The following is a 144,179-nucleotide window of genomic DNA, read 5'->3' on the forward strand; positions in this document are numbered from 1 at the left end:
CCACTCCGCGTTACGATTCAGATTCGAAGCATCCAACAACGAGGCCGAGTACGAAGCTCTGGGCTAAGGGTGGCCCAGGAGCTAAAGGCCAGAGCCATCTAGTGCTATAGCGATTCCCAGCTCGTGGTAAACCAGGTGTCAGGGGAATACCAAGCGCGGGGAAACAAGATGGTGGCCTACCTGGCCAAGGTAAAGAAGGAGCTATCCGAATTTGAGTTCAGCCTAGTTGAACAGATCCCTCGGAGGCAGAACGCCAATGCGGATGCTCTAGCAAAACTAGCCACCTCCAGGGAGGCCGAAACCTTGAGCCTGATATCAGTGGAATTCTTAGAAAGGCCAAGCGTAGAGGAGACTACGAGAGAGGTCCAGATGATCAACGCCAGGCCAAACTGGATGACTCCCATAGTCGAATACCTTATGACAGGAAAGTTACCTGAAGAGCGAAATGACGCGAGGACGTTGTACCGACATGGTCTTTCTTTGCCTCTTCTGCGATGTGTTCTGCCAGATGAGGCCAAGACTATTCTGCAGGAGGTGCATGAAGGCTTTTGTGGGGATCACGCTGGGGGGCAAAGCCTGGCCTTGAAGATATTGAGGCAAGGATATTATTGGCCCACTCTATCAAAGGACTCGATTTCTTACGTCCAAAGGTATGACAAGTGCTAGCGGTTCGCCACGGTCGCCCGAGCTCCACCAGTTGAGCTGAAGATGATCTCGTCCCCGTGGCCGTTTACGGTCTGGGGGATTGACTTAGTTGGTGCCCTACCCACGGGAAAGGAAGGATTTCGCTATGCAGTAGTAGCTATTGACTACTTCATGAAGTGGGCAGAAGCGGAGCTCCTGGCGACAATAACATCAAAGAAAGTCCTTGATTTTGTGGTGAAGAATATTGTCTGCCGATTCGAGCTGCCGAAGAAGATCGTGTCGGATAACGGAACCCAGTTCGATAGCGAAATCTTCACCGAATTCTGTGGAAGACATGGCATAATTAAGAGTTTCTCTTCAATGGCCTACCCACAGGCTAATGGACAGGTCGAGGCTGTAAATAAGACGCTCAAGGTGAGCCTTAAGAAGAGGCTGGACGAAGCTAAGGGAGTTTGGCCTGAACAGCTCCCTCAGGTGCTGTGGGCATACTGGACCTCACGCTGAACTTTGACAGGGCATACTCCTTTCTCCCTAACTTTCGGAAGTGAGGCCGTCCTTCCTGTCGAAACAAAAATAGCCACGCACAGAGTCTGGGCGTTCAGCCAAGAGCAGAACGATAAATTACTTAGCGCGTCCCTCGACCTAATTGACGAAAAATGAGAAGCTTCACAGCTACAGCTCGCGCACTATCAACAAAAAATCACTCGTTATTTTAACTCAAGGGTCAAGAGACGCATCTTTAACTTAGGCGACCTACTGCTCCGAAGACTCTTTTTAGCCGGTAAGGATCCCAAGGACGGAGCTTTGGGACCAAACTGGGAAGGACCCTATCAAATAATAGAGGTTGTGAAGGAAGGGACCTTTAAACTAGCTCAACTTAATGGAGAAACAGTCCCACGGACATGGAATGCTGTACACATAAAGAAATATTATCAATAGTCATACTTTTGTAAGGCTTAATTATAAAAGCCACCCCTTTTTATTAAAAAAAATGAGAAGTATATTTCTTATTTCGTTGAATGTTTTCGTGTGCGTGTAGATTTGAAAGAGCGTGTCCAAAGTAACCGAGAAAGCTCTCCTTCTGATTACTTGGGGGGGGGGGGGGGGCATATATCCCGAGAAGAATGTCCTAAAGCTTAGAAGTTGGTTAAATTGATTAACCAGTGTTTTTTTCTAAAAAGCATGAGGTATCGATAAAACTAACGCGAACTAAGTTTTAAAATTAAATATCCTGGACACAACCAGGTCCTAAAACTTAGAAGTTGGTTAAATTGATTAACCAGTGTTTTTTCTAAAAAGCTTGAGGTATCGATAAAACTAATGCGAACTAAGTTTTTAAAATTAAATATCCTGGACACAACCAGGTCCTAAAACTTAGAAGTCGGTTAAATTGATTATCCAATGTTTTTTCTAAAAAGCACGAGGTATCGATAAAACTAACTCAGACTAAGTTTTAAAATTAAATATCCTGGACACAACCAGGTCCTAAAACTTAGAAGTTGGTTAAATTGATTAACCAGTGTTTTTTCTAAAAAGCACGAGGTATCGATAAAACTAATGCGAACTATGTACTAAAATTAAATATCCTGGACACCAACCATGTCCTAAAACTTAGAAGTTGGTTAAATTGATTAACCAGTGTTTTTTCTAAAAAGCACGAGGTATCGATAAAACTAACTCGAACTAAGTTTTAAAATTAAATATCCTAGATACAACCAGGTCTGGGGCTTAACGTTTAACAAATGTAAATCAACATCAATTCTGGTCACGACCAAAGTCTAAATGTCTACCTCGACCTAAAAGTCTCTTCCCTCAGTTGTGGATGAACGAGTTATAGGCATGTGTATATATATACATAAATATAGTTGAGATCAAGGACTAATTAAAAAGTAGATATTTAAGAGTACAGACGAATGGTCTCGAGGAAAATAACCTCGTGTCAAGCCAAAAATGGCAGGTTACAAAAAAAAAGAGAAAAAGGTTCTTTAGACAAAAATAATAAATTAGGACCCTCCAAGACGCTCCGAAGAGGTCACCCCCTCGGTTTCTTGCTCGCCGGCAGTGGAGGTCTCCCCAGTCTCAGAAGGCGGCTCCGGTTGAAGACGGGCCTTGAACTTCTCGAGGAATGGCTCCCACACCTCGGGGGCCAGAAAAGAGAAGTCGCCGTCCTGGTTGAAGGCCCAGCAATGGTAGAGCATGGCCTCCATGGAGGAGATGGAGGACGCCATCTCTGCCACAGTGGCAGTCTCGGCCTCCAGCTGCTTAGCCCTGGCTTCCTCGAGCTCTGCCTTCGCAGCGGCCAAGGCGGCCTGCGCAACCTTTTTGCCTTCTTTGCAGCCGTCAAGGCAACCTTGGCACTTTGCTCTTGTTGTTGAGCAGATGCGAGAGTGGCCTGAGCAGTCTGGAGCTCACCCCTGAGCTTGTCAGTCGTGGCCCTGGTCCGAGCTATGCTGCGGTGTAGAGCCAAAGCCGCCTGCAAAGAAATAAAGAGAGTAAGGCACATGCTAGGAAGAAAGCAAAGGAATTTAACTAGGTAATCTTACCGTGAGGTTCATCCTCAGCGCGAACTCTATGACATTCTCGGGGCTCCTCGCCTCAATCTCCCTCAAGTCCCTCAGGTTGGCCTTATAATAATGCTCCACCGTGTAGCTCGCGGTCTCATAGACTGTCCCTCAGAAGGTGTCTGGGATTTTCTCCAGGTCTTGGGCATTAACCGGGATGTGCACGATGGGAGCGGGGACTGACGGAGTTCCAGCTTATGCCTCATGTTCCCGAGTAGGGGCTGGAGGTCGTGGGGGAGGTGGAGGCATATTCTCTGTGGATGTGGGGATCTGACTTCTCCCCTTGGCGGGGGGCTTGGAGGTTGTCCCGGAGGCATGATTCTTCTTGGTCAGCCGGGGTCTCTTGACCAATGGCCCGGATGGTTCGAAGGAAGGGTTCCCCCCCTGGAAGATGGATCGCAGGGTGCTATCTCCGGGTTGTGCAATCTCCTCTCCTGAAACAAAAAGAAAAGGACGTTAGTATACATGTAAGGTTGTTTTATTACAAGAGAAATCTAAAGGTGTATTGAAAAAGTCCTACCCTCCGAGCTAGCGAGGAATCTATTGCCACGACCTCCGGCCTCGGAACTTCTATAGGGGAGTCTAAGTTTATTACTTCACGAACCAGAGAGGGTTCTGGGTCCGGATCTACCTCAGGGCTAGACTCTTCTACGTATTGTCTAAGTTCTGGGGCGACTACACCCTCTAGAAGGGAGGGCCACGACCTAAGGTTGGTCCCATACTCCTCAAAAAAGGCCGACCTAAAGGACAAGGTGTTGTCTACTACTACGGTGCCCCTAGGACAACCCATATCATGGCGTAATAATAGTTGATCTACACACTGGAGCAGGGTTATGTTACGGTCCGGGTCGTCTCGGTGACGGTGTACGAGCTGGTTTGGGTTAAACCTAAAAAGCCTAAGGTCTGTGGCAGCCTTGTCTAGATCCCTAAACGGGTATGGGTTACCTTGGCCGGAGGGGCCGGCAGCTGCCCCCGATTGAGCCCGATCCACATCGGGGCCCCGAGAAGCCTCAGGAGCTCGCCTTCTTTGCACGAGCGGCACCTCATTTTCTTCGTCCTGCTCGTTGCCGTCGCCGTCTGCGGCATCCCCCTCGGGGATAGGCACCAGCTCACGAGCTACTGGGTAGTTAGCCTGCGTCCTCCTCAAGGCCAGAGTCTGACCTGCAGAAATTAACTTACACGCCAGCATCGTCTCATCAAACACAAGCTGGCGGTAGTCCTTCTCACTAGGCGGAAGCCCCACCAAAGTATCATATTGACCCCCAAGGGTCACTGATTTGGTCGTCCTCGCAAAAATGGCCGCACGGTGATGCTCAAGTCAGTATACACACGAAAAGAAGGAATAAAATAATATGGTGATTTCACGAGCTAAAAATAGAGAGAACTTACGAGGACGGTTGAAGTAATGGTGTTCGCAGTTGCGAAACTCATTCAACATAAAGAACTGGTCTTTGAAGTTGTTGGGATGGCTGGGCAATTCGATGACTGGAGGAGAATTCAGGAAGCGGGTCAGGTAGTAGAACCCGTCGCCTCGTCCCCGTTGATCCGGGCTGCCCTTGAGGCAGAAGAAATAGAGGATATCCACAAAGGTGGGGACCTCCCACATCTGTTGTAGGAAAAGATACCTCAGCCCGGCCAGCAGATGGTATGAGTTCAGGGGGTTGAAATGGCGCCAGCTTCACATAGTTAAGGAAGTCGGCAAAGTACTGGTCGAGGGGGAGGAAGGCCCCGTCCCTCAAGTGCTCATCACTCCAGGCCGCAAATTCCTCCTCAAGTGGTGCACAGCTCCTCTCCCCCTCAAAGGGAGGTCGGGCGATAAGAGCACCAGTCCAAATCTCGATGTTATGGGACAACATAATCTTATTGACCCTCCCTTGGGTTGTGATCTTCGAGACTATCCGTTCCACCTCGAAGTAAGCATCAAGTCCCACCTCGACCTCCCTCTCCACCGTGGGACCGAACGGAGGGAGGGGGGATTCAACCGCGACCTCTTTTCCCCTGCAAGATTGATGGGATGACGAGCTGGCTGCGTTTTTCTTGGGCACATTCTTCTTGGGCACCATCTGATCGCCTAGCGAACAAGAACGAGAAAAAGAAAACTTAGTGGGTGACCTAAAAGCTAAGAAAAGATAAGTAGCGCGAGAAGAAGGGTTTTTCATACGCGGGCTAAGGTAATCTCAGCCCGCGGGGTGTGATGCCACAGGATGCCATAGCCACGCACCCGAGTTTCCAACGGATCCCTAATATCCAGAGATCCTTGTGACAGTAGGATAAGGTTGTTGCTTGCCTTGGAGGACAAGTTTTGAGGGGAAAACCACTGTAACGCCCTGGTTACCCCAAGACAGTTACTATGAACGGTGAACCAAAAATTTGACTCGCTACCCGAGTCCTTTGGTTAAAAACGTGCTTCTAAGTGTTATTAACAGGCTAAGGTGGAAAACCAATCAAAAGGAAAGAATATATTTTATTTAATACATAAAACTGTTCATGGGTCCAATAAAACGCTTACAAGTTATTTACAACTCAAAATGGTCATTATATTTTCAAATTTACAAACCCGCCGACCTAAGTGGCAAAAATAGGATAAACCCCCTAGTTCCTCTGAGAACTCCTTGGCCGTGGTGGACAAGCGACCGCATATGTACACAACACCACCTAAGCTCTCCACTTAAGGTTGGGTGAGCTTTTCATTCCCTTTACCTGCACCACATAGCACCCATGAGCCAAGGCCCGGCAAGAAAACACAATACAACATGATATAATATCAACAATGATCATAATAATCATTCAGGACTTTCAGTCCAAAACAGGTAAGTGACAGAGGGAAAGTCACTAAGGTGGGTACAACTCCCTTTAGCCATGTGACGAAAGGGTCACCGGGGCTTAACAGATAAGTGAACCTTTCACTAGCTTAAACAGGATAGGTGCATGATGGCTAGTCACCAACATAACCTTCCTCATGACTCTAGAGTCATAACTATGGAACACTGTTCCCTAGCCATGCGACAAGCAGTCACCTAGGCCTTTGGCCCTGGCTCTGAGTAACTAGTCTTAGACTAGCCAAGCACTTATAGGTTTCATCGACCTTAGGGTCGGTCCAGCATTAATGCCTTAGAGTCATTCAATGCTGATATTGATTAGATATAATCTTCATTCAGCCCCGCGTTCAAGATGCTTTTGCCGTTTCTGACTCTTAGGTCAGTATCCCTGACTTGTCAATACCATAGACAAGTAACCAATATCTACTAGCATTTAATATGAAATCAATGTCCACATTTATCAACCAACATGCCTCAACAACAAACATGCATGTCATATACACAGGGTGCAGTTTTCTTACCTCTCATTCGAGTGAGAATTAATATAAGAACGACCCTTGAGAACGATCAACCTTTAGATTCCTTAGCGGTTACCTAATCATAACCAATTATAATCCATTAATAAAGTAAATAAATAAATGGTTCACAATCTAAAACCACACTCCCGGGACAATTCCCGCACTCTCGGGACTCTTAATCCACCCAACCGGGGCAAAGGAACCAAACCCCGAGCCTTAAAAGTCATTCCGAGCCCTAAAATAGGCTTGCTAGAAAATGGACCAGCGTTGCAGCCCTATTAAATGGCATTGAGGCACTATTTCAAGTCAGAGAGGCCCAGCTCTCTGCCCTGCCTAGCACTGCTGCGCCTGGAATGGCGCTGCTGCGCCAATTAAAGACCAGAATCTTTCTGGTTTTCCCTCCTTGCGATTTTCCTTGAAACCAACCCTCCAAACCAATCCTAAACATCACCCAAACATCCAATTCAACCCCTAAACTTCATCTACATCACACCCTCATCAAAACCCAATCAATTTTACACAAAAACATCCCTTAATTCCCAACTAGCCACATCAAATTCTCTAAGCTGAAAACTAGAAAGAAAAAACAGAGTATAGCTTAAAATTCTTGGATGAAATCCTACCTCAAGCTGGTTTTGAATCCTCCTCAATGGATGAACTAAGTCTTTAACCTCCAAGCTTTGATTTCCTAACTTGATTTTTCAATTTGGGACCAAAAACTTCAAAGGAAGATAGAGGGAAGATGATGTACGTGAAGAAGAAGTGATGGTTCTGTTTTTGTTCTGAATGTTTCTACAGCCAACTAAGTCATACATATCACAAGCCAAATGACCTAAATGCCCCTAGGTCAAATAAAAGCTTCCAAAGTCTCCCAAGGGTAAAATCATCATCTTTCACCTATTTCGTTAATCATAATTAACACTCTCAAATTCCTGCTATTCTCGATATTCCCAAATACCAATAATTCATAACCCCGTTACCCTTTTATTCCCGGCAACGCTCTAATCATTAAATCACCCCGAGACTCACCCCGAGACTCGAACTTAATCCCGTTATGACTAAACCGCTACTTGATATTCAAAGATTGTCTCATGCTGAGTAGCTCGAATAAATCCACATTATAATGTGGCCTCAACAATATATCACCGACATGCATACAAATATACAATTACGCCCTCAACGGGCCAAATTACCAAAATACCCCTGTCATGAAATGTGGACCCACATGCATGCATTTAACATCATATTATAATATAATTCACACATACATGCATATTATCAATTAATGGCATAATTAAACAGTTATGGCCCTCCCGACCTACTAATCCAGCCATTAAACCACATTAGGGAATTCGGGGCATTACAACTATCCCCTCCTTACAGAAATTTCAACTTCGAAATTTACCTGAACAGCTCGGGATACTGAATCTGCATATCTGACTCCAACTCCCAGGTCGCCTCCTTGACCTTGCTGTTCCTCCACAATACCTTAACCAAAGGTATCGTCTTATTTCTGAGGACTTTGTCCTTTCTGTCAAAAATCTGGACTGGTTGCTCCTCAAAGGAGAGATCTGCCTCAAGCTCTAGATCCTCATAACTTAAAATATGATTCACATCAGATACATACCTCCGAAGAGCTAAAACATGAAACACATTATGCACAGCTGACAACGCCGGAGGCAAGGCTAGTCTGTAAGCCACCTGACCAATCCTCTAAAGGATCTCAAATTGACCTACAAACCTAGGGCTCTGCTTGCCCTTTTTCCCAAACCTTCTCACCCTTTTCCATGGTGAGACTCTAAGGAAGACATAGTCTCCCACTAGGAACTCCACGTTCATGTGCTTGGGATCTGCATAGCTCTTCTGTCTACTCTGAGAAGTGAGCATCCGAGCTCTAATCTTCTCAATAGCATCACTGGTCCTCTGAACTGCCTCAGGACCAAAGTATCTCCTTTCACCTGTCTCATCCCAATGAATGGGAGACTGCACTTCCTACCATACAACATATCATAAGGTGCAACTCCAATTGTAACGCCCTGGTTACCCCAGAACAGTTACGGTGATCGGTGAACCAGAAATTTGACCCGCTACCCGAGTCCTTTGGTTAAAAACGTGTTCTAAGTGTTATTAACAGGTTAAGGTGGAAAAACAATAAAGAGGAAAGGATATATTTTATTAAGTATATAACTGCTCATGAGCTTATTAAAACATTTATAAGTTATTTACAACTCAAAATGGCCACTACTATTTCAAATTTACAACCCCGCCGGCCTAAGCGGCAAAAATAGGGTAAACCCCCTAGTCGCTCTGAGAACTCCTTGGCCGTGGTGGTCAAGTGGCCGCATATGTACACATCACCACCTAAGCTCTCCACTCAAGGCTGGGTGAGGTTTTCTTTCCCTTTACCTGCACCACATAGCACCTGTGAGCCAAGGCCCAGCAAGAAAACACAATATAGCATGATATAATATCAACAATGATCATAATAATCATTCAGGACTATCAGTCCAAAATAGATAGGTGACAGTCGCAAAAGTCACTAATGTGGGTGCAACTCCCTTAAGCCATGTGACGATAGGGTCACCGGGCTTTACAGAAAAGTGAACCTTTCACTAGCTTAACCAGGATAGGTGCATGGTGACTAGTCACCAACATAACCTTCCTCATGACCATAGAGTCATAACCCCGGAACAACGTTCCCTAGCCATGTGACAAACGGTCACCTGGGCCTTTGGCCCTGGCTCTCAATAACTAGTCTTAGACTAGCCAAGCGCTTATAAGATTCATCGACCTTAGGGTCGGTCCAGCGTTAATGCCTTAGAGACATTCAATGCTGATATCGATTAGATCTAATCTTCATTCAGCCCTGCATTCAGGACGCTTATGCTGGTTCTGACTCTTAGGTCAGTGTCCCTGACTAGTCAGTGCCATATACAAGTAAACAATATTCACTAGCATTTAATATGCAATCCATGTCCACTTTTATCAATCAACATGCCTCAATAACAATCATGCATGTCACATACACAGGGTGCAATTTTCTTACCTCAGGTTCGAGCGAGAAATATTATAAGAACGACTCCTAAGATGATCGATCTTTTGGTTCCTCAGCAGTTACCTAATCACAACCAATTATAACCTCCATTAATGAAAATCAACGTGGATAGGGTCTTAACCTAAGCACCACTCTCGAGACCTCGAAACATGCCCACATAGTGAGTAGATTCGATCCCGGGCCTTAAGGATTGAAACCCCAAGTCAAAAACCCTTAAAAACACTCAAAATGGGACTTTGAAGGAACAGAGTAGCGCTATAGCGCTGACCCCTAGCGCCCCAGCACTATTCTCAGAACCTCCAACACGCCCAAATGCCCCCTGAGTAGCGCTGTAGCGCCCTAAGGTGGGCGCTATAGCGCTACCTCCAGACTAGGAACCCCCTGAAACCTCCTTCTTCATCTCCTTCGATTCTAACCCGATTCCAATGCTTCCAAATCCCATTTTTGATGCCAAATGAACCCAAAAACCATCCTAACATACCCCAAACATCACAAACATAAGAACCCTAGCCAAGACTCCCAACAAAACCAAGTATTCAACCTAGAAATCACAGCTGCAAAACAGAACTAAAACAGGGCAAACCAGGGAATTCAATGGTTAGAAACTTACCCAAAGCTCAGCTTATGATGCTCTTCAATGGAGGAACACACTCCCAAACTCACAAGGCTTACTTCCCAAGCTTGAATCCTCAAGAATGGTTCAAAAATCCCGAAGGAAACTGAAGAAAAAGATGGTACAGGAAGTCTCTCCAAGTTGCTCTGTTTTTCTACCTCTTTCTCAGCCAAAAATGGTTATATCTATCCTAGGGGTGAAAAGACCAAAATACCCCTAGGTCAATTTAAAGTTTCTAAACGCTCCCAAGGGAAAAATTGGTATTTTCCACTTATCTCGTTAATCATAATTAATGCTCTCCAATTCCCGATATTCTCAAACGCCAATAATTTATATCCCGTTACCCATTAATTCCCGGTAACGCTCTAATCATTAAAATCACCCCGAGACTCATCTCGAGCCCCGAACTTAAACCTGTTGTGACTAGACCACTAATCAATATTCCAAGATCGTCTCATGCCGAATAGCTCAAACCAATCCACATTATAATGTGGTCTCAACAACATATCACCGATGTGCATACAAATATACAATTATACCCTCAATGGGCCAAATTACCATCACACCCCTGTAATTAAAATGTGGACTCACATGCATACATTTAACATCATATTATAATATAATTCACATATACATGCATATTATCATTTAATGGCATAATTAAACAAGTATGGCCCTCCCGACCTACTAATCCCGCCATTAAACCACATCGGAGAATTCAGGGCATTACACCAATGGTAGACTGATAACTGTTGTTGTAGGAGAACTCTATCAAAGGTAGATACTTACTCCAAGATCCACCAAAGTCCAGCACACATGCTCGCAGCATGTCTTCCAATATCTGGATTGTCCTCTCAGATTGCCCATCTGTCTGAGGATGATAAGCAGTACTGAACTTCAACTGTGTCCCCATGGCCTTCTGCAAACTCCCCCAGAACTTGGAAGTAAAAGTAGGGTCCCGATCTGACACGATCGACCTAGGCGCTCCATGGAGGTGCACGATCTCTCTCACATAGAGATCTGCACACTGATCAACTGTATATGTAGTTCTCACTGGCAAGAAGTGAGCTGACTTGGTGTAGCGATCCAATATCACCCAAATAGAATCATGCTGACCAACAGTCCTGGGTACGCCCACCACAAAATCCATCGTGATGTCCTCCCACTTCCACTCTGGGATGTCCAAAGGCTGCAATAACCCTGCCGGCCTCTGATGCTCAACCTTGACCTATTGACATGTCAAGCACGTAGCCACATACTCTACTACATCCCTGGCCACCAATACAACGATCTCACATCCTGATACATCTTCGAGGTGCCTGGATGCAAAGAGTAAGGTGTAGTATGAGATTCATCCAGAATCTCTCGCCTCACATTTCTTGAACTTTGAAAACAGTCTATGTTCCCTCAGTCTCTATAGAACCAACCTCAGATGTTGCTCATGCTCTGACTCAGACTGAGAATATACCAGAATATCATCGATGAAGACGATCACAAACTAGTCCAGATAATCCTTGAACACTATGTTCATCATATCCATAAAAGCAGCAGGGGCGTTAGTCAATCCAAATGACATGACTAAGAACTCATAATGCCCATACCTGGTACGAAAAGAAGTCTTCGGTATATCTCCCTCCTTGACCCTTAACTGATGATAACCAGAACGAAGGTCGATCTTTGAGAATACTGTCTTACCTTGCAACTGATCAAACAGATCATCTATCCTTAGCAAAGGATACTTATTCTTAATTGTCAACTTATTCAGTTCTCTGTAATCAATACACATCCTCAGAGAACCATCTTTCTTTTTCACAAATAGAACTGGTGCACCCCAATGTGAGAAACTAGGTCTGATAAAACCCAAGTCCAACAGTTCTTGCAACTGTACCTGTAATTCTTTCAACTCAGCTGGGGCCATTCTGTAAGGTGCTCTAGACACTGGCTCCGTCCCTGGTGCCAGTTCTATAATGAACTCAATTTCTCTATGCGGTGGTGATAGCTCTATATTTTAGAGCTATTAATTGAGCTTTTGGACTTAAAAAGTTAGGTGAAATTGAGTGTGTGTGCTGTTATTGTGTGGTTTTAGTCACTTTGTCTCTTAACTTTGTTTGCGTAATTTGTTTTAATTAATGATAACTCTTGTGGAAAATAATGGAATTATGTTCTAAAAATGTGGTATTTATTTTGAAGGCATAGCAAGAGGGTGCTTGGAAAGCTTAGTGAAGCATGTGGAAGGAAATCATATTAGAGCTGAAATTCTGGCTGTTGTTGCAACATCAGTCAACTTTGCTGCAGCAAAGTATGGACAGTCAGCAGCATAAAATCTGTACACTTGGCATGTACTTAGATGAGGTGGAAAGGTGCTGCAACTTCTGAAAAGGAGCAGAATTGTGTCCCCCACGTGTAGAGAGAGAAGGAGAGGGTTTATACCCTTTGTGAGCCCAAAAAAAAGGGGTTATCTTCTTCACCAAAAAAATATAGAGAGAGAAGGAGTGTACCAGCCGCCCAAGCTCCATTGAAGGGGTTTTCTCTGAATTTCTTTGAGCTGAATCATCAAGAAGAGAAGAGGAAAGAGAAGGAAGCTAGAAGAAGAAGAGGATTAAGAGTTAGAAGACAAGAAGAGAATATCTCTATCAATTTGGCTTGTTTTTCTAAACTCTACTTTCATATAATTTATTTTCTTTTTCTCTTTCCTTAAACTCTTGAGATAATGCTGAATATTTATTATGGTGATTTGGGTATTTTTACTATGACTTAAGTTATTTGTGTTAGGGGTATTGATGAACCCTAATTTGCAATTGCCCCCAAAGTGTTGACTATTTTATGAAATTTTTCTCTTGTTCAATTAAGCTATTTTTATTGTGCAAATCTCTTGCTTGAGAATGATCAACTTATGTGAGAGACAAGCTAGTTTTAATTCCGGAAGGGTAAAAATTAGTGGAAATGCTTGATTGATGCATGTTGGTACTTTTGTATTGATTAGTGAATAACTTAGGAATATTTTATTCACCTTGCAAACTTGAAGGATTGATGTTAGGAATTATGTTCTTGAAATTAAATTTAGCATAGGAATATGCGAATCTAATTGATGGAATTTTAACATGAGCATTTGGAAAAATGGCATGTGCATTAAATTGGAAATCCTAGTTACAAGAGAACTTTGCTATGAACTTTGTTGCAACATCAGGGGCAAGACTACAAATTAGGGGGATTTGATATGCCTAACTTTTATCATCATAGTAATCGCAATTTTTCATTTTCCAGTTTTATTGTTAACCGCTTAAATTAATTATTTAATTCTTTTTGTCCTTTAGTTTAATTGATTAGTCATAAAAAAAAAGGGATAGTTAATTGCACCCCAAATTGTTTGATGATGATTTTTACAATATTTGTTTAGCAATCCTTGAGGAGACGATAAAAATTACTTTCATTATATTACTTGTTCAACGATTGTGTACACTTGCACACACTTAGGAAAATCCGCAACAGGTGGCAACCCTGGTAAATCTTCTGGAAACACGTCCAGGAATTCACAAACAAGTCTGGTATCTTCTGGTCTCACTGGCACGACCTGAGTGGTGTCAACCACACTGGCCAAGAATCCAATGCAACCTCCTTGCAACAGATCCCTAGCCCTCAAAACAGAAATCATAGGTATGCGAGGTCCATGCACAGTACCAACAAACAAAAAAGGATCCTCACCTTTAGGCTAAAAGGTGACTATCTTCCTTCTGCAATCAATGGTTGCCCCACACTTTGCCAACCAATCCATACCCAATATCATATCGAAGTCAATCATAACCAACTCTATCAATTCCACTGACAACTCTCTACCCTCCACTGTCACTGGCAAAGATCTGACCCATCTCCTGGATACCACTAACTCTCCAGTGGGTAACAAAGTTCCAAACCCCACAGCATAAAAATCACAGGGTCTACACAGTCTATCAATAATACTACTAGCAACAAAAGAATGTGTAGCACCAGAATGAACCAATACATTATAAGGGGTTCCAGCACTAAGAAGCTGACCTGTAACAATTGAGGGAGAAGCCTCAGCTTCTGCTTGAGTCAATGCGAACACTCGAGTTGGGGCTGAGCTGTCCGCTTTTCTGGGTTCTTCTTTTCTGATCTTAGGGCAATCCTTTTTAAGATGACCCACTGCTCCACATGAGAAGCAGGCCTTTGCCCTACACTCTCCCAAATGATGCCTCTTGCATCTGGGGCATTTAGGATAAGACTTCCAGGCTTCACCACCACCTGGATGACCCATTGGAATACCATGGGGCTGCCTCTCAGGACCTGGAACTGGGAAGGTGTCAGGAACCTTCCTCTTCTGCTCACTGGGGCCTCCACCCCTACCAGAACCCACAAATTGAGGACCTGGCCTCCTAAATTCCTTTCTGGCTGCACTGTCACGCCAGATCCTGTTCTCTGCACTCTCAGCTGTGAGTGCCTTCTCAACCACCTGTGCATAGGTAGTAACCCCAGCCACAATGGTGATACGTACATCACGAGCTAATCAGGGTTGTAGCCTCTGCAGAAATCTCTCTCTTCTGGTCCCATCAGTGGGCACTAGTTCCATGGAAAATTTCACCAAACGATCAAATTTCAAGGCATACTCAGTGACTGACAAACCTCCCTGAAGTAGCCTAATGAACTCCTCGGCCTTTGTCGTCCTGATAGCATCATTATAATATTTTTCATCAAATAGAGTCTGAAACTTCCCAACTCAGGGCATTAACATTTCTGGTTTGGGTAATAACCTCCCACCAAATTCGGGCATCCTCCCGAAACATATAAGTGGCACAGGCCACCCTCTCATTACCAATTACCCTCATGAAATCAAGGATAGTGGTAATCATACTCATCCACTGCTCTTCCTTGGCACGATCTGCACTGCCCTAAAAAATTGGAGGTTGCTACTTCCTGAACCTTTCATAAAGAGGCTCCCATTTATTTCCAACCTCAGGCAGCTGCTTTGCTGCTGGCACCAACACAGGAGGTGCCTTTGATATACTAGCCACTGCAGGCGCTTGCTATTGTCTCAGGAGACGAAGCTCTTCTCCCTGTCTCAACACTGTAGCCTGCAGATCACTCACTATCTGCTGCCAGTTTACAGGAGCTGGTTGTGGAATCTGTGACTGGTCATTCTCCTGACCCTGGCTATTATTATTCTTGCCTTGATCACTCTGGCCAGCTGAAGTATTTGTCTGCCCTGGATTCATTCTTATCTCTTATACCTTGCTGAAACAACGATCAATACGGCCAGTCAGGTAGTAATAACTAAACCTCTTGCCGCCTTACGGTCCAAGAACAAGCAGACAATTATCATATTCCATAGTCATACAATTATACACGCACATACAGGTTTATAGCATTTAGCACTCAACATGTATCACATAATAATTCACAATCAACCACACTAATAAGTATGTTCCAGCAATCTCAGTACTATTTAGCACACAGTTGCTGAGAATATAATATTTCAAGGCACAGGTTTAACATGGTGTCTCATGCATACAGGTAAAGCATATATACTATATTTAAGCAGTTATACATATAACTACATAAATAATTACCAAACCATGAGTCGAGCTTGACTTCAGTGATGTGTGTACATGCCCAGCCAGTCTATAGGAACCCTAACCTTGGCACGCTCTGATACCAAGTTGTAACGCCCTGGTTACCCCAGGACAGTTACTGTGAATGCTGAACCGGAATTTTAACTCGCTACCCGAGTCCTTTGGTTAAAAACGTGCTTCTAAGTGTTATTAACAGGATAAGGTGGAAAACCAATCAAAAGGAAAGTATATATTTTATTTAATACATAAAACTGTTCATGGGCCCATTAAAACGTTTACAAGTTATTTACAACTCAAAATGGTCATTACAGTTTCAAATTTACAAACCCGCCGTCCTAAGCGGCAAAAATAGGATAAACCCCCTAGTTCCTCTGAGAACTCCTTGGTCGTGGTGGACAAGCGACCGCATATGAACACAACACCACCTAAGCTCTCCACTCAAGGCTGGGTGAGCTTTTCTTTCCCTTTACCTGCACCACATAGCACCCATGAGCCAAGGCCCAGCAAGAAAACACAATACAACATGATATAATATCAACAATGATCATAATAATCATTCAGGACTTTCAGTCCAAACCAGGTAAGTGATAGAGGAAAAGTCACTAAGGTGGGTACAGCTCCCTTTAGCCATGTGACGATAGGGTCACCGAGGCTTAACAGATAAGTGAACCTTTCACTAGCTTAAACAGGATAGGTGCATGATGACTAGTCACCAACATAACCTTCCTCATGACTCTAGAGTCATAACTATGGAACACTGTTCCCTAGCCAGCAGTCACCTAGGCCTTTGGCCCTGGCTCTGAGTAACTAGTCTTAGACTAGCCAAGCGCTTATAGGTTTCATCGACCTTAGGTTCAATCCAGCATTAATGTCTTAGAGTCATTCAATGCTGATATCGATTAGATCTAATCTTCATTCAGCCCCGCGTTCAAGACGCTTATGCCGTTTCTGACTCTTAGGTCAGTATCCCTGACAAGTCAGTACCATAGATAAGTAACCAATATCCGCTAGCATTTAATATGAAATCGATGTCCACATTTATCAACCAACACGCCTCAACAACAATCATGCATGTCATATACACAGGGTGTAGTTTTCTTACCTCTGGTTCGAGTGAGAATTAATATAAGAACAACCCTTGAGAACAATCAACCTTTAGATTCCTTAGCGGTTACCTAATCATAACCAATTATAATCCATTAATAAAGTAAATAAATAAATGGTTCACAATCTAAAACCACACTCCCGGGACAATTCCCGCACTCTCGGGACTCTTAATCCACCCAACCGGGGCAAAGGAACCAAACCCCGAGCCTTAAAAGTCATTCCGAGCCCTAAAATAGGCTTGCTAGAAAATGGACCAACGTTGCAGCCCTATTAAATGGCATTGAGGCACTATTTCAAGTCAGAGAGGCCCAGCTCTCTGCCCTGCCTAGCACTGATGCGCCTGGAATGGCGCTGCTGCGCCAATTAAAGACCAGAATCTTTCTGGTTTTCCCTCATTGCGATTTTCCTTGAAACCAACCCTCCAAACCAATCCTAAACATCACCCAAACATCCAATTCAACCCCTAAACTTCATCTACATCACACCCTCATCAAAACCCAATCAATTTTACACAAAAACATCCCTTAATTCCCAACTAGCCACATCAAATTCTCTAAGCTGAAAACTAGAAAGAAAAAACAGAGTATAGCTTAAAATTCTTGGATGAAATCCTACCTCAAGCTGGTTTTGAATCCTCCCCAATGGATGAACTAATTCTATAACCTCCAAGCTTTGATTTCCTAGCATGATTCTTCAATTTGGGACCAAAAACTTCAAAGGAAGATAGAGGGAAGATGATGTACGTGAAGAAGAAGTGAGGGCTTTGTTTTTGTTCTGAATGTTTCTACAGCCAACTAAGTCATACATATCACAAGCCAAATGACCTCAATGCCCCTAGGTCAAATAAAAGCTTCCAAAGTCTCCCAAGGGTAAAATCATCATCTTTCACCTATTTCGTTAATCATAATTAACGCTCTCAAATTCCCGCTATTCTCAATATTCCCAAATACCAATAATTCATAACCCCGTTACCCTTTTATTCCCGACAATGCTCTAATCATTAAATCACCCCAAGACTCACCCCGAGACTCACCTCAAGCCTCGAACTTAATCCCGTTATGACTAAACTTCTACTTGATATTCAAAGATCGTCTCATGTCGAATAGCTCGAACAAATCCACATTATAATGTGGCCTCAACAATATATCACCGACATGCATACAAATATACAATTACCCCTTCAACGGGCCAAATTACCAAAATACCCCTGCCATGAAATGTGGACCCACATGCATGCATTTAACATCATATTATAATATAATTCACACAAACATGCATTATATCAATTAATGGCATAATTAAATAGTTATGGACCTCCCGGCCTACTAATCCAGCCATGAAACCGCATTAGGGAATCCAGGGCATTACAACCACCTAGGAAGCGTGACCCCTAAGCTACCCGGTTTTACGCCCAAAAAACCTCTCACCTTCCATTTCTGAATATGCATTTCCTAAATTTACCCAGAAAGTTGCCCAGAAGGTTACCCAGAAATTACCTAGTTGTGAAACATCGCATTCCTAGACATGTTTCTAGGTATACTCAATATTCTTAGAATGAGAGCTTATGCCCCAAAAACCAGCCAAAAAAAACCTATTGTTTACGATTATGAGAAGTAGATTTGCATAACAAAAAATAATGGGGAAATCAAAACATACAACGGATAGAGAACTTACAAAGTATATTCCAAATGAGAGTTACTGACAACGTAGGAATAGGAACCCTGGTGGAATCCTTGGGGCTGGACCTCTAAAAGATTCTTGTGGTAAGAACGTGGGGATTTCTAGGATTATGACCAGAAGAAGAAGAAGAGCTTCTGAAACTCAAAAGAGAGAAAATAAGGGAAAAATTTCAAATGAAGGGTGACTAGTACTTAAGACTGCCAACCTTATATATACGTAAGAGGCATGAGGAAACGAGGACCATCCGATCAGATTAATGCGAGATACGAGGGTAGTAACTCGAAAGACGAAACGACGGCAAAAAGGTGGCTAGGCCATTTAATACAATCCTCGAAATCCGAACAGACGCCAACCACGGCGTTCCACGTGTCCGACACCCAAGTGGTGGGCAGGACATGGGAAGTCGAAAAGGAAGTTTAAAAGACCCTGTGAAGATCAAAGATGATGTCATAGGTCATGAGCAGGGGCTTGGGGGGAAAATGTACGCCCTGAATATCCCCACGCACTTTGACGAGCTAGAAAAGGGCCTAAATCGATCTGCCACGTGTCAACCGTCCACCCGGGGCTGTTTGTTACGGTCCCCCAAACAACTAACCCGAGCTAATGAATCATTTAGGTGCTCCTTGCTTGGAGCCACTGTATCGACATAATAGTAGCCACGGGCTAGTGCCACATTGAGCTCGTGGTGCATCAGAGGTCTGATATACCCTTGGATCCTTATAAAGTCAACCACTCAATATAAACGTGTGAATACCAGACATCACGTGTCTGCTCTATTCTTGAATTCTCGGATACACAGTATAAACGTACATGTTCAGACATCCCACGTCTGATTTGGGCCATGCGTCCCATTACTCATCTTTACCTATTGATTAGAACCCACTTCACTTTAATATAGAATGTAAATATAAATCATTGATGTAACAGATATGATTTTAGGGATCAAAAGGGTCACGGGATGACCATTTTCCCTTGCCCAAGGGTCAACTCCTATAAATACCAAAACCCTGGATAGTGCAAAGGGTTGGTTTTCTCCTTGTAAAGTAAATACTTTGTGAGAAATAGTAAGGAGAGATCAATAATATTGACTGGTGGACTAGGGGGATTTTAACCTCCGAACCACCTAAAAAAGGAGTGACCATCTTTTCTTTGCAATTATCTTCCACATTCTCGATTATTATCATTTTCATATTACGGTTTATCAATAAGTACTAATCCATTCTATTTATTCGTATAATTTACTGTTGGCGAAAAACCGCGTCGACAAGGACAAATTAATAACTCTTCAGATTATCAACAAGAATATGAAAAATCGCATGCATAGTTACAATAAGGACACCAACCTATCATGCATAAACATGAGGAGAACTAGAATAAAAAACGTACTTGGAAGAAGCAGAGCTCAAGCACGCGGTTGCAAGGTGAGGGGTGAGTTCAGGCAGGGGGCGACCTCGGACAAAGGGGCACCCTCAAGTGAGAGGCAAACTCATAGTGCTGGTCTAGATGAAACAATTAGCCACATGTATATAAAAAATGAAATGAAGTACAAAAGAAAAGCGAGGAAATTTACCTGCAAATGTTCCCACCAAGTATTGAACCTCTAACCTCTTGGAAAAATGGAATAGCTACCAACCATTAAGCCAAGTAAGAGTAAAAAGGAAGTGTGGGTAAAAGGTTAAAAAAAGAGAAGGTATATATAGGGAAAGTCAATCACTCCCAACTGTTAGATCGACAAACAATCCAAGGGCACAAAAAGAGAGAGAATAATAGTACCTTTCTTGAAGAACTGCATAGGGATTCGTGCCATCATATAAGGAATTCTCCTTGGTTAATTTAGTGTTATACCAAGTGTAGGATTTCAAACTAAGGAGAGAAAAAAGCCATAGACAGTGTATATCTTACTTATCTTAAACCAAAGTTCTACACCAAGGAGCACAAGATAGTGCCTCCATCGGGTGCCATTTTTCCCATGATAAAGCATCACCAACAATCTACAAGAAGATGAGGACACCTCCTTATAGATTAGAGGGCAAGTGTGAGCCTTGAAAAATTACAATAGAAGCCAAACAAGAAGCAAGCGTCCAAGAGGTGCTTTGAGAAGATAGGAAATGCACGAAGAACAAACCCACACTTACCAGGACCGCAGGGGCGAGCTCACATAGGGGGTGAGCTGGGGGGGCGAGCTCAACCTGGGGAGACCTGGGGGCGAGTTCAAGGACCCCATAAGACTCAAACTTCAGTTTGACCCTACTCAATGTTATATTATTTTATAATATAATGTAATATTATATTATTTTATAATATAATGTTTTAGATTAAATAAATGTGACAAAGAGTGTCACATATTGTAATATATAATAGAGAGTTACAATATTTAGATATATGAGAAATATCCAAATATGTAACATATCTGGTGTTACAAATTCAGTTACAAATTTGTAACTTCCAAATATTACCCTTTATTGTGTAAATTTGTTGTTACACAATATTAAGATGAATTTCATAAAGCCATATGTAAAATGGCTGTTAGAGATATGATTTTAACCCCAATAATGTGTTTTGGGGGTTACAAAATCATTTGGGAGGGTTTGGAACCGTTTGGAAAAACAACACAAAATTTTGTGCTGAAAATGGTCAGTGGCCGCGGCCTGTGGGACAGAGAGCAGTGGCCGTGACCACTAATGTCCTTGGCCGCGGCCACAGGCCAAAAACTAACCATTTTTCAGTTTTTTTCAAATTGTGTTGAACGGCTCCAAAAACCCAAATAACTCCCAAATCTCACTTTTAATTCCATAAACATCCAATTTATCATTGGTAACAACCATGGGGGTTGGTGGAATTTGAAATTCAAAGGGTGTCTCTAAACTCTATAAATAAGAGTCTATTGCTCACTTGAAAGACACAACTTTTCTATCCATTAGAGTGCTTGGCTAGAAAACACCTTGAGGCTTGATAATTCCAAAAAGCATTTCTAAAATCTGTGAGAGATCCCTTAGTGCTCTAGTTAGGGGGAAATAAGCTTTTGGACAAAGGTTTCAAACCTTGTTCAAGTTGGTGATCCCCAACACTCTTCACTTTGGTTGTGTGAGTGAGAGTTTGTTGTTTATTGTTCTTATTCTTATTCTTCTTTTCTGTTGCTTTTCATCACTTATATTATTCTCTATTTACTCTTTTATTTGTATCTTTTGCTTTAGAGTTGTAATCTCATCTACATCTTTCTTTTTACTACATCAAGTTTATTTGTATCTTTTTGTCAAAGAGTTGTATTTTCTATTTCAATCATCTTCTACTTCTTTCTATATATTTACTTGTATTTTTCATAGAGTTGTAACACTTTATTTAATCGATCCTTGTCTTTTGTAATATTTTTGCATAGAGTTGTAATTTTCTTACCATTTCCATTGAGACAAATACATATTTTCCTAACACTCAAGACCATGGGATGAATGTGAGATTCCGTAGAGGCTAAGGAGATGATTTAAAGGACCTCAACAACCTTGGAATACTAGCTTAGGACCACCATTGAGATTAAGAGAAAATAAGCCCAATAGGTCCTTATGCCCTGAAGGCATAGTCCCTCCTCAACCTCAAGCTATAAGCGCCTTACGTTCAAGCTCTCAAGGGCTTATCAAGATATAGACAAAGTAGAGGTACGGAGGAGGTCTAAGTAGTATGGAGTATGAACTAGACACGACCATCAGAAGGGTAGTGGCTCTACTAAGTCAGAGTAGTAGTGGTTGTACTAAGTTAGAGGAGTAGTGGTCGTACAAAGTACTAGACGAAGGAATAACTCCTCCCACGCCTCCGACCACTATCAGGCCCGACAGGCCTAAAGCCCGACACCACTGATGCAGAAGATACTCTCTTCAACCACTTGTAGCTTATGTTCTCATGCTTGGGAGTCTATTGGCCATGCTCTTTTTAGTTGTAAGCATGCTAAGGCTATTTGGAGATGTACAACTTTTGCTATTGATTTTTAGGATGCCAATCAGATGCTCGATGGTGATTTTTTATACCATTTATCGAAATTACATACTAAATCTGAACTAGAAAAGATTATTTGCACTATGTGGTCTATTTGGTCTGATAGAAATGGTATAGTCCATGGGAAACAAACTCGTCTAGCTACTGTTATTGCCTCTCATGTCGAAAGCTATTTGGCACATTACAGAGCTGCTACTGTCTCCAGCACCTGCGCCTCATGTTCCATGTCAAGATCCTCCACGTTGTGCACTGAAATTAAATGTTGATGCTGCCTTAGCTTCTTCAATGAATAAAGCTGGCATAGGTGTTGTAATAAGAGACTCTCAAGGTCATGTGCTTGCTGCCTTTTCGAAGCCTTGTTTGGCAAAATATGCTCTAGAGTTTAGGGGTGTGCACGGTGTGGTTTGGGCGGTTTGAACACTTGTTAATACACCACACCACAAGTGCAGTGTAGTAGCTAGAACACACCGTGCGGTGTGATTTCGTTGCACCAAACCGACCAAACCAAACCATTTTTTGCGGTGTGGTTTAGGTGGTTTTCCACGGTGTAAGTGTGTTAAAAAATATGTGTGAGATAAAGATGGTGATAGGGAGGAGGCGAAAATGAGATGAGAGAGGAAGGAGTTGTTGTCGTGTATGATGTGTTAGAGAATAAGGTTATACCCTAATTTAAGTGGACTCCTACTTTCAAATTGGGTTACTAAAAAATGGTAAATATGTAAAGTTTAATTTTTTTTAACATATTTGTAAGTATATGGTGCGGTGTGGTGCAAACCAAAATTTCACACCGCCAAACCGCACACCGTGTCACGGGCCGCCAACTTCAATACTCGAATTGACGAAACGTGCAACACTTGTTAGCGCTCTTAGCTAGCAAGTTAGCCTAGAATTCACACCTGCGGCAAGCAAACTCAATGGTTAGTCACGTTACAAGTCTCACACAAGTAAGGGCAATTATGAAGCGGGAGCAAGCACGAGGCAAGCATTCCAGAGACAACATCCCACACAACAATCAGAGCATACAACACAGTCAAGTGGCACGCAATGGCCCAACAAAAGTAACAAACAAGCAACACATAGACCGTAAAGAAAGCATACACAAAGGGACATGGCAAAGCATTGTTTTATTCATATAAGGCCTTGATAGGGCAAGGGAGTACACAACTTAAGCCCCTATCTGCTGGTGGCCATGGTGCTTCCTTAAGTCACCAGGTCACCCCCCCTAAGGAGCTTTCTAAGGAAATGAAGTATTCCCAAGAACATATATGATTTTTGTCTGGGAGACATATGCATAATTACAAAAGTGTCATTCCTTACCCCTGAGGTTACTTGGTGCAAGACTTGACTAATGATCAAGCACCAAGGCATGCTCATACATACAAAATGGCCCCCTGGAGATGTGTCATGACGCAGCACGTCACACTCTCCCCCACTTAAATCTTCGGCGTCCTCAATGAACCTGCCCCTTGCTGATCTTCAATCTTCTGCGTATGCTTGTGCAAGTCCTCCGCCCTTTCCCAGCAAATTTCTTCATCTCCGAGCCCTTTCCACTTCACCAGAAACTCTTTCTTCTTCTTTCTGTCCACGACCACGGTCCTCTCTGCTAGGATTTCTTCAGGTTGTCTGCTGCTTCATGGCTTGACGCTAACTCCTTCTCTGGTAGACTGGTTGCGCGCTGGATCTTCTGGATCTTCATGATACAGCTTGAGGTTGCTGACGTGCAAGACCAGGTGTATATTCATCCATTCTGGTAAGCTGACTTTGTAGGAGGTCAGGCCCACTTTCGAGATGACTGGAACAGGACCCTTCTATTTGCGGACGAGTCTGATGTCCTTATTCTCTCGGAATCTCAGTTGTTCGGGCCTTAGCTTGATCATCACTAAGTCGCCTGTTTTGAATTCCAGCGGTCGTCTCTTCTGATCTGCCCACTTCTTCATTCTCTTTGATGCCTTCTCCAGATACGCTCGGGCAATCTCAGTGGTTTTATTCCAGTCTTTCGTGAAATTAAAGGCTCTCGGATTTCTTCCCCGATACTCATCCACTATGTGGGGTAACAGCGGTTGCTGACCGTTAGCAACTTCAAAAGCGCTCTTGTTTGACGAAGAACTCTTCTGAGTTGAAACAAAATTGAGCTATGTCTAGTAGCTGCGGCCAATTCTTTTGGTTGGCACTAACGAAATGCCGCAAATACTCTTCCAGCATCCCATTGAATCTTTCAGTCAGTCTGTCTGTCTGAGGATGGTAGCTTGAGGAAATATTTAGTCATGACCCCAAAAGGTTGAATAATTCAGACCAAAAGGTCCCTGTGAATCTTCCATCACGGTCACTAACTATGTTTTGGGGTACTCCCTAATACTTAACTACATACTTGAATAAAAGTCTCGTTGTCTCTTCTGCCGAGCAATATTTCGACACAGGTATGAAGGTTGCATACTTTGAAAATCTGTCCACGATCACCAAGATCGCACTCAAGTCTCCCGTCTTCGGTAAACTAGTAATGAAGTCAAGCGACACACTCTCCCATGGTCGTCTTGGGACTAACAAAGGTTGCAACAACCCTGGCGTCTTGTGTCTCTTTACTTTGTCTTACTGGCAGGTGAGACAGGTCTTGGTGTACTCCACAATATCATCGCGCATTTGTGGCCAGTAGTACCCCTGCTTCAATAGGGCATGAGTTCTCTGCCACCCTGGATGACCCGCCCACAAGGTGTCGTGACACTCACTCATTAGTGTCTTCCGCAAATCTCCCGTCTTTGGAGCATATAAGCGGCCACCTTTGGCCCACAAAAGATCGTCTTCTACCCAAAATTGGCAAGTCTTCCCCTCTTTTGCGAGATTCATAATGGTCTTCACCACCGAGTCTTTCACCAGGTTCTCCTTAATGCGCTCTCGGAGTGGAGTGGTCACCATGCTAGCTGACATATTTGCTAGCAACTTTAGCGCAGCTAACTCAGCTTTGCGACTCAGGGCATTAGCTGCCTGGTTTAGACAGCCCGCCTTGTGTTCGAAATGAAAGTCGAATTCTGCTATGAACTCCTTCCATCGTGCTTGTTTAGGGGTAAGCTTTGGCTGGGTGAGGAAATGACTCACCATGGCATTATCTGTTTTCACCACAAACTTCGACCCCAACAAGTAGTGCCTCCACACTCGTAAACAATGAATTACTGCGAGAAGGGTGCCGCCCTTCTTGAATAGCCCTCCACAAATCTTCGATAATAGTTGGCTAAACCAAGGAAAGAGAGTAATTCCTTCAAATTGGTGGGGGCCTTCCATTCTTGAATGGCCCGCACCTTCTCTAGATCCATGCGGATCCGGCCACGTTCTACTATGTGGCCTAGGAACTTGATTCTCTCTTGTGCGAAGGAGCACTTCTCTCGCTTCACATAGAGTTGGTTCTCTCTCAATTTCTGAAACACTTGAGATAAGTGTCGTTGATGTTCTTCTATTGTGGAGCTATAGACCACAATGTCATCCAAGTAGACTACCACGAACTTGTCTAGGTATTCCTGGAAAACTTGGTTCAACGTACAGAATGTGGCTGGTGCGTTTTTCAACCCAAACGGCATGACTCAGAACTCGTATGCTCCATATCGAGTCACACATGTTGTCTTCGGCTCATCCCCTTCTGCTATCCGCACTTGATAGTAGCCTAATCTCAAGTCCAGTTTCGTAAAGAATTTCGCTCCACTCAACTGGTCGAATAAGTTGGCGATCAAGGGGATGGGGTATGTATTACGCACTGTCACCTTATTGAGAGCCCAATAATCAATACATAGTCTCAAGCTCCCGTCGTGCTTTTTCTGAAATAGCACGGGTGCACCATATGGTGCCTTCGATGGTCTAATGAAGCCTGCCTCTAGTAAATATTTCAACTGCTTCCTCAGTTCTGCTAGTTCATGGGGTGCCATCCTATAGGCCACCTTTGCAGGTGGTTTGGATCCCTGCACCAGCTCAATCTGGTGATCAATCCCTCTTCTAGGTGGTAAGGCTCTGGGGAGTTGGTCCGGCATAACATCCCCATACTTCTTCAAGACCATTCGAATTTCTGGTGGGATGACTTCATCCACCGTATCCTTGTATATTGTGGGTAGGATAATATACGTGGGCTCTTGTCTTCTAACGCCCTTCTTCAATTGTAAGGCTGACATCAGCTTGGTTTCTGGGGGCTGCTCTACTTTAGCAGGCACCACTGCAGGTGTCTCCCCCATTATGAGTAAGCTTCCGGTAGTTGGGATGCACTACACCAAACACCCATTACCATAACACATCATTATAATACTATTTAAAAGAGTTATGGTATATTATCAAAGTTTCAGGCGGCAAGTAAAATAAAAAAGCGCCAATCTTTCCCGTGTACAATAACTCCCCTTTCCCGTGTACCCATTTCCCCTATACCCATTTCCAATCTCATTTTCTTCAATCTTTCTCCTCCTGGTATACTCTCCCGTGTCTCATTTTTCCTGGTATACCCATTTCCCTTTGACCCATTTCCCGTAGACCTATCTCTCTCGGTCTCTCACTCCCCTTCACGGAAGACAAATCCTAAGAAGGGCTACACCACATTCGAAGGCGATATAGGAGGCACATCTCCTCTCTCTCGGATCTCTTTCTCCCACCAGACCTCTCTCCTTCCCTCTTTCTCTCTCACCTGTCTTTATGGAGCCCGACCTTCCCTATCATCGGCAAACGGTGCAAATGACAGGGGCTCGTGGATCTTGTGAAAACGACAGGCTCAGGGTCGTGGGTGGCTCGGTCTCACGGAGGGGGTGGGTGGCTCGGTCTCACGGAGGGGGTGGGTGGCTCGGTCTCACGGAGGGGGTGGGTGGCTCAGTCTCACGGAGGGGGTGGGTGGCTCGGTCTCGCGGAAGGGGTGGGTGGCTCGGTCTCGCAGAGAGGTCGTAGGTGGCTCGGTCTTGCAGAGGGGTCCGAGCCCCCTCTTCTTTCTTCTTGAAATTTTGGTAAAATGTGAATCTCTCTAATTAAATTATTTATTTATTATATCTTCTTGAGGTGCAATTCTTCTCCTAAAATACATTTCTTGTGTTGGTTGATTCAGACTAGCTTCTATATGAAGCTGTTTGAGGGTGGTGAGTTGGACCGTAACCAAAATACCTGAAGCAGCTTTAATGGCACAATCTTACCTTCCTAGCAAGGTGTCAGAGATAGTTGCAATTTGGAGAGATAACCTAAAGAAGGTTAGTTTCTAGCTTCACTTATTTTGCATTTAAACCAAATATGAAGGTGTTTTACTTTTCATTTGGTGTCAGAGCTTAAAACACAATCCCAATGGGAGGTTTGTTGTTGTTTGTGGAGATGGTGAGTACATTATATATACAGCCTTAGCTTGGAGAAATAGATCCTTTGGCTCAGCACTGGAATTTGCCTGGTCATCAGATGGAGAATACGCAGTTAGAGAAAGTACAACAAGGATCAAATTATTTAACAAGACATTCCAGGTTCGACCCTTTTGAATGCATAATTTGGAAGAGGATTGAAATCTGAGATTGCTACGAGTCTTATGGTTGTGGACGATAAACAAATTATTCATTAATGGAGTTCTACTGAAATGGCGTTTTTCAGGAGAAGAAAAATATTCGACCTACATTCTTATGTGAGCACATGTATGGAGGGACATTATTAGCAATGTGCTCAAATGACTTCATCTGCTTGTATGACTGGGCTGAATGTAGATTAATTAGGCTGATCGATGTTAATGTGAAAGTATGATTGACCATTTGATATTTCACTATGTCAGTGGTTTATTGGCTATATTGTCATGTTCACTAATATTTACTTGTGATTTCTTTTTTACTGTTCTAGAATGTTTATTGGGCGGATAGTGGTGATTTGGTGGCAATAGCTAGTGAGTCATCATTCTACATACTAAAATACAATGTAAGAACACATCTTTGCTACATGCACTCAGAATATGTTTAAGCTTTTTGTATATTGAAGTACCTTGAGCTTGGTGTGTCACATTACTAAATTAATGTTGTCTATTTGGCAGCGTGATGTTGTATCATCATTTTTTGACAATGGAAGTTCAGTTGATGAACAAGATGTCGAGGATGCTTTTGAGCTGCTTTATGAAATAAATGAGCGCGCCAGAATAGGAATTTGGGTTGGCGATTGCTTCATCTATACTAACACTTCTTGGCGTCTTAATTACTGTGTTGGCGGAGAGGTAAACAATTTTTGAATTCAGCAACATCTTTATTTAGTGTTGGTTGTGATTGCAAAGTCATTTTGATGCAATGTGATATTTCAGGTGACAACTATGTGCCACCTGGACTGACCTATGTACTTGTTGGGATATCTGGCCAATCAAAGTCGGGTTTATCTTATTGATAAAGACTTCAAGTGAGTGTTTATTGTTAGCTGTTCTGGAAAGATTTTTTTCGAGATTGATTTTAAGTTTTAATGTGAGCCTTTTATTTTGTAGTGTCATGGGATACACTTTACTTCTCAGCTTGATTGAATACAAAACTCTTGTGATGCGTGGAGATCTAGATCATGCAAATCAAATTTTACCAACCATTCCTCCAGAACATCACAATAGGTAAGGTAACACCTGCTTGCATAGGAAAATTATTGTGCAGCATCCTGTACCCATGGTATCCTAAACTATGATTCCATGTCTTATCCTTCTGCATAAAGGAAGCTCAACTGTTTTAAATTTAGCATTCTTTTCCTTTGCTTCTTTTTCTAAATGTCAATTTTACCACCTGCTTGAATTATAAAGTCTAATTATTATGAACAAATATGCTTATTGCTGATTCAGAATTTGATATGTGATAGTTTGCAGGAGTATAGGTTTTTGTATTTGAAAATTTATGTTAATAATTATTACTTCAGCTACTTGGTTAATATATATCTCTAGTCTGACCGATATGTGTGACACCATATTTTATGGTTTGATGCTTTAGTTTGGATGTGAACTGAAGGGATTTCTGATTTTTGCTTGCATGGAGAAACTATAATCAATTTTTTAGTGGTTAAATCCTTATTCTAGTGGGCTTTTTATTATTATTATTATTATTATTATTATTATTATTATTATTATTTTCAAGTGTTTCCATATGATGTTCATTCACAGGTCCTGTACATAAGGGATTAAGATTTTTCTCAAATCTCACTTTTTTTTAATGAAACGCTCCTCATCCAAGAAAAAGAGAAGAAATAAACAAATACAAATCTAGTAGACAAATCCCAACTAGCAAATATTTATTTGCACAAATTGCGTTGTAGAACTGAAGCCCTATAACATCCTTTTCTGCATGAGACAAGGAATGAGGAGCAGAAAAACAGCCAAATTTATCCTGATGAATATGTCCACTGAACTGACATTTATCCCCATCCCATGATGTCTTTCCTGGATTTTTTATTTGCATACAAATGCATTCTTTTTCTATGTCTTGATAGAAAGCATTCTGAAATGCAACTGATAATATCATGGAATCTATTTTTGCTTTTTAGTGTTGCTCGTTTTTTGGAATCTCGAGGAATGTTGGAAGATGTGCTAGAAGTGGCTACAGATCCTGATTACGAATTTGATCTGGCCATACAGCTGGGAAGACTTGAGATTGCAAAGGTGCAGTCTTTTTATTTTCAATGTAAGATTGTGGACAAATTGGAATATTACCGAATCATGCACCTATAGTGGAGCTTTTCTTTAATGAGCAACTGTAGTAAAGTTTTCCTTGTCAACAATGATATCTAAGTTCTATTCTTTACAAATTAATTTGCTTGTTTGGCTTTTAGGAAATTGCTACCAAAGCCCAAAGTGAATCAAAGTGGAAGCAGCTGGGAGAATTAGCTATGTCCATTGGGCAGGTATTCTCTTTCATTTATTTTTTATGAGAAGGATTTAAAATAGTATCCCTTTTCATCTCACCCTTTAGTTCACTCGAGTACATCCACTTAAATACTTATCTTTACCCATTATGTTTTAAAATATTTAATGTGTTTTACTTACCTATGGAACTGCGTTCACATTATCTTTTAGTCATTATGTATGCACAAGGGGCATCTTTTTCTTTGACATGAATATTGTATCATGAAGCTGATAGGACAAAGAGTAATATAAGTTCAAAATTTCAGATAAGTGGCCTACTTTTGAACATTTCATGATGAAAATGGAAATATAATTACATTTTTCAGGATTTATGTTTCAATTAAAAAGTGAATGTCCCTTGTGCTTTTTCGAGTCATCACATAAATGCATTTTATTTCCATCAGCAATGAGGTGTTTGCTAGTGTGCATTATTAGGACCACTGATTAATTATTATAGGAATTTAAGGAGCATGTTTACGATATAATTTTTTGCTATTTTTATGATTTTTTAGGACTTTTTTTCAGAACATGGTGACAAGTTACTTTGAAGGTTTACTTGAATATATGCAGGATAAATTGTCTACTTTTTAGGTTATTCTTCTTTTTTTACAAATGTTAGTCAGCCATTTACTATTTTGAGCTACTATGTTGTTGCAAGTTGCAAATTATCAAGTTATATCATCGACTTTATGCAATTTCACGTTTTATTTTGTTTTAATCTGTTTGTTCCTTTGGATCCTTTTTTATGAATCGTATGGCTTGTCTTATGAAAACATCAATGGTATCTTGTGTGTTTATTTGTGTATTAATAATCTCATGTGCCTTAATCGTTTGCACAGTTCGAATTGGCACACCTATATATAATAGTAGATGAGTATTTTTCTTTATTTTGTTGTTGTTAAAAAAGTTGAGAGGCAACCAGAATATTTGTATTTCAATACCATGTGAATAATAGTTTTATTATACAGAGAATAACTAAAAATTAATCATTTTCCTCTTATTCAATTTGCCAGCGCTGGAAATCAAAGCTTTTCATCTAATGCCCCACTGATTGAGATCTTTGATGCTCAGATTGTCGTTCCAGATGTGAGCCTTTTTCCTTTTTCTTTTTGCTTTGTATAAATGTAGTTTATTCATTAATTGGGTGCTTATCATGAATGGATACAAAATATTAGATTAAACCCTGAAACTGTTTGTAATAAGTCTTTTAAAGAGAATTAGATGAACTAACTTTTTTCCTTCTCATCAGTGATAAAAAAGTACTTAAAGAACAAGTTGGAACTTTTTAATTAATGGCATATTTCTGAAGACTTGACATGTGTTCATGTGTTGAGGTTTTCTAACAAGTTTTTGCATTTTTAGTTACTGTTTGGATAGCCTCATTTAAAAAACTTGTCAATGACTTTTTTTTTTTTTTGCATGTTTGAGAATAGCTTGCTCGTGACTTGGAATCATGTTCGATTCATACAAGAGAAACAAGCTGCAAGCAAGATGTTGATTACATGTCTATTGTCGAGGGTGAGGACATTTTTTACAGTTCATCTAATTTTTGGGTAGTGGGGGTTTGTTGAGTGATTTTTGTCATAATATAATTTGTAACTTTTTCCTAAAATAGAGACTATTGTTTTTTTTATTCAAAAGGTACGGGAAAATATGGCAATAAAATAATGATTGCATTCAGTTGTTATTGTTTCTCAGTCTCTTTGAACTGTATTCCTGACCAGGACCTCCTATCTTGTCTGCTTACCATGAGTTTTTATTTCTTAAGATAACAATTGGTTTTTGTGCTGTGGATCATTAGATCTGTTTTATTAACATAAGGATGTAATATTTGCTTCTACATTTACTATCATTCTAGTCATAGAAATTTAGTATAGTTTAGTTACAAGTTTAATTGTTTTGCACCTATAAGGGCACTATAACCCATGCTTGTAAATTGGAAGTGACATCAGGGAAATAGTGTTTGAAGTGTTTGTTGATAAGGAAGTTTTATACTGTATTTCAGATGAATCTGAATCTACTTTTCATGAGGCTTTTCTTAGTCGTCTTACGGAAACTGGTGCAACAGAAAGTTCATCTTTATGTGACCTTCCTAAACAGATGGAAGGTGATCAACAGAGAGCCTCTGAACAGACTAAGAACATCTTAAGTAATTTAGTTGCTGATGTTGACAATTTGTGGTATCTAAAAGATGGAATACATACTGTAGTCTTGAAAAACCTTTCAGAAAATGGTAAGAGCTATGTGGGTTTTACAGTTTTATTTTTGTATGATACTTCAAGCACTGATCTGTAGACTTATCTAAGTTTTTGGTGGATCCTACTCCATTTTCTAGGATCTTGCAGGCAAAGGACACCAAGTGAATTAGATAGAGAGGTTAAGAACTTGAGGGTGGCATTTACTGACCTGTTTTTGAAGCATAACACTTTCAAAGAAACTGCAAAGCCATCGTGATATTGATGCAAAGAATAAAGCCGAGCTTAGAATATTAAGAGGTAACTCCACTCTTTTTTTTGGTATAATCAATAAATAATGATACACATTCCATACAAATAAATAAGTATATAAATTAACGAGGTTTTTATTTTTATTTTTATCATTTTTCTAGTAAATTGGTCTTTAGTATTTTTTATTCCCATCTTTTCAGTATAATGAAAAATATAGGTTGGTCAATCTATGAGAAGCAATTTGGTATTTGTAACTTGATCTAAAAATGAAGTGCCAGATTAGTATATTATCTTTTTCTTTTTAATGAATATGCATCATATTGGTACTCATAGGAATAACAACAAGATTTCTGCTCACAATTCTCTTTTCTTTATTCACTGTTCTGAAATTATAATGTAAACTAGTTAATACACCTTGCAAGGTACTTAGGAATAACAATATCTCTGATTCAATTCCACCAAATATTGTAGAATACCAAAACTTGACTCAGTTGTAAGTTTTGATTATACCAATGGAGCTAACTTTTTAAGCTGTTCTTTTTTACTCCAATAGTTGGTATATTGTAATTTCACTTTAGAGCATTTTTGTTGAACTATATATATATATATAAAGTGAGAGAAAGTTCTTCATTTGGGAAAAACAGAGAACATAGCATAATGTATTGTATATGGTGTTGCACAGGAGGCATTGAAGTGTTTCTAGGTTCAAAATGTGGTTGATTATTTGGATTTTTTTGTCTTTCTGTTTTGAACTAACACTACCAATTTTAATTCTAGAACTTCTATTTTTTTCTCTTGCATAATTTCCCAAGCACTGTAATAGCTTGTCTTTTGAAACTTCAAATTGATCATGGTAGGCCTATTAAAATCTTGCTTGATACTATGACCCATGAAGAGGTGGATGGTGGAACCTCCAGTGGTGAAGAGACCGGAGAAATTCTGATTCATAGTGCTGACTAGGTAAAATTTTGAAATGGATATTTTTTGCTTGCTGTTATATGAACGTTTCTCGTCTTATTCTGGCTTGCTTATTCACGAGGTAGCCAATATACTTAGCAGTTATTTTCTATTTTATTTTCTTTATTTCTTGCTTTTTATTTTCTGTCAATGCCTTTGTTGTTGTGGCTAATTTTGATCCTCCATGTAACTAATGTATTGTGCAAAATTTTCCTTCATCTCATATTAATGTTTAGTGGCATCCATTTTTCTGGGTTCTTTTGGTTGTTTAGTTCATATTTTCTCCTTAATGAATGATGAATTAAAAAAAGAAAAGCTTTTCTTACTAGACAGTTTTGGGCTTGCAATTCTATTCTTTCCCATGATATTGGTGGGTATTCCTGACTCAGGAATGCCAAATGACACCATCATGAGAATACTGTTCTGCTCTGTTCTTGCTCGAGTTGATATAAAATTGCTTCTTAATATCTTGGCTTGTTATGTTATCCTTGACATTTTTATGCATTATGTGCCTTGAAGTAGTTCTCATAGTTTTTTAATATCTTGTAGCTAGAAAATTATGTGAAAACTGAAGAAGCTAAAGTTGAGGAGCTTATAAAGGCAGTTGCTGATTCCGGTGCCAAAGTAATTGTCAGTGGAGATGGCACTTCATTTCTGTGAGCGCTACAAGTATATCACCTTCTATTGTGTTTTTTTATTGATTAACTTACTAATTTTCAAAACATACTTGTGATTGTTGTACATATCTAAATGCTTTTGATCTTTTATGAAATCTGTCAAAAAATTTCAAGTTTTTATTATTCTATTAAGATTTTTCTCAGCATACCTGATAATTTAATTTGGGACTTTTTCCTTGCAGGCTTATGGTTTTGAAAATTAGTTCAAAATTTGAATTAAGACGATTTTGCCGCACTACTGGTGCTGTTGCTATGGTAAGTCAGCTAGCATTTAATAGTACTCAATTTTTTTGAATTTTTTCCAAAATTCTCTAACAATATTCTTGAAGTAATTTGTGATGCTAGATAATAACAATAAAATATTTCTTTGTTTATTTTGCAGATGTGACAAGCGAAGTAGAAAATGATATTTAAGACTTCTTGAAAGTAGTAACTTTGTTTATTTCTTTGTGTTGAAAGCAGTAACTTTTAGACTCCTTGAATACTTAAAGAACATTTTGTTGTTAATGACAGTGTTGAATGTTTTAAACTAATTTGTGGATTGTTAATACAATGTTGAATGTTCTTACTTTTTGTTATTTGAAAATCAAGTTCATTTGATGATGCTAGTATATATTAGATAGCTAATTTTAATTATATAAAAAAAATTAAAATATAATAGAATAAATTAGTGTTATATAAATAAAATATATAATGAGAATTTAAACATATCTAAATATAACAATAATACGAAAATTGTATTATAATATCTATTACAATAACACTTTTTATGCAAAGAATTGTATTATGCAAACTTCATTATATAACACAAATAATGTGTTATACTAAAGTGTAGTATAACACAAAAAATGTGTTATACTAAAGTGTAGTATAACACAAATTTATAATTATTGAAATGTGTTATATAATCGACTATAAATAACATAATTAAACGCTTATCTATATATTAAAATAACACAGAAAGTGTGTTATCGTTGACAGTACAATAACACATTTGTATAACACTGATAAAGTGTTATGTAAAGTACCCTGACCTACGATAACATAGTCGGTCTTAACATCAGAAAGTGTTATTGTATGTTTTTTTAACACATTTTCGGTGTTATTAAAAGCATTTTTTCTTGTAGTGATGGGAATGGCTCCCTTTTCCGTAAGGAAGTCCATACCCAATATCACATCAAAGTTGTCCATTCGCACGACCACCAAGTCAGTCTGCCCCTCCCACGAGCCGATCTTCATGTTCACCTTTTTAGCCATGCTGGTTGTGGCCAAGGCTTCTGAGTTAACCGCTTTCATGCGGCCATGGTCCTTCTCCCATTTCAGTCCCAGACATTTAGCTTCGATCTCCGAAATGAAGTTGTGAGTGGTGCCCGTGTCGATCATCACACTTTCGGCCATCTTACCGTTTAGAGCAGCGTCCACATACATTAGTCCCTTTCCGGGGGTCTTCTTCACTTTCGCACCGTGTTTCTTGAGAGCATTCAGCATCCAGAGGGCACCCATGTTCGTATACTCCTCCTCCTCCTCTTCGTTGGTTTGTTCTCCTTGAGAAAATGTCGCCTGGAGGGCACTCATCTTGGATCTGTGAGGACACTCTGTCGACTTATGAGGTCCGGTACAGATCCAACATGTAAGAGGTTTCTTGAACGGGGGGGGGGGGGGGTTTCTACCTTTGCTAGGAGAGTTAGACTCCACACTCCTTTTCTCTCCTCCCCCACTCTTGCTTTGTCAAGACTTCCCAAACTTTTTACTCCCAACATTACTTCCACTAGTCGACAAATTGGTCTTCTTGGATTGAATGTTCCCTGATGAGTAATCAGTCAGTCGTTCGGCAGCAGCTTGAGCAGTGGCTAGGTCGGCCACTCATTGTCTCTCGAGCTCTTGCTTTGCCCAAGGCTTCAGACCTTCTAAGAACGCGAAGAGTTTGTCCACTTCGGACATGTCCTTGATATCCAACATCAACCCAGAGAATTTCTTCACGTATTCTCGGATTGTTCCGGTGTGCTTCAGCTCTCTCAAATGGCGTCGAGCTATGTAGGCAACATTCTCAGGGAGAAACTGCATCTTCAACTCTCTCTTGAGATCTTCCCACGTTGTTATGGTGCATCTGCCGTTCTGAATATCGTCGTACTTCGTCCTCCACCACACTTTGGCATCTGCAAACAAGTACATCGTTGCCATGGCGACCTTGCCATCCTCTGATTCAGCTCTCACAGCTCTAAAGTAATGCTCCATATCAAAGAGGAAGTTCTCTAAGTCCTTTGCGTCTCTAGCCCCCCCATAGGGCCTCGGCTCAGGGACTTTTACTCTCCCATATTCCATGCCAATGGGTCCAGTTGCAAGCAGATTCCCAACTGCCCTCATGGTGAGGTTCAGCTTGGTATTCATCTCCAACATTTCATCCTTCATTGCCTCAACTGACCCCCTACAATTCTCTACGAGGTCATTTAATGCTTCTTGTAGGTCCTTCACCGCTCGTTCCACTGCCTCAATACGTTCCTCCCTCGAAGGACTATTGGATGTGCTTGAAAGGTTTTCTCTCCGCTCGATTGCCGTTATGCAGGCTAGTAGATTGGTCGTATCCCGCTCCAACGCAGCCACGCGGTTTAGTGCGTTAGTCGTCTCCGGTTCTAGCCTGACAGAGCCAAGATCCCTGACTCTTTCGTCTAGGCCATCTAGCTCTCCAACGCGCCTCTCCAGCGCTTTAATCCTTTGAGTGTTGCTCACCATCCTGCAGGGTCACCAAGCTTTCTCAAACTTAGCTCTGATACCAACTGTCACGGGCCGCCAACTTCAATACTCGAATTGACGGAACGTGTGGCATTTGTTAGCACTCTTAGCTAGCAAGTCAGCCTAGAATTCACACCTGCGGCAAGCAAACTCAATGGTTAGCCACGTTACAAGTCTCACACAAGTAAGGGCAATTATGAAGTGGGAGCAAGCACGAGGCAAGCATTCCAGAGACAACATCCCACACAACAATCAGAGCATACAACACAGTCAAGTGGCACGCAATGGCCCAACGAAGGTAACAAACAAACAACACATAGACCGTAAAGAAAGCATACACAAAGGGACATGGCAAAGCATCGTTTTATTCATATAAGGCCTTGATAGGGCAAGGGATTACACAGCTTAAGCCCCTATCTGCTGGTGGCCATGGTGCTTCCTTAAGTCACCAGGTCACCCCTCCCCCTAAGGAGCTTTCTAAGGAAATGAAGTATTCCCAAGAACATATATGATTTTTGTCTGGGAGACATATGCATAATTACAAAAGTGTCATTCCTTACTCCTGAGGTTACTTGGTGCAAGACTTGACTAATGATCAAGCACCAAGGCATGCTCATACATACAAAATGGCCCCCTGGAGATGTGTCATGACGCAGCACGTCACACACCGCACCGCGCGATTTAGCTAAGATACAAACCATACCGAACCATTTCATTTTTGACATCGCGGTTTGTGGTGTAGTGTGGTGCGGTGCGGTCGGTCACCCCTACTAGAGTTGGATACTGATTATACTTTTGTTGGAGGTCATTCCCCCCATTTTCTATGTTGTTGCAACTGATTCATCTCATTTATGATAACAGATTTTATTCGTAAAAAATTGAAAATAAATTAATTTGACACATGTAAAGCAGATAAGAAGCGTTTTCAATCAAGAATTATTCATTAATAAATAATGATAATAATAAAAATTTGATAAACTATCGTGTGATTGGTGTAGCAGTAGCCCTATAAGTTTGTAACCCTATGATACCGGTTCAATCCGAACCCAAAGCAATTTGTATATGTACATCGATAGATTTGTACCCAAATGTGGCTTCATCTAAACTGTACGAAAGGCAAGAATACGTAACCGAGCAGTTTATTGCTATATCTATCTCAAATCATGGTGGCTTCATTTAAAACGTCTTCTTCGTCCTCCGTCACTGTATAAAAAAAGAAAATTACAACCTCTTTCTTCTAGAGACAAAAAAAGACCCCATATGCCATATGGATTAAGTTCATGATTCCGAAAAAAAGTAAAAGAGAATCAATCAATCATTACAATCAATCTCCTTTTAGCAAACCAAAAAAACGTCAGACCAAAACTCATTGATTTGCGTGCTCTGTTTATTCTTTCTTTTTCGTTTATTGGATTAAGAATGCGGATACTGACGAGGCACACTTTCTTATCTTTGCTATAAATAATCAGAGAATTTGCCTTCATTCGTCCAAATAACACAAACTCATCTTTTCTGTTTTTCAATGGAGAAATCTGGGTATGGAAGAGACGGTGTTTTCAGGTCTCTTAGACCACCTCTTGTCCTCCCCAAAGACCACAATCTTTCGATGGTTTCATTCGTCTTCAGAAACTCATCTTCCTACCCTCAAAAGCCGGCCCTCATCGACTCTGATACCAATGAAACACTCTCGTTCTCCCAGTTCAAATCTATGGTTATCAAGGTCTCCCATGGTTTTCTCAATCTGGGTGTACAGAAAAACGATGTCGTTCTCATCTTCGCCCCTAATTCTATCCACGTCCCTGTTTGCTTCCTGGGAATTGTAGCCTCTGGGGCCATTGCCACTACCTCAAATCCTCTCTACACCGTTTCCGAGCTTTCGAAACAAGTCAAGGATTCAAATCCCAAACTCATTGTCACCGTTCCTGAACTGTTCGAAAAAGTAAAGGGGTTCAATCTCCCCACGATTCTAATTGGTCCTAATTCTGAAGACTCTTCGCCTTTAAAGTCGAGGGCGAAAGTATTAACATTTCACGATTTGGTCACCTTATCCGGGCCTGTGTCAGATTTTCCAATGGTTGACTTTAAGCAGAGTGACACGGCTGCGCTTTTGTACTCATCTGGCACAACGGGAATGAGTAAAGGCGTAGTTTTGTCTCACAAGAACTTCATTGCGTCTTCTTTAATGGTGACGATGGAGCAAGACCAAGCGGGAGAGATGCATAATGTGTTCCTCTGCTTTTTGCCAATGTTTCATGTCTTTGGCTTGGCCATCATCACGTACGCTCAGTTGCAGAGGGGAAACACCGTCATTTCGATGGCGAGATTCGACCTCGAGAAGATATTGAAAGACGTGGAGAAGTATAAAGTAACCCATTTGTGGGTTGTGCCTCCTGTGATACTTGCTCTGACCAAGAACAGTATCGTGAAGAAGTATGACCTTTCTTCCTTAAAGCATATTGGTTCTGGTGCTGCTCCTTTGGGCAAAGATTTAATGGAGGAGTGCGCTAAGATTGTTCCTCATGGTATTGTTGCTCAGGTACTTAATCAAGTCCTGTTAGTCCTTAGGTCCATAACAGTTCCCCATTAGTTAAAACTAGTTATGAAGCTGATTGACTATGTTGGTAATTGCTAATGAACCTACTCGAGCATGATGTTTAGTATGTACTCGACAGAGCTACAGTCTGGCATGATAGGAGCTGTATGGATTCTTGACATGTTTGAAAGATTGTTCAACTGTCTATGTATGTAGAAAAATTGGGCATTAAAGCTTTCCCATTAGTGATTCAGAATGGTTTTTTCTTTTGTTTTTTTGTTTCAGGGATATGGTATGACAGAAACCTGTGGCATTGTATCTGTGGAGGACACAAGAGGAGGTAAACGACACACTGGTTCAGCTGGAATGCTTTCATCTGGAGTAGAAGCCCAGATAGTCAGTGTAGATACGTTGAAGCCTTTACCTCCTAACCAGTTGGGGGAGATATGGGTGAGGGGGCCTAACATGATGCAAGGTATGAATGTTCCTTCGAATAGATTTTTTTTATTGATATTCCAATATTGACCCTGTCAATAACCTGCACATATGTGCATATGAAATTCTCTTCAAAAGAATATAACACGTTTGAAGCATTGTTGAGAGATGGCCCTTTCTGTTGGGTTGGCATCTCAGTGGTTTTCATTAAACTACATTTTGTTCCAGACATATTTTTGGTGCAGAACGTAGCCCATAGTTGTTGAGAACCTTTTTTATTTTTAGATGTTTGGGCTTTTGATCACTATATTACATTTACATCTAGATAAATGATATTTCTGTAGTTAAATTACGAAGAATTGTTCTACATTTCTAGGATTTTGCTCATGATTTAGGTGAGTTTGTAACTCAGATACTGCAAACTACTTTTTCAGGTTATTTCAATAACCCACGGGCGACTAAGTTGACTATAGATAAGAAAGGTTGGGTACATACTGGTGATCTTGGATATTTTGATGAAGACGGACATCTTTATGTTGTTGACCGTATAAAAGAGCTCATCAAGTATAAAGGATTTCAGGTAAAAAAGCAATCACTTTTTAATTATAATGCATTATTTTCTGGCAGTTATTTTGTTTTTCCATTCTATCCTATTCACTGATGGGTACATAGACACAGAGATAAGACAAGTTATCTTTTCTTTAGAGTAGACTTTGTTTGCTTATTTGTCATTTGAAACAGACAGCGTCTCAGGACCATCCACATTTCTTGACTTTTTCATAACTTGTACCTTGACTAAATTTTGTGTGTCATATAACATATTTTTAAAATTTTGAAACTGATCCCATCTCTATGACTGTCTTTATTTAGTAAAACTAAACGGTGAAAATAAGAACAGAAGGCCATTTCCCTATCTTTGACTGTTGACAACACTGAAAGAGAAGATTTTGATATAATATTGTTTTTTCCCCTGTATTTATGTTTGAACATTTATGGTTGCTTTGGAATGTGGATATTAACATGTTGAAGTTTTAAGTAACTTGATGCTTTGGTCTTGCCAGGTTGCTCCTGCTGAGCTTGAAGGATTGCTTGTTTCTCATCCTGAAATACTGGATGCCGTTGTGATCCCGTAAGTGTTCTAAACACAAAAACTATGTCACCAGCTTGACATTAGAAATTTAAGTCATTCTTTAACCCTCTAAACAGATTTCCTGATGCTGACGCGGGTGAAGTCCCAGTTGCTTATGTTGTTCGCTCTCCCAACAGTTCATTGACGGAAGATGATGTGAAGAAATTTATCGCTGGCCAGGTAACAAGAAGGATGTAAATTGTGAAAATTACTAAGTTCTTGATGGTTTTTCCAGTAATTCTATGCTTACTCACAACTGTGACTGTTTGGTTTTATTTTGTTTCTGTGACAGGTTGCATCTTTCAAAAGATTGCGAAAAGTGACATTCATAAACAGTGTCCCAAAATCTGCTTCAGGAAAAATCCTCAGAAGAGAGCTCATTCAGAAAGTTCGCTCCAACATATGATAGATACAATGTCATTTTTATTGTATACTATAGTTAGCACTATTTCCTGCCTTTTCTAAACCGGAGGATTCATTACATTACATGGTTATGCTGTTGAAATTTAAAAGATTAGATAAGAATATTTTTGCTCGTAAATGCAGAATAAATATCCTCATTAAATCTCATCACTCTGTCATGTAAAGGCTTGTATATTAATGCTCAAAAAGTAAGATTTTGTCCATTTTTCACAACAAGTGGGCTTTCCATTAAAACCAACTAGCTGAACCTTAGTCATGATGGCAAGCAATAATGAATCAGTACATCACATAAATTGACCAAATATGCTTTATTAATACACCAAATTGAAAAATATGATTCCAGTAGTTCATTTTTGGCAAAACTACCTTTGGCATAAGTTTTCCCCCTCTCAGTCAAAGTCTCTCAAACTTCCCTCTCTCTTCCACGAGCATTCTTGCACCTCTCTCTCCTCTCATGTTCATCGTCCTCTCTTTGTCAGCTTCACTGTCTCATATCATTTGGCGTCCACCTCACCCTCCACTCTCTGTCAGCCACACCATTTCCCGACTTGCATTTTGGTATGAATTAATGTGTTTAGTTTATGGATAAATTTTGATGGGTTACAATGACAAGCATATGCAAATATAGAATAAAAGAGAACAATTTAATAGTTTTTGATAGGTTAACCCATGGTTCCAACGATGTAGCCAGTAAGATTGTGTTACGACGATGCCTCAATTCTTTTCGATGACCATCAAGATTTCTTATGAATTAAATCATTATTTTAATCACTAAATTGTGAAAATTCTCGATGCTCATCGAGGAAGCATAGAAGACCATAAAATTAGTCAAAATTCGATGACCATTGAGATGTCATAGAACCGCGTCAAAATCTTTAAAAATGACGCAATATAAAAAAGAATTGTTAAGGGACACTAATGGTGTCCAACACAATAATGAGGTGTTATATTCCCATTGGTGTAATCCAATATCGAGTTTCACATATTTAAATTTAATAAGTATTATAGGGTATAGTTAATTAATCATAGGATGACACCTCATACAATGTTAGACATCTTAAAATATCAAATAGCAACACTCAATATAAAAGCATAGAAACTTATCTCCATCAAGTTCGTATTAAAAACTCATAAATAACATCAAATACTACCATTCATTGAAGACCATTGAAGTTTATCGAAAAAAATATAATTATTCAAAGATGGTTCCAAAAACTAAATTTCAAATCAAGTAAATTAAAAAAACACACACATTCAACAAAACAAATGGGTTTAGAACTACTTGAATTATAGATATTTATGTTTCAAATCTATATCCATAAATAAATAATGAACATAATACTTACCATGAATTGTCTTGAAAGAACTTGAAATTGTCCTGCTTTATGGGGAAGAATAAGAAACATTCTCATTCGTGAGTTTAAAGAGTGAGGATTTGTGTTATTTGATCAAGAGAGAGGGGAATATGAGAGAAAAAAATATATTATGCTGAGGTAATTTTGTTTGAAAGGGAGTTTGAGGCATACTTTTCAAAGTTTTTGAAAACATATTTTTTCAATTTAAGAACTTATAAATAAGTACTTACGTATATTACTAGGTGCAAGCAACGTACAATGCATTTTTGTTTATTTTATTTAAAAAATTTATTTATTATGTTTTTTGTTATCCATGTTTTCCACCTTTGGCACGTGGCATGACCCAACAAGTCCGTGGGCCCTCAGAAGAGGTCTAGGCCCATCCTGAGCCCAACGAATGGGGAAGGAGGAAACCTTGATAGCCTAAACGCTATCGAGCCCAACAACATTCAATGGGCGCGAGCATAATGAAGGAACCGGGACTGAGATGCAGACCCAACTCATCTTCTCGGTCACAACCAACCTACATCCTCCGGGATGCTAATTAAGGTGGCATACTAACTGTTCACTAGAGATGGACCCTATCAAGAATCCAGGGGAGATCTTCAATGTCACGATGTCCACCATGGAAAATGAACCCGGGTCCTGGTGAACGAACCATGACTCTGGTAAATGAACCGGGACATTAGTAAACGAACACAGACCAGACGTCCAGATAGGGCAAGCCTAGTTTTCCTTGATGTTGATCTGTCCCCACGAAATCCGGCAGTTGGTCTCCTCAACTAACCTGCAAAAGAAGGTACGCACGGAATGTACACTGTTCCTAGGAAACAGTACTGCCACTACTCTAACAGATCTTGTCCCCAAGATCCCCTTAGTAGTCCACGCAAATCAGTCCGTGCTAACGTACAATGGGCAGCTATAAGGCTTGGCCATGCCTAAGCTAGCCCAATTGGCCCAGATTAATAACATCTAATTGCATTTCATTATTTGTATTATGGCTCCGTTAGCAAGAAAATTGTAATTTCATCCCTATTGGGCCCGGATTAGTCCGACCTAAGCTGCTTGACTACCTATAAATAGGACCAGTTGTGCACTGTAGCAGGGATCCCATAATTTCTCTTGTAAGCAAAAACTTTGCTGAACTTGTAGAAAAACTCCATTGTCAAAACTCTCTAAAGCCTAATACCAGTGACTCGTGGACTAAGGCTCATTAACGCCCGAACCACGTAAAAACTATGATTGTCCATATTTTATCCTTTCTTTCTAGCTCTTTTTTCATAACATATTTCTGGTTTCTGAAAAACTCGGTAAACATTTTGGTGCTTTCATTGAGAGTTGAAGAAAGCTTGAGTCAACCTTGATCATCTGCGAAAATGGTGAACACCAGGCATACCGTGTTCAATCCTTCTCACCAGAAACAACAAGACAATGGAGAACCATTGGCCAATCAACCACTTCCTTAAGACAAACCCGAGGATGTGCCTTACCAGGGGCCTCTGCCCAACGACTCCCAGAACTTCAGGGATGGGGGTGACTACGACGAAGGCTATTACGAGGAAGATGAAGAGGAGTATGAGGATCACGAGGCCAAAAACCCCGTTGATCCTGGCAAGAAGGATATGGATCCTGAACAGGAGGATCCAGAGGTGGTCCGTTTGAGACAATAGGTCCTGGATCAAGAAGCCAAGATGGTTGAACAACAAGAGGCCACCTGCCAAATGCAAGAGTCCCTCCTGGCTCTACAGGCCTTTATTGCTGCCTAAGGATTGGCAGGCAATCCTTCAGTCGTTCCTCCCCTAGGAACACAACTGCCTGTCCCACCTGTAAGGACTGGCGTACCCAACGATGGTACCCCTATTCCTCCTCCGGGACCATCCCCAGATCCCAAAGTCGGCCCGTCGAACCTTGCTCAGGAAAAAGGGAAGGCCAAAACAACTGATCCTATTGAAAAAACAAACCCCCAAAGGAGAGCTTATCCCGTTCCAAAAACTAGGGCTAACCCAAGGCAGTTCCATAGGAAAGAATGGATCAATCTTGTCAAAGGATGGAATCATCCGAACAATCCACAGGGGAAGCGCCCGCAGGGTACTAAGCCCCAAAACATCCCCGGACAGGACGATTGACGATGCTTTTATCCCAGCGCCTCCGTGAACAAGGATCAGAGAGGGTACAAATGCGGAGAAGAGCTGAAACCAATCAGTTCGGGAGATGACACTTCCTGAGTGGACTTGTGCGATGGCCTCAACACTCCAAAGGAGCGGGCCTGCAAAGAAAAGATTCGCCCCCGAGGAGGTGACTTGTGGAATAATCTCAACGACATGAGGAACGAAAGAGTCCCCCTGGATGATGGAATGGCTAGGAAATTCATGGAATAGCTGGTCGCTCTCAAAAAGGTCACGGACCGCCTGGTCCGGAAGCAAGAAGGCGGAGGTTCTGATTCTGATTCTGAAGAAAAAGAACCATGCGCCAAACACATCTTGGACGTCGTGCTACCCAAAGGGTTCAAGATGCTGGATATACCCGCCTATACCAGGAACACTAACCCTAGAGATCGCTTGTCCCGCTACATTCTCCTCATGACTGTAGCTCACGTCTGTGACAACGACAAGTGCCTATGTTTCTCAATCACTCTGGCTGGACCCGCAGAAGAGTGGTGGAAGAGACTTAAGATAGGATCGATCCAGTCTTGGTCCAGATTGCACTCAACTTTCTGTAAACAGTTCATGGCCGCCATAAAGCTGGACATGGAAGTCAGCGCGCTGGCCAGCATTAAACAGCATCCCACGGAGACCCTTAGGGCTTACATCCAACGCTTCACGGAAGAAGCCTAATATACTAAGGTGGATGACGGACATCATCTAGTAGCTCTCAAGTCTGGAATCAAAGCTGGGTCCCCTCTCTGAGATGACATGCAACGTAGCAAGGCGACCACCCTTGAAGAATTCATTAGGAAGGCACAAGGTTTCATCAACTTGTAGGAGGCTCGAATCCAAGCCTTTGGATGGTAGCCAACAACCTAGTCCCCAGCACAAACCGTTCCTGGATACGGAGCGTAGTATCCAGCAAATATCTATCCGGCACCTCCAGTGGCATCCAGATCCGTTGGAAACCTTGGGTTGCCATTCATGACCACGACGGTCTATGGGCCCACTTCAACAGGATATGCTATGGCTCCATTGGCCCCATTATCCAGGTACGGAATGGCACCCACCGCATACAGTGCTGCTTCTGGCGGTGCCCAACCGCCTTTGGTTGCAGCAGCTGAGGCAAGCATAAACCCCTCCCGGGGAAAAAGATCGGGCAAAAGTTAGAACCGATCCGAGCCCTCAAAGAAGGGGAAGAGGGGGTATGAGCCCCAATACACGTAGTATACCAACTTCGTGGACACTTGGGAAAACATCTACCTTGCAACATGCAATATAATCCATTACAGGAAACCAAACCCCATGTTTAAAGGGGGAAAGAATTCAAGGGACACCAGCAAAAGGTGTGCCTACCATAAGGACGTGGGCCACACGATCAAAGAATGTTGTCAGCTGAAGAACGAGATGGAGAATTTGATCAAACTGGGGCATCTCCACCAATGGGTCAGGATGCCAATAGGAGTTCCAGGTCTGCCAGCAACTCCTGAACAACCTTTGGTCTTGGGTGCACATGCATCGTACCGAACTCCTCAGGGAGGGTACGCTCCCGGATCGGGAGCACAGGCCCCTAAGGGGCACCCAATCATGCAACCACTTGGAGGTCTAATGGCTCCTGGACCCGGAATGCCATATCCTTGAGTTGATGGCCACGTGGCCACCATATCAGGGGGTCCTTATCAAGGAGATACCTCAGCGAACTCGATCACGACCATGAGGTATGCACATTGGTCTAAACTCCAGCCCAGCACCCGAAGTTGATGAACTTGCCCATCACGTTCATGGAGGAGGATGCCCAGAACGTTGATTTCCTGCATCACGACCCCTTGGTCATTGATGCCCAAATCGACAAAAAAAGGGTATCCCAAGTGTTGTAGATGACGGGGTCTTCGTCAATGTCCTATTCAAGTCGACATTCGCAGCGATTGTCCTAATAGAGGCAAATCTAGCTTCCTGCCCAACGCAGATCTATGACTTCAATGGGGATTCATTGATCCAGATGGGAAAGATTCAACTACCCGTAACATTGGGGAATGAGGTTCAAGGCTCGTTAAAATATTGCACTTTCATAGTGGTGGACTGCCCCACTGCATACAATGTGATCTTCGGCCGTCCTGCTTTAGTCGACTTCGACGCCATCACCTCCATCTGTCACCTTTGCATGAAGTTCCCATGTGATAATGGAGGAGTGGGAACCATACGGGGAGACCGGAAGAGTGCCCGAAAGTGCTATCACATTTCCGCTTGACCAATCTTCATGGTTCGCGAAGAACCCATTGAAGAGGAAGATGTGGATCCAGTTCCACCTCCGCAGCCAGCATGGAGAGTGGTCCAGGAAAACAATGAACTGGATCCATGAATAGAAGCGGATAGGGCATTAGAACCCATGAAGGAGGTGTGCATTGATGACATTGACCCGACAAGAGTAATCAGAGTTGGGAGAAATTTGAACCCAAAGGTCAGGGATGCCATAATCGCCCGGGTTAAAGAGAATCAGGATGTCCTAGCTTGGTCTCATTCAGATATGACCGGGATCACCGCAACATCATATGTCATGCCCTGAACATTGACAAAAATGCAACTCCCATCCGGCAGAAGCGAAGGCCCCTAGGCGCGGAAAGGGAGGAGGCCCTCAAGTTAGAAGTTGAGAAGTTGTCCTCGATCAACTTCATCCGAGAGGTCCTTTATCCTCTTTGGCTAGCCAATTCGGTGTTGGTACCAAAGCCAAACACAACGTGGAGGACTTGCATCGACTTCATGGATCTTAACAAGGCTTGCCCAAAAGACTGCTTCCCTCTGCTCCGAATGGACCACATGGTGGATGCTACATCAGGGTACAAGTTGCTGAGCTTCATGGATGCCTACTCCGGCTACAACCAGATTTCAATGCATGTAGCAGACCAGGAACACACCAGCTTCCAGACGGACAAGGGTGTATACTACTACATCGTCATGCCCTTCAGGCTTAAGAACACTGGGGCCACCTATTAGAGACTAGTCAATAGGATGTTCCGAAACCAACTGGGGAGGAACATGGAAGTATATATAGATGACATGTTGGTCAAGTCCAAGATCTCGGCCCAACATGCGGATGACCTGGCAGAAGCATTTGCCATTATCTAGAAGTATGGGATGAAGTTGAGCCCCAAAAAGTGCACGTTTGTTGGCATCCAGGAAGTTTTCGGGCTTCATAGTAAGCTCAAATGGAATAGAAGCCAACCCAAACAAGATCAGAGCGTTGATCGAGATGTCATACCCACGAAAGCATAAAGACGTTCAAAGTTTGATGGGAAGAATAACAGCTTTGAGCCGCTTCGTCTCGAAGTCCACAAACAAGTGCATCCCGTTCTTCAACATACTTCGCAGAAACCAGAGTTTCGAATGGCTGGCGGAGTGTGAAGTGGACTTCCAAAAATTTAAGGAACATCTGGCCCAAGCGCAAATCTTGTCGAAACTAGTGGATGTGGAGCCATTGTACCTGTATTTGGCAGTGTCAGAACACACTATCAACACCGATTTAGTGCGAGAAGAGGGAAAGGTCCAGCTACCCGTCAATTACGTAAGCAAAAGGAAACTGGGTGCAGAGTCTAGATGCCCTTTAATTGAGAAGCTGACATTTTTCTTACTGATTGCCTCCAGAAAGCTGAGACCTTACTTCTAGGCCCACGCCATCAAGGTACTGATGAACCGTCCCCTACGACAAGTACTACAGAAACCCGAATCATCGAGAAGACTTTTGAAGTGGGCCATGGAGCTTAGCCAGTTTGACATTGCGTATGTCCCTAGGATATCTATCAAGGAATAGGCCCTGGCCGAATTCATCTTAAAATACACAGGGATAAGCGAAGATGAAGACTCGTCGACCCCATAATGCCCTTGTGGAAAATCTTTGTAGATGGAACCTCCAATGAAAATGGGGCCTGGGCCGGGATCATCTTGATATCCCCTCAAGGTCACCAATTGCAAAGTGCCCTACACTTCCAGCTCGAAGCATGAGCACAATGCCATGCTGACCGAATTACACTTGGCCCGAGAGGTAGGGGCACCAAATATTGAGGTCCATAGTGACTCCCAATTGGTGGTCAGGAAAATTTAAGGGGAGTACCAAACAAAGGGGGAGAAGATGGTCGCCTATGTGGCGCGAAGCCGAGAGTTACTCCAATCCTTCAAGAAATACTTCATCCTCCAAATCCCTAGGGATCAGAATGTGTTTGCAGACACATTGGTGAAATTGGCCACGGATGTTGAAGTGGAACTCTCCGGAGTAGTCCCAATCGACCATCTACTTGCACCCAGTATTCAAGCCCTTGCAATCATCAACGTCATCGATTATTCTACGTCTTAGATGGGCCCTCTCATCCATCACCTAACCATTGGGGAATTTCCCACAGACAGGGATACCGCCAGGAAAATTCAATACCATACTCTCAGATACATCATGATGGATGGAAAACTCTATCGTAGGGGAATCTCCATGCCCTATCTCAGATGTGCATCCAAGACCGAAATGAGTGCAATCATGCATGAAGTGCATGAAGACTTTTGCAGAGATCACACGGCCGGACTCAGCTTGTCCAAGAAGATCATCAAGCAAGGATATTTATGGCCAACAAGGATTGTGTAGATTACGTCTGCAAGTGCGAACAATGCCAAAGGTACGCGAAGATCTCGCGAGCCCCTCCAACAGAGATAACCATGATGACCAGTCCCTGGCCTTTTGCAGTTTGGGGAATAGATTTGGTAGGATCCCTCCAACCTAGGAAGGGTGGAGTAAAATACGCTATCGTAGCCATCGACTACTATACCAAGTAGATCGAGGCAGAACCTATGAGCACCATCACCTCCAAAAAGGCCCTAGACTTCATCATCAATAACATTGTGTGCCGATACGACCTCCCTCACAGAATCGTATTTGATAACGAGAAGCAATTTGGTAGCGTCCACTTCACCGACTTCTGTGAAAGACATGGCATCATCAAAAGCTTCTCTGCAATCGCAAGGCCTCAAGTAAACGAGCAAACAGAGGTCTTGAACAAGATTTTGAAGGGAACATTAAAGAAAAAGCTACAAGCCTGCAAAAACAAGTGTCAGAAGAGTTGCCTCGCGTCCTATGGGCCTACCAGACGACAAAAAGAACGTCAATCGGGCATACTCCCTATTCAATGGTGTACGTATGTGAAGCAATCATCCCAGTAGAAACGACAGTCCCATCTCACAGACGGGACATATATGATCCCGCTTAGAACCACGCCTTACTTCAGGAATCCCTAGATCTCATCCAAGAGATCCGGGAGGAATCACAAGTGTAGCTGAAGATGTATCAAGGTAAGATCTCCAGGCACTTTAACTCTAAAGTTAAGAGCCGAAGGTTCGAAATCGGTGATCTAGTCCTCAGAAGAGTCTTCCCTGCATCTCAAGATCTAGGAGTGGGGGTTCTGGGACCAAACTGGGAAGGACCCTATGAAATCCAAAACAAAGTAGGTAACGCCCTAGTTACTCCAAGACCGTTACTGTGAACTTAGAACCGTGCTTAACCCGCTAATCGAGTTCTTTGGTTATAAACATGCATCTAGGTGTCATTAATAGGTTAAGGTGAAAAACCAATAAAAAGGAAATGATATATTTTATATAAACATAAAACTGTTCGCGGGTCCGTAAAAACGTTTACAAGTTATTTACAATCCAAAATGGTCATTATAGTTTAAAATTTACAACCTGTCGACCTAAGCGGCAAAAATAGGGTAAACCCCCTAGTTCCTCTGAGAAACTCCTTGGCTGTGGTGGTCAAGCAGCCGCATATGTACACATCACCACCTAAGCTCTCCACTCAAGGCTGGGTGAGCTTTTCTTTCCCTTTACCTGTACCACATAGCACCCATGAGCCAAAGCCCAGCAAGAAAACTCATTACTGCATATAAATATTATCAAATGATGATTATTATAATCATACAGAGCTTATAGCCCTGAACAGATGAGTGAATATCACTTTGTAGTTCCATTATCTATTATGGAGCGTATAGCTCTAATCAGATGAGTGATTTAACACTTGAGGTTCTGGTGAACCATAATGAGTGACTGGCGAGCAAGTCACTACGGGGCTCGACACCCACAACCATGTGACAATCCAGTCACCTGGACCTTCCGGCCCTGGCTCCAATCAAATGAGTGACTGTTGGGTAAGTCACTTCGGGCTCAACACCCATAGCCATGTGACGAAACAGTCACCTGGGCTCTCTGGCCTTGACTCTAAGTGACTAGCCATAGGCTAGACAAGCGTTTTTAGTTTTCATCGAACTTAAGGTCGGTCCGACATTAATGCTCATTTGAGTCATTCAATGAAGATGTATATTAGATCTAATCTTTGTCGGCTTGTGTTAAACATGCTAAGACCATTCTTGACTTATTAGTCAATACCATGTGACCAGTGCTCAGTACTACTGCCGAACTTGACTAATCAGTCACAGCTTCACAATTAATACTGACGCCATTGCCAATTCTGACTATTTAGTCAGTGCCATGCACAAGTGAGCAAGATTTGCTAAGCATTCGATATGAAATCAATGTCCATATTTAAACACTCAACATGCCTCATGAATAACCATGCATGTCACATATGGGGTGCAGTTTTCTTACCTTTGGTTCGAGCGAGAATTAGTAAAAGAACGACACTTGAGAACGATCAGCCATTTGATTCCTTAGCGATTACCTAGTCATAACCAAGTATGGAATTCCATCAATAAATTGAGCAATTAAAGGTTCCTGGACCAAGACCTAGCCTCCGGGACATCGAATCCTACTAAACCGAGTAGTAGGAACGATTCCGAGTCCTAAGGTTTGAGTTCCCATGATCAAAACACCACTTTGGCCATAAATTTCTTACCTCTGGTTCAAGCGAGAATTAATAAAAGAATGACCGTTGAGAACGATCAACCTTTTAGTTCCTTGACGGTCACCTGGTCATAACCAATTATGGGATTCCATCAATAAAATGAAGAACAAAGGTTCCTGGACCAAAACCTAACTTCCAGGACATCAAATCCTACTAAACCGGGTAGTAGGAACGATCCCGAGGCCTAAGATTTGAATCCCCAAGCCAAAAAACACACTTTTGGCCAAAATGCTACTAAGGGCCGCGACCCTACCTCACCATGCTACGACCTGTCTCCTCAACCAGAAGCGGCCAAACATCCTTCCCCAACACGGGCCGCGACCCTCCTTCCCTATGGCGCGGCCCAACGGCCTAGCAACTTCTCCCTTCCTCTTCAATGAGCTTGGTCTGTGGCGCTCTAGAATAGAGTCGGGGCCCCACCTGAAACTCAGCCGAAAACCCCTATTTTTCCCCTTCGAACTCATTTCAAAACCCCATTAAAACACTGCCAATATCACAAAGCAAGGCCACCAATTATTACCACAACTTATCCACCATATATAACCATCAAAACCTAAGCCTTAAACCATTCAAAACTTCATCAAATTCCCATTTTAACGATCAAAACTCCAAACCTTGAAACCGGCACAAAAACAGGACAAGGAACTATAAAATGGAACTAAAACCTTACCTTGTGCTTAGGTTGAATCCTCTTCAATGGCTGAACACTAGCCTAAGACCTCAAGCTTCAATCTCAAAGTTTGAATCCCCAAACTTGCTTCAAAATTCAAAGGAAGGAGAAGAGAAAGATGATGATCGTGAGGGAGGAAACAAGGCTTTGTTTTGGCTAACCTTCCACAGCCTTCAGCTTAAATATAGGCTAGGTCAAATGACCAAAATACCCCCATACTAAATTCATCCCTTTACAGCCCCCAAGGGCAAAACCGTCCTTTCTCACCTATCTCGTTATTCATAATTAATGCCCTCCAATTCTCATTATTCTCAAATACTAATAAAATCATATCTCATTACCCTTTAATTCCCGGTAATGCTCTAATCATTAAATCACCCCGAGACTCACCCCGAGCCCCGAATTCAACCCAGTTATGACCAACTCAATAACTTGTTACTCATAGATCATCTCATGCCGAATGGCTCAAACAAATCCACATAAGCCTCAACAATGATTCACCAACATGCTTGAAAATACACAATTACGCCCCCAACGAGCCAAATTACCAAAAAGCCCCTATAATGAAATGTGGACCCACATGCATGCATTTAACATCATATTATAATATAATTCACATAAACATGCACGTAATCATTTAATGGCATAATAAATCAATTATGGCCCTCCCGGCCTACTAATCCAACCATTAAACCACATTAGGGATTTTAGGGCATTACAAAGTATGTCTGGGAACGTATCCCTTAAGGCAACTAGACGGAATGGAGGTCCCAAGGGCCTGGAACGCAGAACACCTCCGCTGGTTCTATCAGCAGTCGAGAGATCTAATTCTACTCTTTTCTAACATTTTTTATTTTTAGCAATGTACGTCACAGGGCGATTTCTTGTTTAATGGAAATGGTGTGCACAAAACACCATAAGAAATGTTGTAAGGAAAGGAAAAGTCTGTGTCCGTCTTTAATTTTTACAAGTGACCTAAGACTGCACTCTTTGGTCACTTAAGGGGTAAGGCCATCTATACAAGTCATGGAATAAAGACAAAAAAGGATGCATAGCTCAGAGCTTAGTCCTGATCCAAACTCGTATAGACCGGGAGTGCAAAACCCAATTCCCAATATAAAAGGATGCAAGGCTCAAAGCCGAGTCCTAACCCTGATCTGTGTGATCCGGGGGGTTCAACCAAAATAGGATGCAAGGCTCAAAGCCGAGTCCTAACCCGGATCCGTGTGATCTGGGGGGTTCAACCAAAAAAAGATACAAGGCTCAAAGCCCAGTCCTAGCCTGGACCCACGTTGTCTGGGGGGTTCAAAACCATACTCCCAAGAGATTGGTCCAAACCTAAGATAGTCCAGGATAGTCCAATCCCTCTTCATGTTTTCCTTAAACTGTCCAGGACTGTTGGGACTTGAATCTTAGGCTTAGATTGATTAAATTTGGTCATGTAAACAGTTCGGGCCATTGGAACCTGAACCCTAGGGTCAAGATAATTTAATCAGCTAAGTTCTACCTAAGTCATATTTTTAATGGTCCAGGTCGTTAAAACCTGAACATCAAAGTCAGGATAGATCAATCAGACAACAGTTAATAACCCTTAACGGTCCAGGCCGTTGGAACTTGAACATCAGGTCCGGAATAAGTTAATTAATTGTCATATCTAAAAAATCCATAACGGTCCAGGCCGTTGGAACCTGAACCATAGAGTTGGGATAAATCAGTTAAGTTATATTGGTTATGTCCAAGATGATCCAGGCCGTCAAGACCCTAGCGTGGGTCTTAGGACAAGTTAAATACCTTCTACAATATTTCCCCTAATGGTCCTGGCCATTGGAACAAGGACTCAGTATTCAACCCAGACTCATGCAGAGTGATAAAACACTTAGTGAATTTCGAGGAAAAATGAATGAATATTAAATGGGAATCATTGCACAAAAAATAAAACCAGTATAACAGTGCGGAAAAATAAATAATTATCTTGGATGCATTGGAATCAATAAAAATGGTACAGGTACAAAAACAGAAAGAAGGAGAAAAGGAGCCCTAATTAAAACACAAAGGCTCAAGCTTTGGCTTCATTTTGATCCGGGGCGTCTGAAGCGTTCTCATCCTGTTGATCCCCAGCTAGGGCCGCCGCATCAACTTTCTCATTGGCTTCGAACTCACCCCTCTTTGCAGCCGGATCTGGACAGAGGAAGAGATTCATGTTCTTGTCCTGGAGCTAGGCCATGTAAACAGCCTCATCAAAAGTGGCCTCCAGCAATGCATCAGTCTGCTCCTTCTCTTTGCGAGCCTCCTCGCTTTGCTTCATTTCCAACTAGGCCATGGCCTCCAGAGCTTGGTTTTGCCTCTCGAGAGACATAACCTTTATCTGTTCCTGGCGAAGTTGGACCTCGGCCACCTCCAAGAGAGCTTTGGTAGAAGCCACTGAGCTGCGAGAATGGGATAGCTCTAGCTCTAGGGACTCCACCACTTCCTTGTGCGCAGCATCCTTCCTGGATAAAGCTTCCTCGTGCTGAGCCCAAACCCTGGCAGCCTCCTCATGCTCAGCCTTTACCCAGGTAACCTCCTTGGCAAGGGCCTCCCTGAAAGCTTCCTGCTGATTAACGACCCCCTCCAATTCCATCTGGGCCATCTCCAGCTTCATCGCCATCTCGACCACCAGCTCTGCATTCCTATGAGCCAACAAGGCATCCTGGGACAAATCAAAGATAGAAAATGCACAAGATATTATGATGATGAAAGAAAAACAAAACATACATATGATTTACCGTGGTGGCCTGATGACGAATGGTCTGGGAGACAAAGAGGGCGTCCTGGCTAGCCATGGTGGCATATCACCTGAGCTGAAGGGTGGACATAGTGGTCCCCACCTGGGCTAACAAGTCCGTAGCAAGCGGGGCCGTGTCTTGCCCCAACTTAGGCCGAAACCTAGTCTCGGCTATCAGGATGTCCACGATCTATTAGAGAGCATTGAAAGCCTCCGGACAATCGGCAAACTCCACCCTCCACCGGATGAGCATGGCCCGGGCAACCTTGTCCCGTTGGTCCCAACCTTCGTCCCAAGCCCGAGACACCATCTGCATGCTTTCTTCCTAGAGGATCAAGTCCCCTTCCTTGGGAAGGGCTGGGTTGATGGGAAGCCTGGGAGCCTCCAGAACCTTCTGGGAGATGACGACACTTCCCCTAGAGGAATGCTCCTCAGCCAGGGCATGATCCTTGGTCCTGGCCTTCTTGGCCCGCTTCGGAGACTTCGTAGCAACTAAGTCTGCTTTCCTCTTGTCCGCCCCTCCTCCTTCAAAAGGCTCCTACTCCAAGTTAATAACTTGGAAATGAGCAAATTGAGGTGGGATCGGTTCGATGAGAGCCATCGAAATGGAGCCCGCAACTGGATCTCTCTCGGAAGCCTCCAAGACTAGCTCTGAGTCTCCGAGTATGAGCTCTATGATCTTCTTGTTGGTCGGGCTCTTGGAAACTCTCTTTGCTGAAGCCTTGGTCGCAGCCGCCCTGGCCTCGATCATCTCCTTCATTTTGGCCACTGGATTGGACATATCTAGATCACCTGAGATAGAAAGAAAAAGAAAATTGATCAATAAAGTAAAAGAATAAGGACAATAGACAAAAATAAAAGAAACACTTAAAGTCTAAAGTCCTCCAGGATGAACCCTCATCCATGGAATGGGCACGACTCAACTCCCCTAGTGCAAAAGAATGAATTTGATCCCCCATGTCACCCGTGTACAAAAAGCTACCATATTGAAGGAACCAGGACGAGTACATGAGGGTCAATGTGTTTATAGTAATGGGGCAAGGAAGCCCCACGTTGGTAACAGTCCCGACCAAATAATACTGGTACTGTTGCCTATTCCTAACTAAGTCCTCAAAATTAGGGACATAAGTTAAAATCGGAGGCATTTTACCTGGCCCCAAAATACTAGCCCTGGGAGCTCCAGTGTTAGGCTGCCTCCCCTCGAGAAGGGCATCCAGTTCATCGGATTCGGCCCTCTCCGCGGCCTCCACTACCTCGATGTGGATAAGGGCCAACTCCTCCCTCAGGGCAGGACCCCTCTCGCATTGCAGCCCCTAAAAGCTAGGGGCATCTATCGTCTGGTTCGCAACAATAACCTTGACTGGCCGAAGGTTCTTCGTAGTCACGAAGCCCCCCACATACATCTCCTCGACACTAAGAGTGGTATCCATGATCGATTTGCTGAGCCAAGTCTGAGTATATGGACCTGTTTTCCAGGATCATGAGTGTCAAGTAAACAAAACTAAGGGCTAGATAAAAAATGAAGAAGGATGACTTACCCACGTGCTAGAAGTCAAACACCAATGTGGGGTTCTTCTCCAGAAAGAACCTGGATGCCATGAATCAATAGTGCCTGAAATTCAGGGGGGGGGGGGTGCTTCCACGTAATGAATGGAGTCAGACTAATGCCGCGAGCCTTCAATCTATAAAATCCATGTCGTGTCTTGTCCTTAGAGTTGAGCTGCAGCTCCAACTTGTAAAAATACAGCACCTCCGCGGGGGTGGGCGTCAGGATCTCCTTTGACACGTAGAATATGCGCCTTCCCGCGAGCAATTTATATGCTTGGGGAAGAAGCTAAAAAGGCGCGATCCCCACAAACTTGAGGAACCATGCAAAATAATTGTGGAGCGTAAGAGTAGCTCCCGCACTGATGTGGCTTATTCTCCAGGCCCCGAACATGCTTGCTCTGGTATGGGCCTTCTCCTCCTTCCAGGACAGTCGGTTATAAAAAAGTCCCAGACTCGAATCTACTCAGAGGGGCCTTCTCCAGCTGATGCAACATCCGGTAATTCTGGAACTCATTTTTTTCCTCGTCCATTTCCCACATTTTTCTAATGGAAAGTTTAGTCTCCTCCAGGACTACAGGGCCCTCTTGGAAAATGTCCTCCGCGTAAAAAGTAATGTCGCGACTCATGATCATGGACCTAGAAGTGACAAGGAAAATGAGAACCAAGCAGTCAGCACCAAAACTGAAGAAAACTAGTTAAGGTACGAGGATTCTCCTAAAACTGCTTGGAGAGGTCCCCTCCAGACCCAGATCCAGGACCAATAGAGATCCCAAGATCTTAAGTTAGGAACTAAAGGCCAAAGGTTTTTCTAATTCACCCCAAACAGTCTTGAGGTGTTCGGATTGATCCGGGACAGCTAGACTAGTATGGGGTGTCATCTAGAAACTCCACGGTTTGTGTCTACCACTATCCTACCTAGAACCTCCCTACACGGTGGTCATGGCCCTAATAGTTTTATGGTCACAGAAATAGCGTGACAATAAAACAACCAAAAAGGAATAAAAGAGGATAAAATGACCATAAAACTTATTATGGGGTATTAGATTTGAGATTCGTAGAGTCTCAGGCAACAACGTTGGCAAAATCTCAGTCTTGAACCTGAGAAGACGATGCAGTAGTTCATTGGCACTCCTAGACATGTGAACCGGGGAAAAATTGTCTGCTGGTTTAGTGGGAGGAGGTCTAGTCGAAAACAGATGAACAAGAAGGTGAATTAATCGCCAGAGAATCTCGTCGACAATATTGGACATATAAAGCATTGTCCTCTACTCTCTAGTTTCAATATATGGGATGAGTAAAGTGTGGAAATGAGCATGGCGAGGTATTTATAGGGTAAAAATCCACTATTTGATCCAACGGTCCACAATGGGGATCCCAAGATTATCACCATCTGACGGTCCCGGACAATGCAGGGGCATTAATTGGCCCAATCGAGCACTAAATTGTGGATTCGTCAATCCACAATCTGCGCCTACCTCATCTAATGGTCCATGTTAAAAATCTCAAGACTATCCCCATCCAACGGTTCCGGATAATGCAAAGCATTAAACATCCCACTCGAGTACCCAATAAACCTTTTTCGTATAGACGAGACATTTCGAGAATTGAGCTGACACCTATCGGTCACCTGGGTAGTCAAAAGATTCTTTTCGGATTTTAGGGCACGAGTGGCGCAAACGTACCATCAACCTGAAGACACGTGTTTGAGACATTAAGGATTTGAAAGGATGAGGATCACCCAAATGGCCCCCAAGTAAATGAACCCAGCTTCTGATAAATGAACTGAGATATTTGAGATTGATCCGGGAGAGTGAGGCAAGTCTCCACCATGCGAACATGGATGAAGACTTAGGGGGGTAAATGTTATCCCTATTTTCCACCTTTGACACATGGCATGACCCAACAGATTTGTGGGCCCTCAGAAGAGGTCTAGGCCCATCCTGAGCACAACAAATGGGGAAGGTGGAAAACCTGATAGCCCAAACGCTATCGAGCCCAACAACATTCAATGGATGCGAGCATAATAAAGGAATCAGGATTGAGATGCCGACCCGACTAATCTTCCCGACCACAACCAACCTACATCCTCTGGGATGCTAATTAAGGTGGTAGACTAACTGTTCACTAGAGATGAACCTTATTAAAAATCAAGGGGAGATCTTCAGTGTCACGATGTCCACCTTGAAAAATAAACTCGGGTCCTCGTGAATGAACCAGGACTTCGGTAAATGAACCGGGACATTAGTAAACGAACCCGGACCAGACGTCCAGATAGGGCAAGCCTAGTTTTCCCTGATGCTGACCTGTCCCCACGAAATCCGACAGTAGGTTTCCTCAGTAGAAGAGGGTAAGCATGGAATGTACATTGTTCTTAGGAAACAGTACTGCCACTACTCTGACAGATCCTGTCCCCAAGTTCCCCTTAGTAGCCCACGCGGATCAATCTGTGCTAACGTACAATGGGCAGCTGTAAGGCTTGGCCACACCTAAGCCAGTCCAATGGGCCCAGATTAATAACATCTAATTACTTTACATTCTTTGTATTATGGCTCTTTTAGCGATCAAATTGTAATTACATCCCTATTGGGCTCGGATTAGTTCGGCCCAAGCTGCTTGACTGCGTATAAATTGGACCAGTTGTGCATTATAGCAGGGATCCTAGAATTTCTCTTGTAAGCAAAAACTCTGCTGAACTTGTATAAAAACTCCATTGCCAAAACTCTCTAAAGCCTAATACGAGTGACTCATGGACTAATGCTCATTAACGCCCCAACCACGTAAAAACTATGATTCTCTATCTTTTATCCTTTCCTTCCAGCTCTTATTTCATAACATATTTTTGGATTCTGAAAAACTCGGTAAACATTTTCATAATTTATATAAATTTAAAATAAATAAACAATATTATATGTAAAATAAGGACATAAATATATTAAAAGAAAAATTAAACCAAAATATGGTCTATGGTTTTAGAAAAACATATGATAACCTTTTAGATAACATTCTGCCCTATTCAATATATAAAACAGTCATGATATTATTTAAATCACGCTTCAATGATAGGAGAAGAATCTTATTTAAATCATACTTCAATGATTGGAAAAGAAGCTTTTTTTATTCTTGATAGAAGAAACATGCCATTTTAATTTATTATGTAGTAACACAATTATACTATTGTACACAAAACACTTATATATTATATTTTTATAATGTTTGTTGTTATTTAATATGAATATATATTTATATAAGTTATATTAAGTAACAAAAAAAATTAACATGTTTTCTTTTTAAATATAATGATAAATTTTTTTAATAAAAATTAATATGTATTATATAGTATTATAATAATGATATTTTATAACATTTGAATTTATATTAATATAATAATTAAATATGTAGTCTTGTATTAAATATTATTATAATAATGATATTTTATAATATTAGAATTTATATTAATATAATTACTAAATATTTATTCTACCAAAATTTTATAAAAATTGGGATTATGTATTATATATTATTTTTTTTTTGATCAAGAAGAAAATTACTTCATTAATCAACCAACTAATTACACCCTCACCTCACTAAAAACTGAACCAAGAGGAACAACAAGCTGAACCTCCAAAACCAAAAAAATAAAGGCACTAATTACATGTTAATCTATGTATAAAGTCTCTCTCTTGTCTAGACATTTTTCTGTTTTTGACAACAAATAATCTGTAGATCACTATACTCTTTACATCAAAAGCAATCAAAGTATCAGTTTTGGAGAAGCCTTCAAAGACACATCTATTCCTGTTCAGCCATAGACAATAGCAAGTTGCTGCACTAACTGGTATGCTTATAAGTCTCACAATACCAGAAGCTTTCAGCAAAATCCAAGATAACCAACCATCAAACTCCACCGGCCACCCTCTGAAACCCAACCATTTGAACACTAACTCCACCACTCATCGAGAAAGGTAGCATTTAAAAAATAAGTGTTGATGTGATTCAGGCTGGTCTCCACAAACAGGACATAGAAATGAATCTAAGACTATGTGAAATTTACTCAAGTTGTCCTTTGTTAACAGATGAGCATTCACAACTTGCCAAAGCATAAATCGATGCTTTGGAAGATTGAGACTATTCCATATGGCTCTGTGATAGCTAACTTGAGAAGGTGGAAGAGAACTGTTATACAGAACAGATGAACAGAACTTACCCGAACAACCTGCCTTCAAAATCTCAGACATGGAAAATTTTTGTCTCAGTCGACATAGTTTGCGCCAATACCAGCTTGTGTCCAACTTTAACTCATAAGACCCAAAGGATATCCCCTTGAGATAAACAGTGTTCACCCACTTGACCCACAGTAAATCTCTCTTCTCAGTGATAGCCCAAATGTATTTAGCTAATATAGCATGATTCCATTTGGTCCCTTCTTTAAACCCAAGACCACCATAAGATTTGGGAAGACAAACTTTCTCCCAAGAGGCCACATGAATTCTGCTTCTGTTCCCGTTCATTCTCCAAAGGAAGCCTCTACAAAGTTTCTCAATCTCTTTAGAAACACTCTGAGGAAGGATGAAAGTACTCATCCAATAATTTCGAAGACCAAGTAAAATTGAATGAATTAATTCAACTTTGCCAGCAAATGACAGGTGCCTACTTCCCCAAGTGTGAAGTCTCATTTTGATTTTTTTAATGATAATCCCACAGTCCTCAGCTTTCCATTTTGTTGGTCTTAAAGGCACCCCTAAGTACTTTAAAGGGAAATCACCTTCAGCCAAACCTAGATCCCTAATGATCTCCCCTTTCTCCCTAGGATCAACCCCTCCAAAGAATATTTGTGATTTATTAACATTGATATGGAGCCCAGTAGTATTGCTAAAATCATCCAAGACCTCTCTAAGAACTTTAATGGACTGCTTGGACCCTTTACTAAGAAGAATCAAGTCATCCTCAAAGCATAAGTTTATTAACTTCAAACTTTTGCAAAGAGGATGATATCCGAATTTAGAGACTTGAGCAGCGTGAAGAAGACTTCTCGTTAGATAATCCATAATCAGAACAAATATAAAAGGAGATAAAGGATCACCTTGACGAAGTCCTTTAGCCCCTTGAAAACCACCTTGAATTCTACCATTCATAAGGAGAGAATAGGTTGTGCTTTTGATACAAATCATCACCAGCTGAACAAATCTACTAGGAATGTTTAAAGCATTAAGAAGATCTTCAATAAAATTCCAATCCACAGTGTCATATGCCTTACTGATATCTATCTTGATAGTACAGCGAGGAGAAGTGTTTTTCCTCCTATAGTTCTTCAAAATGTCTTGGAGAATCATCACATTGTGAGCAATTGACCTCCCTTGGACAAAAGCACCTTGGTTTTGGTGAACCAGAGAAGGGAGAACTGATGCAAGTCTAGAGCATAGCAGTTTTGATATGCATTTGTATATTGTTGAACAACATGCAATGGGTCTGTAGTCAACTGCTTTAGCCGGATTCTCTTGTTTAGGGATGAGGGAAATCATTGTATTATGAAACTTAGGTGGCATGACACCTGTTTCAAAGAAGTTAGAAACTGCAGCACAAATTTCTCCCCCTATAACAGACCACATTTTCTTGAAAAATCAAAATCCAAACCCATCGAGTCCTGGTAATTTTGTGTCAGGGATACTAAAAATTGCTCTTTTTATTTCCTTATACGAGAATGGTTTCAGCAAACCAAGTTGTTCATCTAAAGAAAGCTTAGATCCCTGCTCAATACAAATCAAATTTAATATGGTTTTGACAGTACTACTGCTGCCCATATAGCTGCGAAAATGATTGAGAAAATGCTGTACTACTTCAGGAAAATTCTCATTAATTTTACCTTGGTCTGTCATGAATGATGTAATTCTGTTTTCCATTTTTCTCTTCTTCAGACAAGCATGAAAATAAGAGGTGTTGGAATCTCCTTTTTGCAGCCAAGTAATTTTGCTCCTTTGTCTTAGAAACTTATGGTACATTTTCTCTTGAGCATCAAAATTAGCAGTTGCATTAGTTTCTTGCTCCTGGTAAATCTTGTCTCTCGGGTGAGTTTGAGCCTGTAATTTAGCCTCACTGTAGCTGGCTTTAGCTTCCTGATAACTCTTCCCAATGTCACCAATCACTTCATGATTAAACTTCTTGAGGCAATGCTTAACTCTCATCAGTTTTAAGAATACCCCTTTTAGACCTCTAGTAGTCAGCGGTTTCTTCCAATTTTGCTCCACTAAGCTCTTGAAATTGGGATGATTAGCCCAGAAATTGTAATACCGAAATGGTTTAATCCCAATAGCCTCTGTAGTTATAGCTGAAACAACACAAGAACAATGATCTGATATGATTTCCCAACTAAAACGAGTTACAGTGTTAGGAAAGTGATCATGTCACTCCTCATTGACAAATACATGATCTATCTTGGAATAGATTCGATTGGTACCAGCTTGGTTGTTAGTCCAAGTGAAAACCGACCCATGACTTTTGAGAGCTTCAATATGAGCCTGAGATAACCAGTGATTAGAGTCAGCCATTTCATTTTGCGTAATGGAATTCCCTCCATTTCTGTCATCAACATTAAAAACTGAGTTAAAATCCCCAAGAATTAACCAAGATGAAATAAGAAACTTCAGCTGCACCAGATTATGCCATAGAGTCTTCCTATCTTCAATGGTATTAAAACCATAAACAAATGTGAGACAAAATGCATTAGCTTGCCTAGCCATTTTTACCACACAATGAACATGTTGAGGTGATTCAGCAATTACTATAACTCTAACATAACCCTTTCTCCATATAATCAACAACCTACCCTCAACAGTAGAACTATTAAAGAAATCCCAAGTAGAAATTTTTGTGTCCATCAACTCCTGAACTTTATTCCCTTTCAACTTAGTTTCTAACAAACCCCCCACTCCAATTTTATTGACATTGCAAAACTCTACCACAGAATCTTGCTTATCCTTGTTATTCAAGCCCCTAACATTCCAACTTCCTATATTGCAACTATCCATGTTTAAGCAGAAATTAAACCAGGACCCTTTGTCTCTTCGCACTCTACCTCCTCAGCCACATATCCCTTCTCTTCCTGTAAAATATTGAACTTATTCACAGATCTATGCCCAACATCTCAGTCACGATCTGTACTGGGACCTAGGACAGGTTCCTTCATTCTTGACCCAGCATCTCTTCTAGGAGTTTTCCAAGCAGCATTAAGCAGCGATTGATCATCTGTTTTTCCTGAACCAGATGGTTCCAACTGAGAGGGAACAAGAACCGATATGGGGGGATTCTGTGTGAGGTTCTCTAGTTTAGTCACAGGAGCCTTCTTCTCTGTATACCTCACTTTCTTCTCAATATCCCCTTTCCTACAGTCGGCCATTATGTGGCCATAACCCAAACACGTTTTACATTTCACAGGCAGCCATTCATAGTCTATCCCCTGCTCCACCAACTGACCATTTTCATTTAGAAATTGAATCACTCTTGGTGGTGCATCCGTGATGTCCATTTCTACCAAAACCCGAGCGAATTGAATCCTGGTACGATCCCTAGTATGCTAGTCCACCATAATTGGCTTCCCAACAGTACTGACCAAAGCACTTAGGCATTTGTTCCCCCAGTATTGAAGACCTAAATCGTGAAGCCGAATCCATAACGGAACAGAACGGATTAGCTTCACCGCATCAAGATCTGATGACTAGGGTCTGACTATTACTGGCTTTCTGTCAAACTGAAGAACACCATTCTCTAAAACCAGATCTCTAGTCGCCTCATCATTAAATTTCACCATTGTTAAACCCATGGTCATACGTGCTATCTGCGCAATCCCAAGATGGCCCCAAATTCGCTTTATATATCCCTCAAACACCGCCATTGGAGGGTTCGCACCTAGTACGATACAGATTATAGCAGAGCTCCAGTTCGCTGCTTAAAACTTCACCTCCTCAGGGTCAACTTGTGCAATCTTAATGCCATTCTTAAGCAGAGGTTCCTGATATGTAAGATGGGGGTCACGAGCAAACCTGTTTTCCTTCGCAAATATTATAATAATAATATTTTACAACATTTGAATTTATATTAATATAATTATTAAATATCTAGTTTTGTATCAAATATTATTATAATAATGATATTTTATACTATTTAAATTTATATTACTATATTAATGTTAAAGGTATATTTTTTATAGACTTTTAATATATAAAATTACATAAAGATATTACAAATATATAACGGAATTTAATGTTTTTTAAAAAAACTAATTAAAAAATATGGTAAAATGAAAAACTAATTAAAAAGATATTACAAATATTGAACTATTTATAAATTTAAAAAAAAAAACTAATTTAAAAATGGTGGAATAAAAATTGTGTAATTATATTAATATCAATTCAAATCTTATAAAATATCATTGTTATAACAATATTTAATACATAATTCTAAGTTGAGAACATAAGAGCATGGAATCAAGAATATAGATATAATAAAATAAATAACACCATATTTTATAGTTGTTCGGCCCCAAAAAGATGACCTACGTCCACTCAGTCACTTTTATTAATATTTAAGCTTGAAGAACCATAGTTTTCGGTGAACCTACGTCCCCTATTGTTCTATAATTCTCCTTCGCATTACATTACATAAGGACCGTTTATCCAATCATCGAGTTTCGACATTATATATTGCCTCCTTTATTTCTATCCCATCTCCTCTTATTTATAGGGAGGAGTTTAGGGTTATAATTAGATCATGGGCCCAAGTCATTGGGCTTGGCCCGCAAATAATACTTTACAACATAAATACAATTATATTTTGATAAATGACAACTCTGTACGCCTTTGCTAACTATGTTAGCATGGATTTCGTGTGTTGAAAGAACAAGATCCTCTTTTAGCGTGTAATAGTTTGCCTTTGTACTTTGTGAGAACAAGAAGTACTTTGTGCTTTGTGAGAACATGAAGTACTTTGTGCTTCGTGAGAACATGAAGTACTTTGTACTTTGTGAGAACAGAAAATACTTTATACTCTGTGAGAAAAGGAAGTACTTTGTACCCTGTTAGAACATTGAGTACTTTGTGCTTTGTGAGAACAGGAAGTACTTTGTGCTTTGTGAGAACATGAAGCACTTTATACTTTGTGAGAACAGGAAGTACTTTGTACTCTGTGAGAACAGGAAGTACTTTGTGCTCTGTGAGAACATGAAGTACTTTGTGCTCTGTGACAATAGGAACTACTTTGTACTTTGTGAGAACAGGAAGTAGTTTGTACTTTGTGAGAACAAGAACTCCTTTGCACTTTGTGAGAACAGGAAGGCAAAGTGTTCTATTCATCAGCCCTTTATATTTGCTATTTTTTAAAATGTCATAAATGCTAAAAAATTGGGTATAACATTTGTCCCCCAAGTCAGTTTTTGTGCTTTGCACAATTCTGACTTAGTTATGTGAACAATTTCTCCATTCTTTTTTTGGTTATACACTTATATGAAATTTAAATAAAATATCCTTTTCATGATCACTTATTTAATTGTTTCAAAGGAATTTTATTTGACAGAAACTTGGGCTTGTATTTAGTTGCACTCCTCAAATGAATTATAGGCCCATTAGGTTATAGGACCCATAGGCCCATTGCTTTGAAAAGCCTAAGTCCATTGGTTAAAATCTTGCAGTTCTCTTAGAAAATTTCTCGGAAAGTAGGAGCAAGCAGCTGCCGACCCCCTTGTGCACTGAAAAGATCTCGACGTCATGGAAGCAAAGGTTTTCTCAATCTGCCAAAGTCACGCCGACATTGCCGGAGAAGAAGAAGCGTTGCCAAGGAGCATCGTCATCTAGCTTATTTTCTTCGTCGGGTATGTACTCCTACTTTATGCAGTTGATTGTAATTTAGGGGCTCTGATCCTCTTCAAAATTTTAAAATATTCTGCCTAAGCCTCCAATACTTTGCTTTTTAGGAGCCACAGATTCGTGTTCCTTGGAGGTCTCGGGCTTACCTTGCCGCCTAGTTTCCATTAGTAGTCATAGATGGTAAGGCCCTAATCTCCTTCTGACCAGAAACAAATGAGTAGCAATTCTGAGTTGTTCCTTATAAACGTATATGCACGAACATAGATTTCATTATACTTATACACAAGCAAGCGAACATGTCTATTTTTCTGCTTGTGTTACGAGTATCCTCTAAGCTTTTTTACTAATCTTGTTCGTTTCAAAGATGCGTGTGGAATCCTTTGTACCTTTAACTTCTTATACACGAACAGATAGAGATTTTTTCTTTATATGTAAAGCAAACGAACATATCCTTCACTTCTGGTTGTGTCTTGCGTATTGAAGTCCTTTGAGGTAAAGACGAACAAAGACGAACAAGATTCTATGTTCCTTTCTTGGTTCATTACCATTTCAATAAGAATCACATAGACGAACATAAACCTGTCTTTGACTTGATCATTATACCTGTTTGAAAAAGTAAGCCCCATGTCCGTTGATATAGGCCCATAAACGAACAATTAGTTTTAGTTCGTTTACACACATATGATTGCAGTCCATTAGTTTCTGATACAAGCGACCATGATTCTCATGATTGATATGCATATGTTTGTTCTTTGTACGCTTTTCAAGGCCATTACTTGTATACCAATAACTCGCAAATAGGTACACACCAAGTGATCTTGTTTTGTTCTCTACATATGCGAATAGAGTTTCTATCTTGATACATGTTATTCGAACAACCAGCCACCTTTTTCGCCTCGTAAAGGCATATAAATAAACATGTTATCCTTACGAACTCTAATCGCTCTTTGTGCGTTTTGTTCATACGTAGTTGCTTTATAAAACTTCCTCAAATTTCTTTGTGTTCCAATGAATGGCCCCAAGTGCAAACTGGATTTCTCGTTCGCCTAACATAGAGTATTATGAACAAGTAAGAAATTTTCATTTGTAGTTTCATATGTTGTATCTCTTTTACTTCTTGCCTTGCTTATTATGAGTCCTTTTTGGTTCTGATGTATGGGAACAATTATTGTTCTGTTAATTTCATCCAAAGGCATGTAAGAGTGATTTTCCTTTATATAAAGAAATCGAACATATCCGTGAGTAGAAGAACACGGTCATATATGCAAATAGACTCAAAACCTTTAAATGACTCACGAACAACTTGTCTCTAAAGACAATGTAGTTGTAGCGAACAGGTACTAGTGGCTTCTGTGAATGAAAATGAATAGATGCCTTTTGTATACATAACCAACGAACATGAATCCCAATGGGTTTGTGTGCCATCTCCCACCTCGACCTCGTTAATTTATGACGTCTCCAACTTCATCCTCGTTAATTATAGGACAAGTGGTTTTCTGAGGCTCGTATTTACCGTGGGAAATGAACAAACCAATTTGCTCACACATATTGCACCTCGTTTGCTTCATTTAAGCTATTTTTAACATGAATAGTTGATAGGCCAACAATGAAACTTTTCTATGAAGATGACACAACTGCTCTTTTCATGTGTTTTTTGTGGGCTTTGTTTGCTTATTATATGAATAAGAGAACACTCTTTTCCTTGCTTTCCTTCTTTTTAGTTTTGTTCGCCCTAGTTGTACACTTTATGTAACACCCTACTTCCTTAGAGCCGTTACCATGTGATTTATAAATGTGTCATTAGCTCACTAATTGAGGTTCTAGGTTAAAAAGTGTGATTAAAATTGACATAAAGCCTCATTTGACAACATTGGATATAAAGATTTGGATATTCATTAAAATCATAAAAGTTATTCATTTGGGATCCCAAAATACTGTTTAGACAATGTATTACAACTCAAAAATATAATTTTGGTCGACCTAAGCGACAAAACATATCATTACATTACATTTCCCAAAATAACACTGGTCATGGCAGCCAGGTAGGCCGAACATGTACTCATCACTCCACGCTCTCTAACTCATGGTTGGCCAACCTTTCCTTTGCCCTTACTTGCACCAAAGAGCACCCGTGAGTCGAAGCCCAGCAAGAAAAATCAACATATAACATATCAATCCAACAATATACAACAAAACAGTTAATAGACTAAACACATAGAGGCCTACATTGACCCATGTGCTTTACCATGCCCTGGGTTTGCGGTCTTCACCAAACGGGTGGATACAACACCCTTGGAGGGTCTCGCCCTAGCGGCCTGCACTCAGTGTGCTCAATGTCGATCCCGACCCCTTTCCATACCCAGCCTCCATTGTTCTTAGCCTTCACCATTCCCGGCCTTCGCCGTTCTCGGCCCTCACCATTCATTCATAAACATACATAACATTCACATATATTAAACATAAAAAATAGGGCCACACCCTGAAACACAAACAATAGGGCCATGCCCTTCTCTATGGGAACAAAAATTTTCTTACATGTGTCCCGAGTTGATTGAGTACTGCGATCTCGAGCAAAGTCCTCTAACCTGAGCTTTGTTGAAAACCTACTCACAACACATTTATAATAACCATCCATCAAGCCCTAAACCATATAATAGCTTCAGAATATTAATTTAGCCTCTGGGACCTTGAATTCTACTAAACTTGGTATTAGAATCCTTTCTGAACCTTAACATTTGGGTTCCCAAGCTTGAAACCTTCATTTCCCATTTTTCCCCATTTTGAGCTTCGGCCTGCCCCCTACGGCTGTGGCCCGCTACAAGTCAAAGAGCAGAGCTCTCTTTGTTGAAGGATAAGGGTCACGATGCGTTATGCCCTGCGCCGCGGCACCTGGGCAATCTTAGGGGCTCCCCAAGCCCTTTCGCACACATGGGCCGCGACGTGAGCCTTAGAAACCCAGAAACCAGCCATTTTTCCTATGTTTTCCTCGAGCCTAAATCCATAATTCATACTCCAAATACCACCAAAACTTAAAATTAAGCCTAGAATCCTCATCTACATAACTTAAAAATCACAACCATCGCCAAAACAATTCCATATACTCACCAAACACTCAAAACCAAACTTAGAATCCACTCACATGCAAGCCTATAGTTCAAACATAATTCATCAGAAAGAAATCAAATTTGAATCCTTACCTTTGTGATATCTTCAACCTTGAGATAATATCCAAGCACAACAAGTCTAATTCTTCAATTCTTTGGCCTAAAGTCCCCCAAAATTCATCAACTTCTAAGCTTCAAGGAGAGGGAGAGAGAACCGTGAGAGAGAATGTGATAACTAAGGAAGTCTGTTTTGTTTTCTTCTAAGTTCTAGAATTGTATTGTGGCTAAGTTCAACTCCAGCTGCCTAAATCCCAAAATACCCAAAATTTCCTTAAGTTCATTCTAAATCATTTAATTCTTCCAAGGGCAATCCCGTCATTTTCCATATCCCGCTAATTCCTCGAGTGTCCCTGTAAATTCCCATTTAATCCCCAAAACACTTAAAACAGACATTAAATCACTACCCATTGCCCGATAATCTAAATCACGTAATATATTCCCAAAATAACTCTAGGCTCCTCCCGAGCCGGGCCCGTTGTGACTAGTTAACTATTCTGATCCCTAGGATCGTCTCAAATCGCACATCACAAATATATCACTACACTCTCGTGGTATCAATCACAACATACAAATATATTACATTTATGCCCTTAATGTGCCAAAATTACAAATATGTCCATAATAACCAAATTGGGTCCACATGCATATTTAATTCACCTAAACATGCATTTCTAATCACATAATCATTAAATTCATATATTAGCATAATTAAATCAATTATTTCCCTCCCAGCATGCTAATCAAGGGCCTAAGCCTTATTAACACATTTTGGGACGCTACAACTATCTTCTCCTTACAGAAATTCCGTCTTCGAAATTTACTTGAATAACTTGGGATATCGATCCGGCATATCAGACTCAAGCTCCCAAGTCACCTTTTCCACTCTATTGTTCCTCCACAAAACTTCACTGAGGAGATGGTCTTATTCCACAAGACTTTATCTTTTTGGTTTAGGATCTGAACTGGCTTCTCCTCATAAGATAAACTTGATCCAATTCCAAGTTCTCATAACTCAACATATGCGTAGAATTTGATACATACTTCCGGAGCATGGATACATGAAATACATTTTGAACCCTTGATAGAGCTGGAGGCATCTCCAACTTGTAGGCTACCTCTCCAACCCATTCCAAAATCTCAAAGGGGCCAAAAAACCTAAGGCTCAACTTGCCCCTCTCAAAGGAGAAACTCTAAGAAATACGTGATCACCGACTTGAAACTCTACACTCCTGCGTCTCAAGTCCGAGTAACTCTTCTGCCGACTCTAAGAGGCAAGCATTCGAGCTCTAATCTTCTCAATCGCCTCATTGGTCCTCTGAACAACCTTATGACCTAAATACCTCCTCTCACCCGTCTCATCCCAATGGATGGATGATCTGCATTTCCTCCCATATAACATCTCATACGGAGCCACTCCAATAGTTGCCTCATAACTATTATTGTATGAAAACTCAATTAAAGGGAGATACTTACTCCAAGATCCCCAAAATCCAGCATGCAGGCTCGCAATATATCCTCTAGTATCTGAATCATCATCTCAAACTGTCCATCCATATGAGGATGATAGGCAGTACTAAACTGCAATTGTGTACCCATAGCCTTCTGTAGGCTCTCCCAAAACTTAGAGGTGAAGGTGGGGTCCATGTCGGATACTATTGGCCTCAGAGAACCATGTAGTCACACAATTTCCTTCACATACAATTCAACATGCTACTCCACTGTGTAAGTTGTCCTAACAGGCAAAAAGTGGGCTGATTTGGTGTACCTATCCACGATCACCCACACTGAATCATACTGTCCCATAGTCTTCAGTAATGCAACCACGATATCCATGGTCATATCCTCCCACTTCCACTCTGGAATCCCTAAAGGTTGTAGCAACCCTGCCAGCCTCTGATGTTCAACCTTTACTTGTTGACAAGTTAAACACTTGGCCACGTAATCCACCACATCCCTCTTCATTCAAAGTCACCAATACAAGGTTTCTCAAATCTTGGTACATCTTCGTTGTACTCGAATGTAAGGAATAGAGGGTGGTATGAGACTCATCTAAAATCTCTCGCAGGATGCCAAAATCCATCGGAATGCAAATCCGACCTTTGTACCTTAGTAAACCCATCACTGAAATAGAAAAGTCCTTAGCCATTCCAGCTAAGACGTCCTCTGTGTGCTCCCTCAATTGGGGATCCTCCCTCTATGCATTCTTGATCCTCTCAAGGAGCGTAGACTGAAGTGTGATATTGGCTAGCTGACTAACTATCAATTCAATACCTAATCTAGTCATCTCTTCAGCTATCCTATCTAATATCTGCCTCAAACTGAATAACTTTTCTAGGCCCTTCCAACTCAACGCGTCGGGCACCACATTGGTCTTCCTAGGATTGTATAAAATATCACAGTCGTAATCCTTTACCAATTCCAGCCAAGGCCTCTGGCGCATATTTAGATCCTTCTGAGTAAAGAAGTACTTCAAGCTCTTATGGTCGGTGTATATTTCGCACTTCTCCCCATACAAATAATGTCTCCAAACCTTTAGTAGAAATACCACCGCTGCCAATTCCAGATCATGTGTGGGATACCTCTGCTCATACTCCTTCACCTATCTCGATGCGTAGGCTACCACCTTTCCAACATACATCAATACACACCCTAAACCCCGCCTCGAAGCATCACAGTAGACAACGAACTTCTCATTGTCTGACAACAGACTTAATACTGGAGTGGTGATCAGCCAGTGCTTCAACTCCTTGAAACTGTTCTCACATCTGTTTGTCCAAACATTCTTGGTCTTGTTACGTGTCAATTCAGTCAATGGTGTGGCTACTGCTTCAACTCCTTGAAACTGTTCTCACATCTGTCTGTCCAAACATTCTTGGTCTTCTTACGTGTCAGTTCAGTCAATGGTGTGGCTATTCTGGAGAATACCTCAACGAACCGCCAATAGTACCCTACTAATCCCAAGAAACTCCTAACCTTTGCTACACTGCTTGGCCTCGGCCAATCCCTCACTGCCTCAATCTTACTTGGATCCATTAGAATTCCCTCCTTACGGACAATATGGCCCATAAATGTTACTTGGGGTTACCAAAATTCACACTTGCTGAACTTAGCATATAGCCCATGCTCTCTCAACCGCTGCAGTACCAGGCGAAGATGCTTCTCGTGCTCTGTCTCTGACTAAGAGTACACAAGTATGTCATCGATGAATATGATCACAAACTTGTACAAGTAATCCCTGAAGACCATATTCATCAAGTCCATAAAGGCTATTGGGGCATTGGTTTATCCAAAGGACATAACAAGGAATTCATACTGTCCATACCTGGTACAGAATGCGGTCTTTGGTATGTCCTCCTCTTTAATCCTTAACTAGTGGTTGCCTGACCGAAGGTCAATCTTAGAGAACACTGTTTTCCCCTGTAGCTGGTCAAACAAGTCATCGATCCTAGGTACTGGGTACTTATTCTTGATGGTCAACTTCTTTAACTCTCTGTAGTCAATACACATCCTTAAGGACCCATCCTTCTTCTTGACGAACAACACTTGAGCACCCCATAGCAAAAAACTTGGTTTGATGAATCCCAAATCCAGTAACTCCTGCAACTGAATCTTCAGTTCCTTCAACTCTTCTGGAGCCATTCTATAAGGTGTCCTAGATACTGGCTTCACCTCTGATGCCAACTTTATGAAGAACTCGATCTCTCGGTGTGGTGGTAACCCTGGCAAGTCTGATGGGAACACATTAGGAAACTCATATACTAATCTGGTCTCCTCCAGTCTCCTAGAGGTATCCACGATGTTCGCTAGGAATCCTGTGCAACCCTCTTACATTAGGATTCTAGCCTTCAGTGCCAAAATCATAGGTACTCATGGTCCACTCACTGTCCCCACCCACCCTTCCGGTTCAAAGGTCACCATCCTGCGTTTATAGTCAATCGTCGCCCTGTACTTTGATAACAAATCCATTCATAGGATCATATCAAAGTCATCCATCGCTAACTCAATCAAGTCCATAGATAACTCTCTACTATCAATCTCTATTGGCAATGCTCTAACCCATTTGCTACAGACTACCAGTTCCTCAGTCGACAACAAAGTCCTCAATACCCTAGCATAAAAATCACTAGGTCTACACAACTGATTTATCACTCTAGCATATACAAATGAATGAGTAGCCCCTGAATCAACCAATGCAGTAAATGAAGAACCGGCATTAGAAATTTGACCTGTCATGACCGAGGGGCTAGCCTCAGCCTCAGTCTGTGTCAAGGTGAATACTCTGGCAGGAGTGAGGTTGTTGCTCTGCTTCGATTCTTCTTTCCTGGTTTGTGGGCAGTCCTTCCCCAGATGACTAATACTCCCACAAGTAAAGCAAGCTCTGATTCTACACTCTCCCTGATGTCGCCGCCTGCAGCGAGGACACACTAGGAAACTCCTCCAGTTGTCTCCCCCACCTTGACGACCGATGAAAGCACCTCGTGCCCTCCTATCTGAACCAGGAGGAATAAAAGAATCTGGGGCCTTCCTCTTTTGCTCACTAGAGCCACTACCCTGACTAGAACTAGTAAAAGGAGGTACCATCCTCCGAGCATCGCACCTCGTAGGGCCCTATCTCCATATGTGATTCTTGACCCCCTTAGCAGTAAGGGCCTTCTCCACCACCTGTGCATATGTGGTAGTTCCTGGATCCAAAGTCATCTTGATGTCATGAGCGATCATAACATTCAACCCTCGCACAAACTGATCTCTCCGTGCCATATCTATAACGACCCAAAATCACTAATATGGCTTAAGGGCCTTGATTAGTGTGCTGGGAAGGCATAATTGACCCGTGAATGAATTTATTGATTTAATGCATGATTATATGATAGGCATGCTTGTATGATTATATGAATGTAAATGTGGTTAAATGTCATATCCGTGAGAACCACAGTATTATGTGGGCAGATTTGCAGAGTGCGACTTGAGGCGATCCTAGGGAGCTAGTTAGCGTGGAAAAGTCACAACGGGGCTTAATATTTGACTATGGATAAGTCAGGGGTATTTTAGGTATCGGGTAGTTATTTAGACTATCGGGTAGTTATTTAGACTATCGGGTTATGGAAATAAATATATGGAGATATATTTGAGGATAGAAAGCTTAGGCGGGAATATTGGGGAAAATTACCGTTTTGCCCTCGGGGACGTTTCCGGTACCTTGAGCCTCAGGATTGACTTAACTGGCCATGATTAGATTAAGTTAATAAAAAAACAGGGGAATAAAACATAAACCGACCCATGCTTTCTCTCCTCTTCTCTTCTCTTTTCTCTCCCAAGAAAACTACAGAAAACCTAAGGGAATCAGCTAGGGAAAACTCTGTGTTTGAGCGGAATTCATGAAGGCTTAGCTTAGTTCAGACTAAGGGTCACTCAATCAAGATTAAGGTAAGAGTTGAATTGTGTTTTTGGGTGTTAGAACTCTAAGCTTTTGGCTGAATATTAAGGTGATTATGATTTTGATGTTTAAGGGCTGAATTGAAGATAAGTGCTTGGGTTTTAGCCCAGAGATTGTCAAGGAAGTGGTTCAGCAAAAGAGGTAAGCTTCAACTCGTAATTTAGAGGTTTAAATTTGAGTATTGCATGTCTGGTTTTGATGTTTTGAGTTGATGGGTTTTAGAGAATCAAAATGGAGTTTTAGTAGGTTTTTAGGCTGAATTTTTGTTGGATTATGTTGTTAGAGTCATGATAAAAGTTTTGTGAGTAGTGAGTTTTGAATTAGGGTTCTTTCGATTGGTTTTGGATGCTAAAAATGGTTGATTTTCTGGGCACGAAGGGGAGGGCCGCGACTCTGTTCTAGAGCGCTGTGGCCCTACGAAACAAGAGAGCCAGGGAGGCTCGACCAGGGGAGAGCGCCGCGGAGCCCTTGGGCAGGGCCGCGGTGCGTGTCTGCTTGCTGGGGGCCTTGGGCTCTATTTTAGAGGCGGGCCACGGATAGGCTTCAAGGGCTGTAGCCCTTTGGTACATTCTTGAACATTTGGGGATTTTAGGCGCGGGAGTCTACCCTAGGGTGCTTGGGATCGATTTCCCCACCGTGCTTGGTGGAATTCGATGTCCCGGAAGCTAGTATTGTACCCGAAAACCTTTACTTGAATATTAGTGGAATCCAATACCTTGGTTATGACTAGGTGTTACAGCTAGGGCTCGGGAATGGATCGTGCTCGAGGAGTGTCGCTCGTAATCAGTGAACATAAAAACTAAAGGTAAGAAAATTGCACCCGGTTGTATAATTGTAATGGGACTAAGGGCTCCTTAATATGTATGCTTGAAAGGATGGTATTATGCCATGTAAATAGTGAACCAATGGCCTAAGATTGTCAAGGGTTACACTGGCGCACAGGGCGTGGCTTGGCCACTGGTAGCCGAGGACAGCTTATTATGCACTGAGCTCGGTTTAAGCGTGCTGGAGTCAGTGGGGTAAACAGAGGGTGCGGCCTAAGTTATCGGCTGTGACTATTATGTGACTTAATTGTTATTTGTGATTAGTTGTGTCATTGGTTATGAACAAGTGTTGAGTGGTTATTGTGGAGTATTAAGTGTTTGATCATGCTTAAAAAATTGACTATCTGTTATTGATGTTTGTGTTGCATATTGTGTTTTCTTGCTGGGCCTTGGCTCACGGGTGCTACGTGGTGCAGGTAAAGGTAAGGGCAAGCTTGATCAGTCCTGACTCGGAGAGCTCTGTGAGCAGAATGTACATGATCAGCTGCTCAGTTATCACGCTTGAGAGGATAACAGGAACATAAGAGCTCTAAATGTCTGTTTTGCCTTAGAGTGACTGACGGTAGTCTGTATTGTGGAAATTTGTAAACCAACTTTTAAACACTATTTTTTTTGGGATCCCAAATGTAAATTTGTTTGAAGATATGAAATGTATCTTTTGAGACCAAAACCATTTTAACCCTAGCACATTTATTGTTTAGTGACACGTGTTGACGGTGAGAACTCGTCAACTAAGTTGAGTTGGAAAAAATTATCAAGTAAAGATAGCCAATGAAAAAGTTGTAGAAACTTAAGCAATAACTCAAAAACAATGACAGAACAACAATGGAGAAATCAATCTTTCATTCACTCTCAAGCACTTGCTACAGTAAATTTTCCAACCCCCCCCCATGTGGGAGAGAGGTTCTTTTTATAGCAGGCTCTAATGGCCTTGGATACATGGTGGTCCAGAAGACCAAGTGGTACATAAGTACTCTGTCAGGAGAGTGGTTTCAGAGGTTGTGGTCTTGCATCTAGTACAGGGGCAGGCATCAGGAGGACGCCTCCACTACTTGTCCGTACCCATGTCAGAGGAGTGGTGACAGACATATTGGTGCAGGTGGTAGTGGTGTCGACTCTGACTCCTGGCCGTAGACGTACGGGCCATAACTCCTATCCCAGCAGTCTTACTCCCCCACTGGTACGGGTGTCCGTACTCAACACATAGGGTCTTAACGACCGTACTCAGTACTAGGTCGTACAAGTATGCTCCATTCGACTCGTACCCGAACCTCTGAGCATTGGGGTCTCAAGGTATAGGGAATGGGGCACATGGTGCATGTAATGGTCGTGGCGTGAGGCGAGGGTCCTGGGTCCTTGGCTCGAGATGCCTGAAGCACCCCGAGGTCGCCCACGAGCATAGGTGATAAGCATGTGGCCTCGATAGATGTCTAAGGGCGCGAGGCAAGATGCCTTCCTCGCGAAGCCCTAGGTGGCGCGGCTCCCATGCCACTCAGACTTTGATGGCCACGGCGTGGCTCCTATCCCTTCGCGAGGCCTCCTTAGGAGGCCTATTGATGGCGTAGCTCCCATGGCACTCAGACTTTGATGGCCACGGCGTGGCTCCTATCCCCTCGCGAGGCCTCCTCCGCACGGCCATCTAACGACGTGGCCCCTACTCCCATGCGAGGCCTCTTCTGCATGACCACCTGACGGCATGGCTGAGCGAGATGGGAGGTGCGCGCGTGAGGCAGGCCGCGTGCTTGGGGCGTGGCCGAGCGAGGCTAGAGATGCGCGCGCGAGGCGGGCCGCACACCTATGGTGTGGCCGAGGGAGGCCGGAGTTACGCGCGCGAGGTGAGATGCACGCCTGGGGCGTGGCCGAGAGAGGCGAGCCGCACGCCTAGGGCATGGCCGAGTGAGGCCAGAGGTATGTGCGCGAGACGAGCCGCGCGCCTGGGGAGTGGCCGAGCGAGGCCGGAGGTGCGCACGAGGCGGGTTGCGTGCCTGGGGCGTGGCTGAGCGAGGCCGTCGATGCGCACCTGGGGCATGGCCAAGCGAGACTAGGGTGATGCGGCTGGGACCTCAGGCATCATGAGTTGATGCGAGGCTACTACCAAAGGGCGATGGCCCGAGCGTCCCATGACTCAGACACACGTTTAGGCCTTCATAGGACCTTAGCATGCGCCTGGGATCTTTTACAGGCATGGAATATTGAGCGTCCACACTTGCCCCCCAGTCTAGAAGAGGACCTTTAGGTGCTCTTGTAGACTATTCTCCTTAATTCTTATAAATAGGCCTTGATGCATGGCCTATTATTTACACCTTACTTCCTTGGCTTAGTGGTTTGGAGAATCCTTCCTTTTTTAAGAGGTAAGGGGTTCAATCCCCCACAACCTCACTTTTGCCATAGTTTCATTTATTTTATTTTTTTCATTTCATTTTCATCATTCACTTTTTTTTTTACATAAGCTAATTTTTGGCATGTCTATTTGGAGGCTAACACATCCTATTGGTCTATTTTTGCAGACGCGTACTTTCGACCCTTTGGTGCCTTTTTTCCCTCAACCTCCTTTCGACCCCAACTACGCTCCATCTTAACCGCTTGAGGTATATTTTCTTTTTCCCTCACATTCATTGGGTCCAAATTGGCGTTGCTCTGGATGGGGTACCTTGGCCTAAGCTTGTAGTGAGTTTGATCACATGCATGCCCCCCTTTTTTATACCCTGTAGTGGGCCATTTAGGACGTTTGCACCTAGAGATATTAAGCCTATTCCTTTGTGTTTTGTAGCCATCTCCTCATTTATACGTGAACCCCTTCTCGCTTTTGGGACGAGGTCTAATGGCCAGTGACGGCCCGTTCGACATACCTCCAGGGGTTGAATTTATTGACCTGTCCTCTGATTCAGAGTCCCCTGAGGAAAACCCCTACCAGGACTATGACTCCTTAAGGCAGGCCCGTATCCGCCATCTTGAGTACATGGCTGAACTTAGGCGTAAAATTTGGGTGGTGGAGAGCAAAATCGACTCGGTGTCTAGAGGAGACAGAGCACCTTCCCCCCCAGACCTTAGTGACCATGTAGCGAGCCTTAGGATGACCCTTTTTGAATTGCAGTGGGAGTTGGAGTTTATGGAGGGACACCTTCCACCCGAACCTCCCAACCCATCCTCGCTTGATGACGGTCATGGGGTTGCCTCCGCTTCTCCTCAGCCCCTAGTCTCGGTTTTTCCTAGCTCAGTGCTTCCGCCGTCGTTCCCTCGATGGAAAACTCTTGCTAGGAGGAAAAAAATGGAAGGTCAAGTCTTCTGTCTCTTCCTCACATTTTTATTTTGATTTTGCAGATATGCCGAGGGCATGTTGACAGGTATCTATCCAGGAACAGGACGATGCTCCTTTATTGGCGTCCGAGATGGTGTCGCATGTGTCCGAGAATAAATTGAAAGAAATCATGAAGTACTATCGTGTTCCCCCAGAATACGCCTTATACGCTCCCCAGGAGGCATGCTGGGCCGACCACCCTAGGGTCGGCCTTGTGGCTTTGAGCGAGCATATTTTGAAGGCGGGTGGCACCATTCCCTTGCACCCATTTTTCGTAGCAGTCCTTAACTATTTCGACCTGGCCCCCCTTCAGCTGTCACCCAACAGTTGGTTGACCCTAAGCTGCCTTTTTGTGGCGTTCAAGGAACTGACTAAACGCGCTCCTACGGTGCAAGAGGTGCACTTCCTATACAACCTCATGGCATCCCCCAAGTCCAAGGGCTTCTACTATTTGCAAAAGGCCAATAACGAGCTCCCCTTGATAGATGGCTCAGTGTCCAATCCGGGGTCTTGGAAACAAGAATTTTTCTTTGTTGAGGGCCCTCTCTCTGTTCGTGAACACTTCCGCGCCACCCCCAGTAAGTACCCTGGTCTTCCTTTTCTTTTTGTTAGAACTTACTGTTTTGCACTCATGTTTGCACTGACAATGGCGTGGATCATGCAGAGCAATTTTCTGTTCCCGCGGTCGTTGGGTCGGAGGCGGATGCCGTGAAGGACCTCATTAATGCCGACCCCGCCATGAAGAAGGCGACATTCTTATTCACCATGGAAAATCTCAACCGCCACTAGTTGTCCCCGGTCTCGGACCCCAAGTTCCTGTGGTCGATTCCTGGGTCTAAGAAGACAATGGCTGCGCCGGCTGAGCCTCTCCCAGACAATGGTGAGGCTGAGGAGGTGCCGGGGAAAGCCCCCCTTGAACGCGGGGGACCTCACCAGCGATCCTTGTCCCCCAGGGGATGCCCCCCTTATGACTCCTATGACTAGGACATGGCCTTCCAACCTCATGACCAGCATGTCGCACCGGGGTGTTATGTTTCCCCTGGCTCTGAGGGCTACGACGCCTTCCCTCAGGCTCCTCTCGACCCTGGATCATCGGGGGCTTATTACGCCGACCTTGCAGAGCCTCCCTCTGATCTACCAGAGCCTCAGTTTTCCACTTTCACTGCCCCCCCTCTCGCTTCGGCAAGCGGGTCGTCTGTCCTCATCCAGCCAGGTGCCCCTGTACGGATGGGGAGCCCTGGGTGACTCGGATGGCAACGTCTTACGGATAGCGATACACCCAACTTGCCTCGAGCCTCCCTGTATCCGACTAGAATGGCCTTGGGAACGTGACTCAGTCGGACCTTGGGGAGAACCTAAGGCGCTCCATGACTTGGGTGAGTCCCCGCACCTCGCGTCAGCCCTATTATGTATAGGTGTTTATGCATATATTTTTTTTGTTTTTGTCACTTATTGTTGTTGTTGTTAACTTTCTTGTGCAGGCCTATACTGTGGCTTTGCGGTTTGCCGACTCGGCTGGCCATCTCTCCGTGTTGTGCATCGAGAGGGACCGTCTTGCAGCACGGGTTCAAGAGCTTGAGAAAGAGCTTTATGAAACCAAGGCTAAGTTGTCAAGGGTCCGGATCAAATTTTCCAACTTGTTACTAAAGAGGAAGAAAGTAAGGGCCAAGGCCAAGGAGCTACAGGACCAGGTTACTCGCTTGGAGCGTGAACTCCAGGAGGCCAAGGCCATCGCGGTCGTGTCGCAGCAGAGAGTTACCCAGTTGGAGGCCAAAGTCGAGGCCCTCAAGGCCGAACTTCAGTCGTCGCAGGAGAGAAATGCTTCCTTGGAGGCGGAGAAGGCTACCACCGAGCACAGGTCCATAGACCGTGCCCTTTACAACGTGTGGACGCAGGATCCTAATTTCGATTTCTCTTCTTTTGGTGAGCACGCCGTCGCTCAAGCGGCCATGTGGAGTGCCCGCGGTAGGAGGCCCTGAAGTAGTTATTTCATAACATTTGCCAGCTAGCCCTCCATGGGTGCACGCTCTCTTCCTTTTTTTTGTATTTTGGGCCTTTGTAATATGACTGTCATTACTATTTTTCTTTGGTAACTCTTGTACTGTCTTCAAAACTTTCTTTTTCAATGTATATATACATGTGTTGCTATTTATCTTTTATTCTACTGCATTTGAGGTCCTTTTGAGCTTGTATGATGGGGTTTGGTTGGTTCCCCTCTTTTATTTACCAGGCTGGAGGTCCTTCGGAACCCATGTGAAAGGGTTCAGTGGGACCTCTTTTGGTGCCTCTTGATTACTTTTATAAGGATATTTTGACCCCTTGGGTCCTAACTATCCTTTTATATATTCTTGCGCGCGCTTATTATTTGTTGCGAGAAGCGTCCTTCTCGTCGTTATTCATAGTACTATTTTTGCAAGGGTCTCTTTTGGGACCCTTTTTGGCTAGGCGGCTTGGTGGCCGCTCTAGACTTATTATTGTCGTTACCATATATTGGCTAAACTTATTATTGGCTAGACGGCTTGGTGGCCGCTCTAGACTTATTATTGTCGTTACCATACATTTTTTTTTTGTAAGTCCCTATGGCCTCCTTGATGTTCACAAGGGTAGCTAATCTTTGTGATCCCAGGAGATGCCTTGTCAAGACTTCGCTTAGGGCCCTGAGGGCCCTGATATAAGGGGTCCTCTTTTAGGGTCATGGTCTCTCTTTTAGGAGGGCGAGGTTTAGGATCCTCTGTTTTAGGAGGGCAGGGGGTCCTTTTAAGGATCCTCCGTTAGAGGGTCCTTTTTAGGTTCCCCCTTCCAGTTGCATGTTCTCGTCTCCTGTCCTGCCCCCCAAGTGCTTGGTGAAATTTATTTCGGCAGGCACTTTGGCTGATGCCCGTGTAGTGAAGAAAAGTACATACGAAGTTGCAAACAGTTTCATTCATAAAATTCTGGCTACAACGATACATATGAGATTTTCATAGAAAATAAAATAAAAAAGACTCACACCTACTCAGGAGGTTATCTAAGTAACCTCTTTGATTCTTCTCTACCATACTAAGATAGCGTACAACACCTGTCCTTTTAGCACTGGGCGTGGGTGCCTTACTGGTAGTACTTCCTAAGGTGCTCCGCGTTCCATGCTCGAGGTATGATGGTGTCGTCCATGCGCGCCAGCTTATAAGTGTTCGGGGGTATGCGCTGAGCAACCTGGTAGGGCCCCTCCCAGTTCTCCCCAAGCACTCCTGCTCCTGGGTCTCGCGTTTTAGGGAGTACCTTCCTTAGCGCCAGGTCGCCAACTCTGAAAGTTCTCTCTCGCACCCTCGAATTGTAGTACCTGGCGGCGCACTGTTGGTATACTGCCACCCTCATTTGTGCTTTTTCTCTTTTCTCTTCAAGCATGTCCAAGCTCTCAGCCAGAGCTATGCGGTTGGCCTCGTCTCCATACGCCTGTACCCTGAGGGACTCAACCTGCATCTCAACCGGGAGACGGCCTCGCATCCGTAGGCCAAGGAGAATGGGGACTCCCCAGTAGTCGTGCGTGGGGTGGTTTTGTAAGCCCACAGCACATTTGGTAGCTCCTCTACCCAGGCTCCCTTCATCTTTTCTAGCTTTGCCTTCAAGTTCTTCTTAAGGACCCTGTTTATGGCCTCCACCTGTCCATTGGCCTGTGGGTGTACGACCGCGGAGAAACTTCTCCTTATGCCCCTTCCTCTACAATACTCCTCGAAAGCTCCCCCCTCGAACTGGGTATCGTTGTCATAAATAATTTTGTAGGGTACTCCATATCTACAAACAAAGAATTTGTTGACGAAAGAGGTGATGTGCTTGGCCGTTATCTTCATGAGGGGTTCTGCTTCTACCCACTTAGTGAAGTAGTCCACTGCTACCACCGCGTATTTCGCTCCACCCCTGCCTGCAGGAAGAGCATCGATCAAGTCTATCCCTCAGATAGAGAAGGGCCAGGGGCTGGTCACTAGTTAGCTCACTTGGGGGTTTCCGAGGGTAGTTGGCGTGCCTCTGACATTTGTCGCATTTCTTGGCAAAGTCATGCGCGTCTCTCTCCATGGAGGGCCAGTAGTATCCTTGTCTTATGGCCTTCCTAGCGGTGGAGGGTCCGCTCTCATGGTTGCCACACTCTCCCTCGTGTATCTCATGCAATACTCTCAATGCCTCCTCCCCTTCCATACACCGCAGGAGTGGCATTGAGAACCCTCTCTTGTAAAGAACCCCATCTACCAGGGTGTATCTAGCGGCCCTGTACACCAACCTCCGGGACTCGTTTTTGTCTGCAGGCAAGGTTCCTTCCTCCAGGTATCTTTTGATCGGCTTAGTCCAAGACTCCCTTGGGACACTAATCATATGCACGTCCGCGCCTTCGATGCTGGGTTTGGGTAAGTATTCCATGGGTATCGACTCCAAGATATCACCGTCCTTGGTGGACGCCAGCTTCGCGAGTGCATCAACATGGGTATTCCTTTCTCTGGGGATTTGCTCTATGCTATATGCCACTAACCATCCCAGATAGCCCTTCACCCTTTCCAAGTAGGCTGCCATCTTGGGTCCCCTCGCCTGGTATTCCCCCTTTACTTGGTACACCATCAACTGAGAGTCGCTGAAGATACGAAGGCGCGTCACTCTCAGCTCCTGGGCCAAACGCAAGCCAGCCAGGAGCGCCTCGTACTCTGCCTCGTTATTGGAGGTCTCAAACCCGAACCGGATTGTGCAATACATTTTGTGTCCCTCGGGCCCTGTCATCATGATGCCCGCTCCAGATCCTCCCTCATTGGACGCCCCATCAACATGCAGACTCCATTCCTCCAGACCCCCTCGCTCTTCCTCTATAACAGGCTGCTCCCCTTCTTCACTTCTTCCTCCATTCGGCTGATGGGTGAACTCTACTATAAAGTCTGCTAACACCTGTCCATTGATGGAACCCCTTGGGGTATACACAATATCAAATTGACTCAACTCGATCGACCATTTCATCAGCCTCCCTGAGGTCTCAGGTTTATGCAAAACCTGCCTCAAGGGACTATCTGTCAGGACTTCAATCGCGTGCGAATAGAAGTAGGGCCTCAACTTCCTCGAGGCCACCACTAACGCATAGGCCAACTTTTCAATCTCTGGGTAACGGTTCTCCGCGTCCACCAAACGCTTGTTGATATAGTACACGGGTTGTTGCTGCTTCTTCTCCCCTTTAACCAAGGCTGCGCTTATGGCATGCTCAGACACTGCCAAGTATAGGTATAGCCTCTCGCCCTTCTCAGGTTTCGCCAACAGGGGTGGCTTCCCCAAGTGCTCCTTCAGCTTGACAAATGCCTCTTCGCATTTTTCATCCCAAGCGAACTTTTTGCTCCCTTTGAGGATGTCAAAGAAGGGGAGGCACTTATCGATGGACCTTGAAATAAATCTATTAAGGGCCGCCACCCTTCCCGTTAAGCATTGCACTTCCTTCTTGTTATTTGGTGGGCTCATCTCTATTAGGGCCTTTATCTTATCAGGATTGGCCTCGATGCCTCTAAAATTGACCATGAAGCCCAAGAATTTTCCTGAGGATACACCGAAGGTGCACTTGACGGGATTCAACTTCATTCGGTATTTCCTAAGTGTGTCGAACATCTCACCAAGGTCCTTGTTGAGCTCTGTTGCATTCTTGGTCTTCACTAACATATCATCCACATACACCTCCATGTTCCTCCCTTTCTGGTTAGTGAACATCTTATTTACCAACCTCTGATAAGTGGCACCCGCGTTCTTCAACCTGAAGGGCATCACTCTGTAACAGTAGAGCCCTTTATCTGTAATGAATAATGTGTGCTCTTCATCTGCTGGGTTCATTGGGATCTGGTTGTACCCCGAGTAGGCGTCCATGAAACTCAGTAATTCATGTCCTACCGTCGCATCTACTAGCTGATCTGTCCTTGGAAGTGGGAAGCTGTCCTTAGGACAAGCTTTATTCAGGTTTGAGAAATTGACGCAGGTCTTCCATTTCCCATTTGGCTTTGGCACGAATACTGGGTTCGACACCCACACAGGGTAAAAAGACTCACGGATGAACCCGTTGGCCTTCAGCTTGTCGACCTCCTCTTTTAATGTTGCGTACCTTTCTGGGTCTAGCGCCCGCCTCTTCTGCCTAACAGGCCTCGCTTCTGGGGAGATATTCAGATGGTGGCACATCACACCAGGGTCTATACCCACCATATCCTCATGAATCCATGCAAATACATCTAGATTATCCTTCAAAAATCTTATCAACTCCTCCTTCACGTCACTTTGCAGGCTTCTCCCTATCTTCAACTTTCTTAACGGTTCTTCCGTCACTGTAACCTCCTCTACTTCCTCCACTGGTTCCGCTCTTGACTCTTCCACGACTCAAGGGTCTAACTCCTACGGGTTCCCCGCTGGCACACGTAACGCCTCATGTATCACCATGGCCATTGGTTCCTGCGGTTTTACAGGCGTGCGGAGTGAGGTGTTGTAACACTCCCTTGCCTCTCTCTGTTCTCCTTTCATGCTAGCAACCCCTCCTAGAGTCGGGAACTTGATAACCAGGTGTTATATTGAAGTTATGGCTTTCAATTCTCTTAGGGATGGTCTCCCCAATACCTCATTGAATACCGACGCGTAATCTACTACGACAAAGTTTGCCATGACTGTAGTCTGTCGGGGTTGCTCCCCCATGGTGAGTGCTAACTCGATCATCCCTAAAGGTTGCACCGAATCCCGCATGAATCTGTATAAGGACGATTGGCAGGGCTTTAGATGACGAATGCCCAGTCCCATCTTTTCCAAGGCAGGGCGATATAGGATGTCCACCGAGCTCCTGTTGTCCACTAGGACTCGATGCACGCGCATGTTTGCCAACTGAACTGTCAACACCAATGGATCATTGTGGGGAAAGTGTACCCCCCGCGCATCCTCCTCAGTGAATGTTATCGAGTCATTTTCCCCCTTGAAGCTTTTTGGGGGTCGCTGTTCCAAATTCATGACACAGGGGGGCGGACTTCGCCGAGCCTCTCGTGCATATCTATCTCGCCCCTTCCGAGAGTCCCCCCCAAATCCTGGACCTCCGAAAACAGTTCGGACCTCCCCCTGTATTTCTGGGGCTCGCCCTTGTGTCTGGGGTACCGCAGGCTCGTCCTCTGGCTTTGGCCTTTCTCTCCTGACATAACAGCCTAGGTGTCCCCTGCGGATGAGCTCCTCAATTTCTTCCTTCAAGTGGATACACTCTGCCGTGGTGTGACCGATATCCTTATGGTACTGGCAGTATCTACTGGGATCCCTTTTGGACCGGTCCTTTCTCATTGGTGGGGGCTTTTTGAAAGGAACTCGATCTTCGTTGGTGAGATAAATGTGCTCCCTGGTATCTGTGAGGTTTGTATAGTAAGTATAAGCCGCTTGCCTATGATCATTCCCCCGTTTAGTCTTCCTCTGTTGGTCATCTCTCGACCCATTGTACGCCCTTTTCTTCTTTGTTACATTCGTCCCGTCGTTAGCTGGGGGCTTCGCATGGGGCTCCTCCTTTCCTGCCTTCAGGTTTGCGTGGCCATCTTCCACACGAATGTACTTCTGCGCTCTCTCGTTGAAGTCATCTAAGTCGGTGACTTCCCTCTTCAACATGTTGTTCCACAGCTTGCTTCCTGGGAGCACTCCGGCTGTAATAGCCATTTTTAACTCTCGGCGGGTTAGGCTCCCCACTTTCGCGGCCTCCATATTGAACCGGTGAATGTAGCTCTTCAGGCTCTCATTCTCCCCTTGCTTTACGTTGGCCAGGCTGGTACCTGGCATCGTGTAGTCCCGCATGGCATGGTGCTGTTGGAGGAATTCGTCAGAAAACTGCTGCCAGGACCTGATGGACCCCGGCCTTAATCTTTTGAACCATTTGTAGGCGGGTCCTTTCAAAGTGACAGCGAAGCAGTGGCATCTGGCACCACTTCCAATCCCTCTCAGTTTCATCAGATCGTTAATCGCATCCAGGTGGTACTTTGGATCCGTGTTTCCTTCGTAGGGGGTCATATTGGGTTCCTTAAAGTTGGCAGGGAGCCGGATGGCCTGAATCTCCCTCACAAAGGGCGATTCATGGTCGAATTCTTCCTCAAAGACCTAGCCGCCTGATGCGGTGACGATCTTGCTTCGCAGGCTCCTCATTTCCGTGTCCAGGTCCTGCCTCCTCTTGCTTAGAGTCTCTCAAAGCGGACGGGCTAAGATCTGCCTTTCCCTTGCCCTCTCGAGGCGCCATAGGGGGCGTGGTCCCTTTGCCTGCCCTCTTTTTATTGAGCTCTTCCCGTAAATCTGAGGGTGCTATTTTAGAGGTGACCTCGTCCTCGTTGCGAGGGGCAGCGTTGGTCCTTGGCGTTGGTTTCTGGGCCTGCTTAGGTGGTTCAGGATACTCGCGTTGCTTCGCTCGGGGGGTGTTACTGGTAGAGTGTCGGGTTCTCCCATCATCTACTGGTACAGTGGTCTCCACCCCCTCCCGGCCTTTCTCCTTCCTCTTAGGCAAGGTCACGCTCGATTTACCCTGGAACAGGCCATTCAAGACCTCTTGCATGTTCTCCAAGGTAGTCTCCAACCTTTGGTTCTTACGGTGGAGCTCACGTATTTCCTCTTCATAGAATCGAGATTTCGAACTCGAGCTCACGGAATGGACCCGGGGATGCTTATCATGCCTACGGGTAGAGGGGCCCGGGTCTTGCCGGCCGGAGTTCGGTACTTGCGGTGGTTTTGGGAGAGGGAACTCATTATCATTTCTCGGTGGTGCTCTTGGAGGACTTTCTCCAGGTGGAGCGGCCGGTGACGAGGCCACTCTATCACCTCCGTGAACCTCAGGGTCCTTCGAGGGCTCCACGTCTCCGGGTGGAGGAGGTTCCTTCATGGAGGCCTTCAGCTGGACTCCGCTCAGGTGGACCTCTACCTCCCGTGGCTCCCTGAGTCGTTTTGAACGTCTCGGCATTTCTTCTTGCCGAAAGTAATGGTATAACAGTAGCTTGGAACTAACGTTCCCACAGACGGCGCCAAACTGTTGACGGTGAGAACTCGTCAACTAAGTTGAGTTGGAAAAAATTATCAAGTAAAGATAGCCAATGAAAAAGCTGTAGAAACTTAAGCAATAACTCAAAAATAATGACAGAACAACAATGGAGAAATCAATCTTTCATTCACTCTCAAGCACTTGCTACAGTAAATTTTCTAACCCCCCCCATGTGGGAGAGAGGTTCTTTTTATAGCAGGCTCTAATGGCCTTGGATACATGGTGGTCCAGGAGACCAAGTGGTACATAAGTACTCTATCAGGAGAGTGGTTTCAGAGGTTGTGGTCTTGCATCCAGTACAGGGGCAGGCGTCAGGAGGACGCCTCCACTACTTGTCCGTACCCATGTCAAAGGAGTGGTGACAGACATAGTGGCGCAGGTGGTAGTGGTGTCGACTCTGACTCCTGGCCGTAGACGTACAGGCGAGAACTCCTATCCCAGCAGTCTTACTCCCCCACTGGTACGGGTGTTCGTACTCGACACATAGGGTCTTAACGGTCGTACTCAGTACTAGGTCGTACAAGTATGCTCCATTCGACTCGTACCCGAACCTCTAAGCATTGGGATCTCAAGGTATAGGGAATGGGGCACTTGGTGCATGTAATGGTCGTGGCATGAGGCGAGGCTCCCGGGTCCTTGGCTTGAGATGCCTGAAGCACCCCGAGGTCGCCCACGAGCATAGGTAATAAGCATGTGGCCTCGACAGATGTCTAAGGGCGCGAGGCGAGATGCCTTCCTCGCTAGCCCCTAGGTGGCGCGGCTCCCATGCCACTCAGACTTTGATGGCCACGATGTGGCTCCTATCCCTTCGCGAGGCCACCTTAGGAGGACTATTGATGGCGTGGCTCCCATGCCACTCAGACTTTGATGGCCACGGCGTGGCTCCTATCCCCTTGCGAGGCCTCCTCCGCACGGCCACCTAACGACGTGGCTCCTACTCCCTCGCGAGGCCTCCTCCGCATGGCCACCTGACGGCATGGCTGAGCGAGACGGGAGGTGCGCGCGCAAGGCGGGCCGCGTGCTTGGGGCGTGGCCGAGCGAGGCCGGAGATGCGCGCGCGAGGCGGGCCGCGCGCCTGGGGCGTGGCCGAACGAGGCCGGAGGTACACGCATGAGGCGAGCCGCGCGCCTGGGGCGTGGCCGAGCGAGGCCGGAGGTGCGTGCAAGGCGGGCCGCGTGCCTGGGGCGTGGCTGAGCGAGGCCGTCAATGCGCACCTGTTGCATGGCCAAGCGAGACCGGGGTGATGTGGCTGGGACCTCAGGCATCACGAGTTGATGCGAGGCTGCTACCAAAGGGCGATGGCCCGAGCGTCCCGCGTCTCAGACACGCGTTTAGGCCTTCATAGGACCTTTTCATGCGCCTGAGATCTTTTACGGGCATGGAATATTGAGCGTCCACAACACGTTTTGACTAAATGACTTGATTAGCAAGTCCTACACCTTTATAAGTAATAGTGTAGCGGTCCTGGCTATCCAGGGCGTTACAACTTGGTATCAGAGCGTCCTAGGTTTAAGGGTTCCTGAAGACCGACTAGACATGTACATTCGCTGCTACAGACAAGCTCGGTTCAGGGTTTGGTTATGTGTATATGTGTCTATATGCTTATATGCCTGGAATGAACTGCGATTGTTGCTATTTGTCGGATTAATAGGGAGCATGGGATACTGATAGGGCCTGGCCCTTGACTGTTGTGTGAGAATATTGAGGCATGTTTATTAGCATCGCCGTGCATGTAAATGAATATTTGGATGATTAATTGTATATTGTGTATGGATGAATGCTTGCTTCATAGCTAATGTGTGATGAGATTGGGGCATGCTTATTAGCAGCCGGTGCATGTGGATAAATGCCTATATGTTGATTGTTTGTGATTGGTTATGTTCCATTGGTGGATTTTGGGGAAATTTTTACCCTGTCATCATGGTCTGATTGCCGAGTCGTTGATTACAGATTGACTTGGATAGCTATGCGTCCAACAAAATCTACGCGACTAGCTGGCACTAGGTCTGGGACCGGGGGTGGTGATCAGGGCCAGATTCCTCCGCTAGTCCCTGAGAACTGGCAGCAACTCATGGTAGATATGCAAGCTCGATTACAGAGCCAGGATGAATAGATTCGCCTACTGCGACAACAGGCTCCATCAGGGAGTGCTGCCCCTATTGTACCACTTGTAGTGGTACCAGCTGTACAGTCTGGGGAGGTTGGGAACAGGTCGGAGCCGTTATATGAACGGTTCAGGAAGCAGTAACCTCCTATCTTTGAAGGGGGACCTGATCCACTGAAGACCGAGCAATGGCTGACTATGATTACTACTATCCTGGATTTCATAAGGATAGAGGGACATGACAGAGTGGCCTGTGCCACGTATATGTTGAGAGAGGATGCCCTCATCTGGTGGGAAGCGGCTTCACATACCAGGGGTGTCACTATTCTGAGTTAGGAAGGCTTCAGGGACTTGTTCAGCCAGAAATATTATAATGTTGCCGTCAGGGTAGCAAAAGTTAATGAGTTTGTGGGTTTGGTGCAGGGCAATATGAATGCTATAGAGTATGCCCTAAAATTTGACAGGCTTGCAAAGTTTGCACCAGATCTTGTGCCTACTGATGCTGCTAGGCAAGATAGATTCATCAAGGGGCTTAATGCTATGATTACAACGGTACCTGGAGGAACAACTTATGCCCAGGCCGTTGAGAAGGCTCTTACCGCTGAGGAAGCGGAGAACAAGATTTTGAGGGAAAGTGCATTGAGGCACGAGGGCTGCAGAGTGGTTCCTCCTTATTCAGGAACAGGTAGGGGCGGAGGCCCCGGTGACTTCAAGAGAAAGACTCCTGACACTTCGACCGCTGCTGGTCCTGATAGGAGGGGTCGGAGTGGACAGGGTGGCCGTCAGGGTGGCGGTGAGGCATGGCGGACCTATCCAGAGTGACCAAGGTGTAGAAGATGCCATCTAGGTGAGTGTCGGGCCAAGGCTTGCTTTGTGTGCGGAACAGTGGGGCATCTCAGGAAAGATTGCCCAACAGTGAAGAAAGGTGAAGCAGGAAAGGTGGATAGCTTGACTCCAGCTCGAGTATTCACCTTGACTCAAGTAGAGGCCGAGGCTAGTCCCTCGGTAGTTACAGGTCAGCTTTCTAGCACTGGCTCTCCTTTTACTGTATTGATTTACTCTGGTGCTACATATTCCTTTATTTCTAGTAAAGTGATTGATAGATTGTGTAGACCGAGTGAATATCGGACTGCAGGGTTTGGGACTTAATTGCCAACAGGGGAACTGGTAGTTTCTAGGAGATGGATTAGGGCACTGCCAGTGATGGTTGATAGCAGGGAACTTTCGGTGGATTTGATTGAGTTAGACATGGAGGATTTTGACATGATTCTGGGGATGGACTGGTTGGTCAGATATGGGGCTACTATTGACTGTAGGAAGAAGATGGTGACTTTTGAGCCTGAGGGCAAGGATCCTTTTGTTTTTGTGGGTGCAGTGTCTGGACCCCGCGTACCCATGATTTCAGCATTGAGAGCCAGAGACTTGTTATAGGGTGGATGTATAGGTTTTCTGGCTAGTGTAGTGGATACTACCAGGGTTATGCCAGCAGGGCCGGGGGAGACCAGATTGGTGTGTGAGTTTTTGGATGTATTTCCTAAGGATCTACCAGGGTTGCCACTGCGCAGGGAGATTCAGTTTGAGATTGAGTTAGCACCAGGGACAGAATCAGTATCAAGGACACCATACAGAATGGCACCCGCTGAGTTAAAGGAACTAAAGATATAGTTGCAGGAGCTTTTGGATCTGGGTTTCATCAGACCTAGTTACTCACCATGGAGCGCTCCAGTGTTGTTTGTTAAGAAGAAGGATGGGACTCTGAGGATGTGTATAGACTATAGAGAATTGAACAAGTTGACTATCAAGAATAAGTACCCTCTACCAAGGATTGATGACTTGTTCGATCAGCTGCAGGGAAAGACGGTGTTCTCAAAGATTGATCTACGATCTAGTTATCACTAGCTAAGGATCAAAGATGAGGATATATCGAAGACGGCCTTTCGGACGCGGTATGGGCACTATGAGTTCTTGGTCATGTCTTTTGGTTTGACCAACGCCTCTGCATCTTTTATGGATTTGATGAATAGGGTGTTCAAGGACTTCTTGGATCAGTTCGTCATTGTCTTCATCGACGACATCTTGGTATACTGCAATTCAGAGGCAAAGCATGAGCAACATCTTTGACAGGTTTTACAGAGGTTAAGGGAGCATCAGTTATAGTTGGTGCAGAAGGGATTAAGGTGGATCTGTACAAAAGTGGAAGCAGTGAGAGATTAGCCGAGGCCAAGGAACGCCTCGAAGGTGCAGAGTTTCCTTGGGTTGGCAGGTTATTACAAGCAATTTGTGGAGGGATTCTCAAAGATTGCTTCACCAATGATAGAGTTGACAAGAAAGAATCAGAGGTTTGCTTGGTTAGAGAGGTGTGAGAACAGTTTCAAGAGTTGAAGCGACGACTTATTTCTGCACCTGTGTTGAGTCTTCCTTCAGAGGAAGGAAAGTTTGTGGTTTACTGTGATGCATCGAGGATGGGTTTAGGCTGCGTGCTGATGCAGAATGAGAAAGTTATAGCCTATGCATCGCGGTAGCTGAAGGAGTATGAGCAGTGGTATCCTACTCATGATTTGGAACTGGCGGTAGTGGTATTCGCACTGAAGGTTTGGCGTCATTACCTGTATGGGGAGAAGTGCGAGATATACACTGACCACAAGAGTTGGAAATATTTCTTCACTCAGAAGGATCTGAACATGAGACAGAGGCGTTGGTTGGAGCTGGTTAAAGATTATGACTGCGATATCCTTTACCACCCGGGGAAAGCCAACGTGGTGGCAGATGCATTGAGCCAGAGGGGCCTAGGACAGTTATATAATTCCACCCAGATCTCGAGGGAGTTAGCAGATGAAATGACCAGAGCAAGGATAGAATTGGTGGTGGGCTAGTTAGCTAATATTACCCTGCAGTTGACCCTGCTAGAGAGGATTAAGGAGGGACAGTTGGTGGATGCGCAGTTGTAGGAAGTTAGGCAGCATGTTTTAGCGGGGAGAGCTAAGGTTTATTCTGTCTCTGAGATGGTATGCTTCGATATCAGAGGCGGATTTGTGTTCCAGTAGATGAGGGGATCGGACGAGAGATACTGGATGCGTCTCACACTACGCCATACTCGCTTCATCTGGGTACCACGAAGATGTATCAGGATCTACGGGCATTATACTGATGACCCGGGATGAAGAAGGATGTGGTAGAGTATGTGTCTAGATGTTTGACATGACAGCAGGTAAAGGCTGAGCATCAGCGACCAGCGGGATTGCTTCAGCCTTTGGGTATCCCAGAGTGGAAGTGGAAGGACATCACGATGGATTTTGTGGGAGGACTACCCAGGACAGTGGGACTTTGTGACTTGGTGTGGGTAATAGTGGACAGATACACCAAGTCAGCTCATTTTTTGCAAGTGAAGTCGACGTACCCAGTGGAACAATATGCAGAGTTGTATGTGAGGGAGATAGTTCATCTCCATGGGGTTCCAAAGTCTATTGTATCTGATCGAGACCCTATCTTTATTTCCAAGTTTTGGGGAGCTCGGCAGAGAGCCATGGGGACTCAGTTGAAGTTTAGCACAACTTTTCATCCTCAGACTGATGGACAGTATGAGAGGACGATCTAGATACTGGAAGACATGCTTAGGGCGTGTGTGATTGACTTCGAGGGATCTTTGAGTAGGTATCTTGCGTTGATCGAATTCTCATATAATAACAGTTATCAGTCCACAATTGGGGTGGCCCCTTATGAGATGTTATATGGAAGATAGTGTAGACCGCCCATTCATTGGGATGAGATGGGTGAGAGAAGGTATTTGGGGCCAGTTATGGTTCAGAAGACCAATGAGGCTATTGAGAAGCTTCGAGCCAGAATGCTTGCTTCGCAGAGTATACAGAAAAGCTACGCTGATCCTAAGCGTAGGGACGTGGAGTTCCAAGTTGGGGACCACGTGTTTCTGCGAGTTTCACCACTGAGAGGGGTGAGGAGATTTGGGGTAAAGGGAAAGCTGAGCCCTCGGTTTGTTGGACCTTTCGAGATTTTAGAAAGGATTGGACATGTGGCTTATAGGTTGGCCTTGCCACCGTCACTGTCAGGGGTTCATAATGTATTCCATGTCTCCATGTTGCAGAAGTATGTTTCAGATATAACACATGTGCTTAGATATGAGGATTTGGAGTTACAGACAGATTTTTCCTATGAAGAGCTACCAGTACAGATTTTGGACCGGAAGGACAAAGTTTTACGGAATAAGACAATTCCGTTAGTTAAGGTGTTGTGGAGGAATAACAAGGTCGAGGAAGCGACCTGGGAATTAGAGAGAGCGATGCGGGATCAGTATCCCAATCTATTCAGGTAAATTTTGAGGACGAAATTCTCAGTAGGAGGGGATAGTTGTAACGACCCAAAATCACTAATATGGTTTAAGGGCCTTGATTAGTGTGCTGGGAAGGCATAATTGATCAGTGAGTGAATTTACTGATTTAATGCATGATTATATGATAGGCATGCTTGTATGATTATTTGAATGTAAATGTGGTTAAATGTTATATCCGTGAGAACCCCATTATTATGTGGGTAGATTTGTAGAGTGCGACTTGAGGCGATCCTAGGGAGCTAGTTAGCGGGAAAAAGTCACAACGGGGCTTAATATTTGACTTTGGATAAGTCAGGGGTATTTTAGGTATCGGGTAGTTATTTAGACTATCGGGTTATGGAAATAAATATATGGAGATATATTTGAGGATAGAAAGCTTAGGCGGGAATATTGGGGAAAATTATCGTTTTGCCCTCGGGGACGTTTCCGGTACCTCGAGCCTCTGGATTGACTTAACTGGCCATGATTAGATTAAGTTAATAAAAAAACAGGGGAATAAAACATAAACCGACCCATGCTTTCTCTCCTCTTCTCTTCTATTTTCTCTCCAAAGAAAACTACAGAAAACCTAAGGGAATCAACTGGGGAAAACTCTGTGTTTGAGCTGAGTTCATGAAGGCTTAGCTTAGTTCAGACTAAGGGTCACTCAATCAAGATTAAGGTAAGAGTTGAATTGTGTTTTTGGGTGTTAGAACTCTAAGCTTTTGGCTGAATATTAAGGTGATTATGATTTTGATGTTTAAGGGCTGAATTGAAGATAAGTGCTTGGGTTTTAGCCCAGAGATTGTTAAGGAAGTGGTTCAGCAAAAGAGGTAAGCTTCAACTCATAATTTAGAGGTTTAAATTTGAGTATTGCATGTTTGGTTTTGATGTTTTGAGTTGCTGGGTTTCAGAGAATCAAAATGGAGTTTTAGTAGGTTTTTAGGCTGAATTTCTGTTGGATTATGTTGTTAGAGTCATGATAAAAGTTTTGTGAGTAGTGGGTTTTGAGTTAGGGTGCTTTCGATTGGTTTTGGATGGGGTTAGGATGCTAGAAATGGTGGATTTATGGGCACGAAGGGGAGGGCTGCGACTCTGTTCTAGAGCGCTATGGCCCTACGAAGCAAGAGAGCCAGGGAGGCTCGGCTAGGGGAGAGCGCTGCGACGCTGTTGGGTAGGGCCGCGGCGCGTGTCTGCTTGCTGGGGGGCCTTAGGCTCTGTTTTAGAGGCGGGCCGCAGCCCTTAGGTACATTCTTGAACATTTGGGGATTTTAGGCACGGGAGTCTAGCCTAGCGTGCTCGGGATCGATTTCCCCACTGTGCTTTGTGGAATTCGATGTCTCGGAAGCTAGTATTGTACCCGGAAACCTTTCCTTGAATATTAATGGAATCCAATACCTTGGTTGTGACTAGGTGTTAAATCTAGGGCTCGGGAACGGATCGTGCTCGAGGAGCGTCTCTCATAATCAGTGAATGTAAAAACTAAAGGTAAGAAAACTGCACCCGGTTGTATAACTGTAATGGGACTAAGGGCTCCCTAATATGTATGCTTGAAAGGATGGTATTATGCCATGTAAATAGTGAACTAATGGCCTAAGAGTGCCAAGGGTTACACTAGTGCACAGGGCGCGGCTTGGCCACTGGTAGCCGAGGACAGCTTATTATGCACTGAGCTCAGTTTAAGCGGGCCAGAGTCAGTGGGGTAAACAGAGGGTGCGGCCTAAGTTTTCGGCCCTGACTATTATGTGACTTAATTGTTATTTGTGATTAGTTGCGTCATTGGTTATGAACAAGTTCTGAGTGGTTATTGTGGAGTATTAAGTGTTTGATCATGCTTAAAGAATTGACTATCTGTTATTGATGTTTGTGTTGCATATTGTGTTTTCTTGCTGGGCCTTGGCTCACGGGTGCTACGTGGTGTAGGTAAAGGCAAGGGCAAGCTTGATCTGCCCTGACTCGGAGAGCTCTATGAGAAGTACATGACCAGCTGCTCAGCCACAACGATTGAGAGGATAATAGGAACAGAAGAGCTATAAATGTCTGTTTTGCCTTAGAGGGGCTGACGGTAGTCTGTATTGTGGAAATTTTGTAAACCAACTTTTAAACATTTTTTTTTTGGGATCCCATATGTAAATCTGTTTAAATATATGAAATGTATCTTTTGAGACCAAAACCATTTTAATCCTAGCACATTTATGGTTTAGTGACATGTTTTGACTAAATGACTTGATTAGCAAGTCCTGCACCTTTATAAGTACATAGTGTAGCGGTCCTGGCTATCCAGGGCGTTACACTATCAGTAGGCATCAAGCCTAGCGCGAACTTCGCTAACTAGTCAAACTTGAAAGCATACTCTGTAACTGTCATCCGGTTTTTAGTCAGATTAACAAATTCGTCGACCTTTACAGCTCGAACTACAACACTGTAATATTTCTCGTTGAAGATGATTCTGAATTCTTCCCAAGTCATAACTATCACATCCCTCCTCTGGGACACAACGTCCCACCAGATGTGGGAGTCTTCTCTTAACATATAGATGGCGCAAGCCACTCTCTCATTCCCTTCCACCCTCATGAAATCTAGGATGGAAGAAATCATATTCATCCACTACTCTGCCTGTAGTGGGTTTGGGCCACCCTCAAAGGTGGTTGGATGCTGTTTCCTGAACCTCTCGTACAAGGGTTGACACCTATTTTCCATAGCAGGCTGGGCTAGCACTAGTACCATAGCCTGTGGAACCTGTAACCTAATACCCCGAGGAGGGGCCTGTTGCCTCAACTGTTGAAGCTCCTTTTCTGTTCGATGAAGTCTGGCTTCCATTTCGGCAAACAACTTTTTCCAATTCTATGGGGCAGGTGGAGGGTCTTGACCCTAGTTGTAATCCTCGGCCCTGTTGCTGCGGAGTCTGATTGATCGCTGAGGCATTACTACAATATGCCTACAATAAATGATGTCGCAACATCCAAAACCACCTCCCAATCTCATCAATCAGCCCCAATCAACACATCCACATATCACACATAGCATATAACAGTCAAGGGGGCCATGCCCTAGCATCACGCATATATCAACACATTCATCATGCTCTATCTATACATTCAGGCAAATAGGGCAACTTAAACAAGCAATTAAGCATATAGTTAATTAAATACCAACCAACCCTAAGTCGAGCTTGTCACTAGCAGCGAGCGTACATGTTCGGTCGATCTCTAGGAACCATAAACCTTGGCACGCTTTGATACCAAGTTGTAACGCCCTACTTCCTTAGAGCCGTTACCATGTGATTTATAAATGTGCCATTAGCTCGCTAATCGAGGTTTTAGGTTTAAAATTGTGATTAAAATTGACGTAAATACTCATTTGACAACATTGGATATAAAGATTTGGATATTCATTAAAATTGTACAAGTTATACATTTGGGATCCCAAAATACTTTTTAGAAAATTTATTACAACTCAAAAATATAATTACTGTCAACCTAAGCGATGAAGCATATCATTACAGTACATTTCCCAAAATAACCCTGGCTGTAGCAGCCAGGTAGGCCGAACATATACCCGTCGCTTCACGCTCTCCAACTCATGGTTGGTCGATCTTTCCTTTGTCCTTACCTGCACCATAGAGCACCCATGAGCCGAAGTCCAGCAAGAAAACTCAATATATAACATATCACATATGAATCCAACAATATATAACAAAACATTCAACAGACTAAACACATAGCGGCCACCGCTGGCCCAGGTTCTTTACTAGGCCTTGGGTTCGCAGTCTTCACTGAGCGGGCAGATACACTACCCTTGGAGGGTCTCACCCTAGCGGCCTGCACTCAACGTGCTCAATGCCGATCCAGACCCCTGGCCGTACCCAGCCTTCGCCGTTCTCAGCATTCTCTATTCCCGGCCTTCGCCGTTCCTGACTTTCGTCATTCATTCATAAACATACGTAACATTCACATATATTCACACATATATTAAACATAAACAATAGAGCCACACCCTTATACACAAACAATAGGGCCATGCCTTGCTCTACGGGTACAGCCGTTTTCTTACTTGTGTCCCGACCTGATTGAGTACCACGATCCCGAGCACAGTCCTCTACCTGAGATTTGTTGAAAACCTTGTCACAACACATTCATAATAACCACCCATCAAGCCCTAAACCAAATTAGAACTTTAGAATATTAATTTAGCCTCCGGGACCTGGAATTTTACTAAACTAGGTAGTAGAATCCTTCTTGAGTCTTAACAATTGGGTTCCCAAGCTTAAAACCTTAATTTCCCCTTTTTCCTCATTTTGAGCCGCGACCCGCCCCCTAGGGCCACATACCACTACAAATCAGAGAGCAGAGCTCTCTCTACAGAAGGACATGGACCACAGCGCCTGGGCAATCTCAGGGGCTCCCCAAGCCCTTTCACACACACAGGTTGTGACACCTGTAGAACAGGGCCGCAACGCGAGCCCCGGTAACCCAGGAACCAACCATTTTTCCTATGTTTTCCCCAAGCCTAAATTCATAATTCATACTCCAAACACCAACCAATCTTAGAATTAAGTCTAGAATCCTCATCTACACAACTTAAACATCACAACCATCCCCAAAAAAATTCATATACTCACCAAACACACAAAACAAACTTAGAATCCACTCACATGCAAGCCTATTGTAATGTCCCAAAATTACCTAATAAGGCTTAGGGCCTTGATTAGGGGGCTAGGATGGAAATATATGAAGTTACATATTTATTTGTTAAATTTAATTGTAATTATGTGGATTATGTGATAATATGACTAGTTGTGCATGTTTAGCGATATTAAATATGCATATGGGCCCGTTTCTTATTAGAAGGGCAATTTTGATAATTTGGCCCGTTATGGGCATAATTGTATATATATGTGCATATATGTGATTTATGTAAGGGAAAACATTATTATGTTGGTTACTCGGCACGAGACGATCCTAGGGAGCAAGTTAGCGGGAAAGTCACAGCAGGACCCAATACCCGACTTTGGGTGAGTAAAGGGGTATTTTGGGTATTTGACATTTAATTGGGTTATCAGGTAACGGAAATTTATAGTTGGAGATATATTTCGAGTTAGGTAGTTTAGGAGGAAATACTAGGGGATTTCACCATTTTGACCTCGGGAACGTTTTTGGTACCCCTAGCCTCGGGATTAGCTTAAGCCACTTAAGCCTTAGGAAACAAATAGAACAACAAAAAACACTTAAACACTGAGCTGACCCTTTCTCTCTCTTCCTCTCATCTTCTCTAAGCTTCATGTAGTGTCCCAGAATATTTACTTAGCTAGCTAGATAGTAGTAGTAGTGAGTATTACTTAGTAGTATGTTAGTTACGGTGGATTTTGGTTCAAACCGGGACTTAGTTGGAAACTCATAGCAACAATTATGGATTTTATAAGTTTAACCAATAGTTTAAGAATATTAATTATAACATAAGGTTTGATTAATATTGCTGGTTCTAGATATATTATTTATTATAAGCTAAGGTTCAGATAGAACCATTAAGAGCAAGCCCCACAAATTTATGGGCATATGACTTGCTTAGCTAACAAGCCCCAAGAAGTTATGATGACCATTGTAGTCCTATATGATATATGTTTTATAGTATTATGTTTTTTTTATGATATAGACTTATGCTTATAATTTACGATGTATGTTTTTAGTAGATTTTCCTTGTTGGGCATTAGGCTCGCTCCTTTATTTTCAGTGTGATGCAGGAAAATAAATATAGTAGGCGGAAGGATGCTTGGTAGCTTGGCTTGTGTGTTAAGGATCAATGGACTGAATAGACTGTGTGTTGATCGAGGATGACGTTATTTATTTTATGTCTTTAAAATTATGTTTTGATTTAATTCCGCAACTAGTGTTCAAAGTTTATGTTTTATGTTTTATTAAACAATGGGTACCCATACCATATTTTACATCTTATTTTGTAATTTGAACAATATGTATTTTGGAGTTTTAATAAAGTTATGATTGTTTCTTATGTATGTTTTCTCCAAAAGTAGTAGCTATGTCTAGTAGTTTTAATGGTCCAAGGTCCTAGAAATAGTTGGGTCATTACAGTTGGTATCAGAGCAATGGTTCATTTGCATGAAGTTCTCCTTGATACACACGCTCAAGCTCCGAATTTAACCGCCAATGTAAGTGTTTATGTTATAGTTATTATGTTTATATGTATAGTTAACGTTTTAGCACTTATGTTTTCAGTTAAGAATGGATGGAGCCTTGACCTATGAGGATATCCGAGCCATTAAGGCCTTGAAAAGAATTAGAGAGCCAAGAAATACATTAGGAGTGCTAGAAAGAATCACTCGAAGATTACTCTTATTCCACGGGGAGATAGTGCACCTCCAAACCACTAAGCAAATCATGATCAGAGCTATGGAACAATATATTTTAGTGATTAGACTTTTAAAAAATTATCCCACTGTAATTGCAGCTTTAGAAGAAATATGGGAGACTATAGATGATGAAGATGAATTACCGGTAGCTATGAGATATTATTTTCTCATACTTAGGTTCACCTCTAAGATGGAATTCCAATTCACTAATGAGCAAAAACATAGAATCTTTACGAATCTGCCATGAGGACATTTTGAGGCTCAAGATAATGATGATTATGAGGAGATAGATGATGATATGCTAGATGAAGGGTTGGATGTAGAAGATCCTGATTTTTAGATTAGTTTATTCCTTTATTTATTTTATTAGTTTATTTTGCATTTATGATTGTACTTAGTGAAAACCTTTTTCCAAATGAATATTATTGTTATTTTTGAATGACATGTATGAGTTTGATTTTTTGTTACAATCATAATAAATAATAAATTTAATAAATAATGACCAAGTTCGCTGTGGGTGGATACAAATCAATGAACCAGGTTCTATATTGAGAGTTAGGGGGCCATAGTAGTGGGAATGATTTTACTGATCCCAACCCTCCCTCAATATGGTTAACTTTAGAACAACGATGAGTTTCGAGCCTGAGAATTAAGTCATATAGGATGATTATAAACAGACTTAGAAAATAATAAAGATCTTATTTTTCTAAGTGTGGAAACACATCCTAATTATAAAGAAGGCTTGCATAATTTTTTTCATAAGAAATCGTAATTAATAGGCCCGAGTTATGTTTGCTTAGATTAAGCTTTGTTTTAGAGCCTATTAGGGTAAGTTCTAACAAGTTTTTCTCGACTGTTAGAACTCTGCTTAAGATGTCGCTCAGAAGGTCTGCAGGCACCAATACCAATGCCTCCAGCGTCGCTCCTGAGACTAATGAAGCCCCTCTAGTTCGCAAAAAGGGAGCACATGCTACCACTACTGCTACTAACTGATGTGCACCGCCGCCGTCGGTTGACAACACTGTAGAAATTGCCAAACTACGATAGTAAGTGGAGGAATTGCTGTAGCAACAGCGACAACAGGCTCAGCCGCAGACTCAGACTCAGCCGCAACTGCAGCCTCAGAAAATGGCCCCCCAACAAGTAGGTCCTTATGGGGGATGGCCAATGGCAAACTATGCACCCTTCCCAGCTCAGTACATGGAGCCAATCTACGAGCAATTTCGTAAGCAACACACTCCAAACTTTGAAGGGAAAACTGACCCCTTCGAGGCGTAAGAATGGCTTAGAAATGTAGAGTCGATCCTAGCGCACATGAATCTCGGCAACAGAGACCGCATATCCTGTGGGACTTAGTTCAGCAGACTCACGATGTCGCCACGATGACATGGACCAGATTTGTGGAGCTATTCCACAAGAAGTACTACAACTCTGCAGTCATCGCCACAAGAGTCGAGGAGTTCACTAGTTTGAAGCAGGGGAACTTATCAGTAGCGGAGTATGCTCGGAAGTTCGACCGACTAGCCAAGTTTGCACCAGAGTTGGTTCCAACTGACTTTCTGAGAGTTACCAAGTTCGTTAGAGGACTTAGACCAAAGATTGAGCTAAGGGTTAAGCTAGCAAACCCTGGAACTACTACTTATGTCGATGTCCTAGAAACGACGATAGAAGTAGAAAGGCTCAGGAGAATGTTAGTAAAGAAGAGACCAGTAAGCCTAAGCCTAAGCAGCAGAGTCAACCTTAGAATGGTCAGAACAACCACCACAACAACCATCAGTCTAGCAACAATAGTAATGGTCAGAAGAGAAGGCATCCTGACAACAAGTAGTCCGACAACGATGAAAGAGCATAGACGAACAATGGAGGTAGTAGGTCGGGTTATGTAGAATACCTGTAGTGCTCTAAGTGCCAAAAGAAACATCCTGGTGAGTGTTGTGCAAACACCAAGGGATGCTACAATTGTGGTTAGGAAGGTCACCTAAAGAGGGAATGTGCCCAGCTCAAGCCAGAAAAGAAAAAGGGACAACAAGATGGTTCCTGCCAGAGTCTTTGCCTTAACCTAGGGAAAAGCAGACGCTAGCAATAAAGTGGTCATAGGTCAGATTCCTATCCTCAATAATGTATGTTCAGTATTATTTGATTCGGGAGCCACTCACTCGTATATCTTGTTAGGAATGATAGAGAAATTAGACAAACCTTATGAAAGATATAGAACTAGGTTTGTGACAGAATTTCCTTCGGGTGAAATAGTCCTATCATCATGGATAGTACGAGGCGTACCGATCAAAATTGAGGACGTAGAACTAGAAGGAGAGCTGAGAGAACTAGAGATCAAAGACTTCGATGTGATACTGGGCATGGATTGGCTAGCAAGGCATGGTGCAACCATCGACTGCAGACGTAAGCAAGTAACGTTCGAGAGTCCTATTAGTTAGAGACTATGCTATATGGGAAAAGTTTCAAGGCTACGCACACCTCTTATTTCGTCTCTCAAAGCTCAGAGGATGATAGAAAAAGGATGTCTCGCATTCTTAGCCAGCGTCATGGATGTGGTAAAGGAAACACCACTAAAGGTTGGAGACGTCCGCATCATAATGGAAATCTCAGAGGTATTTCCTAACGACTTACTAGGGTTGCCGCCAACTCGGGAAATTGACTTCACAATCGAACTAGTGCCGAACACCGAGCCTATCTCCAAGGCACCATATCGGATGGCACTGACTGAACTCAAGGAGTTAAAGACGCAACTACAAGAAATCTTAGACCTGGGTTTCATTAGGCTGAGCCATTCGCCATGGGGAGCACCGGTTTTATTTGTGAAGAAGAAGGAAGAAAGCATGCAGATGTGCATAGATTACCGCGAGATGAATAAAGTGACAATTAAAAATAAATACCCACTACCTCAGATTGGCGACTTGTTTGATCAACTCCGAGAAGCGACCGTGTTTTCAAAGATTGATCTACAGTCCGGGTATCACCAGCTCAAGGTATGGGAAGAGGATATTCCCAAGATGGCTTTCAAAACTCATTATGGACATTACAAGTTTTTAGTTATGTCTTTTGGTCTTACCAACGCTCCAGCGACATTCATGGATTTAATGAATAGGGTCTTCAAGGATTACTTGGAAAAATTCGTCGTAGTGTTCATAGACGATATCTTGGTGTACTCAAAGGATGAAGTCGAGCACGAGGAGCATTTAAGGTTGACCTTGTTACGATTGAAAGAGCATCAACTTTACGCCAAGTTCAAGAAGTGCGAATTTTGGCTTTCACAAGTAGCGTTCCTCGGGCACATAGTATCCAAGGAAGGAGTTGTTGTAGACCCATCTAAGGTAGAGGCTGTGAAGGATTGGCCAAGACCTAAGAATGCGTCATAGGTAAGAAGTTTTTTGGTACTAGTAGGTTATTATCAGAGGTTTGTAGAAGGCTTCTCTAAGATAGCCACTCCGCTCACCAACTTGACGCGGAAGTAGTAGAGGTTAAACTGGACTGATAAGTGTGAAGAGATCTTCTAGTTTCTTAAGGATAATCTATGCTCAGCACCAGTACTTTGTGTACCAACACCCAACGACAAGTTTGTAGTCTACTGCGATGCGTCGAAGCAAGGGTTGGGTTGTGTGCTGATGCAGAACAATAAGGTAATAACCTACGCCGAGCAATGCTATCCAACGCACGATATGGAGTTGGCAGCAGTGGTCTTTGCATTCAAAATCTGGCACCATTATCTTTATGGAGAACGGTGTGAGATTTATACAGACCACAAAAGCTTAAAGTATTTCTTCACTCAAAAGGAGCTCAACATGAGGCATCACAGGTGGTTAGAATTAGTAAAGGATTATGACTGCGAAATCCTATACCACCCAGGAAAGGCAAACGTAGTTGCTGACGTGCTAAGTAGGAAGAGTTATGGAAGTCTAGCAACGTTAGCTGGAATAGAAAAGACGCTACAGCAGGAGCTGATCAATGCCGGAATAGAAGTAGTCATTGGTAAACTGGCTAACTTGTCCATCCAGTCAAATCTATTAGAAGATATACGGATTGGGCAAGGGCATGATGACACATTAGTAGGCATATGGATGCAATTAAAGAAGGCAAGGCCACATATTTCTCGATATCAGAACAGGGGTTCTTAAGATATAAGGATCGGGTATGTGTGTCAAATGATCAAGGGATTGAGATGAAGATTTTAGAAGAAGTGCACAATACCCCATACTCAGTTCACCCAGGGTCGACTAAGATGACTCACGACCTTAAGGTGTTATATTGGTGGCCGGGAATGAAGAAGGATGTAGCGGAGTATGTGTGTAAATGCTTAGTATGCCAGCAGGTGAAAGCAGAACATCAGCAGCCTGCAGGCTTATTGCAACCGCTTAGTATTCCAGAATGGAAATGGGACGATATAGCCATGGATTTCATGACGGGATTTCCAAGAACAAATAAGCAGCACGACTTGGCTTGGGTAGTGGTAGATAGACTAACCAAGTCAGCTCATTTCTTGCATGTCAAGACTATGTATACAGCAGATCAGTATGCAGACATAGTATCCGACCATAGTATCTGATAGAATGCATGGAATCCCTAAGACCATAGTATTCGATAGAGATCGGTGTTTACATCAAGATTTTGGGGAAGCTTGCAGCAAGCCATGGGTATCAAGTTAAGTCTTAGTACAACATTTCATCATCAGACCGATGGTCAGTCCGAGCGTACCATTTAGATTTTAGAAGATATGTTGTGCGCTTGTGTACTTGATTTCGGAGGTTCATGGAGTAAGTATTTGCCGCTGATAGAATTCTCCTACAACAATAGCTACCCGTCAAAAATCAAGATGACACCCTATGAGTTTCTTTATGGAATGAGGTGTCGATCACCATTACATTGGGACGAGGTAGGAGAAAGAAAACTTCTTGGACCCGAAGTTGTTAGAGAAGCTCAGAATGCAGTAGTGCTGATTTGAAAGCGCATGCTCGCTCCTTAGAGCTATCAGAAATGTTATGCGGATGCCAAGTGACGTGATGTGCAATTCAAAGTCGGAGATCAAGTCTTCTTAAAGATATCTCCTATGAAAGGTGTGAAGCGGTATGGGAAGAAAGGCAAACTTAGTCCCCGGTTTATAGGTCCTTTTGAGATATTGGACAAAGTGAGAGCAATTGCATATAGATTAGCCTTACCACCAGCTCTAGTAGCCACAATGTGTTCCACATCTCAATGTTGCGTAGATATGTGTCAGACGCATCTCACGTCCTCAAGTATGATATGATAGCACTCCAGAAAGACTTGAGTTATGGGGAATGACCGATTAGCATCCTAGATAGAGGGATGAAGGAATTACGGTCTAAGAGTATTCTGATAGTCAAGATTCTATGGAGTAATAATTCTGAACGTGAGGCAATGTGGGAGTTGGAGGAAGATATGTTAGCCCGGTATCTGGAATTTTTTGGTAAGTAAATTTCGGGGACAAAATTCTTTTAAGTAGGGGAGAATTGTAGTGTCCCAGAATATTTACTTAGCTAGCTAGATGGTAGTAGTAGTTAGTATTACTTAGTAGTATGTTAGTTACCGTGGATCATGGTTCAAACCGAGACTTAGTTGGAAACTCATAGCAATAGTTATGGATTTTATAAGTTTAACCTATAGTTTAAGGATATTAATTATAACATAAGGTTTGATTAATATTGCTGGTTCTAGATTTATTATAACCTAAGGTGTAGATAGAACCATTAAGAGCAAGCCCCACAAATTTATGGGCATATGACTTGTTTAGCTAACAAGCCCCAAGAAGTTATAATGGCCATTGTAGTCCTATATGATATATGTTTTATAGTGATATGTTTTTTATGATATAGACTTATGCTTATAATTTACGATGTATGTTTTTAGTAGATTTTCCTTGCTGGGCATTAGGATCACTCCTTTATTTTTAGTGTGATGCAGGAAAATAAATATGGAAGGCAGAAGGATTCTTGGTAGCTTGGCTTGTGGGTTAAGGATCAATGGATTGAATAGACTGCGTGTTGATCGAGGACTCAACTTGAACCCAGGGCCCTGATATGTCTCTGTCTGGGAGGTGCGCCACGATCCTCTAGGGCAAATCGCGGCCCGCATCCCTTTGGCAGAGGGAGGGGGGGCTCTCAGATCAAAGGGGTGCGCCGTGACCCTCAAGGTCAGGTCGCGACTCGCCTGGGCATTTCTGGCCTTGGGGAGTTTTTAATAACGAGTTCCTTGACCTTAGGGCTCATGATCGATTCCACTACCTGGTTTAGTAGAATCTGAGGCCCCAGAGTCTAGGACTCAGTCCGGAAGCCTTTATTTGCTCATTATTGATGGAATGCTATGTTATGGTTGTGAATAGGTTATTGCCAGGGGCTCGGAACCAGGATCGTGCTCGAGGGTCGTTCTTGTTTTACGCTATACTTGGACCTGAGGTAAGAAAACTGCACCCAATACATGTTATATGTGATTAGGGCTTGGCCCCACCGTTATCAATAATTGTGATTAGAACTTGGGCCCTAGAGAACATTTATGTTTAAGCTATTTTTTCACATGTTGATTGATTTTACTTGAATATTTTATACATGCTTAAGTGTTTCATGTTGGTTGCATGGATTCTGTGGTTAGGGCTTGAGGCCCCGTTAAATAAATATGATTATTTTTATGAGTACGATTACTTGATGGTGTTATGTGATTAACATGCATGCGTGCTCATTTTGTTGGGGTATGCATATTCATATTTGTTTCTGTATGGAAGTTTAAATACCAGGATCAAGGCTTAACTTATTAGTCAAGGACGACAAAAGCGCATTGTGCGCTCGTCGTAAGGCTTAGGCCTATATGAACAACATACTGTTACGTTGGCCGACTCTATGGTAGTTGGAAAACCAAAGGTGTTGGGCTAGCTCTATGGCTAGTTATTCAGAGCTAAGGGCGAGGGCCCCATGTGACCCTATGGTCACATAGCTAGGGCATATGCCCCGAGGTTGGCTCTATGGTCAACTGTTCAGGGCTACGACCCAAATTGGTCCAATGACTGTTTATTTGTAACTGAATGACTTAATGTGTAGGTTATTATTGCTAGGCATGTTGGATAAGTATCTAGAAATCTGTATTTTCTGATTTTGCACATGTAGAGTGTTTTTGATGAACCTTGGCTCACAGGTGCTTTGTGGTATAGGTAAGGGGAAGAGAAAGCTTAACCAGCCATGAGTTGGAGAGCTTCGGTGGCGACATGTACATATGCGGCTGCTCGACCACCACGGCCGAGGATATCTCAGAGGAACCAGAGTTGTAGCCCTGTTTTTTCCGCTTAGGTCGGTTGGATGTAATTTTTGATATACCTACACTTCTTTAAGAGTTTGGTAGTAATATTTTGGGATCCCACAAATGTATGAAACTTTTTAAATAAAATTCAATGGTTCCTTAGACCAAAATTTTTAACCCTAACCCTTGACATTAACCATAGTTACATATTTTAAGCCAAATGACTTGATTATGAAGTCTGACACAATTTAAAGTACACAGTGTAATAGTCCTGGTTTAGAAGGACATTACAACTTGGTATCAGAGTTGCCAAGGTTTAAGGGTTCCTGAAGACTGGCCAGGCATGTACACTCGCCACTAAAGACAAGCTCGACTCAGGGTTCAATATTATTATGTGGTTATGTGTTTAAATGCTTAAACATGATATGAATGCCTTTTCTACGTGCTTGTTTAGGAAGCATGAGATAATTTGATAGGGCCTAGCCCTTGACTGCTATGTGAATGATAAAGAACGTGCTTATTAGCATCGTTACTGCTTGTGCATGCAAGGGAACTGCTTATTAGCATTATTATTTGTTTATAGGCCATGAAATGCTTATTAGCATTGTTAATACTGGCAGGGATTAAAAGAGCATGCTTATTAGCAATGTTATACTTGTGTAAATGCTTGGATATGTATATGTACATCGTTATTTGCTGATGGATACCAGGAAATTCTTATTAGCACCATGAATGAATATATTGAGTGATGGTATGCTTATTAGTATTACACTTGTTGTTTATCTATTGATCTTGGACCATGAGGTAGGAAGAGGTATAGTTATTACTTACCTAACGACCAATTTGATCACTGTAGGGTGGATTGAGAAACAATATGAATCCTCGTAGGTCAGAGAGGTTGGATGGCCAAGAGTTATAGGCCAGTGAAGGGAATGAAAAGGGCTAGGCCCCACCGCTAGCTCCAGAAAACTGGCAACAGGTGCTTGCTGACATGCAAACTAGATTAGAGAGGCAGGAAGATGAGATTTTCCTCTTGAGACAGCAATAGGTTCTAGCAGGGAACCCACAACCTATGGTACTGACAATGATAGAGCCAGAGGTACTAGTAGTAGTACAGCCCCAGACAGGGGGAGAAAGGTGGGAACCCCTGTATGAGAGGTTCAGGAAGCAGCACCCTCCAGTCTTTGAGGGCGGTTCAGACCCACTGAAGGCTGAGCAGTGGATGACTATGATAATCACCATCTTGGATTTTATGAGGGTTGGTGGTAACGAGAGAGTGGCCTACGCCACTTACATGTTTCAGGAGGATGCCCGAATATGGTGGGAGGTGGTATCCTAGACCAGATTAGTGACCACCATGGAATGGGAAGAGTTCAGAACCTTGTTCAATGAGAAATACTATAACGACGCAATTAAAGCTGCGAAGGCTGAGGAGTTCAGCAAGTTACTAAAGGGTAACATGCCAGTGATTGATTATGCCCTGAAGTTTGACAGATTGCAAAAGTTTGCTGGGGATCTGGTGACCACTGATGGGACCAGAAGGGAGAGGTTCCTTCAAGGGCTACAACCTATGATAGCCCGAGATGTTCGTATTACCTTTGTGCCCAGATTGACTACCTATGCATAGGCTGCGGAGAAGGCGCTTACAGCTGAGAGCGCAGAGAACAAGAACTGGAGTGACAATGCAGCTAGAAGGGATTCTAGGAGGCTGGGACCTCCATTTACATGTGTTGGTAGGGGCGAAGGCCCCAGTGATCAGAAGAGGAAGACTCTGGATATAGTTTCAGCTTCAGGGGCAGATAGGAAGCCACGGGGCATACAGATGGGTTGCCAGAGTGGCGATGAAACCTGGAGAGCATTAGTGTGCTAGGTGCAAGAGGCGCCATATTGGGGAATGTCGGGCAAAAGCCTGCTTTGTTTATGGTAGTGTAGGGCACCTAAAGAAAGACTGCCCGAGAGCCAAAAAGGAGGAGCCAAAAAAGGTGGATAGCCTGATGCCAGCTCGGGTGTTCACCTTGACCCAGGCAGAGGTCGAGGCTAGTTCCTCAGTAGTTACAGGTTAGCTTTCTAGTGCTGGAACCTTGTATATTGTTTTGATTGATTCAGGTACTACACATTCTTTTGTTGCTAGTAGGATCATAGATGGATTGTGTAGACCATGTTACTTCTATCCTGTGGGGTTTGATATTATGTTGCCTACTAGGGAGTTAGTGGTTTCCAGGAGATGGGTCAGATCGCTACCAGTTATAGTGGATGGCAGGGAATTATCAATTGATTTAGCGGAACCGGTGAAGACAGATTTTGATATAATTTTGGGTATGAATTGGCTAGAGAAGTATGGGGCAACGATAGATTGCAAGAAGAAAATGGTAACCTTTGAGCCCGAGGGTGAGGACCCCTTTGTATTCGTTGGCACTGTGCATGGACCTCGTATACCTATGATATCAATACTTAGAGCTAGAGACCTATTGCAGGGGGGATGCATGGGGTTCTTAGCTAGCGTGGTGGATACCACTCAGGTCGTGACAGTGGGACTAGTACAAACCCGATTAGTTTGTGAATTTCTGGACGTGTTTCTAGAAGATCTGCCAGGGTTACTTCCACACAAGGAGATTGAGTTTGTGATTGCATTCACGCCAGGAACAGAGCCAGTGTCTTGGGTACCTTATAGGATGGCTCTAGATAAGCTGAAGGAACTAAAAGTTCAACTACAAGAATTAATAGATTTGGATTTTATCAAGGCCAGTTTCTCGCCATGGGGCACACCGATCCTCTTTGTGATGAAAAAGGACGGTTCTCTGAGGATGTGTATCGATTACAGAGAACTAAACAAGTTAACTATCAAGAACAAATATCCACTGCCAAGGATTGATGACTTGTTTGATCAGTTACATGTTAGAACAATATTCTTTAAGATAGATCTTCGATCTGGTTATCACTTGTTGAGGATCAGGGAGGAGGATATACCGAAGATACCTTTCCGCACCAGGTACAAGCATTATGAGTTTTTGGTAATGTCGTTTGGATTGACTAATGGCCCAAAAAAATTTATGGATTTAATGAACAGGATGTTCAAAGATTACCTGGACCAGTTTGTGATCATCTTTATTGATGATATATTGATATACTCTCAGACAGAGACAGAACACGAGCAACACCTCAGATTCGTACTACAAAGGTTGAGAGAACACAGGCTATATGCGAAGTTTAAGAAATGCAAGTTTTGGTTGCCACAGGTGACTTTCGTAGGTCACATATTCAACAAGGATGGAATAAAGGTGGATCCGGCGAAGATTGAGGTGGTCAGAGATTGGCCAAGATCGAAGAATGCTTTAGAGATCAGGAGTTTCTTGGGATTGGTAGGGTATTATAGACGATTTGTGGAGGGGTTCTCCAAGATTGTGTCACTGCTGAGAGAATTAACACGCAAGAATCATAAATTTGTATGGTCAGAAAAGAGTGAAGACAACTTCCAGAAGCTCAAGCAGAGTTTGATCACTGCTCCGGTTTTGAGCCTTCCTACAGATCGAGACAAGTATGTAGTTTACTGTGATGCTTCAAGGCAGGATCTGGGTTGTGTACTTATGCAAACAGGGAAGATGATTGCCTATGCATCACGTCAATTGAAGGAATATGAGCAGAGGTACCCTACACATGATTTAGAACTTGCAACAGTAGTTTTTGCACTGAAGGTGTGGCAGCATTACTTGTATGGTGAGAAGTGTGAGAAATACACTAACCATAAAAGTTTAAAAACCTTCTTCACTCAAAAGGATCTGAACATGAGGTAGAGATGTTGGTTAGAGCTGCTAAATGATTATGATTGTGAGATCCTCTATCACCCTGAGAAGGCCAACGTGGTGGAAAGATTCCTTAGGCCTGAAGGGTTTGGGATAGTTATATAGTGCCAGGCAGATATCGAGGAAATTGGCTGATGACATGACTAGGACATGGATTGAGTTAGTGGTGGGCCAGTTGGCCAACATCACTTTATAGTCTACTCTTTTGGAAAGGATTAAAGAGAAGCATTCAGATGAATCACAGTTGAGGCAGATTAGAGGAGACGTCCTAGCTGGAATAGCTAAGGACTATACGGTGTCAAGTGTGGGGTTGTTGAGATACAAGGATCATATTTACGTTTTGATGGACACTGGGATTAGACAAGAAATTCTAGATGAATCTCATTCTACCCCTTATTCTCTACATCCGGGCACCACAAAGATGTACCAAGATTTGAAAGATTTATATTGGTGGCCTGGGATAAAGAGGGACATGACTGAGTATGTGGCAAGGTGCCTGACCTATCAGCGGGTCAAGGCTGAGCTTCAGAGGCCGGCAGGGCTGTTACAACCTCTGGATATCCCAGAGTGGAAGTCAGATGATATCAAGATGGATTTCGTGGTAGGGTTGCCCAGGACAGTGGGCCATTATGATTCTATTTGGGTCATCGTGGATCGATATACAAAATCAGCTCATTTTCTACGAGTGAGGACAAATTACACGGTTGACCAGTATGCAGATCTCTATGTGAGAGAGATAGTTCGCCTTCATGGAACTCCGAGGTCTATCGTGTCTAATAGGTATCCTATCTTTACTTCCATGTTTCAGGGAAGTTTACAGAGGGCGATGGGTACACAACTGAAGTTCAGTACAACTTATCATCCTCAGACCGATGGTCAGTTTGAGAGGACTATCTAGATATTGGAGGACATGCTGAGAGCATGTATGTTGGACTTTGAATTGTCCTGGAGTAAATATTTGCCTCTGATAGAGTTTTCCTATAACAACAACTACCAGTCTACCATTGGGGTGGCACCCTATTAGATGTTGTATGGTAGGGAGTGCAGATCGCCCATTCACTGGAATGAGATGGATGAGAAGAAATATTTAGGTCCTGATGCGGTTCAGAGGACCACTGAGGCTATCGAGAAGATCAGAGCTCGGATACTCGCGTCTCAGAGTAGACAAAAGAGCTATTCGGACCCAAGGTGGAGGAACATAGAGTTCCAAGTGGGAGATTATGTCTCCCATAGGGTTTCACCTCTGAGAGGGGTTAAGAGGTTCAGGAAGAAGGGTAAGCTGAGCCCTAGGCTTGTGGAACCATTTGAGATTCTGGAGAGGATCGGGCAGGTGGCTGATAGGTTGGCCTTACCCCCTGCACTGTCTAGTGTGCATAATATATTCCATATTTCCATGCTGAGGAATTATGTGTCAGATGGCACTCATGTACTGAGTTATGAGGATCTGGAACTGGAGGCAGACTTGTCCTATGAAGAGCACCTAGTTTAGATTTTAGACAGGAAGGAGAAGGTCCTGAGGAACAAGACTATACCTTTAGTTAAAGTATTATAAAGGAACAACAAGGTCGAGGAAGCGACCTGGGAGTTGGAGGCAGATATGCAGACTTAGTATCCCGAGCTGTTCAGGTAAAATTTCGAGGATGAAATTTCTGTAAGGAGGGGGTAGTTGTAATGACCCAAAATTACCTAATAAGGCTTAAGGCCTTGATTAGGGGGCTAGGATGGAAATATATGAAGTTATATGTTTATTTGTTATATTTAATTGTAATTATGCGGATTATATGATAATATGACTAGTTGTGCATGTTTAGAGGTATTAAATATGCATCTGTGCCCATTTCTTATTAGAATGACAATTTTGATAATTTGGCCAGTTATGGGCATAATTGTACATATATGTCCATATATCTGATATATGTATGAGACCACATTATTATGTGGGTTTATTTAGGTTACTCGACATGAGACGATCCTAGGGAGAAGGTTAGCGGGAAAGTCACAATGGGACCCAATACTCGACTAAGGGAGAGTCAAGGGGTATTTTGGGTATTTGGCATTTAATTGGGTTATCGGGTAATGGAAATGAATAATTGGAGATATATTTGGAGTTAGGGAGTTTAGAAGGAAATACTCGGGAATTTGACTATTTTTCCCTCGGGGACGTTTTTGGTACCCCGAGCCTCGGGATTAGCTTAAGTGACTTAAGCCTTAGGAAACAAACAGAACTGCAAAAGACACTTAAACACTAAATCGACCCTTTCTCTCTCTTCATCTCATCTTCTCTAAGCTTCATTAAGCTAACCTTTGAAGAACTAAGGGAATTTTTGGCTAGAAACCAAATAATTGAAGGCTTGGAATTGGGAATTGGATAGCTTGTGGTTAGAGGATCTTCATTCACAGCTAAGGTAACCATTCAAACTCTTTGTTATAGTTGACTTTCTGTAGAATCCATGGCTGTTTTGAGGTGTTCTTGAACCTTTTAGCTCAAGAATTGAAATTGGTGTTTTGATGAGTTTTAAGACTAGATTCTTGTTGGGTTTTGCACCTAGGAAGATATTAGAACTATAGTGGAAATTGAATTATGGTTTTAGGGTAAAATTGGGATAGTTTGGATTGAATTTGGCTGTTGGAAAGTGTGAAAAATTTAGGTTCGCAGGGCCAAGTCGCGGCTCTATTCTTGAGGGGCCACGACTCTGTCAAGGAGGTGCGCCGCGATCCTCTAGGGAAAATCGCGGCCTGCATCCCTTTGGCAGAGGAGGAGGCTATCAGATTAGAGGGGCGCGCCGTGACCCGCCTGGGCATTTCTGGCCTTGGGGAGTTTTTAATAACGGGAACCTTTACCATAGGGCTTGGGATTGATTCCACTACTTGGTTTAGTGGAATACGAGGCCCAGGAGTCTAGGACTCGGTCCGAAAGCCTTTATTTTCTCATTATTGATGGAACCCTATATTATGGTTGTGACTAGGTTATTGCTAGGGGCTCAGAACCAGGATCGTGCTTGAGGGTCGTTCTTGTTTTACGCTATACTCAGACCTGAGGTAAGAAAACTGCACCCAATACATGTTATATGTGATCAGGGCTTGGGCCAACCGTTATCAATAATTGTGAGTAGGACTTGGGCCCCAGAGAATGTTTATGATTAGGACTTGTTTTATGCTATACTCGGACCTGAGGTAAGAAAACTTCACCCAATACGTGCTAGGGCCCCAGGTGACCTTATGGTCACATAGCTAGGGCATAGGTCCCAGGGTTGGCTCTATGGTCAACTGTTCAGGGAACCGACCGCAAATTGGTCCAATAACCGCTTATTTGTACTGAATGACTGTATGTTGAGGTTATTATTGCTAGACATGCTGGATAAGTATCTGAAAATCTGTATTTTCTGTTTTTGCACATGTAGAGTTTTCTTGCTGAGCCTTGGCTCACGGGTGCTTTGTGGTGCAGGTAAGGAGAAGGGAAAGCTTGACCAGCCATGAGTTGGAGAGCTTCAGTGGCGGCGTGTACATAGGCGGCTGCTCGACCACCATGGCCGAGGATATCTCATACGAATTAGGGTTGTAGCCATGTTTTTGCCGCTTAGGTTGCCTGGATGTAATTTTTGATATACCTACACTTCTTTAAGAATTTAGTTGTAATGTTTTGGGATCCCACAAATGTATGAAACTTTTTAAATAAAATTCAATGGTCACTTTGACCAAAATTTTTAAGTCTAACCCTTGACATTAACCATAGTTACACGTTTTAAGCCAAATGACTTGATTAGCAACTCTGACACAATTTAAAGTACACAGTGTAACGGTCTTGGTTTAGGAGGACGTTACACCTATAGTTCTAACAGAATTCAACAGAAAGAAATCAAATTTGAATCCTTATCTCTGTGATATCTTCAACCTGTAGCTAATCCCCAAGCACATCAAGTCTAATTCTTAAATTCTTTGGCCTAAAGTCCCTAAAAATTCATTAACTTCTAATCTTCAAGGAGAGGGAGAGAGAATGTGATAGCTAAGGTAAGTCTATTTTATTTTCTTCTAAGTTCCATAAGTGTATTGTGACTAAGTTCAACTCCAGCTGCCTAAATCCCAAAATACCCAAAATGCCCTTAAGTGTAATCTAAATCCTTTAATGCCTCCAAGGGCAATCCCATCATTTGCAATATCCCGCTAATTCCTCGAGTGTCCCTGTAGATTCCCATTTTATCCCCAACGTACTTAAATAGACATTAAATCACTACCCGTTTCCCGGTAATCCCAATCACATAATATATTCCCAAAATACCCCTAGGCTCCTCCCGAGTTGGGTATTCGACCTCCTTGTGACTATTTAGCTATTCCGCTCCCTAGGACCGTCTCAGATCGCTCATCACAAATATATCACCACACTCTCATGGTATCAATCACAACATACAAATATATTGCATTTATGCGCTCAACGGGAAAAAATTACAAATATGCCCCTAACAACCAAATTGGGCCCACATACATATTTAATTCACCTAACACATGCCTTTTTAATTACATATTCATTAAATTCACATATTAGGATAATTAAATCAATTGTTGCCCTCCCAGCACGCTAATCAAGGCCCTAAGCCTTATTAGCAAATTTTGGGACGCTACACTTTACGGGCGAACAGGCCTCATATGTGTATGTGCGAACATAATCTTACTCTTTCCTTTCCTTTTCAGGTAGTTGGTTTGTTTTGTCTTCAAGGAGTCCGGTTTCTTTTACAATTAGGTTAAGCCTCATTCTCTGAAGTGTATAAGGGTTTATTCGTCCCTATTTTCTTCTGATCTGGGACCAAGTCCACGCCTACCAAGAAATCTAGAGCCTTAAGGAAGACGAAAAATGTCAACTGTACCTAAAAAGAGTTTGGAGAAATCTTTAGTTTGGATGGTTTTATAACACCAAGATCCATTTTTTCTACAAGTGACTTGTCCCATTGATCTCTTTTTATCCCTTACAGACAATGATCACCTTGGCCAACCTATCTGAATCTATCGAGCAGTTGAAGAAGGATAAGGAAGATACTTGTCGTGCCCTCATGTCTGAGATAGACATTGTTCGTGGTGGGAGGAGCAGTTGTAGGACTGAGCTGGAGCAACTCAAAAGCTCTTCTTGTACTGAAATCAATCAACTAAAGGTTGACATTGACCATCTTCAAAAGTCTCATGTTGTTGGGGTTGAGCAGCTTAAAGCTGGTGCAGAAGCTGATCACCTTCAAACCCTTGAAGAAGAAGGAGAGATCTTAAATAACATGTTCTTTCAGGTCTGGAAACACAATCACAATATTGATTCAACATTTCTGAATGACAGAGAGAAGTCCCTACTAGAGGCTTGTGAACAGAGACTTGTTGATGAAGAAAACTCTTATGTTCGCACCTCCTTAGTGCAGTCAAGGGATAGTGATGTTTCAAGGCCTGAAGTTCTCACTACCAGCACTTCTGTTGACCCTTTAGCTACCTCGGGTGACCAGACCCTTGAGCTAGAGTCTTGATAGCTTAGTCTCTAGTTCACCTCGTGTTTGAGTATTTTGTCCTTGCATACTCTTGACTTTTTATTTTCTGTTGTAGTCTGTACTTGCATGCCAATGAACAAACCATTTTGCCTTTTCTTCATAGTGCGAACATACTAGTTTGCCTTTTGTGCATGATGTGAATAGAGGCTTTTTACATGTACCAATGAACAGACTAGAATGCCTTTTGTGCATGATACGAACAAAGGATTTTTACATGTACCAACGAACATACTAGTTTTCCTTTTGTGAATGGTGCAAACAACTTGTGTGTTTTTATATTTGCTATTTCTCTTTTCATGGCTTGTGTTTGTCTCACCTTTAGGCTCAGGAGAGTAGACACAATTTTGGCTTTGTAGGTATAACGAACAGGCACGAGCAAGTATATTTTTTCTTTTTTGGGTAGAATGAACAGAACAATTTTTTTTGGAAAATTTGTAAAAAAATTTATCTTATCTTATGTGTTCTTATACCCCATATGCCCCCAAGTGATTGAGGAGTCTCAGTCATTGATCACTTGTTAGCAGAATTCATTTTTCACCACCATAGGCTAGAAGAATCATTCTGTCAAACAAGCTATGCTATGCAAACAGGTCACTGAAGGTTATTCCTCAAAATGGCAGGCGGCCAAAATTGGAGGTTGTCCTTTAATGGTGATCAATTGTGGTTTAAAAGTTGTCCTGCTTCCTAACAATGATTAGGTATCGAGGTTATCTTCTAAACTAGCAGAATTTGAAGTTATCCTTGATCAAAATTCAAGGTTATCTTCTTTTCTGAGAACACTTCCAAGTTAGTGTATCACTTGGTTCGAGCCTGGTTCAGTCAGGTTTAAGTGTTTGCTTAATAGCTACCTGTTAGTATTCATCCCTTATTCTAGGTTAGGACCATGAATTTATAACTTTGATTTTTTCATGTTAGTTTATTAAGTTTTGTTTGGAATCATCTTTGACAACCCGAGTTATTGTTCTGGCTCGGTTTTTATTCCCAAATTTCACTTTTGTACTAACTTGAATTTTTCAAAGTTTGATTGCGTTATTTAAACATTCAAGTATGTCTACTTGTTTCCTTGTTTGTCACAATCACTGTGCATTCTTATTTAAACATATAAGTATGATGAGCTTATAACTTCTCGAAACTCATACTCCTTTATTCATAGAAGCATGATAGGTTAGAATATTACTCAAAATTTTGTTGCACAAAAAATTTGTAATATTTTTCCTTTTATGCTCAATTATATCTATACTTTAACCTTTTTCCAAAAGTTTGAGACAAGTTTTTTATTAAAAGATGTATATATTTTTTTCAGAGCTCGTGGTATGGTTATATCCAACACCTATATGCCCCCCACTTAACCAAGTTATAAGTCTTGGATTATTTTCTCCTCGGGTTCGGGCTAGTTTTACAGTGCGAATTTCGAAGTTATCCTCTTTCATGATTATAATCAAGATTCTAGATTATCTTGTTTTCCGATAACGATCAAAATTCAATGTTTTCCTCTTCTTTCCTAATCGCGATCACTTTATAAAGTAATCTTTTACAGTGATCCCTCTGAGAAGAATGGACCATTGTTCATACCTCTAGCAGATTTTGTTACACTGGGTAGGCGACTAGAATACCCCCTTAAGGCATGTCTTCAGGGTTCAGCTCGCGAGTTAATCTCTGAGGAACATCTCCGTTAATTCTCCTAACATATTGGGGCCAACTCATCTCTTGTATCCTTAATAGGAGATTATCTCTGTAAACCTCGAGCTAGAGAAAATAGATTGATTGGAGATGAAACGATATTGAGATGACACCAACAGAGTTTTTAAAGCGAGTTTACATGCTTTGCAATTTTTTTATCCTTGTTCGTATCCTAGAAGTAATCTCATATGAACATGTTCTATTCCTACCTACTTGCAAAGGTAAACGGCACAGAGCCGGACTATCAGTTGGTCCATTGTTAAGGGACATGAGCGAACAGACTCTGTTTATGGCTGGTAAGCAGAATATGTCTCCATACCATAAGTGAGTAGGATTATTCTTTATTCATGTTCATTTTCTATGTGTATCATAAACGAACAGAAATGGAATGGTGTGGTCATGACTCCGAGGTGAGCCCTGAAATTCTTTCTTCTTTCTTTGCTCCCACCTACTTGTGTGCAAATAGTTAGTGTTCTGTTCGTGTAGTCTCATTAATCTAGTTAATTCTTGCTTAGTGATAGTAATTTTTCCTCATCCTCGAGTATTGTCTCAAGGTTGCGAGGTTGAAACTATTTTACAAAAAATTCTAACTGTACCGATTTATGGATATTGTTGGCTAATTTAGAATTCCAACTTTATCCTTATATCAATTTATTTGTGTTGGTTAATCCATACTCGTTACATACTCAAGCTCGTGCTAACAGGCTCGTCCTGTTCGTTCCACGTGTTAGCATCATGTACAAGTTATTTCAAAGGCAGCTTGTTCAAATCAGCTCATAAATTATCTTGATAATGTGTATCGATAAGCTCAAAAACTCATCAGCAAAGATCACATGCTTTTTCTTGGAATGCCTTTGATATATCCTATTTTCCCCATGTGTGGATGCATGGGCAAACATGTTTCATTCAAGGATCAAATGAACAGGCAAAACGTCGAGATGTCTCCAACTCTTTTTTGACCTCAAAATGGTTCAAGCATAATATTTCGAGTTGTGTGCATAAGCTTTTAGTCCAACAATCCAAAGGTGACCTCAAAATCGTTCGAGGATAATCTTTCGAGATGTGTTCCCTTATTCCTGTTCGCCCCTTGTAAGGGCGAACATGTTTCATTAAAGATTTATGAAGGATGCGAACAGACTTCATTGACGGGTTAAGTCAAGTTGTCCCTTATGTGTATGAACAAGGTTTTGTGTGACCTTGAAATGGTCCCAACCTTATACTTTGAGCTCAATTTCCTTGTTCTTGTTCGCTCCTTATTCCTGTTCGCGTAGGATGAGCTTAATGAGCGAACAGGACCTCAGAATCCAAGTCATCTCAAATAGGCGTTCATGTCATCTCGAAAACCACAAAATTGCTAGTCTGATCACTGTCTCAAAAACAAGTACAATTGATAACAGAAATTTATGATGTAGTTTCAGTTCAGGTGATTACTGTCTCAGAGATGAACTTCGTCCCCAACTTGGTTGCAAACAGTTGTTTAGTTCGGAGATGAACTCCGTTTATGGCTTGAATGATTTTTTGGAGTGATGACCAACTCGGGATAACTTGTGCAGGGGGGTGATTAGCTTGGATGACTTATATGAGTTGGGTTGAAGGGTACATATAGGCTAGCTCCAAAGATAAATTCCGTCTATGGCTCGAATGTCTCCGACCTCAGAATTTTCACTAATGATTTCGAGCTGTTATTTCCATAAGATCCCATTGTTTTTGAAGATTTGTTCACTCCTAATAGTTTTAAAGGCTAATGAACGAACTAATAGACTCTATTTTCCATGAGAGCGCAAATTTGGTCTCGGATGTTATGAAGCTTACGAGTTAATGTCCTTGGTAGCTCGTATACGTCATCTTGGAATTGCTTGTGATATAGGGTGAACAAGATTCCTGTACATAGGCGTGAGAATAGGATTCTCTTTTAGGCGCGAGAACAGGGCTCTCTGAGGCGTGAGAACATGATTCCCTTAACAGCTTGGAAGAATTTTAAACATATATTTACATTCCTGTTCACCTAGTATAGGCTACAATGGGTGAACAAGTTCTCTTTCCGCGTGAAAACATAGAAACAAACAGGTTCTTTACATGCTTTTGGCATGTTATTCCAGTCCTTCTTTGGTTGATCTTGCCCCTAATAAAGATATAGAAGCAAGTAAAATTGCACACACTAGCCTTGCAAAGTTTCGGAGCCCTCCTAACTTCCTGTTCGGCTAGTATAGACCATTATGGGAGAACATGTTTCCTTTTTCAGATAGCCGGGATTGCCTACTCCTTATTCACCTTTGGAGTGTATGAACGAGTGCACATCTGTTTTTCGAGGATTTGTGGTTTATACTCATAGGCGAATAGGTTGCCCCTTCTGTTCTTATGTGTTGTATATAAGTGAACGAACATGAGATCTTTTCCAGGTTTTCAAGCTTCGTTGTGGTATCCATCGATTCCATAAATGCATATATACACATAAGGTTCCAAGAAATGGTTTTATCACTGTTAACAACTTGAACAAGCCGCCACCATATGTGGATCTTTCCTTGAACTGCCGTGATTGCTCCACCTTGTAACTTAGAATTGCTAGATTTTTTTATTCCAGCCTTATGCCTCAATTTGGACACAATTAAGTGAAATTATTTTTCACATAGATCTGTGATTTGTCTCGACGAATATGGTGTTATCTTACAACTTGCAATCGCTCCACAGATGGCCTGGATAAAAATGAACAGGTGACTGATCTGGCCCTTGACGCAGTTGAGAGTCTTCTAGAGATGATTTCATCAAAGTCTTTATTCTGCCCTTGTGATATCCTCTTGGCGTTACCGCACACCCAAGTTAAATGGCATGCATTATACATAAGCATGCAATATAAAAAATTTCAACATAGCATGATATACCGAAAATCATACAATCATAAGCATGTCACATCATAATTCAGTACGTCAAGCGTACACACTACATGTAGGTATCCAATCTTCTTACCATAAGTACAACAGTAATGCAATCGTCTTTTTTCAAGTACCTTGTGGAGTCCTAATTCCAATAACACCAAAACATGAATTTAAGGATATAAAAACTCAACTTCTTGCATCATAAAATTAAATCCATTCCCTAGGACCTAATAAATCTTGATATATTACCATAATAGTCCTAAAACACCCAAATAGAAAACCCTAAACGATTTTATCGAAACCCTAACCAAAACGGGAAACTTCCCATTTCTGGGTCATTGGAGCGGTTGCACTTGACGATCTTCTAGCAAGTCGTGATTGTGACTTCTATTCGTGTTGAACATCGAATCTTCGACCTAACCCACCATCAAACCCCTGTAAAAATATACTATCATGTTTGGGGAGAGTGAAATAACACTACCAATATAATAAGAATATACACACATTTTTGCTTGATAGAGTCCAATAAAATATTAGAGTAGAGAAATATAAAACCTAGTTGTGAAAACAAACTCTTTGATCTTCTTGAAAACTTCAAACCCTAGATGGAACACCACTTGAATCCTTTTGATGAAGAAGAATCAAAACCAAGGCATATAAATGAGATGTATCATTGTCTGAATTCTGTATTTCCTAGCCCTTCATAGATGCTTGTGGTTATCTCTAGTAGGAAATGGAATTGAGATTGAACAAGCCTTTGACATTCTCAAGACAAGCACTTTCTTGATGAATTTTTTGGAGAAAACTTATAATCTTTGAGAGCTAGAGAGAGAGGGGGGGGGGGGGGGAGTTAGAAAGAGAGTTGAAAAGTGTGATCAATTCTTTACAACTATAAGGACCCCTTTTATAATGTAGGCACTAGCATTAAGCCTAACAAACAAGATTAGTGTAACGCCCTGGATAGCCAAGACTGCTACAATGTGTATTTATAACAGTGCAAGACTTGCTAATCAAGTCATTTAGTTAAATACATGTCACTGAAACCATTAATGAGCTAGGGTTAAAATGTTTTGGTCTCAAAAGATACATTTCATATAATTAAACACTTTACACAAGGGATCCCAAGAGAAACAACGTTTAAAAAGTTAGTTTACAAAATTTCCAGAGTACAAACAACCACTAGCCACTCTAAGGGCAAAACATATATTTATGGGTCTCCTGTTCCTGTCTCTTTCTCAACCGTGGCAGCTGAGCAGCTGATAATGTACATTCTGCTCCCAGAGCTCTCCGAATCAGGGCTGATCAAGCTTGCCCTTGCCTTTACCTACACTACGTAGCACCCGTGAGCCAAGGCCCAGCAAGAAAACATAACATTATAGTAAAAATAATGATATCAACTAAATAATCCTTAAAGCATGTTCATACACTTAGCATATAAAACTAATTGCATACCCCATAGGCATAAGCAAAGAATCAACAAACCAACACTTAGCTATTCAGCATGACAAGTCCACCAATCAATAATAACAATCAAATCACATGATAATCATTGTCGACACCCTTAGGTCGTACCCTTTGTTTACCCCACTGACTCCGATCCGCTTAAACCGAGCTCAGTGCATAATAACCTGTCCTCAGCTACCAGTGGTCGAGCCACACCCTGTGCGCTAATGTAAACTCCAACATTCTTAGGCTATTTGTTTATTATTTACATGGCATAATACCATCCTTTATAAAGCATACAAAACAGGGAACCCTTAGTCCCATTATAAATCCACAACCGGATGTAGTTTTCTTACCTTTAGTTACATGAGATGCCTCTTGAGCACGATTCGTTTCTCGAGCCCCTAGCTTATACCTAGTCACAACCAAGATAAAGGATACCATTAATAATTGTGAAAGGGCTTCTAGATAAGGTTCTAGTCTCTCGAACATCGAATTCCACCAAACACGGTAGTAGATTCGATTCCGAGTACCCTAGGTTAAATTCCCATCCTTAAAATCACAAAAACCCAAATTTCCTTAAGGGCTGCGGCTCAAAATCCCTATGCCGCGACATGGCCCCAACCAGAGGCTCATCCGTGCCCAGAACCAGACATGGGCCTCCGCCCTACAAGCCTCATCTCGCGGCCTGCCCTCCATCTTCAGCACTCATCAGCCTTAGAGGGCCACGACACTCCAAGAGTTATGACGAGGCCCGACCCCCTTTGAACCCAGAAAAACCACCATTTTTTACTCTCAAACATCACGCAAAACCATCCAAAACTATCCCACTTCCACAACTCAATTGTCACAACTTCTAACACGATTCCAGCAACACAACCCAGCAAAAACTTAGCCTAGAAACTCACCAAAATCCCACTTCAATCTCTAAAACTCAAAAGCTTAAAAACATCAAAACCAGTCAAGAAAACACTAAGATTCAGTCATTAAATCATAAATTCAAGCTTACCTTCTCTGATGAACCAACTCTCTAAAAGATTTCTGAGCTAACTCCCAAGTTCCAAGCTTCAATTCAGTCCTTCAATGTCAAAACCCATAAACACCTCAAAACTTAGCCATAAACATAGAATTTAACCACCATGCATAAAGCTTATGGCTTACCTTAATTCTTAATTGAATCATCAGCTAATCCTTGAGCTAATCTCCTAAATCACAGCTCCAATTCTCTGAATCCCAACCAAGTTTTCCTTAATTTTCTTGTGGTTTTCTTTGAGATAGAAAGAGAAGAGGAGGAAAGGTCGGTTCTTAATGTTTCCACCGTGTTTTGTGTTTTACTTAGTCTATCCTTAGGTAGTTAAGTCAATCCCGAGGCTCGGGGTACCGAAAACGTCCCCGAGGGAAAAGTGGTAAAATTCCCCAGTATTCCCACCTAAGCTTCCTAACCTCAAATATATCTCCAATTATTTATTTCCATAACCCAATAACCCAAATAACCATCCAATACCCGAAATATCCCTTGACTTGCCCCAAGTCAAGTTGTGACTTTCCCGTTAACTAGCTCCTTAGGATCGCCTCAAGTCGCATGCTGAAGATTTACCCACATAATAATGTGGTTCTCACAATTATAGCATATAATCACATTTACATTCATATAACCATTCAAGCATGCTTATCATAAAATCATGCATTCAACTTAATAAATTCACACATAAACCAATTATGCCCTCCTGACACACTAATCAAGACCCTTAAGCCACATTAGTGAATTTGGGTCGTTACAATTAGAGCTTTTAAACACAATAATTTGAAATCTAAAAACGTAATTTAAAAACTTAGACATGCGACATGTGCCTATCCTCTGTCTCGAATAGGTTCTTAGCTGTGTAGTGACATGTCGTCACCCACTGCCTACGGTACTTGAAATCTCCTTTAATTACCTTCAAATGATTCCAAACTTTTATGGTTAGCTTAGATACATCATTGTATCACTTTAGACTGATGCGTGTTGTTAGCCATATCAAATTTACTAAAGATTTTATTTTCTATTGTTGACTAGCTTTTTGAATTTTTGGTCAACTAACGCGGAGTTAAAATAATTAATTAGAGAGCTTTCAATTAGACAATCAAGGAACCATAAATAAGATAAAAACTTAATAACTATGAGCAATAAATGACAAAGAACACCAAAATTATAGAGGTTCGACCCCAAAAAGTGGTAATGACCTACTTCCTCTTAGATTTGTATTGATCTTAAGGGTATACACAAGATAACTAGTGAATATAGGTAGATTTCTAGGTGTAAAAGACAATACAGGATGGCAGGATCTCTGCTAAGTACCAAGCCAGGCTACTCGGTATGTTTCTAATGCTAGTCGGTAGGCCAATTTCATGAACCCCCTCCACTGTGATGGAGAGTTTGTATTTATGCTATCCATCTCGTGTGAGGTTTGCGCCTGAGCATAACTGATGGAGAATTGTCCCTACATTATTACAAGTGGTTGATGTCCTATTCTTCAGGAGGATTAACTGTGTTTTTAGGGCTGTTAGGCGCAGAATAAGTGTTACTGTCTTCATCCGAGTAGGAATGTCTGTTCGTCATACCGACCAGCTACTCTCCTGGCAGGCGTACAAAGTAGTGGCTGTTATTCACTTGTCGAGTGTTCTTCGACCAGCTTGTACCGATTGTTGGATGCCATGGGTCCATAGCGTGATGCCACATCATATGTTCAAATTTTTGGGACAACATTTTTCCCCCAAGTTTGTAATGGTGATAAGCAGCATGGAAACTTTCTTCTGGGGACCATACTGTCCAGCCTAGTCAGATGTATATGCTCCTTGCTACATGACATAGCATTTCTGTTTCTTCAAGTTTCCAGGAAATGACTTTTCACTCTTTCCTACCTATTTTTGAAACCATAAAGTGTCATAAAGGCTTTCTTCAATAGTGGTACCAATGGTTGTGTGGTTACTGAAGAGTGGGTTGGCATGGGAGGCAACTGAGGAGATGTGATTGGAAGGACGCGGGTACAGGCACTTTGACGTGTCTAGGGAGACGTGCCTGCAACAGCGAAGGGACTGATGAGTGGAGGGTTCCATTAATGCTTGGAAGGAGAGAGCATACACTTCTTTGCCTATAAGTAAAAGTTTTCATTCCTTTTTTCACTTTACCCTCTTCATTATTCAAACACATCAGACGTCCCGAGTTAAACAAGGCTCCAAAGCTTCTTACACTTGCCTGTGTCTAGACGCTCATTGATGATGTTCCTCAACTCTAAGCACGTCCCACAAGGTTGCAGCAAGTAAGTTTCTCAACTTTTACTTTTCTATTTTGGCTCTGTACGAAAAAATGATTCCTTTTTCTTTGCATTTTTCGTTGTGGCTGTGGGTAATATTTTTGATAAATCCCTAGATTTCTTGAATGCATGTTGCTTGAATCTATATATAGATGACTATTTTGAGTAGCTTCTTGGCATGGGTAACCTGTTTTAACTTCTGATTTCGTAAAAAACTGAGTTTTAATGTCCTATTTTTGTTGATTGACGTTTAGTGTTCTTGAAGAACACCAATAACAATTCTTGGAATTTTTTTTGAAAACCCTTCGTTGCCTCATTTTTCTTGACTCGTGATTCGATATGTTTGCTAGTCAGTACATTGTGTTGTTTATTATCTTGGTCTGGTTTGTACGACCCAAGGTGTCTGTATCGGCCAGCACTGTTCAGTGTTCTCACCTCATCTTTCCTATTTTCCTAGTATGTGCAGACTATTGAGGAAGGTGATCACTAGACCGGTTTGTAAACTCATCACTTGGGGACAGCAATGGCATGTATTAAACAAACTACCAGTGGTGCAGATGAGGAAGACCCCCATGTGGCACATCGTGCCACCGTCGGGGATGTCCAGGAGGCCCTACCCCCTGAGGAAGAGCCGAGCATCTCGGGGCAAGAAGGGGAGACCAAAACAGACTATGCCATGGAGATCTATAGCGAGGCTATTCTTAACCCCTCACCAGAGACGGAGGAGGCCACCCTATACGTAGCTCCAGCCAGCACCATCTCCAATAAACAGCTGCAAAATGTCAAAGAGCATTTCAAGCTCGAAGATGCTTCAATCCTCAAACCTACTGCCTCACAGACTGCCGAGCACCCCAGGCCCAATTCTATGCCTAGAGCAGATTTCACATTACTACTGGCCCCACTCTTCCACTTCTACCATACTTCCAAAGTGTAGCAGATTATTTTGGGCTTTGCCCCACCCAGATCAGTCCTAAAGGCATCAGTTTCCTCTCAACCCTTTGTGTTTTATACATCTCCTTAAACTAGCCGGTGCTGTCTGCGCACAAAGAAAATTAACTTTTTGACCTCAAGTCCAGTCCATGACAAGGCCGTCCAGGGTATTTCTACTTTAGCCATAGAGACTCTAACATTTTTAGCTAATACCGAAGGTATTTCCAAGGTTGGGGAGTATGCCAGCCAATACATCGTTACAACGGACATTGTCTCCAATCACTTGTCATTTCGACGTAACATTCCCTTCAGCTAGCGGGCCCCCACCAGGGAGATGGAGAAATGGGCCAAAGAACTAGCTGCCATGGACCATAGCTGAAAAGACTTTGTAGCCCTGAACACCACAGAAAAACTTGCAATTGCTGGTCTACCCTAATCGCACGGCAAAGGTCAAGGATGCCACCCTTACCAGGTAGTCGCCTAGGAAGCCCCTGCCTAGCACTAGGTCTCCTAGTTCACCACCACCTAGTAAAAATCAAACTAGACCGTCTATCCCCTCGTCAAGACCCTGCGTAACCCACCGAACAAGGAGTTTAGCTGGAGTCGTTATTAGGGAGCCTGTCAAGCACAATGCTCCCAAAACTATCACTGCCCCCCATCCTGGAAAGGAAAGCAAGCTGAAGTATAGCACATAGATTTAGACTCATCACACAGTGATGAGGATCTCCTGCTTGGGGCATCCGGCTGCTCAGGGGGAGCTAAAAAGGGTGATTTAACTCTCTTATAATAACTTGTTTTTAATTTTGCTTGTTTTGACCCTACCCGACACCTTTACTAATCCTTTGCTTTTATTTTGCAAATATGTCGCCCGCCTTTTTTAAGAAATTCGTCTAGAAGCACACTAGCGGTCCAAGCATCGAGGCTCCCTTAGCCAAACACCAGAAAATTGACTCACCTGCCGAAGCTATCGAGACAGTTGAGAAGACTCCTTCTGGAAAAAGGCTAAGACTGTTGCGGAAATCTGGCAAGAGCAAAGGACTCCATGCCAAGGAGGTTATCCATTCGACCACTACACAAGAGCCCACCACCCTGAGCAGAGCCCAAGAAGGCATTGTAGAGGACCCTACCGAGGAGTGCCACAGGCCCTTGAAAAAATCTATGGCCATCCATCAAGAACATATCAAAAGGGTGTCCTCATCTCAAGATGAATTTATGGATACCGTAGGTACCAAATCCTTGGATTACATCACTAGTACCGGTCTCTAGGATGTTGCTAGGGTAAGTAATTGACCTGCTCGATGTTCAACTAATCTTTCTTCTTTGTTACTTGTTCTAAATTCCTTCGTTTCGTGTTGTAGGGCATGTTGGCTCTTAGCTATGCTCTGCACTGTGGTAAGGGGGTGAGCAATTAGGTGGTTTTCTTGCTAAAAGAGTTTGAGGACAAAGCCTCCCAAGTTGCTCAGCTGACGAAGCAAGTTTGAAATCTTCAATAAACCTTCGAGCAGATTACCAAGGCAAACTAGGGGCTTAAGACTGCTGCCGAGTAGAGGAACCTTGACGTTAACCGGTTGGAGAGGTGGATTGAGGAGCTAAAGGAGAAGAATGTTGCTGATGGGAGGGTCGCCCAAGAGGAGAAGGATGAGGTGGCAAAGGCCCTTGAGAAATAAAAAACTGACAGAGCCGCTGATGATAAAGCTTTGGAGGACTTCGGTATGATCACCTTCTATGATTTCTAGGTTCGCAAAATGGCAGCAGACTTTAGCTATTTAGGAGAGGCCAATGATGAGCTTATGCACTACTGCACTGAGCGGGAGAAGAACGAGGCTTCGACTATCTTTGCCAAGCAGCCTTTAGTCTCTGAGCTTGAGTCTATTGTGCCACCCATTGAATGATTATCATGGCCCCTAAAAAGGATGCCTTGCCCTCTGGTCCGAGTGCTTCAAGTGAGGCTCCAGCCCAGTCAAAACCCCCGTCGTTGTGACCGAACAACAAATCCATGGCTCTTAACAAACTCTATCTGTTTTTTGCTTTTAATGTTTCATATTCTTAAACTTCTTTCCTTTAGGCCTGAACAAAGTGGCTGAGCTGAGTAGTCTTTATTCTCGTGCAATTATTTTCTTTTTATTAAAACAACATAATTGAGCCGAGCAACTTTTAATCTTGAGCACTTGACACATATCTATAAGATGCTTTTTACTTGAGTATATCTCTGCTCGTACTTTATTCCTTATTACTGCTCGGCGTATACAACTTTTTGGAGCTGTGTGGTTCTGTTAATCAGAGCTATTCAATTTTTCATGAACGAGTTGTAAACAAAAACTATTCAACCCTATCTGCAAAAATTTTATTATGGCTTTTTTTCTTGCTTTCTATATACCGAGCAATGCACAAGCACTTTAACATTAATAAAGATTAACGTTTCTAAGTCCTTTTAATTACACACCTTTTTTTTTCTCTGTTTGTCCATGTATGACTATGGTGCCCCCAAGTGACTGAGCAGGATTCATAACTCATGGGTTATCCTCTTGGTCACTTGCTAATTGACTAGAGCTGTTCGTAAACTGTTCAAGGGTACTTGGGATTGCAAAAACCTACAAAGGTTTCATACACTACCGATAATCCGTGAAGTAAATCACTAGTTGGCAAGATAATCATTGTAAAAGTAAGGCTTCTAAAAATGGACAAAATTCTGTCTAATTGATTAAAAATTAACCATACAAGTTGCGTTGCTACATTGTAGCTTACATTCATAAATATTAATTATTACAATAAATGGGAAAATCGTGCCTATGCATAATTAATAAAGTTAACTTTGGATGGTCGGTGGTAGGAGCAATCCGTGCCTATACCATCCAGTCAACGATCACTTAAAAGTAATCTTTATTGGTAGTACTTCCTTAGGTGTTCCCCATTCTAGTAACGAGGGACATGTACTATCTGAAGATCTTGGTCATACCATGCTAGCTTGTACGTGCCGGGCAGTACTATCTCCGTGACCTGGTAAGGGCCTTCCTAGCTTGTCCCTAGCATTCCTGCTAATGCATCTTGAGTTTCTGGGAATATTCTTCGTAGGACTAGATCTCCCACGTCAAACTTTCGTTCCTTAACTCTAGAATTGAAGTATTGGGCAAATTTTTGCTGGTGGGCAGCCAAGCGTATGTTAGACTTTTCACGTCTTTCTTCAATTTGGTCCAAGGATTTGGCTAGTAGCTGGTGATTATGATCTTGGTCGTATGTCGCACGCTAGTGAGATGGGGGAGTTACCTCAACTGGCAACATTGCTTCATACCCATATGTGAGTGCAAAGGGGGTATATCACTAGTGGCTGCTTGCTCAGTAGTCTTGTATGACCAGAGTACCTCAGGTAGTTTCTCTGGCCAATTTTGCTTAGCCTCTTCTACATGCTTCTTTAGAGTATCGTTAAGAGTCTAGTTAACTGCTTCTACCTGCTCGTTTGCTTGTGGGTGCGAGACTGCTGAGAAGCTTTTCGTGATGTCGTGTCTAGCACACAAATCAGTATATAAATGGCTATCGGACTACGTGCCATTGTCAGACACTATTTTCTGGGGTAGACCAAACCTACAAATTATATTTTTCACCATGAAGTCTAGTACTTTTTTGGAAGTAATGGTTTCTAGTGGCTCGACCTCTGTCCACTTGGTGAAATAATCCACTACTATTACTACATACTGTACTCCCCTTTTCCTTTTGGCAACTGACCAATAAAGTCAATTCCCCAAATGGCAAAGGGCCATGGATTTTGCATCTGAGTAAAATTGTTTGGGGGTTCCCGGGGGATTTTGGCAAACCTTTGATACTTGTCGCATTTTTTAACATATGCCATGGAATCCTCATTCGTATTTGGCAAGAAGTAGCCTTGCCTCAATATTTTCTTAGATAAACTTTGCCCCCTGCATAGTTCACACAAAAACCCTCATGTACCTCCTCTAGCAGCCATCCTGATTTTGTTTGGTTGACACACCTGAGCAATGGCATGGAAAACCCTCTTCTGTAAATAACCCCGTCCAAGATTAGGTATCGAGCAGCTTTCCTCATCATTCTCTGGATTCATTGCGACTGTTGGGCAGGACTCCGTGTTCTAGATAAGCTACAATCGGGGTCATTAAGGATGGAGTGCTGTCTATCAGAAGGACTAGTTATGGTAGTTTGATCTAGGTTCAGCCAGGTATTCAATAAGAACTAGGTTAGCCTTGTTCACCATAGTACTGCTAGCTCGTCTGGCCATTGCATTTGCTGTGGCGTTCTGTTCTCTTGGTATCTGTTGGATGGTGTATTTCTTAAGCTGAGCAAGCAGGTCTTTGATCTTACTAAGATAGGCCATCATTTTTTCTCCCCAAGCAGTGTACTCATCGAGGACCTGATTGACAACAAGTTGCGAATCACTGTATATGTCCAAGAATTCAGCCTTCACTTCTTTTTCTAACTTTAGCCCCATGACTAATGATTCATACTCCGCTTTTTCATTAAATGCATTAAACCCAAAATGGAGTGCACAATAGATGTGTTGCCCTTCAGGTGTGATGAGGGAAAGACCGGCCCCAAACAGCTGGTTGGTGGATGAGCCATTGACGTGTAGCTTCCAGACTTGGGGTTCTTCTTTCGAATGAACATGGATGTATTCTAGGTGCTCGGTGTTCTGATTAGCACCTGTACCGGGTTGCAGTCCAGACTCTGATGGCTGCTCAGCGATTTCCTTGTCTATCATTGGTATACCAGTACATTCAGCTACAAAATCTGTGAGAGCCTGACCTTTAATTGTTGTTTGGGGTTGGTAGGTGATTTCATACTATCCGAGCTCTATAGACCATTTGAGTAACCAACCAATAGTGTCTGACTTTTGCATAAATTGGTGCAATGGTTGGTCAGTAAGAACCTTTATGGGATGATCTTGGAAGTATGGATGAAGTTTTCTGGAAGATAAGAGCAGGCAATAAGTTAATTTTTCAATTAGAGGATAACTTCTCTTGGCTTTGACCAGTCTTTTACTAACATAGTAGACTGGATGATGGATCTTGTTTTCTTTTTTGACCAGGACTGCATTGACATCATGTTAAGTTACTGCTAGGTATATGCACAATTCTTCACCTTCTAGAGGTTTTGAAAGGATCGAGAGTTGTGCTAGCTGCTGCTTTAGAGCTTGGAAGGCTTGTTCGTACTCCTTGGTCCATTCTGATTTCTTTGTACCTATGAGGATATTAAAAAAAAGGAATACACCTATCGATGGATTTTGATATAAATCTACTTAGTGCTGCTATGCATCCTGTTAGGCTCTGCACGTCCTTGATTCTGGCTGGTGAGGGCATGTCCACCAGTGCCTTTATCTTCTTGGGGTTTGCTTCAATTCCCCTAGATTTCACTATGAACCCCAAGAATATTCCTGACCCCACACCAAAGGAGCATTTTAGGGGGTTCAATTTCATTCTATACTGCCTCATGATGTTGAAGCATTCCTCCAAGTCCTCAATCTGCCCCCAACCTTTTTAGATTTCACAAACATATCATCCACGTAAACATTCATGTTATCTCCTATCTGGTCTTTGAACATACGATTTACCAGCTATTGATACGTGGCTCCATCATTTTTCAGGCTGAATGACATGACTTTATAGCAGTATAGCCCCACATCTGTGTGGTAGCTGGTGTGCTCCTGGTCGGGTGGATGCATACTTATCTGGTTGTACCCCGAGTAGACATCCATAAAGGTTAGATCTCGTGGCCGGCTGTAGCGTCCACCAGCTGGTCAATTCTCGAAAGTGGGAAGCAGTCCTTTGGGCATGCTTTATTTAAATCTGTGAAATCTATGCACACCCTCCACTTGTTATTAGGCTTCGGTACCAATATGGGATTAGACACCCATACTGAGTAGAAGGCTTCACTAATGAAAATTTTATTTCGAAGCATTTCCACCTCCTCCTTCAATGCCTTCGCCTTCATTGGATCCCTTATTTTCGACTGTACGGGCTTGAAGTGTTTGGTATCGCTATTGAGGGCATGTCTTATAACAGTTGGGCAGATCCCCACCATATCATCATGAGAACAGGCGAATATATCTTGGTTGTCCCATAGGAACTGGATTAAGGCAGATCTTATGTTCTCGGACAACCCTTTCCCTACCTTGATAACCCTGGTCGGGTGCTTTGGGTCAAGTAGGACTTCTTCTAATTCTTCGACTGGACCCTCCCCTATATCAATATCCCCAAAATGAGGGTCTATATCCTCCCCCCTGTTTTGGGCTGCATCCTATTTGTGGTGACTGGACCTTGCAGGATGTGCGGTACAGACTGCCTTCCCTGCCTTTTTTATTGATGAATTATAACATTCTCTGGCCACTAGTTGATTCCCCTTGAGACATCCTATACCTGGCCGGGTTGGGAATTTGACAAGTAGATGGAAGACCGAAGTGACTGCTCGGAGGTAACACAGGGCTGATCGGCCTATCATGGCATTGTAAGGAGAAGGGATATCGATAACTACGAACAAAGCCATTACGGTGTTGCTCTTAGGTGTTTTCCCTACTGTCAATGGCAGCCTTATGCTTCCTGGTGGAGCCATGACATTCCTTGTAAACTCATACAGAAGTTTTTTGCATGGTTCCAGATCCCTGATGCTTAAATTCATCATCTCCAGGGTACTCTTGAACAAGATGTTGGAAGACGACCCATGGTCAATCATCGTTTGGTGCACGACCATCTTGGAGATCCGCATTTCTACCACCAAAGGGTCATTATGTAGATGTTTTACGTGACTTGTGCCTTCCTTGTTGAATGTGATGGGCTCACACTTGTAGCGAGGCTGTTTGGGAGTACGCTCTTGGATAGCCAGTACATCTTCCCTCTGCTCGTGACTAAGGGAGCGAGCATATCTTTCTCGAGCCTTGCCAGAGTTTCTAGCCAAATGCAATCCGCCACAAATCATATCTAGCCGACCAGCAACTGGTGGTGGTAGGAGAGGCTGATTGCTTTGATACTGTTGAAGCTGTTGCTAAGGAGGCTGTTAAGGATGCTGGTAGGCAGTCGACCGTACATACCTCTTCAGATGAGCATTGCTTTTTCGAATGAGGAAATCTATCTCTTCCTTCAGGTGGGTAATTCATTGGTTTCATGACAATAGTCATTGTGAAACTAGAAGAACTTAGTCATTCCCGTCTGTTAACATCCTCCCTCATTGTTGGAGGCCTTCTGTACGGTGCGATCGCCTGGGTAGCATTGAAAACATTTGTACGGGGCTCCAGTAGGATGGAGTAACTAGTAAACTTAGGAACATATTCTCGTGGCTTGGGCTGCTCGACGGTCTTAGGCTTCTTATTGACATTCTGGTTACTGCTACTTCCAACCCCTTTACTGCGTTTACCGTTCTTAGCCCCATTCTTACCTCCCTCTGCAGGGTTAGTGGTATTCCCAGCATCTGTTTTCCCCTGATCGACAGTTGTCTGAGTTGGATTATCCACCTTTCATTTAGCTTCCTCAAGCTTGATGAATTCCTATGCCCGATCAAGGAACTCTTGGGTTGTACGGGCAGACTTCCTTTTCAAACTGCTCCAGAACATGCCTTTTACTTTGACTCCTGAATTGATGGCTATCAACTTACCATCACCACAGAGGAGTTTTACTCTGCTAGCTTCCTACATAAAACATTGAATGTAGTCCTTTAAAGGTTCATTATCTCTTTGTTTTATGTCCACCAGGTCATTCGGCTCAGCTGGAAGGGGCATTTCCGAAGAAAATTGGGAATAGAATATGCATACAAATCCATCCCATGATGTAATTGACCCTTGTTGTAGCTTGAAGAACCATTGTTGGGCAATTTATGACAGGGTGGCTGGGAAGATCCACCGTCTGACATCATCTTGAACCCCCTGCAGATTAGTTTGCACTTCAAAGTCGTGAACATAGGATATTGGGTCTTCTAGTCTTGTGTACATCTTCCATGTCGGCATTTTGAATTTGACAAGTATGAGCAGCTGCTTAATATGTATATCTGTTAACTTGGGGGCTGTCAAGTCCCTTACCAGTCGGGTTAACAGATGCAGCTGGGCTTAGATCTTAGGGTCTGCAAATGCCTAGAGCGGTGCTGCATTGCGAATCCCATCCATTCTCGAGTCCCGAACAGGCTCAGGCGGAGCTATGTTGTTCGAATCCCGATTTTCCTTACTACGATTAAGAGCATCCCGAAGGTCTTCACCTCCCATGGGGCCCATTCGGTTGAAAATAGAGTTTGGCCGAGGCCTGCCCCCATCATTCTGGCTGTCTCCTCGGCTTGGTACTAGGGGTACTCCCTGAAACCGTCCACCTCGGGGTGGTTGGTTGTTCGGGATGTCCTACCCTTGTGGGAACAATGGTCCTTTGGGCTGGTTACCTCTCTGCCCTTGGTTATTCTATTGGCCTTTATTATTTTTTTGGCGAACTTGGCTTGTTGCCTCATCATGGTCATACCCATCAGCATAATGGGGTCTGTATGCACTACTAACTTCAGGCTCATCCCTTTGGGATCTTGGTCAGCATTCTTGGTGTTGTCTGTACCGACCAGGATGTTTGTGGTAGTTCTAGGGCTGGCCATTCCTATTTAGCACTGGTGCTCGGGGGTTGCCATCCCATCCTACATCATCAGGATTTCTGTCACGACCACCTCCCTGAGATCTCAACCGAAAGTATTCTGCTTAGTTCTATCCCATGTAGCACCTCAAAAGGACCTGCTCATTAGTTGGTAAGGGTTGCCTATTGTTGTTGGCTTGGGCGCCCCGACTAGATCTGTGACTCATGGTCGGACCCTGATTCTCATTCGGTATTTGAGCCTCTAGTCCATGCATGACACCTACACTGAAACAAAAAAAGAGAGGACGTTGTTGGTTGTGGGCAGTAGTTCCAACTACAGTCCCAACACCCTGAGTTTGCTGCCGTTGTATATTATTTTGGATGGATTCAGCAGCCTCCCTAGTGTGGCGCTCCATGTCTTCCTAACGTGCCTGCACCTCCCGGGAATGTCGATACATCCATTCTTGGAAATCACTCATTTGTTTTTCAAAATCCTCATTAAAGGGCCTCCTGAGCAGTAGCTCTCCCTTAGTTCATGGTGGCCAGCTGATCTTGCATCTGTCCCATGACCTCCCTTATCTGCTCAATTTTGGGGTCAAGTCCTTCGATATCTATTTGGGGCTCAAACTGTCCAGGACCTCCAGCTCTTGGTCCTGGCTGATCGGTACCCCTTCTAGTAACTCCACCTGATGTTCCTACATGGTGATTCTAGTAGAGGCTACAGCTCCGCGTCCTGGTGCAGTGGGCCCAACGGTTTGCCCCCAACACCACATGGGTTCCTAGGCAGCAAATCACGTCGCTGCCCATTCAAATTGCTCATTTATGGAACTTGGTGAGAGGTTTCAGCCTCAGGCTCTTGGCTTGACCATCTGGTTGAGACTACGATCCTTGCTGCAATTGAATCTGAATGTGATTGTCTTGGGCTCTCAATGAAAGAACCAAAATGTTAACTGGCTTTTTGGTCAACTAACGTGGAGTTAAATTAATGAATAAGAGAGCTTTCAATTAGACAATCAATGAACCATAAATAAGTCAAAAACCTAATAACTATGAGCAATAAATGACAAACAACACCAGAATTATAGGGGTTCGGCCCAAAAAAATGGTAATGACCTAACTCGTCTTAGATTTGTATTGATCTTAAGGATTTACACAAGATAACCAGTGAATACAGGTAGATTTCTAGGTGTAAAAGACAATACAGGATGGCAAAATCCCTGCTAAGTACCAAGCCAGGCTACTCGGTATGTTTCTGGTGCTAGTTAGTAGGCCGATTTCGTGAACCCCTCCACTGTGATGGAGAGTTTGTATTTATATTGTCCTTCTCATATGAGGATTTCACTTGACCATAACTGATGGAGAAATATCCCTACATTCTCGCAAGTGGTTGATGTCCTATTCTTTAGGAGCCTTGACTGAGTTTTTAGGGCTATTAGGCACAGGGTAAGTGTTACTGTCTTCATCCAAGCAGGTATGTCTATTTGTCATACCGACCGCGTACTCTCCTAGAAGGCATACCGAGCAGTGACTATTATTCACTTGTCGAGTGTACTTTGACCAACTTGTACCAATTGTTGGATGCCATGTGTCCACAGTGTGATGCCACGTCATATGTGCAAATATTTGGGATAACATCTATATAACCAATTACTTAGTATAATGGTAAATATAGGTCGAACACGCGATGACTATTGACAAATTTATTATTCAAAACAAAAATAAGAATTAAAAAGGACATTTTCTTTTTGAAATTTAATAACATAAATTAAAGTGAATAACGAAGAACAATTGATAATACTATTTTAAAAAAATAGTTAAGAATTATTTTCCACCTTCAACAATCAATCAATCAACAATGACAAATAATATTCCTTATTCTAAATTAAACTATTAACCCTGCAGATAACACTTAAGTTGTCAATTATCTAAGTTTCCCTATTATAATTAATTAAAGCTAAGCGCTCATTAATTTATCCTTTTTACCAAGCAATAAACCCTGTAAAATTCGAGTTTTGTTTTAGCTATTATTCTGTTATTAATTTTTATGATATTATTAGCCTTATTAGTGGAGAAAGAGGTGATTGCATTAGAATAAATTAAGTATAGCATTAGTAAGAGTTGTTATTATAATGGATCGAGTCTACATAAAGCCCGAAAGCCCAATAAGATTTTGGGCTGCTTAGTAAATTCGAAATCAACCTAGAAATAGAGTTTGTTATTAGTTATGGTTGGTTGAGATATTTGTGGATTAAGTTGTTATTTTATCACTATCATTATTATTTATGGTTGGTTGTAGATTAGGATGTTATTTTATGGTTAGTTAAGATATTTGTGGAAAAAGTTGTTATTTTATTGTTAATCAGATAATTAAATAGAATTTTCGTAACTTTAGGGTATTGTAACTTTAGACCCATTTTTTTACCTAGTTATGTTATAATTTTGGAAAACTAGTATTTCTAAAAAGTTGTAGATAATTGAATTAATTTTCCAACGGTATAAAGATTATGTAAATTGGACTCTTACAACTGCAGTTATGTTGATTTTACTACATGTGAGTCCAGAGTTACGAGATTTATAGGAAAGGTACTTTTCTATCTGTATAATTTTAGAGAGAGAGGGAGATGACATGGAAGAGAGAGAGAGAGAGAGAAAGGGAAGGTAGTTAGAGGTTGAGAGATTCTTTCCTAGGTAGTTTTATGGTTAGATTGTTACTCAATTATTTAATTAAAATATTAATAAGATAATGTAGAGATATTCTCTCTAGAAGTTAGGATTCTATTTTATTTAAATTTCAAATTTGAGAGTAGTTGGAGTAGAATTAAAAGAGAAGTTAGGACTCTAACCCTATAAATAGACCTTTTATGCTCTTCATTTTCTCACAACTTCGAAATAGCTCTCAAGCTCTTGGTGATATTATTGGAGATATGCATTGTTGTGAAGGCTTGGGATTTTGAAGTATTGATCTTTTGGTTCTAGGGTGAAGGTATGACTTTATGAGGTTTAGAATTCTTGGAAGTATAGTTTTATTATAAGTCTTTAGTTTAAATCTTTTATGTCATATGTAAGGTCTGGACGAGATCTATTAGCACAAGCAATCTCTTTTCTTCTTTTTCCACACTCAAGGTAAGGAAAATTAGATAGTTTAGTTTATGACCTAGTTTGTGATTTGTATGACCCTAACATTTGAGGTACAAAAAGAAGATAAGTGTGGCTGGACCTAAGGTGTTCAAAAATGTATGACAGACTTAAGTGATTTTCGGTAGGCTCGGTTGCCAAAATTGTATGACAGTCTTATGTTCGGGGCTTAATTGCCACCCCTGTATAAGCACTTATCTTTTTCTTATACATGTCTTGTTATTATGACCTATGATTATGACCTCTTATGACCTATGGTTAAGATCTAGATTATGTCTATGTTTTAGGGTATTATGAACTTTTTTATGATTTATGATATGTCTATTATGATTACTTGTTATATGACATTTGTTTGTATTTTCCTTACTGGGCTTAGAAGCTCCCTCCTTATGTTGTTATTGTGCAGAAAATTGAGGTTAGAATGGTCGGTGGTGAGTGAGACCTAAGGAGCTTAGTGTTGTGTTTGTGGGGACCATATAGTTGAGGAATGATCAACAAGCCTATGATTTTAGTTTTAAAGCATTTTTTTAAGTATCTTTATTTTTTTTAATGTTGCTCTTTAATTTTGTTACAAACCTTATTTCATTTTTGTAAAGACTCGGGATCCATTTGCTTATTATGATTTTCTTAAATAAAGGAGAAATATTTATGTTTATGATCCAACACTGTGTTCTCGATAATATTATGAGAAATTAGGGCATTACAAACCCATTAAGCATGCAATCTATTTAACTATGGTAAAGAATTACATTCAGTGGAAACAAGTTAATCTAGGCAACAAATTTATTAAGTATGCAATTTATTTAACCTAGATTCTATTCTTCATCCGTCACAATACTTAATTGCAATTTATCACTCTACTTACAATCCTAAACTATTATGTGAATAGCAATCCTAAGATGATAATAGATTAATACAAAATCCTAATTAGGGGCTGTGTAAACGAGATTACATTAATCATAAAATTAAGCATGGAAGAATATAAACAATTCAAAATAAAGGAATAGAAGAAATAATAATATCATTGAAATACCTCTATTTATAATAGTCTCATGCTAACTATAACTAATTAGAATAAAATTTAATATCTAAAACTCAAACTTAAACTAATAGATATTAATTTACTTTTAATATTGATGAGAAATGTCCAATTTTTGAATTTGGAGTAAAAAGATCTACCATCTTGTTGCAAAATTGGAGTTTGAATATGTATTTTCGTATTCTTCAAGAAGCTAATTTTTTCCACACAGCTAATCTTATTTTGGACATACCTCTCTCGATATAACTCGTAATTGGACAATTCAATGTGATATGGAAAACTAAGAAAAAGATATACAACATTTATTTCTATAAGAATTTCCAAAATATGATTGCAACAATGTCAAAATTGCTCATGGAATTTCAACTCCAGCTCTGGCTCACATTCAGGTTCATATTTCAATTCTTTTATTTTCTTCATAAAAATACACATTTTCCTATAAAACAAAATAAATTAAATCAAATATAAGTATTTCCAAATGAAAAATGTATTAAATTAAATCCATAGAAATATTAATTCAAACTCAATTTATTTTTATATTAATAAATGTATATTTTAACTACTAAAATTATTTATAGCCCAAAAATGACAAAATACAAAAAAAAAATAAAAAATTGAAAACATTAAAATAGCTACAACTACAAATTTCTAAACCTAAACAAATTAAAAATATATGATTGAAATTTGCACTTATCAAATTCTCCTAAACATAGATTTTGCTAGTCAACTACTTAACAAAGACAAAAGCTTAAACTTAAACACAAAAACAATAAAACAATGGTCTTATCAAAAATAATATTTGTCTCAAAGATTGCACAAATGTATAATTCTAAGGAAAAATCTAGATTCTCACTCTTTAGAATTTCAACTTAAGTGTGATCCCCTCTTAAACTCAGTTCTTAAGTGTGTTTGGACAATTAAATTCACTATATCACTCATCCAATTCAATTTATACATGCCAAAACTAATTTTTTAAAAAAATTGTCTCTTATATAGGCTTAATATCTAATCATTATCCACTAATGTAAGCACACATAATCAATGATCAATATGACTTATTAGACTTGTAATATATGGCTAAGGATAAAGATAGATAAGAAAGAGAATTTTTGGCTTAAATCACACCATATCATACATTTTCTTCTACATTAGATCCTTACATATATCCTCCAATAATTTCCAAAATTATTCTTCTTTTTTTTTTCTTTTCAATCTCAATATTTCCCCTACACTTGAATTGTTGCAAGTATTTTTTCTTTTTCTTTTTTAAATAACTTGCCATTTTTTTTAGAGAAATAAGAGATTATATAAATTTAGAGCACTACCCCAATACAAAACCTTAATTCAATACTTTCCCACTTTACAACTCCCATCGTAACAAACAATCAAGCATTATATACCTATGGTGTGATATGTTCAAAGTAAGGATATTTTTATTGTTTCATAAGGCTCATGTATAAAGGTTAAAATAAGAAAAATAAAAGGATATTAATAAAACTCAAAATTAGTAACTAGGGAATAAATAAATAAGGTCGGTTTGAAAGACTCAATTGATCCAAAAAATTGCCTATATCATATTCTTAATCATGTGTACCTTATAAATTTTGCCTCAAATGATCATCAAATAAGAGTGGTAGAGACTAAGCAAAAATATTATCTTAGCAAGCATAAATCTCTCTAAGTACTAGTAACTAAGTAAATTAAATTATGTACAAAAATAAAAAATTAAGAATCAAGCCTAAGCAATAATCAAAACAAAAGTCAAGCACACAATTCATGCAAAATCTATCATTCTCCTAATCATATCAATCACAATAAATAATCTTACCATAGATTGATTACTTTCAACATAACCATGTTTTACTATTAAAACTAAAAAAAAAAAAAAGATAAAATATGACAATTGTCTTCCCCCAACACTTAATATAAGCATTTTCCTAAAGGCACAAATTAAATAAATATCAATGGAAAATAAAAAGATAAGGGCAAGAAAAACTCCCGCAAATGCTTTGTTTAACTTCGTTAGCTCGACTGAATGATTTGGTCACGATTGTTATGGTGGGTAATTTAATAGAACCTTCTTCCTCTTGTACTTATCAATAGAATTGAACACATTAAATTTTATAACCACACCATCAAATTCTATTGTAAGTAGTCATGCTTTGACATCCAACTTTGTACTCTTCATCAACCAAGAATGGCCTCTCAAATAGAACCTGAACAAAAACATCTTCAACCACCCTTATGGGATAAACATTAGTGCAATTAGCCAGTTGAATATGAGCACCATTTTTATTTGATAGCCCAAAATTTAAAGAGGCACAAATAACATAAGACACAACAATAATAGATGCTCCTATATCTATCATACAATGATCAAACCTGGTTGTATCGATGATGCATGAATTCCTAAATCTATCATACACTTGAGTGGCAACTTTCTTTGAAGAATAGCATAAACATTCTCCCCCACACTTATTTTTTTTTTTATCATCTCTTAGCTTTCTTCTATTTGTGCACAACTCCTTAAGAAGCTTAACATACTATGGTACTTGATTAATGGTCTTAAGGAGAGAAATATTGATTTTAAGGATCACCTTATTTTCCTCCTCGTTCTTAGATTTTTCAAATCTTCTTGGAAAAGGAGAAATAGGGACATACAAACTGATAGTTGGTTTGTGTAGGACGTTCTATGATGATGGACCAACTGTAGTGAATGTTTCGATCTCCGATAGAGAGGATGCTTCTGGGGTTGAATTGTTGACTTCTTGAGTTAGAATTGGATCAAATGTTATGTCTGGGTGAGCTGGTGTGTCAAGTTGTGTACCACATTGGAGAGTTATGGTACCATCATTCTCTATTGGATTGCTCTCAAGTTCAGTGTATAATTCTCCAAAATTCAGAACCTCAAGATTGCTCAGAGATGTAGCAAGTTGTCCCATTGTGTTCTCCAAATTCTGAAGAGATGCATGTGTGTTTTGCTGAAATTGTACAAGATCGTGTTGAAATTGCATATTACTAGTGAATAAAGTTTTCATCATATCAGCGAGCGATATCTCTTGTTTTTTTTTGAAGCTGCAGGTGGAAGTTGTTGAGGAAGAGGCACGTGAGTCTACTGTGACATCTCTTGAAGTTGGAGACTTTTGGCATTCAAGGCTCTCATGAGGTCTCCAATTGATG

General features: G+C 42.2%; 2 protein-coding genes, 1 long non-coding RNA gene and 1 pseudogene across 14 annotated transcripts; all 4 read left to right on the forward strand.

The window, feature by feature from the left end:
* Positions 1–27,693: 27,693 nt before the first annotated feature.
* On the forward strand, positions 27,694–31,303 carry LOC133792222 (coatomer subunit beta'-1-like; annotated as a pseudogene).
* Positions 31,304–31,399: 96 nt separating this feature from the next.
* LOC133789926 (E3 ubiquitin-protein ligase BRE1-like 1) lies at positions 31,400–34,437 on the forward strand. The gene is made up of 5 exons (XM_062227589.1): positions 31,400–31,487; positions 31,835–31,919; positions 32,407–32,634; positions 32,737–32,896; positions 34,355–34,437. The coding sequence occupies exons 2-4, from the start codon at positions 31,904–31,906 to the stop codon at positions 32,853–32,855; spliced, it is 363 nt and encodes a 120-aa protein (XP_062083573.1). The 5' UTR covers positions 31,400–31,487; positions 31,835–31,903; the 3' UTR covers positions 32,856–32,896; positions 34,355–34,437.
* Positions 34,438–34,441: 4 nt separating this feature from the next.
* On the forward strand, positions 34,442–34,989 carry LOC133789927 (uncharacterized). Its single transcript, XR_009873790.1, has 3 exons — positions 34,442–34,474; positions 34,665–34,737; positions 34,865–34,989. It is a non-coding gene; the product is annotated as an uncharacterized LOC133789927 (long non-coding RNA).
* Positions 34,990–38,387: 3,398 nt separating this feature from the next.
* Positions 38,388–101,058, forward strand: LOC133788656 (probable CoA ligase CCL7). 12 transcript variants are annotated; one of them, XR_009873314.1, is made up of 10 exons: positions 38,388–39,748; positions 40,031–40,220; positions 40,615–40,760; positions 41,242–41,309; positions 41,387–41,489; positions 41,602–41,716; positions 66,777–66,958; positions 67,061–67,133; positions 67,924–68,022; positions 76,792–77,075. XR_009873314.1 is itself a non-coding variant. In XM_062226210.1 (7 exons), exons 1-6 carry the CDS (start codon positions 38,735–38,737, stop codon positions 41,713–41,715), a joined length of 1,635 nt encoding a protein of 544 aa, XP_062082194.1. In that variant the 5' UTR covers positions 38,388–38,734; the 3' UTR covers position 41,716; positions 66,777–66,959. The 12 variants fall into 12 exon arrangements, 1 of the variants encoding a protein (XP_062082194.1); XR_009873319.1 differs by having other exon boundaries at positions 67,070–67,133; XR_009873315.1 differs by lacking the exons at positions 67,924–68,022; positions 76,792–77,075 and adding an exon at positions 100,855–101,058.
* The last annotated feature ends 43,121 nt before the right edge of the window (positions 101,059–144,179 follow it).

This window comes from Humulus lupulus, chromosome 7, assembly GCF_963169125.1.
Source record: "Humulus lupulus chromosome 7, drHumLupu1.1, whole genome shotgun sequence".
NCBI classification, from domain to species: domain Eukaryota; kingdom Viridiplantae; phylum Streptophyta; class Magnoliopsida; order Rosales; family Cannabaceae; genus Humulus; species Humulus lupulus.

Excerpts from the sequence above, each read along its gene's own strand:
- LOC133788656 (XM_062226210.1), top strand. The coding sequence starts at position 38,735 with ATGGAGAAATCTGGGTATGGAAGAGACGGTGTTTTCAGGTCTCTTAGA. Across the intron at positions 41,310-41,386 it reads CTGGATGCCGTTGTGATCCC|ATTTCCTGATGCTGACGCGG; the intron begins GTAAGTGTTCTA and ends CCCTCTAAACAG. Across the intron at positions 41,490-41,601 it reads AGAAATTTATCGCTGGCCAG|GTTGCATCTTTCAAAAGATT; the intron begins GTAACAAGAAGG and ends TTTCTGTGACAG.
- LOC133789926 (XM_062227589.1), top strand. Across the intron at positions 32,635-32,736 it reads GAAAAACCTTTCAGAAAATG|GATCTTGCAGGCAAAGGACA; the intron begins GTAAGAGCTATG and ends TCCATTTTCTAG.